General features: G+C 46.2%; 2 protein-coding genes and 1 long non-coding RNA gene across 11 annotated transcripts; 1 reads left to right on the top strand and 2 right to left on the bottom strand.

The window, feature by feature from the left end:
* Positions 1-202: 202 nt before the first annotated feature.
* Positions 203-30,877, bottom strand: LOC106558729. 3 transcript variants are annotated; one of them, XR_005358373.1, is made up of 4 exons: positions 30,139-30,877; positions 27,763-27,916; positions 6,709-6,800; positions 474-2,764 (listed from the first exon to the last, which is right to left on the bottom strand). It is a non-coding gene; the product is annotated as an uncharacterized LOC106558729 (long non-coding RNA). The 3 variants fall into 3 exon arrangements; XR_005358371.1 differs by lacking the exons at positions 474-2,764; positions 6,709-6,800 and adding an exon at positions 203-442; XR_005358372.1 differs by lacking the exon at positions 6,709-6,800.
* LARP1 (La ribonucleoprotein 1, translational regulator) lies at positions 2,586-87,179 on the top strand. 6 transcript variants are annotated; one of them, XM_038534947.1, is made up of 19 exons: positions 2,586-2,609; positions 63,189-63,250; positions 63,490-63,555; positions 64,486-64,660; positions 65,598-65,726; positions 65,803-66,009; positions 66,110-66,272; positions 67,193-67,337; positions 70,431-70,605; positions 70,719-70,888; positions 72,911-73,303; positions 74,517-74,640; positions 74,782-74,987; positions 75,441-75,547; positions 76,147-76,298; positions 78,906-79,050; positions 81,569-81,678; positions 81,871-81,998; positions 83,423-87,179. In XM_038534947.1, exons 4-19 carry the CDS (start codon positions 64,537-64,539, stop codon positions 83,630-83,632), a joined length of 2,688 nt encoding a protein of 895 aa, XP_038390875.1. In that variant the 5' UTR covers positions 2,586-2,609; positions 63,189-63,250; positions 63,490-63,555; positions 64,486-64,536; the 3' UTR covers positions 83,633-87,179. The 6 variants fall into 6 exon arrangements, with proteins under 6 accessions (XP_038390875.1, XP_038390871.1, XP_038390872.1 ...); XM_038534943.1 differs by lacking the exon at positions 2,586-2,609 and adding an exon at positions 32,054-32,507; XM_038534944.1 differs by lacking the exon at positions 2,586-2,609 and adding an exon at positions 32,955-33,028.
* Positions 87,180-88,208: 1,029 nt separating this feature from the next.
* FAXDC2 (fatty acid hydroxylase domain containing 2) lies at positions 88,209-116,283 on the bottom strand. 2 transcript variants are annotated; one of them, XM_038534949.1, is made up of 9 exons: positions 107,469-107,490; positions 102,640-102,687; positions 100,546-100,637; positions 100,313-100,416; positions 96,340-96,461; positions 92,024-92,229; positions 91,424-91,529; positions 90,913-91,079; positions 88,209-90,100 (listed from the first exon to the last, which is right to left on the bottom strand). In XM_038534949.1, the coding sequence occupies exons 1-9, from the start codon at positions 107,469-107,471 to the stop codon at positions 89,944-89,946; spliced, it is 1,005 nt and encodes a 334-aa protein (XP_038390877.1). In that variant the 5' UTR covers positions 107,472-107,490; the 3' UTR covers positions 88,209-89,943. The 2 variants fall into 2 exon arrangements, with proteins under 2 accessions (XP_038390877.1, XP_038390878.1); XM_038534950.1 differs by lacking the exon at positions 107,469-107,490 and adding an exon at positions 116,143-116,283 and having other exon boundaries at positions 89,931-90,100.
* Between the last annotated feature and the right edge of the window lie 5,613 nt (positions 116,284-121,896).

Raw genomic sequence — 121,896 nt, 5'->3', positions numbered from 1 at the left:
TTCATTCCTGTTTCATTTTATTTGTTGGAAAGCTTACATAAAAAGCACCTTCCTTTCATCTATTCTGGTTGCCTCAGGCACAGTTCGTACAGGAAAGACAGAATAAATGTTTGTCTCCCTTTATTTACCACTTTTCAAAATAATGAGTTGATTTCCTACTATCTTTCAAAGATGATCACTGAAGTTTTTTATTTTAAAAAAATCATTATGAATTCATGGATTTAAATATGTTTAATGTTACCTATTCATTGCAGTTATTTTCTTGACTGATGCTGAAATCATCTGGCCTTTGGCAAATAAGAGTCTCTTCAGGTTGTTTCCTGAGCCCCTTTGCCATGACTCTGGTTTCCTTCGTTTGTGGCATTAAAAGTCCATGTACATGTTGTACATTTTCCACTCCAGAGCTGGAATCAGCTATTTATTTTGTGAGGAGCCTGGGATCCTTTAAATGTAAAATCATATTTTGAGACTATAGTCTGGACCCTAAAGGTGCTCATTCAAGTGTTGATTGTTATTTCTAGACCTGACAACAATAGGCAGAGCCAGGGAATATGGTGTTTGTTTTCAGATCAGCTGCATCAAAAATTCACACTGGAACTTCTGACTTAAATCCAGGATTATAAAATTTTTACTTAACCCCTTTTGTCTTTCATTTGTATTTCCTTTCTCTCACATTAAAAGTCCTGGTTCCCAATACCACCACCATGAAATTCACTTGCTTTACCCTACACTACTTACCAACAGTTTCAGAATAACAATCCCAGTGTTACCATCAACAACATGATGACTGACAACAGAGAGCCCTTTTAAAAAATCAGAGTAAAAATTCTGAAAATGACAGTGGAAAGGAATTGAACAGGAAAGGTCTGTACTGACCTTATGTCACAATAGGGCAGTTTACATTGCTGCTGCTTTTTTTTAGCACTATATTCTGTTGGTCAGGATTTGGTTCTTCAATGTAGGAAACTCCTAAAATCATAGCCCCTGCCCTTTGGGAATTTACACATGTCTACAGAGTGGAAGAAACATGAGGTCAAAGCAGTGTAGGCTCGTACAATGATTGTTTTATTGGTAACTCAAGTGCTGATGAACTCCAGACTTCAGTTTCCCTCCATAATGAATGAGGATAAAGAAAGGAAAGAGAAATTTGCAAGAGGGGATCTTGGGCAAGCCATTGCTCTGAATCATTTCCTTATCTATTAAAAAGGAGTACAAGGATTGGACTATATTCTAGCCACAGGCAGCTTTCTTTCTATTCTCCAAATACCCCTACCTCAGGGCCTTTGCACTTATAGTTCTCCGTTCCTGGAAGATTCTTGCTCCAGCTCCTCTAATGACTGGTTTTTCTAATGGCTGGTTATTCAAGCCTCAGCTTCAATATCACCTCATCAGAGAGGGCCTTAGCGACCACATAATCTAAACTAGCCCCCCCCCCCCCCCATGACTTTATCATATCAGCCTATTTCATTTCTTCAGGGTACTTTTACCTATCTAATCTGTTTACTTATGTCTGTCTTTCCTCTTTCTAGAATGCAAACTCAATAAGGTCCTTGACTTTCCTGTTCACCGATGTAGCCCTAGGATTTAAAATAGGTGTGGCACATAATAGTTGCTGAATAACAATGCCTGCAGAATGAAGCAATGGCTGCTAGATGCATGGATGAGCTAGATCATCTCCTAAGTCCTTTTTAGCTCTAAGTCTATGATACACTCAACAAACTGAGTGTAGACTCACCTACAAGCAAGACTGTACCATCTTACAGATATGGAAACTGAGGCAGTGAGTGGCTTGTCAAAGGCCTTATAGAGAGGGAGGTGATTTGGTCCAGGAGCAGTGGGTGGAAGTCAAAAGCAGGAGACTCAGGTTTGAATCCTCACACCGTCCTACTCTGTCAACCTTCCTTCCAAGAGCTGCGTGAGTTGGACATTTCATATCTCCAAGGACAGTTCTCCATGGACAGAGAAGACATACAAATAACTCTGGTCTAGGGTTATGTAGAGATAGTGAAGCTTTGTGAACTGAGAGGCATTAGGCAGTCTGCAGAATGTTTGCCCTTTCTCTCCCTCCAGCTGGTCCTGTGGTTGAGGTGGGGATAAGGAAGGAAGCCCAGGAAGGAAGGGCTGTCTGTGAAGGAAGGGAGAGCCAGCTGGTCGCCACGGTTTTGTTTTCTCACCTGAGTCCCCAGCCCTCCCCTAGCCTGGCTTTTCTCACCTGCTCAGGTAAAGAGGTAGGGGGAGCCTTGCTCAGCCAATGAACTGTAGTCATTCTCTTAAAGGCACCCAGCAGCTGGCAGGAAAACCAGCCATGCCACCTGGAGAGCTCCCCAGTGGGGGCCAGAGGCAGCTGTTCAAGCTAGATGAAATTAAGCCCTCCGTGGCCACTTCGTGACCCCAGGGCCTGGTCATTTTATGTCCTGGAGGTTGCTTTCTTCAGAGGCCTCTTTCACCTTGCCCAGAGCTGGCTTTCCAGGACAGCTCCCATGCCTAGCTGCCCTGGCAGACGCCCAGGGAGGAAAGACAGCGTGGCCTTGGCAACTGCCCGCCAGGAAGGAGCCCACAGGTGCAAGGGAGAAGCCATTTCCCTGTCCTGACCCTTTTCAGCAGCCCTGGTGAGTACTGACAATCTGGGTTTCTTGAAGCTCAGCAAAGCAGGGTCTGGTCGAAAGATGCTTCTCCTGAGGGGCAGAAACTTTGGGTGCTGGTTTCAGCTCCGCTGTGTGACCTTGACAAGTCACTGCAGCTTTCTGAGCCTCATGTTCTCCATCTGGGAAAATGAGTTTAAATTTCCATGTCAGCTTTCTCCTTCTCTTATTTTTCCATCACACCCCTTGTTTTGAAAGATTTTTGTCTGCCGAGCTGTACCTGTTACATGTCATTAACTGGTTTTCCCCTTCTTTGTGAATTGGGACCCCATAATAGCCAATCATTGTTTTCTGGTCAGCAGGAACGAACTGCCATGAAACATCAAGCTGATGTAAGTTAAACCAAAAGTAAAGAAATGTGCTGTTTTAAGCAGCCTGTGCAAGCTTATCTAGAGTCAATATTTGCTTTTCATTTGGTCTTTTGAAATATGAGAAATAGGGCAATTTTCAGAGGATGGGGATCCTAGGTGGGAGCCCCTAGATCTAGCTTGCATGGATCATGAGCATACCAGGCAGAAATACCGCCTTCACACCCTAGGCCTGGCTTGGGTCTCTACAATACATAGGTTGCATTCTCTCTCTCTCTCTCTCTTTTTTTTTTTTTTTTGTAAGATTTTATTTACTTATTCATGAGAGACAGAGAGAGAGGCAGAGACATAGAGGGAGAAACAGACTCCTCACAGGGAGCCTAATGTGGGACTCCATCCCAGGACCCCGGGATCACACCCTGAGCTGAATGCAAATGCTCAACTGCTGAGCTTACCGAGGTGTCTCATGGGCTGCATTCTTGAAAGTGGGATCCTGTGACCTGAAAACTTCCTATTTGGGGCTAGACTGCTCCTTGAAGACCTCACACTGGGTTCATCCGCTGCTCTGCCTGAGGTTAGACAACCCTGGATGGGGGAAACTGAGAGGTCCCTCAGTCTTCCACCATGGGTTGACCAGTGGGGTGATGGAAACAGGTGCACGTGAGCACAGGGTTTGGAGTCCAGGAGCATATGGCAGACACAGCTTGTGCTGGGAATCAGGGCACAGGACTAATCTGCATTGACTAGCTCTGTAACCTCAGGCAAATTGCCTAACCTCTTTGAACCTCAGTTTTCCCAGCTGTAAAATGGGGATTATAATCTTGGCAATGCTTGCTTCCCCAGATTATTCTTAGGGCCAAATAAAATAGTGTACATCTTGGAAGCTCAGAGTCCACAGATTTTAAAATGCTTCCCAAATTCAAAGATGGAAACAAAAAACCCCACAGACATGCATCTTAGAATTGACAAAATAGAGTAATGGCTGTTTTATAAAACGTGACCTCCTTGATAAAGAATTATTCTAAAAAAAAAAAGAATTATTCTAATTGTGATGGGATTATGGTTGCTCATTAAGTTCTCTTCCTTTTTTTTACAATACCATTTATTGGGACTTTTTTGAAATACAGACTCATATAAACAAAAAGCAGGGGAAACAGCTCACTGAGTCATGGTATTTTCTAATGGAACTGAAACCCAGGCTGGGAATGTGGCCCTCATGTATGAGACAGTATAATATGTGGCTGGCATCAGACAACCTTGAGTTCAAACACAGACTTTGAGACCTCCTGGTGACCTTGGGTGTAAGTCACTTTTCTCTGCTTCAATGTCTTCTAAATTCTAAAATGAGGTGGGAGTGGAGAAATAGCAAAAGTGTTGGCTGGCTAAGTGGTAGTGGTGGTGTTGTTAAGTTGGGGTTCAGCTTAGGGCAGGGACTCAGAACCCACATACTTGTTCTATTAGAGGAGCCCCAATCAGGAGGGCACCTGATCCTTAGAGTGGATTGGATAAACTGATTCAGAGCTAGACATTTCGGTCTGTCTCCCCATCCATAAAATGGAGTCCCTCATAGCCCTGCCATCATCTGGGGTGGCAAGAGACTTCTGGAGACAATGGATGAGCAGGTCTTTGGAACCTGTCCATTCCCCTGAATCCAGAGGGCTGTTTTTGCTTCTTGCTTCGGGGTCTGGTCAAGATCCCAAGCCCCTTCTATTCAGTCATTTAAGCTTCTTTATCCTGTCCCTTCTCCCATTGCTCCCTGCTAAGCAAATCAGTCTCAAGGACTGCTGGTTCAAGGGTCTTGGTGGTACCTCCTTTCCCAGAATGAGTGGAGTGAGAGCTAGAATGGAAGTTTCCCGGGAATGGGAAAGGCAGCCCTTCTTGCCTAGGCTTTGGGCAGATGGTAGGCAAAAGCATGTGTGTGCATGTGTGTTTGAGCACATGAGCTAACAAAATTCAAGTTGAAAAATTCTAATGCTGTGAAGGCTCCCAATAGGTCACGTTAGCCAACCCCCTGCAGTGTGCAGGCCTCTCTTCTAAACAACATGAGAAGGTTGTGGCTGCACCCCAGGGAAGTCTCTTAAACATCCTTCCTAGGTAACCAAACTTGGCATCTCCAAATCCTCCCAAGGGGGGGTATGCAAGCTATGTGTGAGCATGTTTGAGGGCCTTGCGTGTCTACGTTAGAGTTCTACAGACACTGAGCACTGATACCTCGCAGGAAAATAAGCTTGAGGTGGATGGACTGGGGTGCCTTGGGGTGGGTGTTCATCAGACCGCTGTTAAGTTCAGAGGCACTTTGCGGGGAGGGGCTACATCTACGGAGCACCTACGATGAGCAAATGATTGTGCTGTTTTCATTACTTTGCTTAATCTGGACAGTAGTCCATTTTAGTGTTCAATTCCCATTTTACAGATGAAAACTCCAAGGCTCAGAGAGGTTACAGATCTTGGGTGAGACTGCTTAACTAACAAATGGCAGAAGCATGATTCAGATCTTTGTACAGCTGAATTCACAGCAGGGGCTTTTACTTGTTCTACTAGAGGTTGCAAATCAGACCAAATACTAAAGTCCCCAGATCCAATTTGTTTGGTCTACACAGTGTTTTGTTTTGTTTTAACCTATTAAAATTTAGATGTCAGCATTTGAAAATGGGGCTGCTTAATATAAAAATCTCAATTCTGACTTCTCTTTAAAAATCAGGAGAACGTGGCAGGATAAGTTCACACCCTCCCATGCCAACCATCAACTTAAACTGATAATCAGCTGCTGCCTTTAAACAGAACATGTGACCTCTAGTTGGCCACAGTTCCCATCACTCCCTACTATCTACCCAACACACTCTAATTTGTGATACCAGCCTGGTCACACAGGTCTATAGAGACCCAGACCTTGGTCCTAGCACTTGTACTGACTGTGACCTTAAGTAAGTTACAACACTTGTCTGGGCTTTAGCTGTCCCCTGGGATAGTTAATGCTCTGAAATAACTTTCTAAGTAGTTTTTTTGTGCTGTTTGGGAGAGAAACCATTAGTCTCTAGCATATCCACGTCTTGACCACCTGGCTGTGCATGATATACATCCATGTAAATTACACTAGGAGTGGTTGGTGTTATTCACTCTTTGTTACCATCATTCTGTTGCACCGCATGTCTGATGTCTTTTGTGACATGAGCCATTTGGGAACAGGTAGGGCCTGGCGGCACTGATTCTGGAATGATGCCCATTCCAAACATTGCTTGGAGTTCGACTTCCATCTGCCTCTGCTCATCTGTTCTGGGAAGCCTGATTGAGATTTCAACATCTCAATGTCCTATTCTGACCTCATTTTTGCTATAGAGTGTACAAGAGAAAATCTACAGCCCAGCTAAGAATGTTCTCTCTTTCTTTCCTATACACATGCACACACCTATGAGTGAGAAATAGCCATGCTTTAGAAGTCTGCACTTCTATCTAGGGTCTTTTTTGAGTTCCTGGGGTCAGATCTTTAGAGGCATGGATGGACTAGTACAGATGCAAATGTGTAGATCATCTAATCCAACAATAGCAGAAACATTTCACTTCATTTGCTAATTCCTATCAACTGGTAGTGTTGAAAAGGCTTCTGAAGCTACCTATGAGCATGGAATGATCATACGCTAAGAGCTATCAGCAATGTCTACTGTGCGCATGGCAAGGGCTTGTAGCAGGGCTTACACCAGCAATTATACGGACATGGAAACTGCCTGGGGAAGGGAAGTGACTTGCCCAAAGTAACTCACCAAGGCAAGGAAGAGTCAGATCCAGAAGCAGGGTCTCTTTCCAACGTGAGGCCATTGTTTCCACTATATTAGCTCAGAGAAGAAAATTGAGACTGGGCAGAGAAATGAGAAACAAGACTAGGACCTCCAAGTCCTGGCTCCCCCAGAAGCCTGGCTGGGGTTGTGGCTGAGGAATTCAGTTCTGTCCCACTAGACTGAGCCCTGCCAGCCGGCCTGTTGGCTTCTGCTCCACTTCTCAGAGTCCCTTTGCTCCTGCCCCACTTTCCTGTCTCATTTTCCTCAGGCTCAGAGTGTGCACATCGGAGCATGAGGCCTCCGGGGATCCTAGGTCCTACATGCCCTCTTTTGGCAGGACCTTCAACAAGCTCCCAGCCCCCTCTGTTCTGGAAGAGAAGTCCTAGGACGGGGGCTTGTAACCTACTGATGCCATGGACTCTGCTGGCAATCTGTAAAGCCAGAGGACCCCTCTTCAGAATGTTTTTAATTTATTATTTTTTAATTTATTTTTTATCAGTGTTCAATTTGCTAACATATAGAATAACACCCAGTGTTCATCCTATCAAGTGCCCCCCTCAGTGCCTGTCACCCAGTCACCCCGACTCCCCGCCCACCTCCCTTTCTACCACCCCTTGTTCATTTCCCAGAGTTAGGTGTCTCTCATGTTTTGTCACCCTCACTGATATTTTCACTCATTTTCTCTCCTTTCCCCTTTATTCCCTTTCACTATTTTTTACATTCCCCAAATGAATGGGACCATATAATATTTGTCCTTCTCCGATTGACCTATTTCACTCAGCATAATACCCTCCAGTTCCATCCATGTTGAAGCAAATGGTGGGTATTTGTCATTTCTAATGGCTGAGTAATATTCAGAATGTTTTTAAATGTATAAAACAAAATACATAAGAAAATGAATCATAACAAAATATAGTTATCATGATATTTTTTACATGGTGTGGCATCCTAATATATAATTCTTTATTAATAATTAAAAAATGAGATCTGGCAGCAGATATAATAACTATTGTCATTTTAAAGTGATAAACATAAATGACATTATGACCACTAGAATGTGACACGAAAATATCTCATTTCTCTTAGTGACACAGTCACAGGAACTGTCAATATTACTGTGGTCACTGCTGACATTGGTAATGGAACAAAGTATTTAACTTGAGTTAGAGGTGAAAATAGAGATAGAATTTTTCCTTCCAAATTCAGAGAATTCTACTTGTGGACCCGGTGGAGAATCCCTCACTCGAGGATCCTTAAGGAGGAGTCCTCCAGTCCAGCAGCTTACAAACTGTGGGCCATGGAACCCTGCAGATTCTGAAAGGCTGCCGGATGCAGAGGGGGGTGGGGTGAGGGGGAGGCAGTCAAGACAACCAGCCAACCAGATAACCACGTCTGCCTTGGCCTGAGCAGGTTCTTTTTTATTTGAGTTCACGTTAGTGATTCATAAGATTCCTTTGTAAAAAAGAGGATCACCTGTTTGTGTCTGAATGTCAAGAACCTTCACTTGGCCCCACCCATGTCTTCCTAGGACAAGGAGCAAAGCTGGAGCAGGGGCATGAATGTAGCTAGAGGCCTACTGCCCTTTGGTGGCAGGCTGGGGGCTGTGGAATCCCGAGGAGGCGATGGGGAGCAGCTGGGTGGGAGCAAACTTCCCACCACCTCTGCCTGCCAGTCAGTTTAGGGAAGCCATTTCTATGGCCAGGTGTGGGGCCAAGAGTCAGGAGGCCTGAATTTGAGGTTCTAATTGTGTCACTACCTTAAGCTTCTTGTTGCAAAACAGACCCGTGTTCAGAGGACCAAATGAGAAAACATCTTAAGCAGCATAAAAAGCTACTGGAGGTATTTTAGTGTATCTATCTCTAAGCCTGAGACTCATTACTCTACTCTTCCTTGAGGTCTTGTCCCCCATACTAACAAAGCAGATAGTCCCTCTGACCCATGGCGGTGTAACCCCAGCTGGCACGTGACACAGTCAGATTTGTGGTTGAACCGCCAATCGGTCAATCACCCAGCCTGCCAAATGACCTCCTCAGTTCCTCCTATTTTTGTCCCTACTGCCATGTCATGGTCTCTGGCCTGACTTTTCTAACAGTTCCCTGTCTCTCTCTCTTTCTGCTCCAGTCTACCTTCCATAGAGCTCAAGCACTTTGTGATCCTAAGTTTTGTTCATGTCCTTCTGCTTCAAGGCCCATGGTGTCTCTGCCCTACACACCAGGCCAACTCCAGCCTCTGGAGCGTCACGGCCCAGGTTCCTCAGGATCTGCCTTCAGCCTCTCCACACTCTCCCTCCCTCTTGCAGGGAGGCTGCTGCACTCCTGCTGCTGGAGTCTTCCCTGCCTTTACCATGAGCCCAGATCATACTATAAGCCCGAGAGCTGTGGGAAGAAGAGATGAAATTAGGAATGCCTCTCTCCCAGAGGCTGGTCTGGGGGGCAGGAGTAAGCTGAATGTGTAGAGGACTCAGAGGAGTTCTGTTGATGGGGGCATGGGGCAAGTTTGGCTCTGCCCTCTGTCAAGACTTCGCAGGGGTTAATTTCAAAGACTAGCCAGCCAGTAAACTGTGAGGAGAGCTGGGAGCATCTGCACAGTTGGAGAGTCTACTATTTGCTACACTTATCTGAATCAGAGGCAGGAACCAGGTCACCAGGAAAAGAATACTGCTGTGTGATGGGGGAATTCATAGAATCCTGGATTCTTAGAATGTCAGTGCCAAAAGGGACCGTGTAGATCTTTCCTCTAGTCTAATTCTTTTCTGCTTCAGATGGAAAAGTAAAGTACAGAAAAGAGTAATGGCTTGTCCAAAGTCACATGAGTTTGAGGCAGAGGCTGGACAGGAGCCGACATCTGATTTCTTCCCAATCTCCATGTTCTTGGCTCTGGCCTCTGGACTCCAAACGGAAGACTGAATAACTGGTCCAGGACTGATTTACCAACAATGGGTTAATGTGTCACTTCTGGGCAGTGCAACACTGGCCCTTATGTGGGGTTGTCAACATCTTAACCCAAAGAGCCCCAGCCAGGGGACAGTGACAGGTTATAAGTATGCTGAAACATAGAGCCCTCAGGTGGAGGGGCCAGGTGGAACCTAGGGCAGCCTGAGCCCCCAAATCTGATGAGACTGGCACATGCAGGCTTCAAACAGCTTCATTGGGATAGCCCAGGTAGTATTCAAATATTATCATGTATTTAAAAAAAAAACAAATATTATCATGTATTGTGATAGGAAAAGTTGGGAAATAATGCTTTAACCCCTGAGCAGGAGAAATTTTAGGGGTGGTGTGGGCAAATGGTGGAGAAAGGGAGAGTCTGAAGACAAAGGTTCTAGTTCTAACTTCTACTATTTCCTTCTGACTTATATATTCTGGGGGAAAAATAACAGGAGAAATAAAATGAGAGCTATTATTTATTGGGCTCATTCAAACAGTTCTATAGGTAGGTACTACTATCAACTCCATTATACAGATGAGGAAACTGAGTAAGAAAAGTTAAGGGATTTAACTAAGATCCCACAATTAGGAAATGATGAAGCTAAGATTTGAACGCCATCTGTGTTTTCTGTTTTTTGTTTTGTTTTTGTTTTTGTTTTTTGTTTTTTGTTTTTTCTGGATTCTGTGCTCTTAACCACTCTGCCATAAGGACGTGTTTGGGGGCCAGTGGAAGAGAAAGGTTTGGAGTCTTTCAGCCCTGCCACCCTAGTATCTGGGCTGCTGATTCTCCATCTACCCAGACCACCAGGCTTTAGAGGGGCCTGCATCAGGAGGGAAGCAGGCAGTAAGGTCCTGATGACCCCCAAGAAGCAAAGACTATTCCTTCTACTCCAGCCTTCATTGGTTTGAGACTGTCATCCGGTTCTGGGGTGGGTATTTTGCATGAGGAGAACCATGAGCCTCCAGGGAGTAGAGCCCCCAGCCTCAGGGGAGGGGAAGTGGCAAGATATAATTGGTTGCTGCACGACCTGTGAAACTCATAGGAATGAGGCACTTGTTACCATTCTGATCCTCTCTTAAAGAATAATTCCTATTTACAGATAGGGTGACTCTGCCAAGTACTTTATACACGTTGGCCCACTTTAGTCTTCACAACAACACTATCTTGAGTAGCTCCTATTAATATTTCCACTTTACCAGAAGAGGAATCTAAAGCTCCAAGAGTTCATGTAACCTGTCCAAGGCCACACAGTTAGTAAGTGACAGAACCGAGATTTAAACTCAGATCTGGGGAACCCTGGGTGGCGCAGCGGTTTGGCGCCTGCCTTTGGCCCAGGGCGCGATCCTGGAGACCCGGGATCGAATCCCACGTCAGGCTCCCGGTGCATGGAGCCTGCTTCTCCCTCTGCCTGTGTCTCTGCCTCTCTCTCTCGCTCTCTCTCTCTGTGTGACTATCATAAATAAATAATAAAAAAAAATTAAAAAAAATTAAAAAAAATAAACTCAGATCTGCTTGACACCCAAGCCCATGATGTTCTTGACCATTACATCACAGTACAATCTGGCAGAGTAAGGGAAAGCACCGTTTTGGTTCTGTATACCAGACCCAGGTAGGCCACTCACTTCTTAATAGACCTTAGTCATGGAACCTTTGGGCAGGTCTTCTCTGGGCCCAATATCTAGGACTATAGAAAAGCCATTTCTTTTGTCTGCAGTTTAAAATTATTAAAGTAAAGGCAATTTATAAACTGTTATTCATTTTTTTCAAATGGTATCCATTAAGAATTTAAAGAAAGGGAGTCTCTGGCACTACAGAGAGGAGTAAGGCTGGTTTCTGCCCACTTAAAAAATATAGCATAAATGTTAGATGAGCAAAGGTTTTATATTCCCAATAATTATGGAATAGCTTGTTGAACACCAACCCTCCCACTGAGACTTGTCCAATGAGCTGAAAATAACTGTGTGTGTGTGTGTGTGTGTGTGTGTGTGTTGTGTGTGAAAGCATTAGAGAGCTACCAAAGCAACAAGAACCTGAGGGTTCAAGATTCCAGAGATAAGAGAAATGCAGAGAGGTAAGGTCCATATTCAGCTGCCAGTTTGCCCTTCAAGGAATATGCTGTTTCTCAAAAGATGACTAAGAAGCTGAGCAGAAGCTGAGTATCTGAAGGTGTTATGAAGCTGAGATATAAAAGATGGATTTCAGGGTCCACCAAGTAGGAGTATCCCTAATAAACACCCCAAGCTTTCAAATGGAACCCCTAGAGGGTTCTACCCTAGGAGTAGAGGTGACTCAGAAATAGACCAGCTCCACAAAACTGAAGATTAGCATATAATCAATTCAATCCCTTATAAGACTCTTGCTTGAAAAAAAAAAAAAAAAAAGACTCTTGCTTGCCTAAAGTAGAAGTAAAAATTTCTCTGAAGGAAGATAATACCATTTAGGGTATCAACTTTTCATATAATTCTTTTCATATACAATATCTAGCATTCAATAAAAATTTCAAAAAATCTCAGTAGGCAGACCAAATGGCTGAAAACCAAGAGAAAAAATAGACAATAGAAATAGGTCCCCAGAAGATCCATATATTAGTACTGTAAGATATGGACTCTCTTTTTTTTTAAGATATGAACTTTAAAACATGATTTTTATAGTCAAGAAATTAATTGACAAGGGGTACCTGTGGCTCAGTCAGTTAAGCGTGGGCTTAGGTCATGATCCTGGAGTCCTGGGATTGAGCCCTGCATTGGGCTCCCTGCTCAGCAGGGAGTCTGCTTCTCCCTCTGACCATCCTTCCTCTTGTTCTCTCTGTCTCTCTCTCTTTCTCTAAAAAATAAAATATTTTTTTAAAAAAGAAAGAAATTGATTGACAAGATGGTGAATTTCAGAAGAGAACTAGAATCTACCAAGGAAAATCAAATGAAAATTCTGAGCCCAGGGGATCCCTGGGTGGCTCAGCGGTTTGGCGTCTGCCTTTGGCCCAGGGCACGATCCTGGAGTCCCAGGATCAAGTCCTGCATTGGGCTCCCGGCATGGAGCCTGCTTCTCCTTCCTTCTGTGTCTCTGCCTCTCTCTTTCTCTCTCGATATCTATCATGAATAAATAAATAAATAAATCTTAAAAAAAAAAAGAAAAAAGAAAATTCTGAGCCTGAAATACAAAACTGAAATTAAAAAGTCAATAGATAGAAAAAAAAAAGAAGTCAATAGATGCATATAACAGTACAGCATATTAGCACAGCTGAAGATAAAATTAGTGAAGGACAGGCAATAGAAAGTACCCAGACTACAGCACATATAATAAAGAAGAGAGTCATATGGAACATGGTGAAAATGTCTAAATATGTATAATTGAAGTCCCAAGAGAGACTTGCAGCAAAGGGGTGGGTTAGAGAAAAAGGAAGAGGAAGGAAGGAAGAGGAGATGGGGAGGAAGAGAGGAGAAGAGACTCAGAGAAATGAAATGATCCTGGAAGCAATATTGTAATGATAGTCAATAATTTCCAAAGCCCAATGAAAGACCCCAAGCCACAGATTTAAGAATCACTTTAAACTCCATGCAGAATAAATAAAGAAAAAACTGAACTAGGACCTATATGGTATAACTGCTGAAAACCAGAGATAAGGGGTAAATCTTGAAGGCAGCAACAATGAAACTAACAGATTCTCCACAGAAATAATGAAGGCCCAGAAGGCATTGGAACAATATTTTCAAAGCGATGAATGAAAACAGATATTGTGTGAGCATAGATGAATAGTTCTCAAGTTTTATTATGGGTATGAATCACCTAGGCTGGGATAGGAAGAGGAAGAATGTTAAAATTTTAGACTCCCAAATCCCACCCCAGATATTTGGATTTAGCAGCTCTGGAGTAGGGTCAAGGAATAGACTTTCAAGAAGTATTCTGCTGTTTCTGATGCTCTGGGACTGTGGGAGGTTGTTCGCAATGATGGCTGCAACATTCCCACCAGTCCTGTGCCCATGCCCATCTGCAATGTGACTTTGCCACTTTTCCAATCAAGAGATAGAGTTTATTTTTTCTCCTTTTGAATCTGTGCTTACTCAATGGCTTATTTTGACTGATAGATATCAGTTAACATGATGTTATGGTGCATCTGAGCCTTGGCCTCAAGAAGCCTTACATTTTCAGCATTCATGTTTTGGGACACAGCTGCCATGTTAAAAAAAACCTCAAGGTTATCTTGCTGGAGACATTTGGAGAGAAAGGCACAGTCAATATCCAGCACCAACAACCAGACAGATGCGTGAGACATAGGTCTAACCAGGGGAGAGAAACCATATAGTACTTTGAACAGGAAAAGTTTAATATAAAGAATTATCAATTATAATGGGGGGTTGAAGTAACAAGGGACTGACTAATAAGAAGTAAAGAGAACTCTGAAGAATACAAGAATAGCAAATAGAAGGAGCAACCATTAGGGTGGACATAGAGCACCTGAAGTAGAGCCCCCACCCCCCACACCCACTGCCCAGCCCCTGCCCAGGGCTGAGATCCAGATCTCATCCCAGAGGACATGGCAGAGGGGTCACTGCGGTACCATGCCAGTTGCTGGAATTGTGTCCTCCTGTGTTCTAGGAAAGCCATTCTTAGGGAAATGTCTCACCAGAGACACTTTGCTACAAAATCCCTCAAGAGAGATTTCTGGGGAAGCTTTTGGCTGCTGGGTGCTGCTGGCCACTATGCACTGTCAGAGCCCGACGCTAGAGAAGCCATGCACTGCAGAACTGGGCATAGGGGACCCACACACGCTGCAGGATTCTGGTGAAGTGGATTCTGAACTTTCTTACTTAATGTATCCCCAGCTTCCAATACTGACAAAACTGAGGATCCTGCTAGCTGGCAGAGGAAACATATTTAAAGGGCCCATATTCATTTTCCTAGAGCAGGCAAAAAGGATAAACAGCACAGGCCATCTTAGGCTAGCTAGCCCCAGTCAATGCTTCTGACTACATACACTCGTATGAGTGACCTTAGCTGAGACAGGACTACCTCACTAAGCCCAGCCCAAACCGCCACTTTTCAGAATTATGAGCAAATAAGTGTCATTGTTTTTAATCCTTGTTTTGGGATCATTTGTTTATGGCAAAATATTGTAATACCCATGTTGTGAGCAAGCTGGATTGTTTTCTCCTTCCCACTCTTGCAACTTTCCTTGTGTTATTTCCTCTGCCCAAAGTGACATCCTTGGCTTGCTCTACCTGATGGATGTATTTGCTTGCAGCTACTTAATTAATTCATGTTTTGTTGACTTGTAGAACATATGTAGGAAAGCACACAGTCATAAATGTACAGATTGATACATTTCACCAAATGCTTATACAGTGTTACCTACAGTCAGATGCCTCCCTGCATGGTCCATCCAGTCACTAGCCATGCCCCCCAGGGTAAACAGTGTTCTGACATCTTATATCCTGGTTAATTTTGCCTGGCGTTGCACTTTCTATCACCGGGTCATACAGTATGTTTTCTTTTGTGCCTGGCTGCTTTTGCTCAACATTATATTTGTGAGATGCATTCAAGTTGCTATGTGTAGCTGTAGTTTATTTCCATCACTGTATACTTTTCAATTTGGGAAATATAGCACAATTTATATATCTATTCTATTGATGGATATTCAGGTTGTTTCCAGTTTGGTGCTGTTTTGAAAAGTGCTGCATGCACATGCCTTTGGATGAACATAGGTACGTACACCAATCTGTTGGCTGTTCTTACAAATGGGTTATGGAGGCACTCTGGTAGTATATTAAAACTTAAAAATCAAGGGGTTCAGGGTGTCTCAGTCAGTTAAGTATTTGACTCTTGATCTCAGCTCAGGTCTTAATCTTAGGGTCATGGGTTCAAGTCCCGCATTGACCTCCATGCTCCATTAAAATAACCACAACAATTTTTAAAAATAAAAATATAAAATGGCACACATAGATGAACAACTATGAGAAAAGGGAAAAAAAAACAAATATCTCTGCATAGAGAAAAAAAGATACTAAATGAGAAAAATGAAATGTTGACAGAGTTTATGGGTAAAGGAAATAGGAATGATTTTACCACTTGATATTCTATCTTTCCAAATAACTATGTAACAATCATATATGTCAAAGAAACATTTAGTCCATTTAATCTCTAAAGTCTTGCTCAAATACCCCCTCCTTCCAAGCAGCCTTACCATGACCAGATCACTGTAGCCACCCAATGTCTTACTTCATTTTTACACTCTGGAGCAAAACCAGCCTGCAGCAGGGGCACAGTACCTTACCTAGAGAAGGTGCTTTCGAAATATCTGATCCTTTCCCTGCAGTCATAGAAATTTCAGCAACAGCCCACATTTCTCAATACAGCACCCCAGCTTACCAGTAAGAGAAGCAGGAATATGAATCCAGATGACTATCTCCATTTTCAACTTGAAAACACCTGACACACAAAGATTTTAAGCAATAGGCCTCCTGCTGCTCAGCAGATCACTGGTAGGAGCATTCTAAAGGAAAGAGGAATCTGGTGCAAAACATGATCTATCCAGTGTATTCTGAACACAGCAAAAGGGCAAGTGTGGAGATTAAGAAAAAAGCAAAAATTTGGAAACTTGAGCTTTGCATCACCAGCTGTGTCTCTTTGAGCAAGCTAATCTACCTCTCTGAACTCCAGTCCCCTGTCGATCACATGGCAGGGATGGGAATAGACTAATATCCTAGATGACGAATAGGGTTTGACTCTGATTAGGCAGTAGTCGCTGCTTAGAGTGCTACGTTGAGAAAGATTCTGAGGTTTAGTCCAGGTTTAGTGAGAAAGAGTGCTATGATTGATCATTTCAACCACGAGCAGGGGATTTGAAGTTGGTATTATTTGTCTTTTTGAACAAACTGCTCGTCAAGATCCTTTCCAGCCCTGTGTTCAGAGTTTCTGGATTTATTTTATTTTATTTTATTTTATTATTTTATTTTTGAGTTTCTGGATTTAGATCTATGTGTGTGTGTGTGTGTGTGTGTGTGTGCAAATATGATTTGTGCATCATATTTATCCCATAGGCAATTCTCTTAATTCCAAAGGCAAAGGAATTTTAATTATCTTCTAAAACTATAGAATTTTGGGTGCCTGGGTAGCTCAGTCAGTTAAGCATCCTACTCTTGATTTGGCTCAAATCATGATCTCAGGGTCTTGGGGTCGAGCCCCATGTTGAACTCCAAGCTGGGTGTGGAGTCTACTTGAGATTCTCTCTCTCCCTCTCCCTTTGCTCCTTCCTGACCTCCCCCCACCCCACTCTCTCTTCTAAAAGGAATAAAATGAATAAAAAATAAAACTATAGACTTTGTCTCCAACAATTCATGTGATATATATTTAAACAATCTCTAAGACTCTCAGAGATCCTTAGAGATGAAAATGTTTGAACACCAAGTGTTAACTATATAATCCTAACTATTCTTTTGTAATAAATCATATTATACAATTACCATCTTTGACAGCCTTTCCTTTCTGCCCTCCCTTCAAGTTGGAGTTGGTCCTGAGAGGTGGGTGTGTTTCCTGCTTGGTTGTAGTGGGCAGTTGAGTTAGTATCTACATGAATGAGGTGAATGTCCTGGATAGAGTCCCACAGTCCCAAACCACTCAGAATCCCCAGGATTGGCTCATTCATTTGCTCTGTGTGGACCCATCTGGAATGTAATGTGGCTTGGAATTTATGGAGGGAAGTTGACCTTCACCTCATCTGTGAAACAAATATGGTAGGACCATCGGGAGAGTGGTAGGGGTGCTGACTGGACCATGTAAGTAACACATAAATTGTATGTTCATGGTTGCTGAAGGGACCCATGCACAGCATGACAGATGAGTACATCATGTGTGTCTAGCAGAATAGCCAGGCTATCTGAATAGCTTTTGAATCAGACTGCTGAGGGTTTCAACACAGCCCTGAAATTTATAAAGGCATTTTTACCAGCTATTTAACCTCTGTTTCCTCATCTGCAGAATGGGTTTAATAGTGGTACATACTTTGAAGGGTTATTATATGAGATAATTCATGAAAAGCACAAATGTTGAGCACAGGTTAAGTTTGCCCTACATAGAAAATATTACTATGCTATTTTTATCTTAAAATTATTAGCAGTGATTCTAATTATATATACGGTAAAGACTCAGGGATGTGAGTTTCGCTTTTGTAAAGTTTGTGGACATAAAGACAGGGGCTGGAATGGGATGAAATTTTTTATTGATTTTTAAAAAGATTTTATTTATGTATTCATGAGAGACACACAGGGAGAGGCAGAGACATAGGCAGAGGGAGAAGCAGGCTCCTGAGAGGAGCCTGAGGCGAGACTTGATCCCAGGACCCCGGGACCGTGACCTGAGCTGAAGGCAGATGCTCAACATTAAGCCACATAAGGGCCCCTTTGTTGTTGTTGTTTTAATAAGTAATGAAATGCTTCCTTAAAAAAAGTTAGAAAATATAGATGGTAAAAAGAACAAAATAGGTACCAGAAATAGCCATTGTTAATCTTTTGGTGTATATTCTAATGACAATAATGTATATATATTAGAATAGTAAAGGACATTTTACAAAAACAGGATCATACTGAACAGGCTGTTTTTATAACCAGCTGTTTTTCGGTGAGTAAAGGAAAATCTACAGGCAAATGCATTGGTTTCTTATTTGTTTATTTGTTGTAATAAAAACACATCTAACATAAAATTTACCATTTTAAAGTGTAAAGTTCAGTAGTGATATGAATATTCACATTGTTGTAAAACAGATCTCAGTGCTTTTCCATCTTGCAAATCTGAAACACTATCCCCATGAAACAACTTTCTCTCCCTGTTTCCCCAGCCCCTGGTAACCACTATTCCATTTTCTGTTTCTATGAATTTGACTACTTTATTGTTATTTTTTTTAGTGTAAGCTCTGTGCCCAACATGGAGTCAAACTCACGACCCCGGGATCAAGAGTCTCATGCTCCACCAACTGAACCAGCTAGGCAGCCCTAAACCTGACTACTTTAAATACCTCATATAAGTGGAATCATATAGCATCTGTTATTTTGTGACTGGCTTACTTCACTTAACATAGTGTCCTCAAGGTTCATCCATGTGGCAGAACTTCCTCCTTTTTTAAGGCTGAATAATATTAATTTGTATGTAAACACCACATCTGTCCATTCATCCATTGCTGGGGACATGAGTTGTTTCCATCTCATGGCTATTTTGAATATGGCTGCTATGGACATCAGTGTACAAATATCTCTTTGAGGCCTTGCTTTCAATTCCTTTGGATAAATACCCAGAAGTGAGAATCGTTGGATCATTTAGTAGTTCCATTTTTAATTGTTTGAGAAGGCTACATACTGTTTTCCATAGCAGTTGCACCATTTTACATTCCCACCAGCAGTGCACAAGGGTTCCAGTTTCTCCACATCCTCACCAACACTTGTTATCCACCCATTCTTCCTTCCTCCCTCCCTCTTTCCCTCATGCCTTCCATCCACCCATTCTTCCTTCCTCTCTCCCTCCTTCCCTCATGCCTTCCATCCATCCTTCCTTCCTTCTCTGATAGTAGCCATCCAAAGGAGTGTGAGGTGAACAAATGTATTGTTTTAATACAGTTCTAGGGAAACTGTTTGAATTCCTCAAAAGAATAAACACTTTTGACCCTGAGAAGCACAGAATCTTCCTTTTTTTTAATAGATAAGCAACTAATAAACTTTATGTATCAGAAGCATATCAGATCTAATCTCGTTAAACATATTCTGCTTTGTGGATTAACCTCCTCCTCTTCCATCACTCCAAATTTTAGAGTGTTCACTTATGAAAGGATAGTGACTAGTTTTGTGACCACTGCAGCAGGTCCACCCTGGGTACTTGCTTTCTCCTCAAAAGCCAGGCTACCTCCAAATGTCTCTCTCTCTGATGTCCCCCAGCTGTTTGTATCCTTTTCCTTCCTTGGTTCCCCTCTGCTGCTGTCACTTCTGGAATGAGGGGTTCTCCATAGTTGCAGCTCTCCAACTCTGCTCCAACTTCTTTCCCTCCCCGTACCCCCTCAGGAACCAACCCTCAGATCCTTGTCCCCAGCTTCAGGCCCTCTGTTGACTTGCTCCAGCACCTGCTCAGGGAGGGGTGTGTGTGCGTGTGTGAGTGTGAGGTGCGGTACCCAAAACTACATTCCCTTAGCAGTGTGGTTCCCACGTGTGCCTCCCACCACACCACATATCCTTCTTTTATAGAGATACATTCTTTCTCTCGCAACCTGCCCCCTACAAGGCAGCCAGCATCTAATCTGGACCTTCTGAAGAAGCAGCAGGCTGTTACAATGCTTTTGCAGAAACACCAGCTGAGAGACCCTGCTGGCTCCAGCCCGCTGCCTTCCTAAGGGCTTTTCTTGAGCTCTTTAGATGATACGTTATTTTGCCTTAATGCTGGCCTCAGACACTGGCTCTCTCATGAAATAGAACTCTGCCACACCATTTTATCATTTTTTTTTAAGATCGAGTTAAATTTAACACAAAATATTGTTGAGGTTTTAAGTGTATGGTTCAGTGAGGGTTTGGGTTTTTTTTTAGGATTTTATTTCTAGGGAATCCCTACCCCCGGGATCAAAAATCACATGCTTCACCTACCATGCCAGGTAGGGACCCCCAGGTCAATGGAGTTTTGACAAATGTGAACCCCCACAAATTACAATATTTTGATACATAATCAGCTAATTTAGAGAAATTGCAGGATTCCATAGAACTATTGGAAAGAATATGGGGTTTGGAGTCAAGAGACCTGGTTGGTCAAGCCTCCCCATTAACTAGCTGTGTGACTTGGGGCAAGTGCCATCCCCTCTCTGAATCTTTGTTTTTGATCTTTATGGTAAGACCAGTTCTAGGGGCCTCCTCTCACTACAGGCCCACATGACATGACAGGGGTTGAACAGAGGTCATACCAGACTTCCTGAAATTATGCAGAGTTGCTATGTCCTGCCTACATTTGCAAAGTGAAGGTACCTCACCTGGATCCTTTCAATCAGATTCCTGAAGAGAAACTAAAGAAATAATAATTACAACAATAAACAAAGATGTCAGAAATCAGCCAAACTGAGCTCTATCTACATCCTGTAGGAATGTACCAAATGCTTATAAATAAATCCTTCTCAAATTTGTTTGCTCTGGTACATTAATGAAAGAAGATTCTGAAGGGATTAGCTTCAAATTCACAGCAAGTATCAAAAACACACTGTTTGCCAAATAGGTTGAGTTTAGCTATTTTGCTGTTTGGAAGCTAATGTGCCTTGCTAAAAGAGGAAAGGGCTCTCCAACAAAATAAGACGAATCCCTCACATCCGTAGAGCATTTTTGCACTTTTCGAAGCCTTCTTGTTTATTTCTCCTGTGATCTATGCATCTGTTCTACAACAGGAAGCAGGACAGGGATTATTCTGTCTCCTTTTTTCAGGTGTGGTCCTGAGGTCTGGAACAATGAAGTGAATATTCTCACAGTCACCAGTGAGCCCACCTGCTCTGGATTCCTAGCCCTGTGCTTTTGGGGCCTAGCCCCACTGTCTCTTTTGCAAACAAACCAACCAACCCTGAGAACAGAGTCCAGGAAGATCTGAAAATGATAATAACAAGAAGAACATTCAAAGGTAGCAGTTAACAGAAACAGGCATTTGTTGCCTTCCCACTAGGTATTAATGCTTACAATTTTCCCAACAGCCCAATGAGGGTTCTCCCTATTTTGCAGAAGATGAATGGAAGCACAGAGAAGGTTCATGGCTCGCTCAAGCTCATATAGCAAGTAGGTTCCAGAGCTGGGATTCTTCCCAGGCCACTCAGAGCCCAGACTTTGTGCCCCTATGCTGTACTGCCTAGTGTTGCACCATGCTGCAGAAAGAACTTCCTAAAGCTGTTCATGGGTGAGATGAGCAGCCCTGAGATTCAGAGAGGCCCCTGTTCCCAGCACTTCAAGTGGAATCCAAGTGATCATGATCACTATTGAGCAAGGTTTAGAGGGCAGTTACATTTAAGGCAGAGGGCCAGGCCAAGCATCCCGAAGGTCCCTTCTAACCAGAGATTATAGGATTTGTTTGAAAACTCCCAAGGAGGCCAACCTTTCCTATCAGGGCAAGGAGTGACAAGTCTTCTTGGCCCTTGAGCTTCTAGACTGAACATCCTCTCCCAGGTGGCTGTGCATGGATCATCCTGGAAATCTGACAGCATGGTTCCCAGTCCTGGGACTGGGGAGGAGGGATAGTAGAACACAAAATTACAGGGTGCCGGCCGCCTGATTAAATCGGCATGCTGTGTGCAGTGCTGTGGCAATGCAACATACCAGGCTCACTCCCAGGCCCAGGGCCCAGATATTAGTCACAGAACCACAGTCAGAGCTACAGAGGCTCTCAACAGCACCTCATTCAAACACTGCTTTTCACACGTGGAGAAATGAAAGCCCAGAGAGGGGAAGCGACTTGCCAAAGGCCACACAGCATTCATTCAACCAAATATTAAGCGCCTACTGTGTGAAGCACTGTACTTGGGACTGGGTATTAAGGATGAACAAAATAGCCACAAGCTCCAGTCTCATGGAGTTTATATATTATTGGAGAAAATTGGCAAAAGAAGATAAACACATAAAATCAGAGATTGCGATCTGTGCTATGAAGAACATGGAGTATTTCAGCCAAGTTGATCAAGGGAGGTGTCTCTGAGAAAGGGGACTGTTTTAAGCTGAGGCTTGGAGGATGAGAAGTATATGGTGTTTGTGTTTGTGTGTTGGGGACCATGTGTTCTAGGCAATGGGAATTATGCCCTAGAGGCCCCAGGCTGCCGAGAGCTCCATTTTGAGAAGCTGGCACAGTGCAAGGACAGGGTAGAGGAGCAGGGGCTGGGGGGTCAGAGGTGGATGGAGTCTGGAGCACATGGGGTCTTATGGGCTGAGGTGACAGGTCTGGAATTTATTCCTGTTGGAATATGGAGTCACTGAAGGGTCTTTTGCAGGAGAATGGCAGGCATGCCATAATAGTTCCTGCTTTTCTTGGTTGAGGTGCCCTCTGGGAGCCTCATCACTCTGGGAGGCTGGCACAAAACACACCAGGTGGTACAAGTCACACAAAATGAGCTTGGCTATTCTCCGTCTTTATCTAGTGATCTCTATGCACTTTATCCACATTAAGTAATTAGGTCACTTACGTTATTTGAGGTTCCCTCTTCCTACCATGTGTCACAGATCTAGAAACTCAAGTGCTGTGGGATCCTCTGGGAATTGGTGAACCTCTCTGATCCAGTGACTGTTGCTGGGACACGCAGTCAGGCAGCTTCATCAGCTTGCCACAGACTTTTCCCACCTCATTCCTGTGACCAGCACTCATCCTCTTTGTCATAGAGGTATGAAATGTTAGAAACTGCTATCAAGACTGCGAGGATGGGAAGAAACTTCCAGAACATTCAGACTTTTTTTTTTTTTTAATGGGAAAACTAAATTCCAGAGAAGAAAAGAGACTTTTTCTAGGTTCTATAGAACGTAGCAGGAGAGCCAGCCAGGGAGGCAGGCCTCTTTCTACATGCCTTTGTCCAATACCACCCCAGCAGAAAAGGAATCAATGTTTCTCAAAGGGATTCCTCAAATACCTGGCTCAGATTTGCTCTATATTACATGAGTTTGGGAAATGCTCTCTTTCTGAGAGATTCACCATGAATGGTAAAAGCCCACAGTAAATTTAATTTATTTTATTTATATATTTATATATTTATTTTATTTATATAAATATAAATTTAATTTATCCCACAGTAAAACATTTATTTAACATTGGTTAAACCCAGTGGTTCAACAGATTCCATCCTGGTGGTCTATCTATTCACATTCTGGAGACTTTACCTTGGGAAGTGCCACCCTAAACAAACAAACAAAAAAAACCCTGTCTACAGACCCTGCCATTATCACTATTATGCTTGCTATTATCACTGAAGGCAGGAGCCCTAGTTAATACTTGGGCTCATGTGATCATACCTCTCTCCAGGAGCCTTGCATGATGCTGAGTACTCAGGGATGATGGCACAGATCAATTAATCAACAAACACTGCTGATATCTGTTGACTATGGACCTCCTTAGTCACACAGCCTCATCTGAGATAAGGGGCAGCTTACTTCTTTTCTCGGCCAAGAGAAAGGCCTGGGGAAGGAAGCATTGGCCGGAAAACCAAATATCCCTGAAGATCACCAAATGCTAAAGCAACCTGCCCTGCCCCATACCTTCCCTTTCATGGTGGACAAAGCCCACTCCCTAATTTTAAGTTGTTGTTTGTTTTTTTCTTTTTAATTTTATCTATTTGAGAGAGAGAGAAAAAAAAAACAGGAGCAGGGAGAGGGAGAAGTAGGCTCCCTACTGAGCAGGGAGCCCAATGAGGGACTTCATTCCAGGACTCTGGGATCATGACCTGAAGGCAGATGCTTAACTGACTGAGTTACTCAGATGCCCCTAATTTTAAGTTTTAACATACATATGGCCACCTGCAGGAAGGCTTCCCTGACTACCTCTTCCCTGTCCCTCTGGCCTGTGCTCCTCCTTGCCTCATCTTTAATCTCCAGAATTTGTCTATACCATGTGTTTAGTGACTGGGATTGTATCAACCTGTGCAAGGATCTCAATGAGGGTAGTTGGCTGCTTGGCTGGGAGTAACAAACACCAGAGGAAGGGTATGATCTGACACTCACTAGTGTGTGCTGGGCCCATCTAATCACAGCTAAACTCAATTAAAAAGAAAATACTGTGTGGGCCAAACAAAACATGCCTGTGGGCTGAAACTGGCCAGAAGGCTGACCCCTTGCAACAGCTAGAATGTGATCTGGAGAGGGAAGACATTGCATTTGGAATCTATAGAAGTCCTGGGGCTGCCATCAACTAGCATCAGGACTCCAGAGGAACACTTCATCTTTCTGAGAGTTGGTTTCCTCATCTAAAGATTAGGGTAACACTTGCTCTACATTTTTTTGTGTGGGATTCGAAGAGTGTTTGTCTTGATGCTATGCCAATGATAATAATAGCAAATACTTATTCAGTATGTACTATTTGTCAGGTACTGTTCTAAGCACTTTGCATGTATTTACTCACTTAATCCTCACAATAACCCTAAAGGTAAGTGCTGTTATCATCTCCGTTTTACAGATGAGGAAACTGACGCAGAGAGAGATGAAGGAACTTGCCCAAGGTTACAGAGCTGGCAGGTGGCAAAGCTATAAGACCCTACCCTTTCATAAATGTTGGTTCATTTACTGTTCTCAAAGGCATAATGAATTTTCTCAGACAAGTATTTTCCTTTCCCCATTTTATAGACGGAGACAATAAAGCTCAGAGAAGTGAAGTAACTTACCCAACAACACACAGCTAGGAAGTAGGCAAACCTGAATCTGAACTTAACTCTTTTGACCTCAAACCCTTTACTTTTTTCCCCTGTGCTATAAGTAAAGGACAGGCAAGTGGTCTGTGACAAGAATACTGTGCTAGTGTAGGGAGTTTTTTTTTTTTTTTCCCCCCTGGGACAGAGAACATGTCTTGCCCTTTATTGTTTCCAAGAGCAGGGCCCTTCTGTTCTGAGAGCTCAGTACTTGTGACTGATTATGGTCATGTTGCCAGGAAAATTGCCTTCTGACTTTGTTTTAGCTACTAATTTCCACCTGTCTCCATAAGAACTTGGATGTTTCCAGACCCTGGAATAATTGAATGTGGTTGTCTGAGTTTGTCTCACAGGTGGGGCAGGGGGTTTGTATTTTCCATTTGTGCCATGTCTCCTCTGAGGTGCTGGAGGGGTCTGGAATGGAAGGGGCATGACCTGGGTTCTCATTTTGATTCTGCTGCCCTGGCATCCTGGAGCAACTGACTGAACTTCTGTGAGTCTCGGCTCTTTAGCTGCCAACTGGGGACAGTCATCTCTGTCCTTCCCCACGAAAGCCCTTTGGGAAATGCAGTGTGGCAAACCATAGGGGCTCAATAGATGATACAACTAACTATGTGAAGGGAATTTACAGTGATGTGGAGAAAGTGCTCATAATACACTGCCAAGGTGGGAAAGCAAAAAATAAACCTGCTGAATTTGCAATACAATCTCAATTAGGTAAAACGTACATAGAAAAAAGACTAGAAGAAAATACACCAACATGTTGCTGATGATTACCTCTGGGGTGTAGCCTTATATGTTTCTTAAAGTTTCTTAAAGTTAGCACATTTAATTTTCATATTATATCTTATTTAAAAGTACATATATAATTTATATAGTTATATATAATTAATATATTTATTAAAGATATTATATGTTAAGTATATATAAAATTTAGCACTTGGCCCTTGACAGCATCACTCTGGTTACCAAAACATTGACGTGATCAGGACTGATCCTGTAGTCATTCATTCATTCATTTTTTTGTCAAGAAAATACACTAAGGGCCTTCTTTGCGGGAGACACCAGTGATGGATCCAATAAGGGACAGTAAGAAGAATGGAATGCTATCCCTACTCCAAGAAATGTCATAAGCTAGATGGAAGAAAAGGTCTACTCATAAGTAACCATAACTGAAGGAAGAAATAACATAAAAAATACCACATGCTTTAAGAATACTGCCATTAGGAGTTAAGAGTGGGGAGAAATCTCTTCCAGCTGTGGAAATTAAAAAAGATTTCGTGAGGAACTTGGCATTTTGTGCTGAACCTTGAAGGACAAGTAGAATTCTGGACCAGTGGAAATGATATTACTGGCAAATAATAAAAGTAACAAAAGGTGATACTTACTTACCACATACTATGTGCAGGCATTGTGCTATTCAATTACACACATTATCTCCTTTAAAGATCACTGAAGCTCTAGGGGATAAGTAGTTCATTATCATCTCCAATTTACAGATGGGGAAACTGAGGCTTAGAAGTTAAATATTTGCTCACAAAGTCACCAGATGGTCAAGCTGGGATTTCGCACCCAGGACCTCGCTCTGAACAGGAATGTCAGAGTGAGAGGAATTACATGAATTGAGGCAGGAAAGAATGGGGCCCACAGGGTTAAGCCTTCAGGGAGCTTCCTGAAGATAGGAAACGTGTATCTTGCTCATTTGTCTAAGTCCAGGGCCTGGGCAGTACCTGGCACATCGTGGGTGCTTAATAAATATTTGCCGAAGGAAAGAAATAGTGAGTGGTCCACTGCTGCTGGAAAATACAGGGTGTGGTAGAGGTGGCAGGAGAGGAGAGGGGTGTGAGTAGGGAGATTTTAAGCAGAGGCAGGGCTCATCAAAGTCCAGGAAAGAGTCAGAGAACTGGCTTAGGCAGTGTGGTAGGCTGCATTGCAGCGGGGAGAACAATTAGTGGGCAAGCTCATCATGAGACCATTTGAGAAGTGCAGGCATGCCAGGATGGGGAGTGGGGCTGGGGGAAAGATGGTAGCACGGAAGAGGAAGAGGCTGGGATGAGGAGGCTTGGCTCTAACCCAAGGTGGCAGATGTATTAGAAGTTAAATTCTCCATCGGACCACCTTCATTACAAACCCATTCTTTCCGTTTCCTAAGCCCCTGGGGGATGCTTGGCTGCCTCTGAGCCTACTTCCTCATCTGTAAAATGGGGATAATCGTACTTACACAAAAGTGTTGCTCTGGGGGTTAACCAGGTTTTATGGGAACAATCAGTACTCCTCCACCCCCCACCCCACTTAACTATTGATGTCTGCACTGACTTCACAAGAAGAGGTCTAGGCTGAGCCTCCTCCCAGGAACTGAATAAATTTCTTGGCATGTGCTAAAAGACCCAAGAGTTTTCAGAGTTTGGAATAACACTCCCCGGGGTTGGCACAGTAGGTATTGGCCAAAGCCCCACCCCTGCTAACCCCACCCACTCCTCCGTGTCTGCCTCCTGCCCAGGAGCCCAGGATATCAGCAGATAAGGTACACAGCTCAAGTTCTTCCAGAAACACAAGTTCCTTTGGAAAATCAAACTGAAAGAGGAGTAACACTGTACACCTATACGTGTTAAACTTTTTCTTCCTAGCACAGATAACTCGAGGAACCTCCACACCACCTTTTACATATGCTCCCCACAAAAGAATGAAATTTGGTAAAAACTGTACCTTGTACATCCATAAGCCAGATAGGCAGGTATTATGCTTACCGTTTTGTGGATGGAGAAATGGAAGCCCAGGAAGGTAGAGAGGCTGTCCAAAGTCATTCGGCAAAGCCAAAGATGGGCTGGTCTCTGGGCTCTCTGGTCCCTTGGTCCCTTGGTCTCTCAGTCCCCGGTCCCTGGGGCAGCTTCCTCTGTCTCTCTTCAGGAAGTTGTGAGCACCAAGAGCAAGCAAACACATAATTAAATACAAATAGGTATTTGGACCCACTTTATAATTTTTATTTTTTAAGTTTGATTTTCTCACTCTGTGTCTCTGGGTTTTTTGTTTTTTTTTGGGTTTTTTAAAAGATTTTATTTATTTATTCATGAGAGACACAGAGAGAAAGAGAGGCAGAGACACAGGCAGAGGGAGAAGCAGGCTCCATTCGGGGGAACCTGATGTGGGACTCCATCCTGGGACCCCGGGATCATGTCCTGAGCTGAAGGCAGACACTCAACTGCTGAGCCATCCAGCCATCTCTGTGTCTCTAAACATGTGTGTGTCAAAGCCCTGGGCAATAGGCAAGTTAGTTTGATCCTTGTCACTTTCTGCCCAAAGCAAATCTTGTTTTACCTCTTTTTTAGCCTGAGGGCACATATTGCTTAATTACTTGCCCCTCTTCCCCACCCCCCCACCCCAGAAGTTTACATTTTGGGGAGACAAGATTCAACAATTTTAGCATTTTTCCCAGACCCATGTATTTGATTGTCTCTCTGTAAGAACTTGAGGATTTGGCAATGGAAAGAAGAGAGGCAGGCCTTATAGTGTGCTGTGGTAAGAGCAAGGCCTGGGAAGTTAAACTGCCCTGAAACAAGTCACTTTGATATTTAGCTGCTGCCTGTGACCCCAGGCACCCACCTTACCTTCTTTTTTAAAGATTTATTGATTTATTTGAGAGAGAGAGAGAGAGAGAGAGCACGAGAGGGAGAAGAAGAGACAATCTCAAGCAGACTGCGCTGAGCGGAGAGCCTGACTCAGGGCTCACATCTCATGACCCTGAGATCACGACCTGAGCGGAAATCAGGAGTGGGACGCTTAACTTACTGTGCCACCCAGGCACCCAAACCACCTTACTTTCTTTTCTGAACTTCAGTGACCTTCTTTTATGAGTAAAGAGAACAATCACAAGGCCTCACCATGCCAGGCACAGTCAGGACTCAAAAGATATTTGTGGCAAGAATTAATATCTATCTCATTGGGCTATTGTGAGAATTCAATGAGATAATGAACATCAAGTATTTCTCATAAAACCTAGCACACAGTAGCTACTCAATAAAAGTAGCTACTCTTAATTGTTTTTGGTCATTATTAATATTTAGAACTGAGTATATAATGCCACAGTGGGTCAGGAATTTTAAAGACCTGAACTCAAATCCCAATTGCATCATTTAATGTAGAAAAAGCTACTGGATTTAGGATCAAGAAATTCAGGTGTGAGACCTGGTTCTGCCCTGAACTAGCTGTGTGACCTTGGTTAAGTAACTTCACTTCTCTGAACCTCACTGTTCTCATCTGCAAAACAAGGAAATTGAGTAATTGTTAAGATTCCTTTTTCCAGTGATGAGAGCCTCAGTTTAAGTTGTAGTCTTTTACTTTACTGTCTCTGGCCCGTTTGCCCATCTGTAAAATGGCACACTGGTGTTTAGGAGCCTCTTTCTGGGACAGAGCAGGAACAGGGTATGCAGATCCCACGGCCCCTCCAACCTCCAAACAGCAGGCTTAGAGGTGCTTGACTGCTGGGCAGTGTGTATAGGTAACTCGTCCACATGGAGTTCCTGGTCCCCTCACAAGTTGCAGGGGGGTACCTCTAGCTTCTACCTCCAATTACAGGAATATGGAAAAGAATGACCAACAATGACCATGACGTCTCCTATTAGGAGAGTTCAGAGAGGATCTAGTGTGAATAACTTATAGGAAATACTTATCAGTAAGTAGGATAAAAAATAGTGCATTTGAGTGGCAAGGTGCAATAATGTACCTTCTGATTAAGAGCACATACAATGCGGTTATGAAGAATCTTGCTAAAATTCATGGAGATTCCCGTAATCATTACCTTTCTCGGGACCTCTTTTGAAGCACTGGCCTCAGTCTCTACAATTTACACAGCATTTTGACAAACAATGTCTCACTTGACTCCTCACAAAAGTTGAGAGGGTAGAAGCAAGTCAGGCATAATTTACCCCCATTTCACCACCAGGAAATGGTATCCAGGGGAAGAGAGGGATGCTCACCAAGGTATAGAGGCTGAGTTGCAAGTTATCGAAGAGCTGGGACTAGACATCAGATTGCCTGGCTGTCCCCAACAGTGCCTGTTCTCAGTAGTCATGGTTACAACCACCCTACAACCATCTTCGTTTCCCGGGCGGTTTCAAGAGGCTTACCATAAGCCTCCTCCGGTATCCAGCAGGTCCTGTGTTCTGATCCTTGCCTTTGGAGATGGCCGACATCCCAGGCTGTTATGTCTTGAGCAAGCAGGATCACAGCCAAAGAGGCCAGGAATTCTCCCAGTGAATTGTAGGGCCATCTGATGGGTAAGCACCCAAGGGGGGGCGGGGCCGGGGGTTCTTAGACACTTTCTAGGTCCTGTACCAGGCATACTTAATTCTAAAACATTTGGAATCTGTATTCAAAGTTTTCCTTCATCATCCATACTAAAGGAGCTGCTCGAGTCTAACCTACCACTGTAGTAGTTACTGTCTTCATAGATACTACACAAGCACTTATCACCTCGTTTATGGTCTTTCTCCACCTTAGAGTGTAAATTCCGTGAGGACAGAGAACTTGCTAGCCTGATTGATTGCCAAACCCCGTTTCCTAGAACCCTGCAGGCCCCCACCCTATGAGGTTAGTAAATATTTATTGAATGTGCACTGAAGTTTGAAATCACTGTCCTACACCACTGGTTCATTTTACGATAGAGAAACTGAGGCCCACGGAGGAGAGAGATACCTGGTGCATAGTTTGTAAGGGGCAGGGCCAGGATAAAAATCTCAGATCTCTGAGTCCCAATCCAGCCCTGGTTTAACTCCGCCCAAAGCAATTCTTTAGGAAAAGCGAAATTCACTTGAAAGAAAAGACGTTTCCTGCCTTATAAATACTGGGTTTCAGGGGCTTGGCCGGGTGGGGGGTGGGGGTGGGGGTGGGGGGCTGTTGGTAATTCCGTCCCCACTTTGTAGGCACCCTTGTCCCCAAGGGTTAAGGGCTTGCCTTCGGGCCGGGCGTCGAACCCGACTGCGGGCAGTGTCCAGGCCAGGGCCCGCGGGGAGGAGCCCGGCGCGGCCCGCGGAGGTGAGGGCGGCTCGCCCAAGGTCACCCAGGCGGGGCCCCGGAGGGGCCAGGCCCGCGGAGCGCCGGGGAGCCGGCAGCGTCGGCGCGTCCTCGAGGTGGATAGGGACCCCTCTCCTTCGCCCTGTAAGTCAGGGGTGACGTTAATGGCTCCGACTCCCGAGTCGGGCGCAGCCAGCCTGGAGAGCGCGAGCAGGCCCGCTCGGCCGCGTGGCCCGTTCCCATGTGCTCCACCTGCGGGCGCTCCGACGCGCGGGCCCTTTAAGACACCTCCCCCCTTCCCCCACCCCGCTCTGCGCCCGCCCCCCCGTCGCCCTCCCTCCCGAATTGCATCAGGCACGTGCTCGCCCCCGTCCGGCCGGAGCACCCCTCACCCCCCAGCCCGGGAGGCGCTCCGAGGCCTCGGAGGCGAGGGGCGGGGCGGGGCGGGGGGCGGGGGCGGGGCCGCGGGGCCGTGCGCGCGCGCTCCCGCCGCCTCCGCCCGCCCGCCGCCCGCCCGCCGCCCGCCGCCCGCCGCCCGCCGCCCAGGGCCGGCCTCGGCGGGCGCGCCCCCGCCGCGCCGTCCCCTCCCCTCGCCCGCCGCGTCGCGAGGCGCGCGCCCGCCCGCCGCCTGCCGCGGATCGCGTGGTCGCCTCGGCTCGCCGCGCCTCTCCCCCGTCCGTCCATATTGCTGCAGCCCCCGAGCCGGGAAGCCCGGGCCGCCCCGGCGGCGGGGGGGAGGGAGGGACGGGACGAGAAGCCTGCCGGGCTCGGGGTGGGGGCGCCTAGCGAGGAACGGGCGGGGGGGGCCGCGCGCCGAGGAGGCCTGGACCGCAGAGTGGGGGGCCTTCCTCCCCCCCCCGCCCGCCAGCGGGCCTCGGACCTACGGCGGCTGCCTCCGACCGCGAGGGGAGCCGCGCCTAGCGGGAGCCCCGGCCCTTCTCCGCAGGGACTGGGGCCCGGCGGCCCGGAGGAAGGCGTCGCGGGTGCCCTGAGAGCCAAGTTCGCGGCGGGGGAGGCGGCTTCTCCGGGGGGGCGGGCGCGCAGATGGCCACTCAGGTGGAGCCGCTGCTGCCGGGGGGCGCCCCGCTCTTGCAGGCCGAAGAGCACGGGGGTCTGGTGAGGAAGAAGCCGCCGCCGCCGCCGCCTGCCGAGGGCAAGGGCGAGCCCGGGGCGAACGACGTCGGAGGGGGGGAGCCGGACGGCGGCGCCCGGAGACCGCGGCCGCTCTGCGCCAAGCCGCACAAGGAGGGCACCGGGCCGCCGGAGCGCGAGAGCCCGCGGCCGCCGCCGCCGCCGCCGCCGCCCGGCGCCGAGGGCCTGGCGGTCAGCGACGGGGAGGAGGGCGGCGGCGAGCCGGGCGCCGGCGGAGCGGCGGCCGCCGGGCGCCGGGACTTCGTGGAGGCGCCTCCGCCCAAGGTGAACCCGTGGACTAAGAACGCGCTGCCGCCGGCGCTGGCCGCGGTGAACGGACAGTCCCCTCCAGGTGGGTCCGCCTGCTCGCCGCCCGGGCCGGGACCTCTTCCGGGGAGGAGGGCGTCCCCTCCCCCAGCGGCCTTGAGGGCCCGGGGGTCCGCCGCCGGCCGTCGTGACTCGGGCCTTTTTCTCTCCTTCCTTTTTCATTGCCTCCCGTTTAAACTGGGCCGCCGCGCCCCGTCCCCCGGCTCGCTCGGGAAGCCGCCCCGCCGGGGCCCGGCCTCCGGGAGCCCGCGGCCAGCGCCCGGGCCTCGGCGGCCGGCGGGCAACGGCGCGGCGCGGGCCTACCCGGCCGGGGGACGGCGGGCGCGGGCGGCAGTGCGGGCCCCCCGGCCCGGCGAGTGGGTGTCGGGGACGGTGCCCGGCCGGACCCTCCCCGGGAAGCCCCCCTTCCCGCCCGCCCCGCCCCGCGCTCGCGTCCCGGGAGCGCCGCGATCGGCCCCATGTTGTGAATGTTTGAGGAGCATATGTCAGGGGCGGCGGAGCTCCGGCGAGGCGTTCGCACCGGCCGCACGGATTCGGGCTCGGAAAGTTAGCAAGTTTTGTTGTGTGGTGGCTGGTGGTAGGCGGTAGGATCGCCTTGGGCGGCGGGTCGAGGGGTCGGGGACGGGGACGGGGACGAGGAGAGGAAACCCAACGTGTCACTGGGTTCGGTGGTTTCCCTTCCCGGCCCCGGGGACCTTCCGCCTCGAGCGGGGGCCGGGCGGCGGGCGTGCGGGGGACCCGCTCGGGGGGAGGCGGAAAATGGGCGGCGAGGCCGGGGGCACGCGGCGCGCCGAGGGGCGTGCGGCGGCGGGGGAGGGAGTGGCCGCGCCGGGCGGGCGGGTGACAGTTGGGCGCCATGCGCCGCGCCGCCGGCCCGCGGGCTGCTCGCGGCCGCTGGGCCTGTGCGTTCGGGGTGGAAGGCGGGTGCGGGCGGCGGCGGCGGCGGCGGCGCGGGGGTGCGTGTGCGCGGGGGCCGCGGGGGTGCGTGTGCGCGGGGGCCGCGGGGGTGCGTGTGCGCGGGGGCCGCGGGGGTGCGTGTGCGCGGCCCCCCTTCCCGGCATTCCTCCGCAGCCGGGACAGCGTGGTGCCTCCCCGCGCGGGCAGCGGCATGTGACCGCCGCCGCGCTGCCCGCGCCCTGCCTCTGCGGCTCGCGGCTTCGGCCCTGCGGCCCCGGGCCCTCGGAGATCGCCGCGGAGCCGTGTCAGCGCGGGGGCGGGCGGGGGAAGGCGGTGCGGAACCCGGAGGCCGGCCGGGCCTCGGTGGCCGGCTTGGGCGGGGGGCGCGCTCGGCTTCCCTTTGGAAGTGGATCCGGAGCGAAACCGGCCTGTGGCTACAGCGGGGGGCCTGCGGGGCTGAACTCCTCCCCTTCTGCAGCCGCTGGCCGAGGGGGACTGGTGGAGGTTGAAGAGGGAGCTGATTAAGGCCTTCGCATTCGAGGTGGGGATTAGAATCTTCTCGTAGTCCTAGGGAAACCAGAACAGCCAATTCTGAAAATAGCATGTTGCAATTTTTATTTCTTTGAAGGTTGCTTCATTTGGAGGAGGGGACATTGACGTTTACTAATGATACCTCAGACCGTGTTCTCTCTTCCTTCTGCCCTCTCCCCTTCCCCCCTTTGCCTTCCAGAACCCTCTTATGCAAAGGGCAGTGCCGAAACCTCCATTTTCTTGCGTATCCCTCCTGATCCACCCACAGAGGGAGGGAAATCAACTTTAAAACACTCTTTGGTCCTTCCCCCGTCTTTAAACTCAAAGGGGTATAATCATCCCCAGGAGAGAGCACTCCTCAGAAGTTTAAATGGGGCTACTCACCCTGGCTGCTGCTGCTGCTTAGCTAATGGTGAACCTGCCTTGTGGGTTTTAAATCAGCCGTGACATCAGGAGGTATTGGGTGCCTGAGCTGGCATTTTGTGCAAGTGCAGTGCACCCTTGATAGGGTGCGTCACTGGGGTTATTGATCGTGGGAAGAAGACAGCTTGGCTGGCATCTCGCCTTTCCCTGGAGTGGAGAAGCCAACTTGCTTTAAGTGCCCAAAGCAAAATTCTGAGCCTAGTAGTTTTGCTCTGTTTTTGTTTTTCAGGAGTCTTAAGGCAAGAAAGCGTCTAGTCTGCTCGTTGGTTTTTGAACCTTTGGACTAGTCTTTGACAGACTTAACTCTCAATTAATCCGGTAGCTGCTTTGCTTAAGCCTGTTATTAGGGCCTGGATGCTTTTTGAGGGAGAATTTTGTGATTGAACTCTCTGTCTGGTAAGGTTAGTTGGTGGCCCTTTCTTTGGAGAGTCTACATCGACTGCTAAGGCAGTTTTTCAAGTCCTGATTTTATTTGCAACTTAGACAAGTTTAAATGTGACACCAATGGAGTGGCAGTGTGGTCTTGGGAATTTTTGTGTTCTGTGATGCATATGTTTTTGGGAGTCCACAGAAATGAGTGCCTCATAAGCAAGCTAAAAGCTTTCCAGAGCTTGCTGCAAATGCCTATTTTTAGCCCTCCTTTTGGCTCGGATGCTAGTGTTTTAGTGCTTTAAGGGACACATGCAGTAACTAGTAATAAAAGATGTTTTCCAGTATCTCCCCCCCCCCCCCATTCTTAAGTCAGGACTTACGTTCTCCTAGAATATTTTGAAGACCTTTAATTTTTTTTCCCTTATTCTAGCCACAACTACTGAGTATGAGAGAAGCAGGGTGAGAAACGATACACTGCAAAGGTTCTGGGGTTAAAACAGCATTCGCTCAAATGCCAGCTCTCCCACTTGCTGGCTGTGCCTCCTTGGGCAAGTAACTTAACCATTTGTCTAATAGAGAGTAAATTAAGATTTATCTGCTTCATAGGGTTGTTGTCAGCATTCACTGTGGTGATATCCCAATGCTTGACATGTAGTAGCTGTTATACCATGTCTGGGAGACTGTAGGGCTTTCCAGGACTTTTCCTGGGTTGCCATCTTCTCCACCTGTAAGATGGGGTTGGTGGTGGAGGATATGCAGTACTTTTCCTTTTCTGGGATTGTCAGTATTCCATGAAATATATGGGATCCATCTCCTCAAAATGGAGTTCTCCTTACCCCAGACAGGAAGGACATATTGTGGATAATCTTAAAGGTTGCTGACCCAAGGAATTGGCTATTTTTGCTTCGGAATGTGGTGTGATGACTGTTTTAAAAATATTTTTTAATTTGTTTATTTGCGTTTCATAAAAACTACTTTTGGTAGAGTGCACGTGTACTCTCAAGGGCTGTGGGGAACGGCCGTGGCTGAGCTAAAAGTTTGTGTGGCCAGTGCACGTGCAGTGGGTTGAGACCTGAGAATGTCATCACCACAAGCTGCCCACCCCAGCAGGGGAGTCAGTGGGTTGGCTGCATGGGACCTCTAACTTCACGTAATAAGAAAAGTAAGCTTGGTATATATAGTCTTCTTGACTTTAAGGAGAAGTCCGGCAGGGTCTCAGACTTGAGTATTTATGTTTTGTGTGTGTTCCTTTGAAGTGCAGCTGACTGATGGCACAAAATAGAGTTATAATCCCAGCTAACCCAGGGCAACCCCAGGGATCCTCCACTCCACCCAGCTGGCCCCAAACAACAAACCTCTACTCTCTTTCTCTACTTTTCTAACTAGGGTTAGGCCCTTTCCCAGGTTCCTCCTAGTTGCACGAGGGTGGGTTATCTGTGTGGATCTGGGGTATCAGTTTTCAGTATAGCATCAGAGCTACTTCAGACCCTGGCCTCTTCTTCCCCACCATGAGAAGTGGGAAGCAGGAGCTCTGCTATAGAATCCTACAGTCTGCAATTTTGAGTCCCAGCTTTGTTTCTTTTGCTGCTACTGCTGCCTTTTTTTTTTTTTTTTTTGAGGTATAATTGATTATTAGTTTCAGATTGGCAACTAATGATTTAATATTTGTATATATTGAGCTTTGCTTCTAACTTGCTGTGCGATCTTGGGTGAATTACTCAGCCTCTCTGAGCCACCATTTTCTCATCCCTAAAGGAGAATAATGAGTTACTGTTGCAAGGGTTGTGAGAATTAAAGAAGGTAATGTTTATGAAGCCCTTAGCAGAGTGCCAGGCACAGACCACTCTAATAAGTGCTACCTATCCAATGATTGCTATTTAAAAATTTTTACAATAAATGACCACCATTATTAAGCATGTTCATTCCACTTTTGATTCTGTTGGTGACCAGCGTTGTGGTCCCCATGCTTCCTCTGCCTCTGTTTCTTCATCTGAAAATGAGGGAATCAGATTAACTCTAAATGTGTTCAGAGTATTTTTGGTATCGAAAAAAAAAGTTTTTCAATAGCCCCGCCCCACTCCCCCACACAAAAGAAAGAAACCAAAACAGAGTTTTTTATATGTTTTTTTCTTTTTCCTATTGGCCACAGCCGTTAAGAACTCAGTTTTGAATCCAAGTTTTGTGATAGCCTAGAGAGACTTCTGGCTTTAGGAACCTAGGCAGATCACTTGAGGTGCTATCAGACACTATGGAGCAAGTAGACATTATGCACCTTGAGGCGCCTAGATAGAAAGTACACAGCGTTGCCTGTGAAAACTGCCCCCCCACTCCAGCCCCCCAAAGAATTGACCCAAACCTAATAGAGCCCTAGATCTGTTGGTATAGAGGAACAAGTTGATAGACCATGAGGTAGCAGTCCTTTAGTTTCTGAATGTGAGAGATTCTGTGGGACAAATTATCAGTAAATGAGTTTTTAAGAGAGTTGAGACATCAGTCAAAGTGCATTGTGTGGATCTTGTGTGAATCCTGATTTGAACCAGTTTCAAGAAGACATTTTGGTGACAACTGAGGAAATTGATCCCTTTAAATTATTGTAAGGAATTACTTGTCAGGAGCGATGAGCTCCATTACTGTTTATATTGTGTACCCTTGGCTAAGAACTGCTAGGTTAGCCTCCATAAATGAGAATTTAAAGCTGTTTTCTTGCAGTTCAAATTAGTTTCTCCTCTTCTAAGGAAAGCACACAATTAGGACCCCCTAAGGGGGAGATGGGGGAGGCTGGCAACCCCCTCAACTTTGGGTGGGGAGTTTTTTATACTTCCCTGGGAAGTAAGTGCCTGCTTGGGAGAGAGAAGTATGCCTATTAGGGCTGATGTACAGGCTGGGGGACTAGGGAGGTATAGGATGGTCTCTGCAGTCTGAAACCCTGAACCTCCTGAGAGGTGGAGTCTCTTGGCCGACCCACCCCCCTGTCTGCAGTGGGACCTAGGCTAGAGTAAGCATTTTAGAGCTGTTACTCAGCACTCATTCCCTCCCAAAGGGAGGCGGGCGGAGAGAGGAGGAGGAGCAGGCCTGAAACCACAGAAACCTCTTTAAAATGGAGAGCTTGGCAGATGGGAGTGCCCCTGTTTGCAAAATCCAAGACAAGCTTACAAAGGGGGTAATTAGGGTGTTGGGGCTTCCAGAGGGCTCACAGGTGCCTCACTCTGGGTTCACAAACACCCCTGGCTGGTCCAGAGTTACCTGGTGGGGAGTGGTCAGGAGAGAGGATGGCCTTACCTTGCTGGGGGTTCATGAAAGGAAGTAAGTTTTAAAACCTGCCTAATAAAAGCATAGGAAAGAGCAGGGTGAGGGAGCAGAGCGATAGGTGGTGATAGGATTTGAATCAGAACATTGGCAGAGTACCTCTTCTGCTCTCACATGGTGACTTTGCTTGCTAACCTCTTTTTTCTTAGTTATGAATGGGAGTAATCCCTATGTTGAGGTTGTTTTGAGGATCAAATTAATGTGAGTATGAGGTAGCACCGTTCATTAGTTAAAATGTCCCACACAGGTATAAGTGGTTTATGTTCCAGAAGATGCATTCCAAAGCCAGATATATGTAGTTTCAATGACCCCTTCTGGCAGGTTATTCATGACTTTCTAAAATGAGGGTGGATAATCAGGAGTTAGCTTAATTTTCAAGTAGCGCTATTTGCAGAAGTTACCAGAACCATTTGGCCAACTTCTTGTGGCAGATAGCCTAGGATGTCTCCCTGAGGGATTTTCTGAGAATCATGGGGACAGTCTTGACGTGGCACCTTTCTTGGCTGCACCTTTGGACTGGCAAAGCTGTAGGTGTGGAATGTGAGGAGTATGGGCCTTTATTGATGAATTTTGTAAAGCCAGCCATATAAATCTGTCCTGTGTAGTGAGGGGCTTCTCCATCTCAGTATGAGATACTATTAGTAAACTCAGATGACCCCATCCATTGGAGAAGGTGTTTATAGGGCACTTTGTAATAATTGTCCATACTTGTGATAACCACCTGACCCTCCAGACATGCTTTCCAGTAACTCAAAGTAGCCTTTTCTCTGCTTTAAAATGAAGTTGCAAGCTGCTTGGGGGAAGCTGAAGTCCCACTGTGGCCAGGAGCCATCTGGATAAATGATCCACCTGGGCTCTGTATGGTTTTTCCTCTCATTTTCACATGCACCAGTTTATTTAAGTTCCTGGTGATCCCAAGATAAGTTAATAGTGATACCATAGTTACCACTTACTGGGTGCCTGCTGTGTTCTAGCCCATATAATCTGCTAAGTGAGTAGTCTTTTTATCCCTGCTTCAAAGATGAGGAAAATGAGACTCAGAAATTAGTAAGCAACTACCCTTCTAATTGCTTGGACTAAGAGTCTTGGGGTCATCCTTGTTACCTCATGTATAATTTACCAGTACATCGTTTTGGTTCCTAAAAACTGGATACAAAGTTAGACAGTTTTTACCACCTCCTCTTTTACCAGCCTAATCCACAGACGGTTACTTCTCATCCAGATTGCTGAAGCAGCCTCCTACCTGATCTCCTGTCACTCTTGCCTCAAGATCTCTCATCATGGAATAAAATCCCAAATCCTTAGAGTATTCTGTAATCTACACTTGGTATGGCTCCCTATACCACCCATTCCCCCCAAGCTCTAACCTCTTTCGCTGCTTTTCTCATCCAGCAACATTGGTCTTGGCCTCTCCTAGAGTATGTTGTATACTCTGTTTCAGAGTTTGGGTTCTGGAATGCTCTTTCCCCAGATAGCCACATGGCTCACACTGTCACATTCTTCAAGTTCCTGTTAAAGAACACTGTGATGGAGAGGCCTCCCTAGACCACCCTCTATAAAATTGCAAGACTCCATCCCGTACTCTGTATCCCCATCCCACCTGCCTCCTTCATTTTTCTTCTTAGTTCTTATCACCATTGAGTCAGGGACTAAAATATTTGGCTACTGCTGTATCCCCAGCATCTACAATATGCCTGGCACATAGTAGGTGGTTCAGTGAACATTTAATTAATTAATGAATGGGTGAATCTCATACTTTGACAGCATCACGCAGCACATTGTGAGTTTGGCATAGAAAATACCACAGTAGAGATGCCTGGGTGGCTCAGTGGTTGAGCGTCTGCCTTCAGCTAAGGACGTGATCCTGGAGTCCAGGGGTTGAATCCCACATAGGGCTTACCATGGGGATCCTGCTTCTCCCTCTGCTTACGTCTCTGCCTCTCTCTCTCTGTGTCTTTTATGAAATACATGAATAAAATCTTTTCTTTAAGAAAAAGAAAGAAAATGCCACGGTAGATAACAAAAGTCTGTGTTGGGAAGGAATACATGCACTCAGTCCATTATGGAAGGTACCATATAAGAAAGGGATGGGGTTCTCTAGGAGTGTATCAAAGGCATCCAACTCAATCCTAGGTCAGAGAATTCTTTGTGGAGGAAGCAATGGGTAACAAATCACTTGAAATGGGAAGGATGGGTAAGAGTCTTTTGAGAAAAAGTCTGAAAAGAAAGCTCATTCTTGGTGGAGCAAAGGCCCTAGGGGTTCAGGGAATTGAGTAAATTCCCTGTGGCTATAGTGTAGATGACTTAGAAAGATCATGATTTTAACTGGACAGCAGTGAGAAGCCATAAAAGATTTTAAATGAGAGAGTGGCATGGTCAGATTTTTTCTTTTGAAAAATTACTTTGGCCACATGAGAACATCTTAAAAGTAGATGGTTTGGGGTTTCCTGTCTGATCCTTTGGGGCAAGGTTCCCAGATTACAAAAGGGAGCAGACTTCCAAGTCATTCCTGAAGTGTTGGGCCATTATCAGCTGTCATCCTTTAGGCATAGGGAGCAGCTCCAGTTTATGAGATTTCTCTGACCTTTCAGAAGGCCACATTAGCTGGAATGCATCTCAGTTGCTGGAAGAAGTAGGGTTCCTGACGGACTGGCCGAGGCTGACTGAGCTCATGCTTGAGCTTAGAGCCACCAGCCTCCTTCACCCAGATGTAGCAGCATAGGCATGAAGAGGAGGAAGTCCTGGAAGTAGTAGCAGGGGACAGGCTTACAGGTGGACTGGCATGGCAACTCTCACTTCTAATAGGGGAGGCACCCATGTGGCAGGACTTTGAGACTCACAGGCTGCCTGCTATAAGCCACTTTGCAGCTTGGCCCTTTGGGCTTTTCCACAGATAGCCAGCCATGTGCCCAAGGTTTCCTTCCATCAGAGCCACCTCCCCTCAGCTTAATTCAGTTGGTTTTATACTTGTGCTTAATTCAGTGGATTTTATACTTGGGTTTTATACTTGTGCTGAGAGTAATGGTTCTGCTTTTGCCCACGGGTAAACTGCTATAGTGAGTCCCTGAGAATGTGGGGCTATAATCCGGCTCCCCCGGCCCAGTTCCCAACTACTGTGCTCTCAGGCTGGGGTTTCCTTTTCCTTCTTCTTTTGATTGATTGATTGATTGATTTGGAGAGGAGGTAGGGGAGGAGCAGAGAGTTTGAGTCTTAAGTGTGGAGCTGCCTTGGGTTTGATCCCACAAGCCTGAGATCATGACCTGAGCTGAAACCAAAAGTGGGCACTCGGCCTACTGTGCCACCCAGGTGCGTCTCCCTTCTTTTTGAGAGGAAGGAGTATTTTGAGCTGGAAGGGACCATAGGGGTCATTGACTCTAAGCCCCTTGATCATAGGTTACGTACTTCAGACCTAGAAAGGAAATAGTTGCTCAGGATCACAGTTCAAAGAGAGGCTGAGACTTGAACCCAGTCCTCTTGCCTTCTACTTCAGTTCTGTTTGCACTCCACCTCTGGAGGAAGAAGTAGAATGGGGTAATTGAACAGGGACTTTGGAGTCAGTCGGGCATAGTTTGAGTTAGCCCCAGCCACTTAGCAACTGAGTGCCCTTGGACAGGTTGGTAACTTACAGGCTTCAGTAAATGGAATTATATCTAGAGTAGTCAGGCGTTGGAGTCCTTGTTGAAAATGAGGTAGATGAACATGAGAACTCAGCCGGAGCCTGGCAAACAGTAAGAAGTGATAGTTCTGAGAGTATTGAGGACTTGGTTTTGACCCATGTCTTCATTTGTTAACAGAGGTCAGGTGCCAAAGCCAGCCTTTCTCTGTCTTCCTGGATCCTCTGCCCCTTGATCCCTTCTGTTTAGTCATGTGCTGTCAGGGAACTGTACAGTAGAGGGGTGCATAAGGAGTCGCTGGGGGCTATAATTCTGCAGCAAGAGGCCTAGAGTGTGGTGCTTAGGAATGCACTAGGCTCAGGTGCCTTGAAGTGAAATGCTCTTATTCCGTCTTTGATGTCTTTCTCCAGCTTTGGGTTTGTTTGGGGGAGTGGAGGTCTCTGCTTTTCCGGTTTTAAATGTATGCATTAACAGCAGCTTGAGGAAGAGGTATTGATTATGTGCATGGAATAGCCTGGCTTAGGTTTTCCCCAAAGTGGTGCTGAATGTAGGGGTAGAGTTTGGACGTGGTGAGAGCAAGGTTCTTGGGTGTGGGGAGCCAGACGCTGCTGCTAGAGAATGTGGGAGGGAGACAGGAAATTAGGAACACACAGAGGAGGTAGCTTGCTGAGATGCATGCACCTTTCTGTGAGGAGGGAATGGTTGAAGGAACTAGAATTATTTTGCCCAAAGAATCAAAGCTTGGGGTGGGTGGAAATGCTGGCTGTTCTGAAATACAGTTTGAATAGACCTCCTTCCTGTGTCCCTGTGGGTAAAGCTCTGAGAGCAAATGGGGGATAGAGGGTCAAGAAAAAACTTTCAACAGTGCCCCCAAATAGATTCAGCTGCTCGTGAGGTGTACTGAGTTTCTTGATATGGTAATAATATTTTAAACAGGTTGGATGGTGATTTGCTATACGGGTGTGCAGCTGCAGATTTGCAAAAGTATTTGCCCAGATTTGTTCAGAAATTCTTCTTTTTTTTTTTTTTAAGATTTTATTTATTCATGAGAGACCTACAGAGAGAGGCAGAGACATAGGCAGAGGGAGAAGCAGACTCCCTACAAGGAGCCGATGGCGGACTTGATCCTGGGGACCCGAGCCAAAGGCAGATGCTCAACCACTGAGCCACCCAGGTGCCCCTTATTCAGAAATTCTTGAGTGCTTGTAGGTGTCAGGCCCTGAAATGAAGGGGTAGGTAATTTAGGGGCTGTCATGATGGGGCTTACATCCTGAAAGGCAGAAGTCAAAATTGGCATCCCTCACCTTACATCCTCAGGTCCGTTCCAGCCAACTGACAGGTTTTTTTGTTTTCAAGATTTTATTCATCTATTTTAGAGGGAGTGCGTGTATGAAAGTGGGGGGAAGAACAGAGGGACTGGGACCAGTCGGTTCCATGCTGAACACAAAGCCTGACATGAGGCCCGATCCCACAACCCTGAGATCATGGCCTGAGCCTGAGCTGAAATCAAGAGTCAGATGCCCAACCAATTGACCTACCCAAGCGCCCACTCCCCCCTTCCACGAAAATTTATCTGGAAACCTTGAAATTTGCAGCTTCTCTCTAAGAGAACAGACTCAGTATGAATATGCAAAAACAAACAAAACTTTAAATTTTATATTTTGGATGAATAGCATGATATGTGAATGATATCAGTAAAACTGTTACAGAAAAAAATGAGAGGAGCTGGCCTTGCTGAATCTCTTCCTTTATGAGTGCTGTCCAGTGACAGTACCTACCTCACGTTAGACTTGGACACCAGCATGTGTCCCGTGGGCCCAGACTTTGTATGTTTGATCATACAAAGAGAGAATAGCAGTCTGTCCAGCCTGCAAGCTGAGGAGCATCCTTATGGGAAGAGTTAGGGGAGGGGGGGGGGGACTTTAAGGTCTGTGGCAGGAATTGGAGCCCCTAGAAGGGATTCCTTCCCTATGGGGAGACTAGACTGGACACCACTAGGCATTGTGGCCTTAGGCCCCAGAGCTGTGTGAGAGCTAAGAGATGGGGAAACTGGCTTATGTTAGGTCCCATTGAGACTTCACTCCCCTCCCACATCTGTAAAATGGGTATGGCATCTTTGATCTCAATCTCTAAGGCCCCTTCCAGCTCAAACACCATAGATGGGAGAGTGAGTAGGACAGGTATTACTAGTTCTCAGACGAAAAGGGAAAAAATCCTGAGTAGGTCCGTGTCTTTGGAGCATTGAATTCTCTCTAGGGGTAGAGACACTGGAGAGAAACTTCCTCAAGGCAGGCTTGTTCCTCCTACCATTGTTGGTGTGAGCCCTGTACTAGGGCTAGGACAGAGAACTCTGGGCAGGAAACTAGAGACCAGCCTTCTAGTCTTAGCTGTTTGGTTCACTTGCTAAGACACTTAGGGCGACTTACTGAGCTTGCTTAGACTTCCTTTTCCTCTTCTCTAAATGAAAGTGGGTAAACCAGAAAGGCTTTCAAGGTTCTTTCCTGCTAGGGTTAAGTTTGGTGTATCAAATTGGAGATGAAGACTGCAGTGTGTTGAGAAAGATTTCATTTAGGGGGAATTGTTTTCCCCCACCTGGTTGGACTAGCTTTAGTGTTATATCTGAGAGGTTGGCCAAGGCTTTGGGATTCTTCTACCAAGGCATGAGACATTCTTTCTGCCTTAGGCCTTTGGAAAATGCTGGGCTAAGATGAGCTGCCCCAAAAGGTTATGGGTACCCGTCTCAGTGTGTAAACTAGTGGCTCATCTATTGATGAAAATGTCATTGAGAAGATTCTGCCATCCTGTACGTGGTTACACTGGGTTGCGTTGAGACCACCCCTCCGCTTCTGGCTCTCAGATTTAGAACCTATGTCTTGTGGAGTCCAGGGTCAAAGTATTGACCAGCTCAGTGGAAGGGAAGCTGACCCATCTCAAGAAACTATTCAGACTCAGGCTAATCAAGAGCACAAGGGCTTGAGCCTAACCCTTGTTTGTATGAAAGGAACTAACTTGGCTACCACCAAAGTGAAAATCATTCAACACATTTGAGAAACCTAAGTATGAGACTGTGGGAATACTGCTGGGAACAAGACAAGGGAGCTGCCCTTGTAGTTGGCATTCTAGTGGGGAGACACAGTAAACCAACAAGGTAGTTCTTGCTATCTATTGCTGCCTAACCAATCACCCCAAACTTAGAGTAAGATTAAAAAAAAAAAAAAAAAACAACACCATTTTGTTCACTGATTCGTGTGTGGGTCAGGATTAGGACAGGTCTCAGCCAGGTGATTTCTTTTCTATATGGCAATGATAGAGGTAGCACAGGCCTGGTCTGGAGGGCCCACCAAGTTTCACTCGTATTTTTGGTACCTTGGCAGGGATGGCTGGAAGGCTGAGTTCAGCTGAACTAGAGTGCCCTCAGGTACCCTCTCCAATCTGGTAGTTTCAGAGTAGTAGGACTTACTGTGAGTGGCTTAGTGCTCCCAGAGTTTTTTCCAAGAGACAGGAAGTAGATGCTGTCAATATACTAAGGTCCTGGGCCTGAGCACTAGCACAACATCACTTATAGCATGGTGTGATGATAGAGGGCACAGAGTCTGCTGAGAATGAAGGGAAGGGATCATGGGCCCTGCCTTTCAATGAGAGGAGTGCAGTTTGCAGCCATCTTTAATACTACATGGCAGCTGCTTATAGTGGTAAGTGCTGTGAGAGAAACAAAGTCAGTGTGCTAGAGTAGTGGGGATATGTGGCTGGGGACAACTTCAGATACTGTCAGGGAAGGTATCTCAGGATGAGCCGAGATGAGATTGATGAGAAAGAAGCATGGTGGTGAGCATTCTTGCCTGGAGGAACAGCAAGTACTACGTGTTATGTTAATGAGTTCAGAATTCTGCAAGGAACGTACCAAGAGGCCTGTGTGGATGGATAAGAGGTGAGGGGCCCAGGGACAACTGGGTGGCTCGGTGGTTGAGTGTCTGCCTTTGGCTCAGGTCGTGATCCTGGGGTCCTGGGATCGAGTCCCACATTGGGCTCCCCTTAGGAAGCTCGCTGCTTCTTCTTCCTCTGCCTATGTCTCTGCCTTTCTCTGTCTCTCATGAATAGATAAATTCCAAAAAAAAAAAAAAAAAAAGGTGAGGGGCCCAAAAACTCAGAATCGAGCGGCCTCGGGAGGCCCACTTAGGGAGTTTGGATCCTGTTCGAAAGCATTGAGAGAGAGAGAGAGCATTTCTGCTTGAGAGTTACTTGGTGCTATGCAGAATGGACTGGCGTGGAGGGCAGGGAGATAGATCCCTTGGAGACTTCTACAGTAGTCTGGGAAAGAGATGGAAAGGAGTGAATAATGGCATGGTTACTGGGCCCAATTTTTTTTTACCTTACTGTTTTCCTTTGAGACTAGGCCACTTAAAGAGGAAGTTTTCTGATTGCTGTTTCTTACTTCCTCCTGTCTGTCCAGAAGCTGAATTTATTGTTGTATTGTGCCCATTAATAAGAGGATGGCCTGAGGCAGGCAGATGTTTTCTCTGGTTTTGGGTCTCTTGGCCCCAGGGCCAGGAGAATATTGGAGTTTCCCTGTTAGGTGGTTTCCCCTAGCCTATCTCAAGCTCCATGCCCCAGGGTAGAGGTGGAGTGACAGTGTGGGTAAATAGCATGCGGCCACCAGCAGGAGCTGGGGCAAGGATGGTGGGGCCTACGGATGGGGAATGGCCTGACATGGGCTCTCAGTGTCACACTTCTTGTCAGAAACTACAGTGGCTTTTTAATTTCAGGTAAGATCTTCAGGGTGGGGTCAGAGCAAGCTGATACCTGTGGATCCAAGTTCTGTTTTCAGCTCTGCTCCCTCACTTCTCCTGGCTGGACCTTCCTTTCTCGTAACTTGTAAGAAGGCTTATAGAATTCATTGTTTATCTGTCATTAATCTAATGTGCCTTTATTATGTCCCTGGGCTTAGCCAGGTGTCCTAGAATCTGCCTCATGGGTAGCTTCCCTTGAGGACAGATGCCCTAGGGAGCCAGGCCAGACTGCCCCAGACCCTCCACTTCCAAGATGATTATCAAACTTCTGAGCTACCACACTATCTCATTTATTTTCACAAATACCCTATGGGAACTAGCTACAGTTCTGATCCTCATTTTATGGATGAGAAAACAGAAGAGTTCAGAGAAGTTCAGTAATTTGCTTAAGGCTATGCAGTATTAGTATTAAGTAAGAAGATGGATTTCGGCTCCTGGCACGCTGACTACAGAGTTCCTCACAATACTTAACATCTAGCTTTGCATTCTTCACCACGGAAGTATACATACTCTACCTGGAAAACTGTTTCTGGGAGAGAGAGGACCTGTACAAATCTCCAGGCAGCAGGAATCTATATAGGACCCTGGTGCTCCAGCCTGGACTTCCCAGTTCTGTCCCCTGGCCACCTTTAGTGGGTGCGAGCCAGGCCCTGGAACTAATCATCTCACAGAGGAGCCCTGACCTTTTATTCCCCAGAGATGTTCCTCTTCAGCTCTGTTAAGCCACCTGCAGCTTCTGGAAAGAGCCATGCTGACCTTGTGGTTTCTCAGGCATGGCCTCTGAGCCCGTTGTGGCCAGGGAGGTGGCTCTTTACAGGCATTGGGAGGCTCTCTGGCTCTTCCCAAAGGGGATGCGAAATACTGTTATGTGTTGGGCTTTTTAACCTCTTTTGTAGGGGAAATCTTTTCAACTTATTTAAACACCAATTCATTGTAGAAAAATGTCCACTAACTACCATAAACAGTACTAAGCAACCACATCCTTTTAGACTAGTGTTGCCTAATAGAAATACAACACAGGCTATATGTAGTTTTAAATTTTTTAGTAGCCATAGTTTTAAAAAAGTAAAGACAGGTGAAATCAATTTAAATGATACAGCCCAAGATATTCAGAGAGATTGTTATTTCAACATATAATTAACATAAAAATTACTAGTGAAATAGTTTGTATTCTTTGTACTAAGTCTGAAATCTGGTATGTCTTTTACATTTAAAGCATTTCCTGGGTGGCTCAGTGGTTTAGCACCACCTTCAGCCCAGGGCGTGATCCTGGAGACCCAGGATCAAGTCCCACGTCGGCCTCCCTGTGTGGAGCCTGATTCTCCCTCTGCCTGTGTCTCTGCCTCCCTCTCTCTCTCTCTCTCTCTCTGTTTCTCATGAATAAATAAATAAAATCTTTAAAAATAAATAAATAAATAAAGTATTTCTCCGTTTGGACTACCAACCACCTTATAAGATAAGAACTCAATATCCACATGTATCTAGTGACTCTTGTATTGGACAGCACATTTCTTTTTTTTTTTTTTTAAGATTTTATTTTTATTTATTCATTCATGAGAGACAGGCAGAGAGAGAGAGAAAGAGAGGGGGGGGTGCACAGACACAGGCAGAAGCAGGCTCCATGTAGGGAGCCCAACACAGGACCCGATCCTGGGTCTCCAGGATCACACCCAGGGCTGAAGGTGGCGCTAAACCGCTCAGCCAGCCAGGCTGCCCTGGACAGCACAGTTCTATACTTTTTTTGATTGTGAGTGTATATACATATGCATACTTTTTTAAAAAATGGGATCATAGTATCTTATCTGTATCTGCACGCGCGCACGCACACACACACACACACACACACACTTAGAAACATATGCTTTCAAGGACACTTACCTGCTGGTAATCCTCAAAGCAGCCCTTGGTAATGAAGGTAGCATTTTCCTGATGAGAAAGGTTAAGGAGCTGGCCAGTGTTGCATCACTGCTGGCACACAACCCCCCCCCCCCCAACCTGTGCTGCCTCTGAATCCTCCACTCCTTCACTGCCCCCTGCAGGCACCTGGAGTTGCCTTGAGCCCATTGAACCCACTCCAGAATTTATGCACATCATGTGTCCATGCCCACACACACCTCGTACGTACTTTGCCGAGGAAACCAGGCCCACGTAGGGAATGCTATTGACTGGGGCTGCCATATGGGACAGCAGGTTTAAAACACAAGTACGCTGATCCCCAGGATAGTGCTCTTTCTGCCATACTTCTCTGCCCCCCAAGAGCTTACTGTTTGGGTTTGCAGCTAGCCAGAAGACAAAAAAACTGTGGGATGGACAGAGGCTTTCACTTGGGTTTGTTCTGGGGTTCTCCCAAGCCCATAGTACATCCCCGGTAGAGAAGAGACAACTAGGTCAGAGTTGGCATGGAAAGGGATATAATTTGACCTAGATGAGGTTCAGACTTAGAAATTTCTAAAATAACTTTTTGCTAAACAGCCCCCCCCCCCCCCCCCCCCGCCGCCATGCGATTGCACAGATGTATATGCTTCACATCAGGCCACTTCTGTGGCAAGAACCTCATTCCTTAGCAATTCTGAGATTTGTAGGAGCTTGGTTTCAATTTTTTCTTCCCTCTCTCCCACAAGAAATTGTGCTTTGGTTTTTCAGACTGTAAAATGGGACTCCTTTCTAAGTGTATCATTTACATATTTCTGGCCACTCCCTACCCCTTCGTAGGGCAGTTGGGGATGAGCAGCAGACCTTGGATTAGCCCTCAGGTTAAGGGGACTGGATTTTTGATGATTGAGGTTTTGAAGACTGAGAACCCAGGGCAGCTGGCCTTCTCCCCCATTACTGTGGCACTCAGGAGTGCTGAGCCAAGTCTCCACAGGCTGGGAGTGGCCTATCTAGGGAATGAGGGGGTGACTTGGTTTGCACTCTTTTGGGAGTTCTATTGCCCTGAGGTAGGATACTGTCCAGGGTGGCACCTGCCAAAACTGAAGATTCTAAGCCACCATCCATTGGTTTATCCTAGGGTCTAGTCTTACTCATCAAGTCCTTGGATTGTAAGAGTTGGTACTACCTTTGGGATGGATTTTAGAAGACTTTACAAAACATTTCTTAATTTCATATCTCACATGTGCCCTTGAGGTGGGTGGTAGTTGGCCCCTTCTTACAGAGAAATTCCTTCTCCATAGGCTTATGGTGATTAAGGGACATACTCAGGATCAGAGTTAAAAACTGGTAAAGCCAATTTGTTTGTTTTTTTCCTTTAAATCACAACTAATAAGGAAAAGATAAGCATCCAGTCTTCCTATTAAGATATTGCAAGGGAGGCACTTAGCACAGTGACAGTTCATAGTAAGGGCTCAGTGGTAGCTCCAGAAACTTTTTTTTTTTTAAGATACTTAACTCAGTCAGTCTTTCCAGGAGCCATGAGCACAGCAGTTTGTCCCCTAAGCTGGAGGTCCTCTTGCCAGGCATGGGGAAAGCGGTTGAGGGCAGTGGTAGCCTGGAAATACTGGACTGCTGGCTGGGAGTGCAGAGGCTGCTCAAGTTCCCTTTGAGCAGCTGGCTCTGAGTTGTTCTGGAATGTTCTCTGCCATTCTAGGCGTTCTCTGTCCCACCCCCTGATTTGCATCATCACTGCCATTGCCCCTCTAAGGTGGTAGCTCTTTGGAGATCCTAGAGGAAGACCAGAATCTGAAGGGGCCTTGGAAACCATCTGGTTACTTCTCATTTTATAGAAAACTCAGACCATCTCTTGGCCAGAGTCTCCCACATGGCACTAAGGGAATCATGATTCCTGTGCTGGTCTCTTTTTATTCTGCTTTATTCTTTCAAGGGAAGAGAAACGGCAGCCCCTTTGCATGGTTGGTTCTACAGGAATGTAGATTAGAAGAGGACTAGGTCTAGTAGTACCAGCCCCCAAGGCTGATCTCGTGTACACGCTGCCGTTCTGGTCCTCCAGACAACAAGCCTTCAGCTCTCTTTACTCCCCCACATGGGCCAGCCGTTGACACACCCTGAGCCCTCAGAAGGCCAGGAAAGCCTGCCCAAATGGAGGAGGTGTTGCCCAGAAATGCTCTAAATTTCCAGAAAACAGGCCCTCCCATCTGCTCTGCTTTGCTGATGAGCTCTTTAAGATAGAGCATAAAGCATGGTTCTGGGAAGGGTGGGGGCACTGAGCAGGACTAAGTACCTAATAGGAGGCTTACCTCAGAAACAGCTTGGGGTGGGGTGGACAATTTGTTAGTGGCCTTTTTTAAAAAAAAATCTTTTCTGCAGTCAATTTTATTGAATTCATCGGGGCATTCCTTTATGAAAAATAAAACAACTAAAGTTGTACAGGCATGCTTTGTAATGAGACAAACCAGTAATGAAGCCTGCTCGGATACAAGCCTGCTCGGATACCTCTAAAGTTCCAAGATAATTGCTAACAAATAGGAGTGCTTACCGCGTGCTAGGTGTTTTTCCAGGCACTTTACAAATAGCAACTCAGGTCGGTCCTCACAGTCCTGTTAGTATAGGAACTATTCTCATTTACAGAAACCCAGAGTCACCAAGATAGAAGAGCTGTTGGAGTCCAGGCTCTTAACCCTCGCACCACCCTGATGCTGGGTGTGAGGTCAGCAGTTTTCCTGACTCCTGGCCCAGTGCTCTTTCCACAGAAGTACCTGTCCCATAATTTCTCACTTGTGGAGCTTGCCTTAATCCCTCCAGAAGAGCCCAGGCCTAACCTAAGGGTTGCAACTTAAGGGTTGCAGATCTTTTCTGAGATAGGGACAGAGCAGCCTTTGGAGGGAAAGAGCATTGACCCCATCACACCCACGTCTGCTCTCAGCATCTGCTACTAGTTTCATGGGCTCTAAATCCTTGGCAGTCTTAACTGATTTCTGTTTCCACAGTACATAGTACATTGTTGTTAAGAACATTTTTCAATCCTTGCCAAATGGGATGCCCACCGCAGACATTGGTAATTGGTCTTAGGCTTTTCTTGAGCCCATTTACTGCCCGAGATCCTCAGTTCAGCATCTTGGGCAGTCAGGACCAAGCAGTCTCATGTGGAGTTTAAGATTCAAGCCCTTGTATAAGCTGAGCCCTCAAAGGGTACGAACTGTCTTATTAATCACTGCTTCCCCAGTGCCTGGCACACAGACCCCTCAATAGCCCAGTTACCACTAGTCAGGTGTTGGAGTAGGGTGGTAGGAACTCTGGGCTGGGGTCTCAAAAAAAAAATTTGATATTTTTGGAACAAGTCAGTTCTATGTTCTGTGATACGGAGAAAATCACATCTGCCCTTCCTACGTCAGACTATTTGGGACTTAGACACAGCAATCGGTAAGGAAGTGTCATACAAGCTCATCAGCCCTGATTTGCAAGGGTAAGGAAAGATTGTTTGCCTGGATGGGTGGTGTATGCTCCTTTCAGCTCTCCTCTGTATCCTACAGCAGGGCCTATACAAAGTCCCTTCTTTTTCCACCTCCTTTTCCCCTCTCCTGCCTGTCCTTTGTCCTATAAAGTGTTCACAGTTTCCTCCATCCTTTCAGATATGCTGGAGGAGGCAAAATCCTCCTGGGCTTGGTGCTGGCTAGAGCTCAGGCTTTGGGGGTGCAGGTGGCCCTAGAGCATTGCCTTTCAATAAACAGTGCTTTGATTCCTGACTGTGCTTTGCCCTTCTTCCCTTATGCTGAGTACCCAGCAGGCAGGTAAACTAATGAGGGAGAAGTGGATTTAGGTGCTGGTGGCCTCAGTCCCCTGTTGGGCCTGCAGGCTTAAGCTGGAGCCCTTTGGGGACCTAAAGAACCTAATGTTTGTCTCTTACAGTGCTGAAAGAGGTCTAGGGTAGCCTGGGACTTCCCATCCTTAGGGTCAGATACCTTCTCACTTTGTGACCTTTGGCTAGCCACTTGTCTCTGAAACTGGGATAGTATTTCCACCATTGTGAGGATGCACAGAAAGCCTGCAGCAGGAAGCTTGAGGTGAATGCTTAGTAAGTGGTAGCTACTGTTGTATAGGGGATCCAGCCTCAGGGCCATTGGTGAGCAGAGAATAGGCTTAGTCTGAGAGACTGGAGACCATTTGGCTCTACAGGAGGAGGCAGGCAAACAGTTACCCTTCAAGAGCCTTCGTTCTCCTGGCAGAGCCATAATTTGGAGCTCATTGTGAAACTGACCCCGAGCCCAGCCCAGACTGATCTTTTGTGACTTCACATCTGTCAAGACAGCTCGTGGCTTCTTGGCCTGACGAGTCTTGGTTCCTGATGCTGGAGATTGGGATGGTGGGTAAATGGAGGGGTGGTGCTCCTCATGCACCCCTCCTGTGGCTGCTGTGTGTGCATGTCATGAAATTGTGCTACCTCCTGCTCTTGTGAGCCAGTTAATTCCTGTCTGCAAACATGAGACCCTGGACTGTGGGTCAAAGACCAGGGTTCCTTCCCGGGCACACTCATCCCTGGCAGCTCAGTTCTCAAACATTAACTGGCATCAGCCTTGCATAGGAAACTTGCTAAAACTGCAGGTGCCCAAGCTCTGTCTTCCTCACCAAACTGATTCCTGGAGCTCGAGGGAATCCAGGAACCTGCATTTAAACCAAGACTCCCCCTCTCCTCTGAGTGGTATTGCAAGCCTGCTTGCTCCCTGATCCTAGTTTCCACAGCTGTGAGGTGAGGGTTTTTCATACAGGCATCTACTCAGGAACTCCAGCTGAGTAGAAGGTAAAGGGGGAAGAGACTCATTTAAGCTGTTAAATCTGTGAGCCGGCAGCTGTCACGAACCTCCAAATGAGAGATTTAGTCTGACTCTGCGATCTCCCATGTAAATTGCCTTTTTGCCTTGATCACAAACCTACTTGTATGGCCCTCATTCCTGTGTGACTGGGTTAATTCTTATCAAGCTACAAGCTGAACTAAAGGTTGGTCCTGTTTAACCACATCACCTGGCCTTGTGGGTTACTTATTTGATGTAGACTGTGGTTAGAACATCTTCAGATGGACTTGAGGCCATGCTGTTAACTGCGCTCTGTCCTGCCTCTTAGCCCAGCAGCCTAGTAAATCGGTGATGAAGTGGGTTTTGGGTAGATCTTAGATTCCCCTCTCCATTTGCTGAAGGGAAAGGGACTGTGGAGTAGGGTGATAGGATACCTGCCTTGAGGACGTCTTTGGGGGGTGGGAGTCTGCAAGTGATGACACACCCTGAGCCCATGATTTGCAAGCCCTATCTCTTCCTCTGTGGTGTACCAGGGCTCTACTCTTTCCCAGTTGGGGTGTAGCACGTGGCACTAAAGGGGCCTCATGGCCAGAACTCCTCAAGAGACACAGATCAGCTGCTTCTGGCAAGCAAATCTTGGCAGACCTGGATTGGGGTAAATAGTCCCTATTCAAGGACTCCAGCTTGCCATCTGTTTCTGGGATACCCGGCAAGACTCTTCCATTTCTGTGGGATTTCCCTTTGTGAAGTATACCCAGCCTGCAGGGCTGGAGCTATTAGGGCTCAGTGATTTCACAAAGCAGAAAGCTGGGGGCCAGTGAGGATGTCTGACCTGCCACCCTGCATGGATAAGTGGTCAGGCCTACCTGTACCCCATCTCCCAGAGGGAGCCAAGAGGTTCAGCCATCCCTGGGGAAGTGTGAAGAAAAAAAAAATGAAGGTAAAAGTGACACCTGCCTCCTAGATTAGATCCACTTCAACAAGAGCAGCCCTCCTTTTCTGTCATGTATTCCAGTTCCATGTGAGAAGTTTTTCTTAAAAACCGAGGGGCAAAAAACAAAAACAAAAACAAAAAAACCTGAGGGGCATTTCCTGTAATGCTTGGGTTTCTAAACCTGCCCTCTACCCACATATGCCATGCCCCCGTCCCATGAGTGGGTGTCAAGGTGCACAGAGCATATTTTGTTTAGGCAGGAAATTGGCTTCCCTACCAGTTGGGAAAGCTCTGGATTTGGAGTCAGGAACTGGATGGTCAGTGCCAGCTTCACAGCAATTCACTGGTCTCTTCTTTGAGCATAGCCTGGTCCCTCCTGGGCTCAGTTTTCCTATTTATACAAGGAGATGAGTTCTCAAGTCCCTTCTGGCCTTCACTGGGTCTGAGAACTCTCCACTCCAATAAAAGTGATAATCCAAAGTAATTTGGGTGGGGGACTCAGAAGCCTCTTGAAGCAGAGAAGCAGGTTAAGACAATAAAAATGAATTTGTATTACCTGACACGGTGGGTGACCACTAGGGACAGGGGAAAATCAACTTTGAGATCAGCAGCCTCCCACATCAGGACAGTGGAGTCAGGCAGCATTGCTATTTCTCAACCTTCCTGAAAGAGGTGGCTCCTGAAGTCCAGGGCCCAGCCACTCAAAGCTTGGCCTATCTCTCAGGGACACTCAGGAGCCCATATGGCTCAGAGAAGGTTGGGTTTTTTGTTTTTGTTTTTTTTTTACGTGAATGATTAGCAGTACTTAGCAGGAAATTTCTTTTTTAACATTACTTTGTCTACTTTTCTTGAAAACTCAGAAGCTCTGGCAACACCCTACTCTATTCGACGGTAGAGCCTTGGCTGCTTTTGAGTGGGTGATACCGCCACCCCCTCAGCTGATACTTGTGCTTCCCAGCTTGCCAGTATTGCTGGCCAGCTTTGTGATTTCTGCTACAGCTTGGGGCCTAGAGGCTGAAGTCAGGACCTCGGGGAAGTCCATGTGCTGTTTCGTCTGCCATGTACCCTCTCTGTCATCTGTTTTCCACAACTGGCCAGTGGTGTTTGGATGAAAGTACACCGATTCCAAGTCTGAGAAGAGAACATAGTCTAGACTCTGAAGGGGTTGCAGTGCTGGACGGTCCAGCTGTGCTGTCCAGTTGTAATGCAAAGGGCTAATTCACCTTTCTTCCCAGAAGAGAATGCTTCATTCAGTAAATGTACATTGTGGGCCTGCCAGGTATGGGTTGTAGTCTTGGCTCTCAGAGGTGAATGGGAAAGGTAGAAAAGGTCCCCACTCTATGGGGTTCACAGTCCCTGTCCACAAAGGGTGTGTGACAGGCTGGCAGAGTCCAGAGCTGGGGTCAGGCTGAACCAGAGTTTCAGTCCCAGCTCTGGAACCTGGTAGCTGCTGAACTTGGACAAATCATTTAGCCTCTCAGCCTTCACGTCCTCATTTGTAATTTGGGAATCGTCATCATCATACCTACCTCCTGAGTGGTTGTGAAAACACAAAGGAGCTACTGTTCGTTAAAAGCTTTGGTACCTTGCAAGTGTATAATACACTCTCAGGAAGTGATTGGTGGGCTTGGGAAACAGATGCAGCCATTTCTGGGCCTGGCTCTGAAGACCCCAAGTTAGAGACTGGATTAGCATTTGCTCCTGTGTTGCTAGTTGGGTAGCTCTTTACATTGGGCACTCACAGGGAAGACTTCAGACTTCCTTGGAAGAAATCTGAAATTAATGCTGAGATCTGTGAGTGATGTCCTACAGAATATATACTAGGCTAGTACCTTGCCTCCCTTTCATTTTGTGAGGAACTGGAATAATAGTGTCTTTTTGAGGCAGTTTAGTAAAATCACACATACAAAGCAACTTAGACTAGCACCTAGTAAAAGGGTGGTTATTATTACTACAGTTCTAACTAGAACCAGATGTGCTCTTCAGAAAGGCTGGGTTAGGGTGCTGGCATTTGGGAGACTCGTGTGTTTCAGCTATGATGATTATTAGTTAGCTCGTGGGCAGGACTTTAGGGGCTAGAACCAGCCTTGGGGGCAAGGTCCATGTCTGGTCAGGGAGAGTGGAGGCACCAGGCTGCCTAGGTCACCACAGGCTAAAGATAGTCCCCTGGGCCTAGGCCTAGGCCAGTCCAAGCAGCACCATGTGATTGGGGCCCAGTGGCCCTGCCCCTCCTCCCAGGCCAAGGGGCACAGATTGTAGCCAGTAGCTTCCTTTGAGTGGAGCCTCAAGATGGTTTGATGTTCTGAAGGCCTCACCACCCCCGCTTCCACACAGGGGTGCCCTCCTGCCCATTCCTGTGTTTCCATCCATGGGTCTGGGGTGTCAAGGCAAGAGGGCTGGGCAGAAAGAGGTCTCTGACAAGTTGGTGGCAATGGCAGCAAGAACTGGTGAGCAGGGGGAGGAAGTTAGCCCAGCACTCTTTTTACTCCTTAGAAGAGGGTTTCTGCCTCAGGGGGTGTCAGGGTCAGTGGGGATGGCATGAGAGGCCTGTGGTCTTCAAACACCTCCACAACTCTGCCCCTAGGCTGGCATAGGAGAGATAAACGCAGGTGGGCAGTGTCACCCAGAAGACTCCTGCCCCACCTTCCGCTTAGATGGTTTTGCTGCCTTCCACATTTCAGGGTCTCAGGTTGCAGCTCATGCAGATGGTAGTGGTGGTTTTCCCCATATTGGGAAGCTGAAGGTGGGGGCAGAATCAATGTTAGCTGGACCCTCCACTCCTACCTCCCGAAACCTCATTGCATTGGGGCAGAGGCAGGAATGGAAGAACTGGGAGGGGCACCTGAAAGCAGTGCCTATTTCCTCGCCAGGGTGCCAGAAATAGGGACTGCAGCTAGGTGCTTGGTGGCAGTTTCCCCTGCTTGTCTCTGTGTAGGGGAGACGGGGATTGTCAGGTTGCTGGCATCCAGTTATGGGAGTGTTACTTGCCCTGATCTGTGACCTTAGGTTTTCTTGTAGTGGGTCTTGTATTTCCCCAGTGTGTAGAAAGATAGCCCCCGTGTCCCTGCCACTAAGGATCTGCCCTGTTGGCCACAATGAGAAGGTGACTTGGACTCTCCTCCTAGTGGTTAAAGAGCACAGGTTTGAGTCAGACTGCTTGGCTTCAAATCCTTTTGTACTACTTACTGGTTTTGGCAGATAATCTTTCCACCTGTGCCTTGGTTTTTTCATTTGTAAAATGAGGCCAATTAGAAAAACTAGCTCAGTGTCACAACAACGCATGGTATCTAGTAAGGGCTTACCTACATATCATATGCGCTTGTTAATATTACAACCACAGCCTGTCCCTAGCATCTCTTCTGCTTGGATGAGAAATCTCAGTGGTTGAGGTCTTGCCTTCTCTCCCTCCATACCTCTAGACCTCATGTTACTACCTTTGGTTCTGTTGAGGAAGGTGAGGCTCAGGGAGTATGGGAGGTAGTGCGCCCCCTAAGGTTATACAATTGAAGAATGCTGGAATCTGGATTAGGACCCAGCCTGCATTTCAGGTTAATCGTGTGCCACAGAGTCAAGGCAGGGCTGGGCATAGGGTTCCTCTGGAAGCCAGCAGGGCCTCGATTACTTTGTTTCTCTGTCTGGGGAGAGCTCTGCCTGAGGGTGGGAGGGTTGAGACTGTAGCCTTGGGATTTAGCGCTTGGAAATTGCAAAGCCTCTTTGCTTGGTGTGAAATCATAGAGGAGATGGGCTTGTGAACTCTGTTAATTCAACCGATGCCAGCTGTGTTGTCAGGCCCTGAGCTGGACACTGGGATTACTGCTATCCAAACAGCCCGGTGCCTGCCCTCAAAGGAGTCACAGGATTAGGGGTGAGGGTTACAGCACTAAAAGATCATGCAGCAGGGGCACTTTACTTGGGGTCTGAGAGCGCTCCCCAAGGAGATTGGCCTAATGGCCAGGTAAAGGTCTGCAGGTGGGTAAGTGTGAACTCAAGTAATGCAGCCCCTTATTTAGCCTAATAAATTCCCTTGTTCCCCAGAGTAGTTCTTTTCAGTCAGGGTAAATTCAGCCCTTTCAGATGCCAATGTCCAGGAAATGGTGCCAGCCCCAAAGTAAACATTAGGCCTTCCCCATTCAGCTGGCACTGAGGCTGAAGTCTGACCACCCAGTTAGTCCCTCCAGGCTTTCACCCATCTGGCCCAGCCTGGTTTCCCCTTTTACCCACCTTTGTCCCCAGTTTCATTTTCAGCTTCTCCCTCTTACCAGTTCTTTTTACCACAACCTGTCGAGTTTGATCACGCATGTGCCTACTCCCTCTAAAACCTAGTTCCCCACTAGTTGACCCAAGTCTTTGCTCTTTAGATCTCCTAGGTCTATCTTCTGAGTAGCTTTTATCGCAGAGTCCATAGCATTAGGATCTTTCTCTAGAACAAGACAGTATGTTTGTGTTTGTTTGTTTGATCTGGCTTTATACCAGGTGTTTATGGGTTTGGTCCTAGGCTCTCTTCCTTCCATGCTGAGTTAAAAATCAAGTGACTACGTTTCTTTAACTGAAAGGGAACTCCAAGCCTTCCCTATGTTCTTCCTTCCTCTGACATGGCAGGGGCTTATGCCAAAGCCTCCCCATGGACTTGTGGTGAACTCCCCCCTCTTTCTTTCCTCTTTTCTGGGGAAACCTGCCCTGGAGCCCAGCCTGTCTCTGGAGGGCAGTGTCCGGAAGAAGGGCCAGGCTGGAGTCCAGTAGTGGGGGGATCATTTGTAATCCAAGTCCGTGAATCCAGCCCATTGATCCCGTTTTTCTCCACACATTCTGATTCTTTTCATGTCGAGAGATCATTTGATGATTTCTTTTTCTTTCTGAGGATGAGGATTACTTGGAAATTGTAAACTTCTTGTGTGAATCTGAATTGAAATATTTAGCACTTATTGTGTGCTGGGTACTCTTACTATGCTCTGGTCGTGTAACTGTCACAGCAGTGCTATGAGATAATTAGGCCTTAAGTCTTACAGCTGAAGAAACTTAAGTTTAGAGAGGTTCTCCAGGGGCAGAGTTGGTAGGGACTTCAACCAAATGCAGTAGATAACAAAGTCTTATGTAGTTAGAATGGACTGTCTGCTTTCTTAGACAGTGTTTGAATGAAGGGGTGACAGTTGAAGCAGAGAGCAAATCTCGGAGGGTTAGATAGTGTTGTGCGGTGAGCCTCTCTCTGCCCTGCCCACCCTTGGTACCCACCTTCTGCTCCTTGTTGCCTGGTATCCTGCATTAGCCATAGTAGTTGAGCTCCCCTGATCCCCACCACTCTCAATAATCTGAAGTAAAAATGGTGAGTTTGCCATGGAGGTGCAGGTTCACAGAGTCTCCTGGAGCTGCATCCTTAACGACCACAACCACACATAGAGGTTCTGCTGTGTTTCATTTAATGCACAAATGCATGTATGTATTTAGGAAGCCTCATCGCCCCCTGGAACTAGTCACTATTGGTTCCTGGTTGAAGATGGTCCTATGGGACAGAAAGTGGCTTTTCTTCTTTACCTGTTAGCTCTGTTAGCCCATGTCTTGCCTTATTCAAGGAGGGAAGGTACTTCTGGGGCCTCTGTCTGCCATCCTGCTCCCTTAGAATGCTGGGCTTCGAGTAGGGCTTGCCTCACCACACTTCCCTCCCTTAGTACCTGAGAACCGGAGAACCTCTCCCTGCCTTCAATAACCCCACTTACCAGGAAACACTGGAGAAGTGCCCTAAGATTGCACAAAGAAGGAGTTTTGACTCCACCAGTGGACACATGGGATTTGTGGCAAGCGGGAAGAACGCTTGAACAAAGAGTTGAAACTTCTGGCTCTCATCCTGGTTTTTCCCCAGGCAAGCCCCTTGAGGGCCTTGGTTCCCCAACTGCAAACAGAGGGGATCAGAACCATGATCCTTTTTGCTGCTCTGACCTACAACTGTTTTTCAGGCAGGTGCGTGGTGGTGAGTTTACTGTTTCCTGAGGTGGGCTTGGGTCACTGGCACAAGTTCCAGAACGCAGAGGTGGGAGAAGGGGGCTTGTTCTCTATTTTCCCTGGGATGATGCTGGAACATAGGGACTGGCACCTGCACAAAGGATTGGTTTTCATTGGGAGCCATTTCAGATGCCAAGTCCTCTATATATTGTGGAGGTGGAGAGAGAGACGGTTGGTTGGTTGCCTGCTGAAGGAGGATGGTGGGGAGGGGACCCAGAAAGGGATGTGTAATTGAAGTCAGAAAGCCTAGTCTTTTTTCTAGTCTCCCATAGGGCCTGACAGTTACGCATCTGAGCCTTCCTGGCTTCTCCTAGGCCCCACAGGATTTTAACAGATCTAGGAATTTTACGTAAAGGCAGAAGTAGTTCTCTCTCCCTAGTGGACTTTTCTCTCTCTCTCTGGGAGACTTCCTTGAAGTAGGAGCAGCCTCAGGCTTTAGCTGCGAGCAGCGCGAGAACAGGGCACTCTGGGTCCTTGGGGGAAGAGAGAAGCTAGCTAGAGATGGGGCTTTTTCAACAAACTTCACACAGGATACTTGAAGAATATTCCTACGTGTGTCCCGACTAGCCTATTCCCTCGGTCATCTTGCCCTTGGTGAGGGAATAGGGAATTGGTGTGGTCTCTTAGTGGCAGGATGGCTCTCCCATTAATTGGAGCCCGAACTTTTAAGTGCTTTACCATATGCCTTTTTGATCTTGGTGAATGAAATGTCAGGCAGAGTGATCACAGGATATGACTCTTTCCAACTTTAAGAGTTTTTATTATTTTTATTTTTATTTTTTATTTTAGGAGAAACAGACAATGACCTGAAAAACTTGGTCTCACCTTTTCAAGGAAACTCTTTAGGAACACCTCACCCTCTGAGCCTGATTCCCCTTTCCAGCTTCTTTTTAATGAATTTGAAGTTGCAGGCCCTTGGCCTGCTCTTACTCTGATAGCATGCAGGGAGTTTTGTTGCGGAGGATGGGTCCCAGGAGCAGTGATCACTGCCAATTCCTTGGGTGTACTCAAGGATGAGGATCCTGTAGCAGGTGCTTCTGCCAGGTCCTGGTTCCAAGCAGCAGCCTAGCTGGGAACCGAATGGTGGTAGGCTTCTCTGGGCCACCCAGGACGGTCAAGAAAGTCAGTGCGTAGTAGCTCCCTGGTTCTATGGGCTTCATCCTCTTGGGATTGAGAGATTGTTTGCATCTACACTATCTAGCACTGAGGCTGGAAGATGCTGTGGCCTTGGGTTTCCACAGCTCCAGCTCTCAGAAGGCATGTGGGGCGTCTTGAGGGGGCAGTGGCTCCAATAGGGTTTAAAAGCCAAGAATGCCGTGACCTCACAGTTAGGAGTCAGGCAGGGATTCTTGCTACTCATTAAGAGAACATGGGTCTGTTCGAGGAGTAGAGAATTCCTTTTGAGGCCAGGTAGGCAGATTTCTCTGCTCAGGGACTAGGGGCAGCTCTTGTCTTGGCATGGCTAGCCAACAGTGGAGGCAGAGTGATGGGAGAGAAGTGGGTGAGCAGAGCCCCAGGATGGACCTTTCCCCATGAGTCTCTGGGGGCAGCAGCATTCAGAAACCCTGTTCTTCACAAGTATGTTTGGAAAATAAGTGTAGGTATAGAAGGGACCAGACCTATTAGAGTAACTTCTTTAAAAAACATTTTTTTTTTTCTTTTTAAAAAGCCCATGTCTTTGTTGAAATGACTGGAAAACTCCAAACAGAATTAAATCCCTGTTAATACACTACTTTACTCTTGATGATTTTTGGTTATATGGCCTTCCAGAATTCCTACTTGTGTATATACATGGGGCTTTTAAAAATATTTATTTATTTGAGGGGATCCCTGGGTGGCTCAGCCGTTTAGCGCCTGCCTTTGGCCCAGGGTGTGATCCTGGAGTCCCGGGATCTAGTTCCACATTGGGCTCCCTGCATGGAGCCTGCTTCTCCCTCTGCCTGTGTCTCTGCCTCTCTCTCTCTCTCTCTCTCTCTCTCTCTCTCTCTCTCTCTCTCGAATAAATAAATAAAATCTTTAAAATATATTTATTTATTTATTTGAGAGAGAGTGTGAGTGGGAAGAGGGGGAGAGGGAGAGAGAATCTCAAGCAGACCTTCCTGCTGAGCATGGAGCCTGAGGAGGGGCTTGATCTCATGACTCTTGAGATCATGACCTAAGCTAAAACCAAGAATCAGATGCTCAGCCTACTGAGCCACCCAGGCACCCTGGCATATGCATGTTTTTTATTGGTTTTACAAAAATAGAATTGCAACTTTTCTCATTTCCTGTGTTTATCTTTTCATATCTTTTATCTCTGGTAGAGAGCATTATCTTTTTAACTCTAAAAATTGTTAAACTTTTATTTCTTTAGCTAGTTTTCTGCTGTTGGATGTGTAGTTTGTCAATTTTTTGAAGTTATAAACAGCACTTCTGTTATGGACAACATCTTTGTACATAATTCTGAACGCTCTTTTCATTTGTATGATTAGAATAAATTCCTAAAGGTTGGGACCATTGAGTCAAGTAGGGTTCGCTTTTGCTTTGGGAAGTTGGGAGAGCAGGGAGACTTTTCTGCTAATCCTCTGTTAACTGCAGGTCATTGAGGACAGAGCTGGTCCCAGTAGGGAGTGAGGAGGCTTAGGAGAGCCCTGGACTTCTTGATTGCCAGCTCAGGATTTTTATCATGCCTTCCCCATGATCATTAGCCCAGATCTGCTCACACATAGACTTCCACAGTGTTAGAGCCAGAGAAGGCCTTTCAAATCCTTCCTTTATGGAATCTGCTGGGATCTGGGAGCCTTCCATTCTAGAGCCAGCTCTGGTTATGGCCCCAGTCTACCATGGACTTCCCCTGTCCAGGAGGGCCCGTGGCCCTCTTTACAAGAGGGTACAGAGCTGGGAGGGCCCTTCTGCCTCAGAGTCAAATTCCTGGGGTGTTGGCTGCTGGTTGTTTCCATGATTTCATTTTCCATGATTTTTTCCGAGAGGCTGGTGCAGTTGTTACTGGACCAGCAGTTGTTGCAGTTACTGTTAGAGCATATGCCCTTCCCTTCTTCACCATGTCTTCCTTGTTTGGAAACCTGCAGGTTGCTTCATGGAGCAGAGGTGGTAATGAGGGTGAGGAGCTAGTGGTGTTCCCTCCATGGGTTTTGCATAACCATCTCTCTCTTCTTGTTCTCACAGAACATTCTGCTCCAGCCAAGGTGGTGAGGGCAGCAGTTCCTAAACAGCGCAAAGGCAGCAAGGTAAGGAGTAGGAGAGGGCAACCTTAGGGGACTTCCTTAAAGAGGTGGTGGCCTCTTCTGAGCTGCGAGGTAGCTCTGGAACCTCTAGCAGAGGAGCCCCCTCTGGGTCTCCAGTGTAGATGGTCCTAGTGGATAGACTGATTGTGACTTCTGATCTCTTAGGGGAATGGTATTTTAGGTGAGGAGCTGAATGGCAGAGACAGGGCCACCCCAGGGCCCTCATAGAATGTGTCTTGCAGGTTGGTGACTTTGGAGATGCAATCAACTGGCCCACACCTGGAGAGATAGCCCACAAGAGTGTGCAGGTGGGTCTATGGGGAGGATGGGCAGGTTTAAATGCTATGGACATAGACATATTTGAGTTCTTAAGTTCTCAGAGCCTCGGATCTTACCTTTCTCAGTTTTTCAAGACTGGTTGGTACAGTATGGGCAGTGCTGAAATAGCTAAAAATCATCGTCATTTGAGCCCTTGCTGTATGTCAGGAACTGCCAAGTGCTGTTTACCATTTCACCTGTCCCTCACAGTGACTTAGAGATAGGTCCTTTAGTAATTCCCATTTTACAGATGAGGCCACTGAAGATAATAATTAGCCCTTGATGGTCAAGTGGGGATTGGAAGTCAACTGTGTTATATCATTCCAGAGCTGGTGTTCTCCATCAACTATACTTGGGTTCCCAGTGAGTGAAGCAGGAGAGTGGCCCTTAGGCCATGTACCCACCTCCAGACGATATGTCTTAGGGAAGCTCATGTAGCACTATTTAATCCCAGCAGATCAATCTTTTCCTTCTAGTGCTCTTGTTCTGTGCTGTTGGCCTAGATTCCTCACTAGCAGTGGCTACTGGCCTTCAGTTCACAGACATGGTTGCTATGGACAAACTGAGGGCTAGCATCTCTTCCATCCCCCAGACTACCAGGTTGGTGGGGTCTTGTAGGAGTAAACATATGGTCCCTGCAGGCCTAGCCCGTGAGTCCTGGGGGCTGTTTCAGTCCCTTAGTTACACTCGAGGAATATGGAGAGACAAGGTGACCTGTTACCTGTTTCACCACACTTCCCAGTGGAAGCATCTCAGCTGTGCAAACAGGACCTGAGAATATACATCTAGTCCAACTTGCTGTTGAATGCTCCAGCTCCTCTGCCCTGTTTTCTTAGTGGTGGTGGAGGGGGTGCTTCTGTCCCATTCCAGGAGGATCTCAGATTCACGTCACCTCCCTACTATTCTGCTTTCCGCTGCAGCCACAGTCCCACAAGTCCCAGCCTGCCCGTAAGCTGCCACCCAAAAAGGACATGAAGGAACAGGAGAAAGGAGAGGGGAGCGATAGTAAAGAGAGCCCGAAAACCAAATCGGATGAATCTGGGGAGGAGAAGAATGGGGATGAGGACTGCCAGCGAGGGGGCCAGAAGAAGAAAGGTGAGTGACTTGCAGCAGGGGTTAGGAGTCCATGGGAGGCAGAACTGGGAAGTGTCAGAACTTGGGGTTGCTAGTTTCAGGAGCTCTGAGAAGTCCTTGGGAGGCTGACTGGTGTAGGCCACTAGGCCAGCAGTCTTCCCTTCTTCTGCCTTCCATCTGTCAGTTCTTTCTCTTACTTAACAAACACCCAGTAGGCTCTGTTCTCAGTAGTCAAGCTGTAGCACAGGACAGATGAGGTCCCTGCCTGTGGATAATCAGTGTGTCTTGGTGTATCGCTGTACCATGTAAGATTTGTTTAAAGACAAGAGCTCCTGTTGCCTTGGCTAAGGGTGTTTAGGGTACAGATTGGCTGCTTTGACAGAGATTCAAAATAACAGTGTTTTAAACAAGATAGAAGGTATTTCTCTCATCTGACAGCTGGGTATAAATAGGCCAGCCCTAGAATGATAGCCATTTCTTTTCATTTTCCTTTCATCTTGCTGTGGTGTGTTGGCTCTTTTCATCCAAGGTAGCTCACTCTTCCTTCTCATTCCAGCTAGCAGGAATGGAAAAGGAGAGAGAGTAGCTCCCTTTTAAGGACTCAACCTGGAATTGACTACTTTCATGTGATGGCTCTCATAGAATTTTGGCACCTGTCGAAAGGGAGCCTGGAAGTACAGTCTTGATTCTGGGCAGCCACATGTCTGGCTCCAGAAAGGGGTTCTCTGACCAAGGAGAAATCAGTATTAGGAGTCAGCCAGGAGGGTCTGTCACATTGAGGTCCATGGCTTCCTTATTTTAGAGATAAAAATAAGGTCCGGTGTGGGAGAAGGAATTTGCCCAAGGTCATCAGATTTTGAGTCAGACCTATTGCTCCAGACTGAAGAATGGTTAGGGGTGAACATGGATAGGAGGGACCTCTCTTAAACCTTCTTCATGTGCCCATGCTGTTGTCCAGGGAACAAACACAAGTGGGTTCCGTTGCAAATAGACATGAAACCTGAAGTGCCCAGAGAAAAACTGGTCTCACGCCCTGCTCGCCCTCCAGAGCCACGACACACACCTGCCAACCGAGGGGAGATCAAAGGTATGTACCACCCACTGTGGAGGGCCTGGGCATGGGGGTCACCCTCAAGCGTGACCCAGTGCCCCTCTCCCCATAGGGTCTGAGCCTGCCACCTACGTGCCCGTGCCCATGGCCCCCCCCACCCCAGCCTGGCAACCAGAGACCAAACCGGAGCCTGCCTGGCACGACCAGGATGAGACATCGAGTGTGAAGAGTGATGGGGCTGGTGGGGCGCGGGCTTCCTTCCGTGGCCGTGGACGGGGGCGCGGTCGCGGCCGGGGACGCGGCCGGGGTGGCACTCGAAGTACGTGAGGCCCCTTTGGGCTCCGGGATGTCCGAGGGAGTGTGGCGGGGGCGGTGGGCAGGGATCTTCTCTCCCTTATGGCACCCATTTCCCCCCATAGCCCATTTTGACTACCAGTTTGGCTACCGAAAGTTTGATGGTGCAGAGGGGCCTCGTACCCCCAAGTACATGAACAACATCACCTACTACTTTGACAATGTCAGCAGCACTGAGCTTTACAGTGTGGACCAGGAACTGCTCAAAGACTACATCAAGCGACAGATGTGAGTGGACAGAAGCCTCCTTCCTGGAGCGATGCATAGGGTTGGGACCTGTCATGCTGGGTAGAGTAGGGATTGGCAGGTCCTTCTGGTGCTATGGTAGCAGCATATCCTGCACCAGCAATCTTTGGTTGCCTTTGGCTGGAGCTGAGAAAGATAACCAGCACTTACCCTTTAAAAGTTAAATTTTCATAAAGATAATATTGCAAAAGTAATATCGTATTTGCTTTAAGAAATTTAGAAATTACCAGTGATAAAAAGGAAGGAGGAATGTCCAGAGTCCACCCCCTTCTGCACTTGTCTGTGTTAATGGCAACATGGTCAGAATGCTAGCAAACACCTGTGGAGTACTCCCTGTTAGTGAGGCCCAGTGTTAAGCGCTTTACAGGCATTCTCTCTTGCTTGGTCCTACACTTATCTCATTCCTATGAGCTGGGTGTTAACTCCATTTCAGGGATGAGCACACAGACCCAGGAACTTACCCAGAGTCTCAGAGCTAGTAAACAACAAGGCACAGATTTGAATCCATTTCCGCCTGATGTGGAACCCTAGCTCCAAACCAGTCCTATAGATTGTCCCTCAGTCTAGTTGGGGAGCCGTACAAGGAAGTGGATCATTTCGGTAGAGTGTGATAGTGTTTTAGGAGAAGAGAAGGTGACCGGTGACAATGGAACTGGGTTTTAATGGTGGATGAGGGGTTTGCCAGGCCTACAGAGAGGCTGAAGGGCCGGGGGAGTGGGTCTAACCTGAGGCGAGGGAGCCATGACAGGGTAACATCTCTTTCCAGCCCTTGATACTGTCCGTACGATAGGGTCAGGGTCGGTAAGAGGCTATGTGAGGTGGCCGGGGGTGGGGGGGTGTAGGACGAAAAAGGCAGACTCCTAAGTGACGCAGCAATCTTCTGTCTTCTCCTCTCCACCCAGCGAATACTACTTCAGCGTGGACAATTTAGAGCGAGACTTCTTCCTGCGACGGAAAATGGATGCTGACGGTTTCCTTCCCATCACCCTTATTGCTTCCTTCCACCGAGTGCAGGCCCTTACCACTGACATTTCACTCATCTTTGCGGTAGGTCTCCCTCCCTGGGGCTGGGGTGCAGGGGAAGGAAAGGTCCTTACTTATGGAGTTGGAGTGTGGGCCCCGGCAGAAAACCCTGGAAGAGTCCTCATCTGATGACTTCTGCTAAAGCTTCAAGGCTTGGCCAGCCTCTCTGCCTCCCTTCTCTCCTCTTTCTCCCTCTTACTGTGGAAAATTGCAGACATTTACAGAAGTAGACAGAATGGTATGATGAACCCATCGCCCAGCCTCAGCAATTACCAACTCATGGCCCGTCTCACTCCATCTATCCCCCATCTGTTTCCTCTTCCAAATTACTTTGCAGAAAATCTCAGGTAACCTGACATTTCATCCATGTTTTAGTACTTATCTCTAAAAGATAAATACCTGATAAAAAATGTAATCACTATATCATAATCCCATGTAAAAATGTTAATAATTCTTTAATATGTCTAAACAGTTGCGAACTCTCCCCATTTGTCAAAAAACATTTTTGTATTTTATGAGAATCAGGATTCAAAGAAGACCCATGTGTTGCCTTACTAAGTCTCCTCTTCCCTTCTCTTTTACTCTGCAATTTATTAATTGGAATAAACTGGGTTATGTAGCTTGTCAAATTTCTCATGGGCCACAAGTGATGTCCTCTAACATGTTCTTCTGTATTCCTCCAGGAGCCTGATCAGATTCAGGTTTGGGGAGTTTCCCTCCCCTCTTTGTCAAGAATCCTTTATAGAAAAAAAAAAAAAAAAAAAAGAATCCTTTATAGATAATGATATGTTCTCTCAGGTGGCACAGAGCATTTCATTTGTTCTCTCTCCTGATGCAAGCTGCTGTTGATGACCCCTGCCTGTTATTTCATTAGGGATTGTGAAATGGTGAAATTCTAATTCTATCGATCTGTCTTCATTTGTTAGCTGGAATGCCTCTTTAAGGAGGAACTTTGCCTCATCAGCTATTCAGTTACCAAGACGTATGGTTTGTACAGAAAGAGCAGATAAATACTTGATCTTTCCCTTTGTTAACCGATTGTCAGAATTATGAGTTGATTCCTGATAACTTTACGGGTTGTGGGTTCAGGTGTGGGGTTGTTTTGCTTTAGTGTCTTTTAGTATCATCACAAACCTGTGGATTCAGACATCCTGTAGTTTCAGCCCATTGCAGTTCATAAACTGAATCTAGTTGTCCCATCTGGAGTTAGAGGAATCCTGGTTGATCTGGTACATTTCCTGCCTCAGATCTGGAATAGGCTTTTTTTCAAGGAGCTTTAGATCCTCTTTTGGGGAAATGATATTTATATACCACACAGTTGGAGTTATAGGGATGTTCATTGCTGCTTTGATTGATCATTGTTTCTAGAGCTGCTTTTTTTTATTTTAAAGATTTTACTTACTCATCAGAGAGAGAGAGAGAGAGATAGGAAGAGGCAGAGACACAGGCAGAGGGAGAAGCAGGCTCCATGCAGGGAGCCCGACGTGGGGCTTAATCCCGGGTCTCCAGGATCACACCCCAGGCCAAAGGCAGCGCTAAACCGCTGAGCCACCCAGGCTGCCCTGCTTCTTTTTTTTTAAGTACGTCAGGAGATCATACTGAAATTTTCTATTAAAGTTCAGGACTACAAGGACTTTATAACACCAATGACCTTTTATTTGTAATACTTTTGTACCCCAAATCCTAATGCTGATGATGACCTCAACATAATTACTCATTTTGTTTTATTCAATAGTTTGTATACCTTATTCTTATAATAATACCTCTACTACTACTAAAAACAGGGTTTTTTTCTACTTAAACACTCAAATGACTGTTTTCAAGTACTGGAATGATCTTTGTATGGTTATGTTTTTAATTTGATGTGTATTAGTTTCGTTAGTTTCATTTAGCTCTCAAGTTTTAGGGATTGCTTTTTCCCCTCCAATTTCTAATTGTTTTGCACTTAGGTAAGACATTTGCATGACTGTAAAATCAACATGGTATATTCCTAGAAGACCGACTTAAAATTCTCTCTTAAAATTCTCCTTTTTCCTTTTATTCCCTTATAGGCAATTTGTTTCAAATCCTTTGTTTAAAAAAATAAGCAAATGCCTCTTCCTGTATTTGTATCCTTTTCCTCTCTTAGATGGCAACATATAGAGCATGTATTTCTTTACCTGTTCTTTTGTTTTCAGTTAATACATTTGGGTGCTGACTGCATAGTAGTACATAAGAGAAAGATGCTCTTCATTCCTACTTAGACTTGCATATATATCTTTTCATATTTTTGCCAGCGTATCATTGATGTAGATTTATAGAAGTGAGAAGGCTGCACTACAGGGCAAATTGCTGGGTTCCCTTTCTTCAGGGGGCTGTGCCTTTGCACTTCTGACGGCAGTAGAGCAGAATGCCTGTTGCACTGTTGAAATGTTTCCCATTTCCACTAAAAGGATTTTTAAAGACAAGTCTCCTCTCTTCTCCACTCTTCACCCTTTTTCCTAGAGATAAGTAAGCACCCATAGCAATTTACCTGTGAATCCTAGAAAAATGTGTATGTGTTTGTAAGTTTTTATTTAAAAATTCAAACACCAGTGGTATCTTAGGCACATTGACCTACACCTGTTTTGTTTTTTTGTTTTTTTTATGGCTCTTTCCACCTCAGCACATGTGAAGCTGTTTTTAATGTGAGTAGTATACCACTGAATAGAGAGGCCGTTACTTATTTTAAATGATCTATATGGTGGCAAATTAGGTAGTTTCCAGTTTTTTCCATATTACAGACTGTTGCTATGAATGGCTTTTTTTTTTTTTTTTTTTTTATGAATGGCTTTTTATCCACATCTTACACATAATGTAATCTATCTGTGGCCCTGTTTCTCTGGGGGCGGATGAATGGATATAGAATGAATGGCAAAGTCAAAGGGCAGGTTATGTTTTTCACGGTGGTGCCCTCCTACAAGTTTGAACATCTCGTCTGTCTGCTAGTTGTGGAAGATGGTGCCAGTTTTCTTATACTCCTGCCAGCACTAGACTCCTTCCTGAGTTCATGGGGGCCAGCCATTCGTCTGCCAGCTTCTGAGACCTCATTCTTTCCAAGTCTTTTCTTTGCATAGACTCCTTCCTTCTCCCCTGCAGGCCCTAAAGGACAGCAAGGTGGTGGAGATCGTTGATGAGAAAGTCCGCAGGAGGGAGGAGCCGGAGAAATGGCCTCTTCCTGGTCCCCCCATAGTTGATTATTCCCAGACTGATTTCTCCCAGCTCCTCAACTGCCCCGAGTTTGTGCCCCGCCAGCATTACCAGAAGGAGACAGGTAGGTACTCTGGGCCTCGAGGTGCCTTCCTGTTGTCCTCCAGCCAACAGTCCTTAGGGTTGTCATCGAGAGGACAGCTGGAAGGTTGAGGACCTCACCTTTCCACCCTTCAGAGTCAGCACCTGGTTCTCCCCGTGCAGTCACCCCGGTGCCAACCAAAACAGAAGAGGTCAGCAACCTAAAGACGCTGCCCAAGGGCCTGTCTGCCAGCCTGCCTGACCTGGATTCTGAGAACTGGATTGAAGTAAAGAAGAGGCCGCGGCCGTCCCCAGCGCGGCCCAAGGTGGGTGGGCTGTGGGACTTGGAGGAGCTAAGCCGGAAGGCCGGCTGGCTCCGGCTTATGGCTCGAGTCGAGGTCAGCAGTGACCGTGGGAAAGCTGGTGGGTCCTTGTCCTTTTTCAGTGAGGATCATGTCTCAGGACAGGCCCCGGTTGTGGGAGTTCCTGAGTGGCATTCTTCGTGGGAGGAAATCCTCTGGCTTCTGGCAGTAGTGTCCCAGCTTTCTTGGTGTTTGGCTCTTTGTCTTGCCCCATTGAAATCAGTGGGGCTGTTGTAGTGCCTGAGTGTGTTTTCATTGTCCCCTAGATAAGCCATTCACGCCCTCTGAAGAGGAAAGGGAAAGGGAGCAGACACATGGCCTGGATGTAGAGTTAGTCTAGAGAGAAGAATACAGGTCTTCTGTCACTGATGGGTATTGACCTTGGGCAGCTTGGTTAATATCTCAAGTTTTCAGTGTTTCCATCTTCAGATGAAGGAGAGAAGGGCTTAGACTGCCCTAGAAATTGTAAAGCAATATGCCAGTAGTACACATTGAGAAGTGTTTCCATTTCAAACTAAAACTAGTGCCCCCTTTCCAGGAGCAGTTATGTGCTCCATCTACCCCATTCCTCACCTCCCCTTTGGAGATCTCTTTGGTCTGGGGCTTGTGAGGAGGTCTCCTAGACCTTGGACTTTGGGTCTCTGAAATTCTGTCTCCTTTTCCATTGTGCTGCTATGACTGCCTCCCTCTTGTTCATACCCTCATACTCTGACTTCCCTGTCTCTTCTGGGTGTGGTCCTGCACAGAGTGTCCAGGATCAGGCCAGAGTTATGAGGAAAACAGTGGAGAGAGGGACCTTATGAGGTTCAGGCCTATAGAGTGTGAGGCTTTGGAAAGGCAGGCAGGCTTAGTACCCATTCCAGAATTAGAGGCCTGCTTCCACCTGGCCTATCTTGAACCTTAAAAGAGAGTAGGTTTTGGGGCATCTGGGTGGCTTAGTTGGTTAAGTGTCTGCCTTCGGCTCAGGTCATGATCTCATCAGGGTCCTGGGATCGAGCCCTGCATTGGGTTCCCTGTTTGGTGGAAAGTCAACTCTCCCTCTGATTCCCCCCTGCCCACCTCATGTGCTCTTGCTCTCTCAAATAAGTAAACAAAATCTTTGAGTAGGGTGGCAGGGGGAGTAGGTTTGGAGGTTACGTGGGAAGCTTTTTGCACAGCAGAGAATTGACTTTTTGGATATAAATGTGAGGTGGACAAATGCTTTTGCCCCAGTCTCAGATAAATTCAGCTGAGCAACACTGAAATATTTGCTTTTTTGCCAGAAGTATCCCATTTTCTCTTGCCTCTGGAACATGCTGTTATTCCTGCCTCATACGCTCTTTATCCCTGCCTTCATCTGGCTTACTTTTATGTTCATCCTTCAGTAATTACGTCTCCCAGGAAGCCTCTTCCCTGACTGTCTCTACTCCCACTTCTAGTTGGTTAAGTGCCTCTTTCTGTGTACTCCACAAATTCAATTTATCATCTTTATTGATACCACATTACATTTGGCTGGCTGCTTGTTTTTCCCCACCAAACTGTGAGCTGCCTTAAGTTAAAGAACTGTGTCTTCTTTAAGGCCTGGTATCAGTCGGTGCTTGCTCACTCATCAGTCGAACATCTGCTGTTGCTAGGTCCCAGTCTGGCTACTAGGAATATGATGGAAAGCAAGGCAGCTGTGGCCCCTGCTTGATGAAACTTCAGTTCTCTTAGGAGATTTTGAATAGATAGAATAGATGGATCAACCTATTGAACTTGTGCTATGTGCCCACTCCTGGGCTAGGTAAATGAGAAGGACAGGTGACTCTGGGGGCTTGTCATCTCATTTTGAATGACTGTGATGTGAGCTGGGAGAGAGGATACGTAGAGTCATGGGGGACCAGGTCCAAGGTTGGCAGCTGTAGCATTCTGGCATGGCTGGGTCCTCTCTCTCAGCCAACAGCTACAGACACTGACCCAAGGACACCCTGGTGATCCCGCGACGCCCCTTGATCTTCTCCATTTTAGAAGTCAGAGGAGCCCAGGTTCCTCCACCCGACTTCTCTGCCTCAGCAGCTGCCCTCTCAGCAGCCGATGTCAAAGGAGCAGGATGAGCAAGAGGAACTAGATTTCCTGTTTGATGAGGAGATGGAGCAGATGGATGGGCGGAAGAACACCTTCACCGCCTGGTCTGACGAGGACTCTGACTATGAGATTGATGACCGGGATGTGAACAAGATCCTCATTGTCACCCAGACGCCACCTTACATGCGCCGGCACCCTGGGGGGGACCGCACAGGCAACCACACCTCACGTGCCAAGATGAGTGCAGAGCTGGCCAAGGTCATTAACGATGGGCTCTTCTACTACGAGCAGGACCTGTGGACAGAGAAGTTCGAACCTGAGTATTCCCAGATCAAGGTGAGGCTGGGACATAGCCTTGGGGGTGGAGCCTGGGGTGTTTGCAACACGTGGAAAAGAGGAAGGCTAATTTGGGCACAGAGCCTTAGTATCCTTGTGTTTGAAAAGGGAGTAGTAATGGACACCATGCTGGGGCATTAAGTGAGAAGAGATGTAGGGGGAGAGGTGAGCACTGTGCCCCCTGAATGCCCATGTTTAATGTCCTAACAATCAGCCAGACACACTTAAAAGCTTACCTTTAAAATAATAGCTTTTGGGCAGCTCAGGTGGCTCAGCGGTTTGGCACGACCTTCGGCCCGGGGCGTGATCCTGGGGACCCGGGATCGAGTCCCGCGTCGAGCTCCCTGCAAGGCGCCTGCTTCTCCCTTTGCCTGTGTCTCTGCCTCTCTCTCTCTCCTTTCTGTGTATTCTCATGAATAAATAAAAATATTTTTAAAATAAATAAATACAATAAAGCTTCTGGGGCACCTGGGTAGCTCAGAGGATGAGTGTCTGCCTTTGACTCGGGTCGTGATCTCAGGGTCCTGGGATTGAGTCCCACATTGGGCTCCCTTTGGGGAGCCTCCTTCTACCTCTGCCTGTGTCTCTGCCTTTCTCTATGTCTCTCATGAATAAATAAAATCTTTAAAAAAATAAAATAATAGCTTTTGGGTGCCTGTGTGGCATAATTGGTTAAGCGGCTGCCTTCAGCTCCGGTCATGATCCTGGGGGCCTAGAATTGAGTCCCATGTTGGGCTCCCTGCTCAATGAGGAGTCGGCTTCTCCCTCTACCTCTACCTCTTTGTCTTGCTTGAGCTCTTTCTCTCACTTTCTCTCTCAAATAAAGAAAATCTTTATGCATATATATATATATATATATATATATATTTATATATATATATATAAACTAAAAAATCACTGCTGCCTGGAAACAGTCAAAACTTACAGTTTTTACAGAGTAGCTTTGTGAGGTGAGCCTGTGTAAGTAGTGAGCAGCAGGGTGTTCGGTGGAGGTGAAGACAGTGTCAGGAGGAGAATCGGGTCTGCAGGAAGCTGCCCAGGTAACTGGGGTTGGGGAATGGTGATGAGGTAGCTGAGAGCCTGGGGACCAGATTTCCATGTATGTGGATGTGGGAGCTGCCCCCTGCAACTTCCTGCACTTCTTGATTCCTAAACAGGCTGGGGCAGTCTTCTTACTAACATCATCTCTCCGCCCATCTTGTTTCCTCTGCAGCAAGAAGTCGAGAACTTCAAGAAGGTCAACATGATCAGCCGGGAGCAGTTTGACACACTAACCCCAGAGCCCCCCGTGGATCCCAACCAGGAGGTCCCTCCTGGGCCACCCCGCTTCCAGCAAGGTGAGAGACAGGTGGTATCTGGGACCCTGGGTGGGTGTGGGATCCTGGGTGGGTGGGAGAGTACAACCCTCAGACAGGGGCCTCCCAGGTATAGTCAGTCACAGGCCTACCACTGCTCACTGACCTGCTCTCCCTCTGCAGTCCCCACTGATGCCCTGGCCAACAAATTGTTTGGTGCTCCTGAGCCTTCTACCATTGCCCGTTCTCTACCAACCACTGTCCCAGAGTCACCAAACTACCGCAATGCCAGGACCCCCCGTACTCCCCGGACACCACAGCTCAAAGATTCAAGTCAGACATCACGGTTTTATCCAGTAGTGAAAGAAGGACGGACGCTAGATGCCAAGGTGAGGTGCTCCTGCTGAGTGGCTGAGAGTCTTGGGCTCACTTAAATGCATTCCAGTGCTTTACTGTCCTCCCTAGCCTAAGCCAAGGAACTGCCAAATCCCAGAACTGCTCTTTGTTCTTAGGCTGGTGGGCCCACCTGGGATGGAGTGGCCACATCTGAAAAAGGGACTGGGTATGGCAGTGGTGGCCCCGTGTCTCCATGATAAGGCCCAAGGAGGATCAACCAGGGGTGGGTCCTTAGGCTCCCAAGCCACGATGTCCTCACCTGTGAGATAGGCATACCAGTTTCTGGCTCACAGCCGTGGACTTCATATGTGAGAGACTAGATATGAAAATGCTTTTTAAATTGTGAAGTAACGCATACATGAGGGGATCTTAGTTCAACAAATGCTTGGTGCTCCTCTGAGTTCCATGAGTACAATTAATAACAAATTCTGGACTGACCTTTGCAGATGCCTCGGAAAAGGAAGACAAGACACAGCTCAAACCCACCCCTGGAGAGTCATGTGGGCTGGGTGATGGATTCCCGAGAGCACAGGCCCCGGACTGCTTCCATCAGGTGCCAGCACAGTGGAGAGATGATGGCAGGGTGGGCGGGAAAGCCAGGCAGTTGATGGGACCAAGAAGAAGGAATCTCTTTCGTCTGTAAATTAAAGAAAATTGAAGAAAGGGACTCTTAACCTAAATCGGAAAATTTGGAGCAGTCTAGAGAATGTAATTCAGGGCCTTGGAAGGTTTTCCCCAAGGAAAAGTGGCACAGACTGAGAATAGGCGTGGTTTTAAAGAAAAACATAGATGGGCTACCCCATAATAGCTAATCAGAGAAAGTTAAATGTGAACTCGGGATGATTAAATGCTTAAAAGCTCAGGTTTGGACACTGTGCTAATCTGGGATGTTAAAGGGTCCATGACCAGGATAAGTCTCCCAGGCTCTGTGAGCCTCAGTGACTGCTTTGTAAAAACCCACCAAAGATTGATGCAAAGAGTGATTTGGCCTGAAGGCTGTATGTTAAGGGCCTACCATGGTATTTAGGTCTCTTTGTTGCCCTAGGAGAGGCTAGATCTTGGCTGATAGGAAGGGACCTGAGGGACCCCTCCTCACCTGATGGGCAGCTGCTCCAGAGAACCTGATGACACTCTCTCTCTCCTGGCCTTTAGCTCCAGCCCCTCAGAAGGGACACCTGCAGTTGGCAGCTATGGCTGTACCCCTCAGTCTCTGCCCAAGTTTCAGCATCCTTCCCATGAGCTGCTTAAGGAAAATGGCTTCACACAACACGTCTACCACAAGTATCGTAGGCGCTGCCTTAACGGTAAGAAGCAGAGGGGCCTCACCTCTGAGGTCCAGACTGTAAGGGCTGGTGGAGCAAGTGGTTCTGCTTTCTCTGACCTTAGGGCAAAAAGAATAGGAGTTAGACTCAGGCAAGTAGTTTTTGAATACAGAAGGCTGAAAGAATCTAATAATCAGAATATTTTTGTTCTTTGATCTTCTATTGATAATAAAAAATAGAAAAGTTTACCTATTTCTAGCATGACTGCCAAGTCAGCTATTGTCCACTGTGGTCCACTGTTGATCATAAAAGAGTATGCATGGGGCAGCATAGATTTCTCTAGAAACAGGGGTGGCTTAACCATGGCCTCTGGACCAAATCCAGCCAGCTTCCTATTTTTGTACAGCCCTTGAGCAAGGAAGAGTTTTACATTTCTAAGGGGTTATGAAGGGAAAAAAGAAAAACTTATGACTGAGACCATATGTAGCTTATGAAACCTAAAATACTCTGGTCTTTTTTTTTTTTTTTTATAAACTTTATTATTTTTTTTTAAATTTTTATTTATTTATGATAGTCACAGAATGAGAGAGAGGCACAGATACACAGGCAGAGGGAGAAGCAGGCTCCATGCACCGGGAGCCCGATGTGGGATTCGATCCCAGGTCTCCAGGATCGCGCCCTGGGCCAAAGGCAGGCGCCAAACCGCTGCGCCACCCAGGGATCCCTACTCTGGTCTTTTATAGAAAAAAGTTTGCTGGCCCCTGCTCTTAGAAGATGGTGTAAGGAAAGAACTCTCTAGATAATCTCATATATCTCTTTTTTATCACAAAATGAGATGTCTTTTCACTGTAGGTTTCTGTCCGGTTGGCTGTAAAGATGCTCGGAAGCAGTCTCAGTGCTCCCTTGTAGTTGTTACTGTTCATCGCTCTCCAGTCCTTTTCAGTTAGCAGCACATGGCTGTTAAATGCCTCGCTCATCTGCCTTACTTCCCTGTTTGTGTGTGATGACTGGTTTACTAGGATAGAATTCACATACCTTACAGTTGACCCATTCAAAGTGTGTGGTACAGTAGCTTTCAGTACATTCAGGAGTTGTGCATCTATCCCCAGAATCGATACTAGAACATGTTCATTACCACAGGGAGAAACCCAGTGCCCCTTACTGGTCATTTCCCATCTCTGCACCTGTGGCTTCTCCCAGGCCTGCACAACCACCAGTTTGTATGGATTTACCTGTTCTGGACTTTTCCTGTAAATCAGTCACGCAGTCAGCGCCCTTTGCAACTGGCTTCTTCCCTTAGCATATACTGTTTGTTCTTACACTTCATCTCTGCTGTAGCATGGTGCCACAACTTCATTCCTTTTCATGGCCAGGTAGCATTCCAGCATAGGGATATGTCATGTCATGTCTGTCTCTTGAATACAGATGATGGACCTTTGGGCTTCCACTTTTTGTCTGTCATGAGTAATGCTGCCAGGAATGTTCCTGTGCAAGTTTTTGTGTGGACATAGGTTTTCATTTAGTTTGTATAGAAAAGTGGACTTGCAAAGGGTCATATGCTAACTCTGTTTAATCTTTGGAGGATGTGAGACTGTTTTCTAAAGCAGGGGCACCATTTGTTCTGACAGAGACTGAGGCTTCTGATTGCTCCAGGTCTTCCCAACATTTATTATTATCTGTCTTTCTGATGATAGTCATCCTAATAGTTGCGAAGTGATAAATGATAGCACCTGGTAGTTTTGGTTTGCATTTCCCCAATAACTATTCATGTTGAACGTTTTTTTCATGTGCCTATTGGCCACATGTCTTTGGAGAAATGTCCATTCAGATCCTTTGCCTAGTTTTTAACTAGATTGTCTTTATTAAATTATAAGAATTCTTTATATATTCTAGGTACAAGTCCCTTATCAGATTTATGACTTGCAAATACTTTTTCCAATTCTGTGGGTTGTTTTTTCACTTTGTTGATAGTGTCCTCTGAAGCACAGGTTTTGAGGGGTTTTTTTAATGATAATTAAATTTATCCTTTCATTGTTTGCTTTGGTGTTATGTATTTTTTTAAGGTTTTATGTATTAATGAGAGACACAGAGAGAGAGGCAGAAACATAGGCAGAGGGACAAGCCAGCTCCATAGAGTCAGCCTGATGTGGGACTCAATCCTGGAACCCCAAGATCATGCCCTGAGCCAAATACAGATGCTCAACTGCTGAGCTTCCCAGGCGTCCCAGTGTTACGTATTTTTAATGTTCCATTTTGTAATTGTTGTAGGATTCCTGAAATAATGATTGGTAGCGAATAATGAATATAAGTTGTTGGGATTGTCAAGTTATTTGTTCATACTTTTCCTTGTTCTAACTACACTTGCAAGTAGTACCATTTGAGATGAAGAGCTAGACTGGGATGACCTGGTTTAGAGACGGATGCCACCTGATTTTGGTGAGGTCAAGTCCAGTGCCCATCAGCAAGGCCTGACACAGGATAGTGCTTGAGAACTGTCTCTTCAAAGACCAAAAGGACAGGGAATGAGCAAGGGGATTTGGTGGGTGGGCATAGTTGAAAGACTCAAAGTCCTTGAGCCCAGGAGCATTTGTCCCCTGAATCACAGACAGTGTGACCCTGACACATCTTTCTTCCTTCCTAACCCATCAGAGCGGAAACGCTTGGGCATTGGCCAGTCTCAGGAGATGAACACTCTCTTCCGCTTCTGGTCCTTCTTCCTCCGAGATCATTTCAACAAAAAGATGTATGAGGAGTTTAAACAACTGGCTCTGGAGGATGCCAAAGAAGGCTACAGGTAAGCAGGATGTGGGGTTGCAGGATGGGGGGATTGGGGTCTGGCTGATGCTTACAAGGGATGAGGGCTCCCAGTGGTTCTGCCTTCAGAACTGTAGCCAAAAATCTCTTGTGTATATCCCAAATATACTTTATAAAAATATGATTTTTGGATGAATAATAATGTTCATGTGGTTCAAAATGCAAAGAAGCCAAAGGCTATATAGTGAGAAGTCCTTCTCATCTTCTCATCCTTCTCATCCTTGTCCCCCTACCTCCAATTCCTTTCCCCACAGACAGCTGGCGTGATCAGAAACCTGAAGGCTTTCCTAAAAACACTTTGCTTTGTGTAAGCAAGGATATGCCTTTAGTCTCCTACCCGTCCCCTGTTGTTTGCACAGAGGATACCCTCTATTATATATGTTTTGTACCTTTTTAATTAAAAAAAAATTTTTTAAAGATTTTATTTATTTATTCATGAGAGACACAGAGAGAGAGGCAGAGACCTAGGCAGAGGGAGAAGCAGGCTTCCTGCAGGGAGCCCGATGCAGAAGTTGACTTGATCCCGAATCCTGGGATCATGCCCTGAGCCGAAGGCAGACGCTCAGCCACTGAGACACCCAGGCATCCCTGTACCTTTTTTAATAGTGTATTTTAGAGATCATTCCATGTTCATATGTAAATAACTTTCTTGTTCAGTCTTATACCATATGGCATGTATCATAGTAAGTGTCCTGTTAATAGATATATTGGTTGTTTTCATTATTTTGCTATTAAAAAACAAACGCCTTTAGAAGATACCTTTCTTGGGCAGCCCGGGTGGCTCAGCAGTTTAGCGCCGCCTTTGGCCCAAGGCGTGATCCTAGAGACCCGGGATTGAGTCCCACGTCAGGCTCCCTGCATGGGGCCTGCTTCTCCATCTGCCTGTCTCTGCCTCTCTCTGTGTGTGTCTCTCATGAATAAATTTTTTAAAAAAGATTTAAAAAAAAGAAGAAGAAGATACCTTTCTCCCCGCTGCCGCCCCCCCCCGCCCCCCCCAGGAGAAAAGTTCTCTCTATAAACAATTTGAAAAGTACAGAAATGTTTAAAGAAGCTGGGGGGGAGGGGGGAAGCACCCTTCAATCCCGAGATAACCAGTGTTAATGTCCTGCCGTATTTAATGCATTTAGATCATCACATGAATGCCTTTTTGTGCCTTATCATTTATAAGCACGAATGTTTTTCTGTGTTAAAATATTTAACTTTTTGCCTGTAAGAAATCTTTATATCCTTTCCTGAAAGTTTGGAAAATACAGATTAGATAAGATCATTGGAAAATCCCAACTCCCAGAGTGAACCAGTATTAATATATTTTAAGTATATGTCCTTCCAGACTTTGCATGCATGTGTATATTTGAAAATTACACATTTGTTTATAAAATGGGCTCATTCTCACATAACACTTTGAAACGTGTCATTTCTACTTGGTAATCTATGGTAAGCATCTCTCAGTATTCCTCAGTGTATATTTACATTATAATTTTTTTGAAAGATTTATTTATTTATTTGAGAGGGAGAGAGTGCATGCATGCGTGGTGGGAAGGCGCAGAGGGAGAGAGAGACTCCCAAGCAGACTCTTTGCTGATCATGGAGCCCAATATGGAACTCGATCTCACAACCCTAAGATCACTACCTGAGCCAAAGCCAAAAGTCAGATGTTCAGCCGACTATGCCACCTGGATGCCCGTACATTCTAATTTTTAATAGCTTATATTCTGTTGTACATATTTATCATGATTATTCTTTAACTGCATCTCTTTAAGACATTTAAATTTTGTTTGACAACGTTATGAGCAGTTTTGTACATCTGTTAAATATAAAAGTGTATTTTTCATCATTTCCCTGGCATATGTTCCTAGAAGTAAAAGAAATTTTTTAAGATTCTGTTAGAGTGAGAGAGAGAGAGAGAGAGAGAGAATAAGCACAAGCGGGAGGTGGGTGCAGGCGAGGGAAAGGGAGAAGCAGACTCCCATCCCAGCCCAACACCAGATTCGGTCCCAGGACTCCGAAGATCACGACCTTAGCTAAAAGGCTGGCACTTAACTGACTGAGCCACCCAGGAGCCCCAGAAGTAAAGTTAGTGAAGCCAGATAAAGTCACATGACTTTGTAGCAAGTTCATCCCAAGGATTGGTAAACTTTTTCTGTAAAGGGACAGATGAGAAATAATTTTAGGCTCTGCAGGATGGAGGGGTGGTCTCTGTCACAACTACTCAGCTCTGCTCTTATAGCACAAAGCATCCGGTGACATTTCATGAACAAGTGAGCATGAGCAGGGGACTTTTGTTCATTTGGCTGGAGTTTGCTGACCCCTGAAAAACCATAAACTGCTTGGACCCACTGAGAAGAGCATTAAATGTTAGCCTCCTTAAAGATTATTTACCATTTTCTCGATAATCCATGTGCTTAAACGGTTTCCTAGTCCATTTGTGATGCAGATTCATTTCCCTGTTTTGAGAAAAAAGAAACTGTATCCCAATTTCACTGGCCTGTGTTCTACAGATATGGTTTGGAGTGCCTTTTTCGATACTACAGTTATGGCCTGGAAAAGAAGTTCCGGCTGGACATCTTCAAGGATTTTCAGGAGGAAACAGTGAAGGACTATGAAGCTGGTGAGATGATGGAGTTGGAGCTCTTGCAAAGCTTGGTCATCCAGGCCTTCTTTCCCTTCTCCCTCCCCAGTTGATTGGGTCTGCCTGTGTATCAGTCACATCACTTGTCCTGATCCCCTAAGCCTCTTTATTCTCCTCTCCTCACCTGCCCAGCTTCTCTGACTCTCTCCCTCTGTCTCCTCCTTTCTGCAGGCCAACTTTATGGGCTGGAGAAGTTCTGGGCCTTCTTGAAATATTCCAAAGCCAAAAATTTGGACATTGACCCCAAACTTCAAGAATACCTCGGCAAATTCCGACGTCTCGAAGACTTCCGAGTGGATGTGAGTGAAAATCTCTCATCTTTCTCATCCTTGTCCTGGAAAGAAAACTGGACCAGAGATCAGGATAGCCGGGTTCTGGTCCCAGCTGTGCCACTAGCTTAGGGGCTGTTTTTCCCCATTGGATCCTTAGTTTCTTCAGCTGTAAAGTAGAGGGTGAGAAGTGGACACGGACAGCTAATTGGAGGAGGTCTTATGGTTGCACCTCCCTCCTTCCCATGGTCTTCTAGCTGAACATCATAATGCTCTCTCCCTTTTAGCTCATACCTTTCCTTGTTACTGTACCCTAGTCAGCCATTACTGGTTGACTAGGATGAGTACCCAAGTAAATGTCCTTGCTTTTTCTGGAAGAAGCAGTTCCAACCCTAGAGGTTTATAAATTATGTTTAACACACTGCTACCACCACTTCTCCTGGTCTTCTTGGAGCGGTAACTCAATGGTGACACCCAGTGGCGGGTCAGGGTTCTTGCTGCTGGGCATATCCAGGGAAGTAGGAGAGTGATGGATGTCTCTGTTGTGCGTGCTTCGTGCTTCAGAGACGTTATAGATGAGTGAGATTTTCTTTCGGAGAGTTTATAATGTAGTAGAGCTGTGCCAATCATCTTATTCATGTGAAACCTTTTAGCAAAAAAAGACAAATATAAGTAAATAAAAGTAATAGTCCTTATGCACGTTGGAAAATTACCATTGATTGAGGGATTACTGTGTGCCAGGCACGGTGCTAGACACTTTATATTGACCTCCTTTAACCTTTGTAATGTGGTAAAGGAGGCAGGGTTTTTGTTGCTGTCCCTGGACCAGTGGGTAATTGGAAGCCTGTGGCTACCCAGTGAGGTCATGGCAGTGCCACTTAGCCCTCCTATTATAAAGATGAATCTGTTGTCTTCCGTCCTTAAGCACCTCCTTGTTTGGGGGTTGGAGAGGGGCACATGTGCAGAGAAGCTTTGTAGTAATAAGACCTGTGTGCTCCCCAGTAGCATCTGCGTCTTTTGAGCTGAGACATCTCAGCATATTGCATGCTACATTTCATACATCATCACCTAAACAGCCATCCCTTCTCAGAAGGGGAGCAGAAACTTAGGTGGGTGATGGCCTGGGGTTCTGAGGTAGATGGGTCTAGTCTACTTTTTGCCACCAGTTATAAGCTATGGGACTCGGGGCAATTTATTTTTCTGTGCTCTACTTTTGGGATGATCATGTCTTCATCAAAGGGTGGTGTAGACCCCATGAGTGAATGTGCAAAAAAATAGCATGGGGCTTGGCATGTTGGCATGGGGATGTGCTTCATAAAACTGGTAATTAGTTTTTAAGGTTATACCTATTATCTACATTTGGCAGTAAGAAGCTAAGTCTCTAGAGAGCCCTGGCAAGGGAGGGGATTTGGTTAGAGGCCCCTTATCACCTGTGACTCCCTCCTCTGTTACAGCCCCCCATGGGTGAGGAGGGCAACCACAAGCGACACCCAGTGGCGGCAGGAGGTGGCGGCGGTGAGGGCAGGAAGCGGTGCCCCTCTCAGTCTTCCAGCAGACCCACCACCATGATCAGCCAACCCCCCACACCACCCACTGGCCAGCCTGTCCGGGAAGATGCCAAATGGACAAGCCAGCACTCGGACACACAGACTTTGGGAAAGTGAAAAGCCCCTTAGCCCTGGGGTTTTGGAGGGGGGGTTGGGGGGGGTGGGCGAGAGTCCATAGGGGTGCCCAGTCCCAGGAGAGGGGACAGAGAAGGGATAGGCCTGGAGTCATTAAGATGGGCCTTTGTGCTGAGTAGCAACGTGTACACCATTTGGGCTATCAGAGGTACTCCTGGGCAGGAGCCTCCACACACCTCCTTCCCCCTCCTCTCTCCATGACTCTTCTTCACATCCTAGCTTCTTCTAAGGGGGGGGGTAAGGGGGGAGATTTTTTTTATATATATATATATATATATATATCAAGTTTTAAATTATTGATAGTTCGTCTGGATTACCAAAATCACTCTGCAGCCCTGCCCGCGGCTGGTAGGCCGCAACCCTGGTTCCCACCCACAGCCTCCTCCTGCTCTCCCTCAAGCCAACTATGCAGCCCACAAGAAGGCCCTGTGGGCCCCATTGCCCAGCACTGTCCCATGGAAGGCTCTGGCAGCGTCCTTGGCCCCACGAGCACCAGCCCTTTGATCATCTGGGGCTTGCCATCACCATGTTCTCCCCCTGCTGTCCCCACCATGCCCTTCTGCCACCTTCTGGGAGAAGGAAACCAAAGGATCTAGAAGTGGGGGTGGGGGAAGGTTTCATCCTCTTCCCACCCCCCTCTCCCCATGCCCTTTACTCCCCAGCCCAGAGAGACGCTGCTCATACCAGAAAAGACTATTGAAAGATGATTTATTTTATTTTTCTCTGACCTTTCCATCCTTGGAAAAATGGAAAAAAAAAAAAAAAAAAGACAAAATCGACCATAAAAGACCAAAAAAATAAATCAGAAAACCCCCACCTAATCCATAGAAAGTGATGTCTTTCCCCTATCCTTGGATTTCGTTTTTTTGTTTTGTTTTGTTCTTGGAAATAATATTTTTTTAAAAGTTGCCTTATTGTGGAGCGGGAATCTGAAATACCCAAATGCCTGTTTTCCTCGGTGGAGTCAACTCGAAGAGCTCACCTTCTCTGGATGTGCCTGGGCTGGATTGGCTAGAATCTTTCTCTGGACTGAGTTGCATGTACAGTGCCTCCTGCCTGTAGGCAAGAGAGTTGAGGGCGGCTCAGGTCAGAGCCGTGCCCGAAATATCCCTGCTGTTGCATCGTTTGAAGCTGACGTCCTGTGTCTGTACACTGCTGCCACTGTCGTGTCCTCGCTCTGCTTGCTGTTGCTTCATGACAGGCCCTGTCCTGCCGTGACACCCTTCATCCTACCCTTGGAACCCCAAGGCCAAGTTTGCTTCAAACTGTTGAAGAAGAGCATTGGCCTGGATCTGGGACACACTTGGCCTCAGCCTGACCATCTCCCCCACCTCAAAGGGGAAAGGTGAACACCTGGCAGCTGAGGCTTGGAAATGTGTTGCCCTGAAAGATCTGAGACCTCAAGGAGGCTTTGTCTCATAAAAGGTGGAGAAGGATGCCATTCTCCTCCCTTGGGTCTGGTGGGGTCTCCCCATCTTGCATTCTCCCCTCTGCAAGCCACCTCTGCCTGCCCTCCAATTGACCCTGCCTGGGAACAAGGGATGAGGAGGATTTGGGGGCTGGGGGAATCCTGCCAGTTGGAGAAGCCCTGAGGCAGAAAGGTATATGTGGACATAGAGTATACCTGTCTTCTCTTCTCCAGCAACTGACTGTTTGGGTTGGGCTCTGAATGATAATGGAGTGGCTGGAGTCTCCTGGCATCCGGAGCTAGGAAGGGGTGACAAAGGACTGCCCCCCACAGATTGAGCTGTGTGGTGGGTATGGGCGTGGGGACATGTTCACCCCCAGTGGGGACCGGGACAGCACACAGAAGTTGATAGTAGTGTTGCTCCATTGCCGACACTCCCCCGGCCCTCTCTGTTGGGCCCAAGGATTGGGAGTAGGAGATGGTATCCCAGGCTGGCAAGGGCTTGCCTTCTGTCATGGGCACCTCATTGCTTTCGGCCTCTGCCCTTCCCCATCTCTGCCCTCCCTGTGGTTAGTACCCGGGAAGCCCACCTCAGTTCCTGTTACCTGGTTGTCCCAAAAGCCAAGGATGAGTGTCTGGTCTGTGCTCTAAAATGGGATCTAAGGCCTTTCCCTGCTGTCTGGTGCCTGCCCATGTTGTACCAGACGCTGGACTCCTGCACCCCCTCTTCCTTCCCTTTACCCCTTTCTATCCTTTGGGTCGCTTAGCCCTGTACTGTATCCAGCACCATAGAACCTCAGTGTTTGTCCTCTGCTGGGTTTGGGGGCACAAGGAAGCCTTGGGAGTGTGCAGAAAGGCTTTTCTTACCTAGAGTTTACTCCCAGGCCAGGGGGCTGCCATCCCCTCCCTGATCCTCCCACAGACACCCCAGAGAGAGGAAGCCCCTTTGGGGTGGGGAGGTGAGGATTTCATCTCAACACAGGCTGAGAATGAGGGGAGGGGGCTTTTTTTTCTTTCTTTCTTTCCTTTTTTTTTTTTTTTTTTTTTTTTTTTGTAACATGTTAGGAGTTAATGTTGCAAAGAGTAGTTTACATCTTCACTTTCTGAAGACACTTGAATTTAGGACCGACTTATCTGTGACAGGCATGCCAGGAGCGGCCAGAGCCATCAAGGCTTGCCGCTTCCTACCCCCCACACTCCCGTGGGGGTCCAAGATCTGAGACACAAAGCAGCAGCCTGCCCAAACCTTTCTGCTCATCCTGTACCCTTCCATGATTGGTCCATGCCAGTACGACCTTTGGGCATCGAACATCACAAGGTCTGTGTACCTCGGCCCTGCCAAGGGGCAGGTTTCTTTTGCCCTCTTATGAACCTGGGAGCAAATGCACTACCAGTAGAGAGTGGCTGCCTGGCCCTGCCCCAGCCTGGACCCCCCAGGGCTCAGATCCAGGTGTGGAGCCCTCATGTCAAAGTTGTTACATTTTTGTTTTGTTCCACTGTAGCTCTTTACCCACCCCACCCCCCTTCCCTGATTGATTTTACAAAAGTAAGCTGCTCAGATGGCCCAGGAAGTGGGGAGGAGGAGCAAGGAAGATGACTAGCTGGGGCAGGTGGGGGTGGGTTCGGTCTTGGGGGTTTTTTTTTGTTTTTTTGTTTTGCCAAAAAAGCCTGGGTACAGTGGTCTGGATCATCTGGTGCCCTCCTGAGTGGGACCCTGAAGTATGTATGTCCTGTGTGGAAGGGTCCCTGGATTTGCCCCAGCCCCCACCCTCTCCTTCAGCCATGTTGATGGCAGAGGCAGAGAAGATCAGAACTTATAGCCCATTTCTCACTGGAGAGGAAAACTTGTCATCTGGCTTTGCGGAGAAGGTTCCACCTTATGCTCATAGTACATTATCTTTACCATGTGCTAGGATATCACATTTAAAAGGACAAAAAAAATGTAAAATACTTGAATGAGCTTGTATTATAACATTAATATTATTGAGAGTATCTGCTTTCCAGGCTGAAGTGATTCATTCATTATTCTAGTCCTGCTTTAGTCCTTTGTAATTTGTGGTAATTATGCTTTTCTTTTTAATACAAAAAAATGTATAAAAATAAAAACTTGAAAAGGCAAAATACTGGCTGGTCTCCCATCTGGGGTACAGCTCTTGAGGGATGGAGCCTGGTTAGGGTTCCCTCAGATTCAGGGGAACCCTGCACTCAAAATATGTACATGGAAACTTTGGAGGGCTCTGCCTTTGGGCTTTTGAGGAATCTGCCTAGGGAATGGACTCAAGGCTACTAATGAATGCATCCAGGTGAACTCAGTGGTTTTAAGAGTTTCTTCCAGGCTTGAATTCACATCCACCTTGTGTCTTAAATGAGACATGGCAGCTCTAGTCAGTGCTACAGAATGGAGAGCTGCTGGTCCAACAATTCCAGGGTTTTTGCCTACTTGCCTGGCTCCCAGGATTTCTATCCTCTGGCTGTGACCTGGCATCTTGTAAGGAGTTAGCCAGGAAGGTTGCTCTGATTCCAACAGGAAGGCCAGCACAGCCCCTCAGCAGACAGATTTCTTGCTGCTAGGGTACAAAGGAGTAACAGTTCACCACTCTGTGGCCTTAGAGGAATCCAGGTCAGCTAGCAAGCCCTGAAGATTGAAGCTAGGAAAGGATGGAAAGATGAATACACCCCACCCCACCCATGACTGGCCCGCCCATGGGCTGTTGGTGGCTTTCCCTGACCCGGGTGAGGCCAGGTGCTGGCAGTAGTAACATTCTGAATGCCAGTCTGGCCTGGATGTAGAATTAGAAAACTAGAAGTGAGGCATGGCTTGCTTGCTCATTAATCTGACCACTGTCTCTCATGCCTGGCACTTGAGCATCCCATCAGAAATGTTTTTCCAAGAGAATCCCACCATACCTCAGGTGGGCAGGACTATTGACAGGACCACCAATAGTCTCTAGGCTGAAAGAGTTTAGGAGGTTGTAGCCAGGGCTTGTGCTGAAAGATTTGGGGCCGGGAAGATAGACCCCACCTCTGCAACCTGGTAGGAATGCTCGTTAGGCCACTGATGGCTTAATTGCACTACTGTGGCTCCCAGATGCCACATGATCAGGAACATTGGAACTGGTCACGTCGTGGAGAGAAAACACAAGAACCTACTGGAATTAAAGAGATCCGTTTATTTGCAATATATCCTATCCCTTGGTCTTCTGGGAATTTGGAGACCTCAGCCTTTTCTTAAGCCTGACTTGTTCACCCACCTCAGGTCCACTCTGTTTGATGAAGAGATTAGGGCTGAGACCCCCTGTCAGACTGCCAAAGGGATGAGAGACTGACAGCCGCTTGGTCCTCTACAGTACTTCCAAGTCTAAAGACCTCACAGGGGAAGGAAGGCATCTGCTCTTCCTCTTTGTGCACACTACTCATTCCCTATCCTTACAAGTAAACTGAAGATGGGCTGTTTTCGAAGTGTTTATTCCTAAGAGCAGGTTGTGAGTACGGGCCAGCAGCTGTGAAAACCTAAAGCGTTGGTGCACCAAAAGCTGTACTTCAAGCTCATGGCATGGGTGTCCTGGGGATAGGGCCAGGTAGGTCCATGAAGGCCAGAGGATGGTAGGTGGGGTTTGGAAAGCCAAGGAGGACACTGGTAAGTACCCAGCTGGTCTATCAGCAGGTCTGGGGTCGAAGGGCCAATAAGAAGGAAGGAGTCTTAGATCTGCTTGGAGACTTGGCCCTATCCAATGTTAAGGTATTTTATAAAACTGGATGGTTTTCTTGATGTAAGTGAAAGTAGCTGGTATTTGGTGGCTTTTCAAACCAAAGAGTGGTCCTCAAATTTTTTCCAGGAGCTGCAGGGTTCCTGACAATGTCTAGCTGCTGAGGGAAGGCCAGGCTGGGAACTGCCGCAACCCAAGAAGCTCTTTGGGTTTTTAGAGAATAAGGTTCCTGACAAAGTTTCATTTGAAATAAATGGTGTTGAGACAACTAGCTAATCATTTGGGGAAAAGTGAGGGTTTTGCCTTTTGGTCAGCCATGTTTTTCTTGCCTTCTCATTGGAGGAAGAAGGTTCTAGCCTCCTCAGTTGGGTGTCCCCAAAGGTCAGGAAATCGGAACCTTCCCTCTGGATAAAAGGGCCTCCAGCTTAGCAGGTCAACAGGGCTTGACCTGTGGTTTCTGGGTTTCCATGTGTGACTGAAGGTAGGTGTTGAGGTTTGGTCTGCACCTCTTTGATATCTCAGTTTTAATCCATGGAGGAACTCGCTGTGATTAGCATTTTTCTTTTCATAGAGGGATGGGGTTTGCAGTGGGCAGAGTTGAAATGAGGTCTTTGTTAGCTGACTCGCAAGTGTGTGTGTGTGTGTGTGTGTGTTGGCAAAGAGAATGTCTTGGCTCTGGCCAGAGTAGGGTATGAGAAAAGTTTTGTGGGACAGGAAGGGGCAAAGCAATACCTTCTGGCTCCCTCACCCCTTAGCACCAGGAAGAGCTCTCCCTGGAATTGGCAGTAGCTTCCAGTCTCACTGCCACCTTCACATTCTCTGTGTCTTGCTAGGCCATAAAAAGTTCATCTGGAGTCCTCTCTCCCCTTCCACAGCAAAGGACCAGGGGGACTCTCCAGGAGCGCTTTTAAAGGTGGTTTCTTCCTTCTCACTAGCTTCCATCTGGGGAGCTGCTTTTTCCCTTTCTTTAAGCCCACCCTTGGTCCTTCTGAGGAACAGCAGGGGAGCCCTGGCCCCATCCTTGGCCCTGCTTTTCTAGGAAGCTGAGCTAACCCCCTGCCTCAGTGATGCTGTCATTAGAAAGTGCATGGCTAAAGAGCAAATTCGGGGCATTAAGGATATCTTGGGCCACCTTAGTCCACTGAGGGGGACAGCCAGGGTGGCCATTGGGCCTTCTCTCACTCCATTTTCTTTGGGGGATCCGGGATGCTCTCAGACAGTGGGGTGAGGCCCAGCAGGAGGATGTGTCTCTCGTAGGCCTTAGTCTGCTTAAACAATGTGTCAGTCCCATGGAGGTGGTCTAGCACCCCCAGCACCCCATAGCACTGGTTGAACCTAGAGGAGAGAGAAAAGTACGGGAGGTTGGTGTGCTGATCTCCTTTTCATTTGCACCAGCCTCATTTCTAAGCCCTCCTACCCCAGACCCATCCCCAACCATGCTGACTACCTACACCAGAAGGTCCCAGGGAGTTGTACACAACTCCTAGGGGCACTCCGTACTGAAAACCTAGGACCTTCCTTTGGAAAGCTATGTGAATCTTATGCACACAAGTCAACCTGTGGCAGAGCTTGGCTTTCTCAGGTAGGTTTAGGGATTACTTCCATCAGAATCCCCCAGAACATGTATTAAAATGCAGATTTTCAAGTCCTGCTGCCCCCCATACTTTGATTCAGCATATGTGGAGTGGGACCCAAGAATCTGCATTTTATCAAGGAATCTCAGGTGCTTATGGTGCTGGAGGTTCTTAGACCACACTTAGAAAAGCCTGGAGGTTTTCAGAGAATGCACAACTCCCCTTGAATTGCGTGCGGTATTTTTATGTGGATATGCATTTTCTGACAGTGTCCACAGCTTACATTTGACACTTAGAGGGCCCATGACCTAAGTAAAGGTTAAAAACCCACAGCTGGAGGAAGACCTGGTGTTAAAGAAAAGAGCAAGGAAAAAGAAAAAAAAAAAAAAAAAAAGAAAGAAAAGAGCAAGGTGATCTGGGTCTAACATCATTTTCCCAACATCCAGGCCTCTCCCTCCACTAGCACCAGCACATTGAAACTGAGACCCCCAGGGTCATGTCTATTCCTGGAAGTTCCAGGAGTGAAGGTGAAGTCTACTGCCCCAGGACTCACAGTGGGGAAGGAGGCCTTACTTGAGATGGTGGTAGTCATGGAATTCAGGTGAAGGCAGGAAAGGTAGGTGGTAGCCACAGTGGGAAATGGTGGTGATGATGAGGGCCAAGGAGAACCACATGGTGATAGAGGACAAGTGGGAGCCCATTAGTATGGGACCCACCATCACTGGCAGCGTGTTGGAGACCTGCAAAAGGAGGGCTGTTTGAAGGTGGGCCCCAAGAGACCGGCTGGGTGTCCACTTTGCCCCAGGGTAGTATCAGGAAGACACTACTCAGCTCTGGAGAAGCTGAAAGAGTTGCAGACCCTTGATTTGCTGGAGGCATTCAGCTTTATAACTTTGGGACAAGTTACTGTTTGCAACAACTTATATTGGGCATCTTGCACAGACTAGGTCAACAATAAATGGTAGTTGCTGAGTGGTAAGAAGAGAGAAGGGGCCACTGTCGGCTACTTCTCTGTGGGAGGCCTTAGGGAAGGTGGTTGGGGCCCTTTGCCCATTGGCTCTGGAGAAAGCAGAGCTCTACTGACCACATGCTCGATAGGGTGGGCGTAGAAAGAGATCACGCCAATGGGAGCTGTCCACTCGTGGTGTTTCTTGTGGATTTTCTTGTAGAATGTTGGGTGGTGAAGGAGCCTGGGGAAATAGTTAATAGGTAATAATCTGCCAATCTCCCTTTTCCCTTTCCCACCAGGCCATGAGAAACCCAAAGTAGGAGCTATGAGTTCCACCCATGGAGCAAAGTTGCAAACACACTCGACTGGAGATCAGACCTGCCTTCGAGTTCTAACCCCACCTCTTATGCTGCACAAATTGGGGGTGGGTTACTTTGCTTCTTTCTACCTCAGTTGTACTAGCTGTGGGGATGGTGTCCACAAAGGATTCAATAAGGAAACCAATGGGAAACTGCCCCTCTGCACACAAGAATGCAGAAGGCTCTGGAAATTTTTCAGTTGCTTCAAGTTTTTGGTTGTGGAACAAATAGTTGTGTCAATGTTAACTAAGAGGATGCTTTTGAGGCCAAGTGATATTGGTCTTACACCTACAAGTCTGAGGTCTCAGTTTCCTCCCTTAAAAGTGAGCCCTAGGAGAGCAAGGAGCCAGCTATGCTTGGGCAGGGACCCACTCACCGGTGTGAGTAGTAGAACAGGACTTCCTCGATCAGAGTGAAGACGGTCAGCTCCAGGAGGAACCAGTGGAAGGTGGGTAGCTCTCGGCGGCAGGGGTCTCCCCACAGCTTGAGGACGGGATAGAGGAGAACCACCATGGGCAGAGAGATCATGTACTGGTTGAAGAGAACTGTGCGGATAGACCGGCGTAGTTTCTCAGCGTCCACCTGCCAAGGCAAGAAAGGAGGGAGATGAACAAGAGAGTGAGAAGGTCTTTCCCTTCTAGACATGGCTTCACTGTGACCCACTCACAGGAGGCCCTCAGTCTGGAGTGGATGCTAGGTCTGACGTTTGGCCATAGCCAGCAGCTCCTGACTACTGCCCAAGCCCTGAGGTGTGACCATGTGGCAATACTGCTTTTGGAAACTCCCTTCTCAGCAGCGTTCCACCAGCCTGAGCCTGCCTTCTCCTTCCTGCTGCTGTTACCACTGTTCTCCCCATGTCTCTGGCCAGGCCCAGACGTATTCCTGACAGGTATCTCAGGGTGCCTCCAGGGTGCTTAGAGAAGGCTGTCAACTCTTAGGTTGATACCCTTTTTTCAGTCTTTGAGCCCCTCCTCATCCGCAGAGGCTTGCCCATGATCAGGTGCAGAGATCAAGGTCTGCCTCCTCATGTGGCCCAGCCTCACTGGACTAGGCCGAGTGAAGAGAGGTGAGCCAGAGAGCTTCCTGTGCAGCCTCTTGACTAAACTTCCTGTGACCTGGTCTTCCTAGTTCTCATGGTGGGGCTGTCAGGATGGGGACCTGCCTGAGCATTCTCTCCAGGTTTTCTTTGGATAGCTGGCCCCAAATCGCATACCCCACTGAGCCTCAATATTATAGCCAGCATTTGCCCAAGAATTAATATCTGACCCTTCCCTCCCTCAGAGCACTGGGGCTCCCCAGGATAGCCCCTTGACCATGGGTCACTTCCTGGGCCCTGATGAACTGGTTTGGGATTGGTCAGAAGTGATTTCTCCCTGAGTTGCCTCCGGGAACTGGAGGGGTTCTAGCTGCAAGGTAAGGCTGAGTTCAGAGTGGTCCTCAGACTCCAGGCCTTGCTCTTCCTTCAGCTTTTGCAGGCGCTGCATGAACTAACGGACTTGAATCCAATCTCCAAGCTTTCAGTTCCAGCCCCATGGTGAAGCCAGGTCTGGCCAGCCTGGTTTGAGAGCACCTGTAGATGAAGCCATACCACTCTTCTAGAAACCCTGACCAAGGGGGGGGGGTGTCACATATGTTTACATTTACATTTACTCACCTGATTTTTTTTTTTTTATTTTATTCATGGCAGACAGAGAGAGAGAGACAGAGAGAGAGACAGAGGGAGAAGCAGGCTCTGTGCAGGGAGCCTGACGCGGCACTCGATCCCGGGTCTCCAGGATCACATCCCAGGCTGAAGGTGGCACTAAACCGCTGGGTCACCAGGGCTGCCCTACTCACCTGATATTTTGAGCACCCTCTACGTTGCAGGTGGTGTCCTATGTGCTGGGAATTGAGCAATGAGCCAAAGAAAGATTCTTTCCCTCACTGAGTTTATGTTCCTGGCACCAATAATTTTAAATAGGATAATCAGGGTAAGCTTTGTGGAGATGGTGAGATTTGAACAAAGAGATGAGGAAGGTGAGGGCAAAGATCCTTGGGCAGAGAGTCTTCAGCCCAAGGGCTGGTCATCTAGAAGAGTGGCCCTGCCGTGAACTCAGACTGGGGAGGTTGTGGGTGGCAGTCTTTGAAGGGATGATCAGAAATTCTCTTGGGGACATGTTGGATTGGAGATGTCAAAGAGGCACCTGGCAATCTGAGCCTGGAATTCAGAAGAGAGTGCTGGGCTAGAGACAGAAATTTGTGAGCTGTGGGCATATTGTATTTAACGTCATGGACTGTATTTAACGTTATGACCCTGGAGGAGATAAGTGAGGGAGTGAAGACAGAACTGAGGAGCAAGGCCTGAACCCCAGGACACTTAGGATGAAGAGGCAGGGGAGAGGAGGAGAGACCAGAAGGAAGACCATGAAAGAGTGGCCACTGAGATGAGAGGAAAAGCAGAGAGGCCAGGTAGAACAGGTAGCAAGAATGTGTAAACAAGCAGCTGTGGAGGCACACAGGCCAGGAGTAAGGGAGATGAGCCTGAGGCCACATCCCGGGACCCTTGCCCAGGGCAGCAGAGGAGGAGCAGTGGGGGTGAAGGCCTGGCCAGAGGAGGCGCACAGGAGAGGTGAGATGATGGCTTTGTGGTAATTTAGGAGCTATTGGCTGAGAGACTTAGGGTGAGGTTTGTAATGTCTGGAACTTACTTTCAAATGGTTAAGCTAAAAATGAGAGATGCATACATATTTCTATTTTTACATATAGATAATGCAAATCCTGTAAAATGTTTAAAACCGGTGAATCTAGGTGGTGTGTGAGCGATCACTATACTACGTTTCTCAACTTCTGTATCTACGCTTACAAAATTTTTCGTAATTACAAAATGTTGAGAGAACAGAGTGGACAGAGAGGAACTGGAAACTACAGACAACTTTCTCAAAGAGCCTAGTCGCAGGTACTGCTGGTAGGCTGATGTGGAGGAAGTCTGGGATTTCTCTCCTGCCTGCCCCTGCGGGGGGTGTGAGAAGGGAGGAGAGGGTACAGACCTGCTAACCAGGAGAGTGTGACAGCAAACAGAGCAGGCACCGGACCTAGAATTCAGAGGACAGAATTTGGAGGATGGGGCCCTGGCTCTGCTTCCCAGCAACACTCTGACCTTGAGCTAGTCTAGTCATTGCGCCTTTCTGAGCTCAGCTTCTGCAAAATGCAACCAGACCTTCCCTGTGTGGCTCTCCAACCACTGTAGACCATTACAAGGAGTGTTGTCATGGTAGGTGATACTCTTGAGAGCTGATGTCTCAACCACCAGGATGGTGGTTGAGAGGATGAGCCCTGGGGTCAAAGAGCTTGAGTGTGAATCATCTACCCATGTCACACCTGAGCCCGATTCCTCACCTGAACCATGAGGGTTATTACAGTACTTGACCTTGAAGACCAAGGCATTAGAGCCTGGTAAGGAGAATGCCGTGGTCTGACAGATAAAGGGCTCTTAACAACCAAGGCTGGCTTAGACACTTAGGCTCCAGTCAGTCCATGCCTGCCAAGCTGGACCTGGAGGAAGCCCCCCAGCTGGCTGGCAGTTAATCTCTCAAGTGTGCGGGGCCGTGAGCCTGGCTGGCAGCTCTGGTTCAAGAAGAGGATATCCTGGGATGCCTGGGTGGCTCAGTGGTTGAATGTCTGCCCTCAGCTTGGGGCATGATCCCAGAGTCCTGGGATCGAGTCCCACATCAGGCTTCCCATAGGGAGCCTGCTTTTCCCTCTATGTGTCTGCCTCTCTGTGTGTCTGTCATGAATGAGTGTGAATGAAACCTTTAAAAAAGAAGAAGTAGAAGAAGAAAGAAAGAAGAAAGGAAGAAAGAAGAAGGCTATTCCAAGAGCCTTGGTCAAGGGCATTCTGCTTTCTGGAGGGCTGGGCTGGGGCAGAGTGCTCTGAATGCTGAGATGAGCCACCTAGGCACCTTGGCAGATAATTAAAAGATGATTGTCTTCTCTGGGAAAGGAGCCAAGATGTGGTTTGGGTGGAGCTGGGGAAAGATTCTGAGTTTAAGAATGAACTTCTTGTTGTGTAAGGAAAGGCTCTTGGAGGTTGTCAGAGCACTGAGCTGGTGGCTGGGCTCAGGGCACAGTGGGGCTCACTTCCAGCGCTGTGTTAAGTTGAAAATGTGTGTACTGGCCTTCTCTCCCTTACTGGGCCTTGTAAGCAGAGTCCAGGCCTTGTTTCTTGTGGATAAGCTATGCACCAGCAGTTGAACTGAATGTTGGGAAGGAGGACCTGTTTAAAAACCAGCCACAGCCTACACATTCAGACCCCATTATGTCAGCAGCCATGTCCCTCATGACCCCTGTCATCCACGCTTTTGGCATCCAGCCATTGCTATCCCTACCCCAGTGGCTGAGTGGGGAGCTGCCTGACATCTCCAAACTCAGCCCAGTAGCAGGCTGAGCCCATCAGCTTGGTTCCCAAAATGCTGACTGCAGTGCTGTGGGGTGGTGCAGGGAGGCACAGAGCCAGGGTGGGGAATCAGCAACATTCATCTGAGATCTGGGGCAGATTATTTCTTCTCTCTAATCTTCTCAGTTGGGGGAGCCTTGTACACAATAACTTGGCTCACAGTGGCCATGCTTTCTCCTAGGCCTGCAGTGAGCATTTTGAGTGTGGCTTCGGCTCTTGCTTTCTCTGCTTTGCTCAGGAGAAACCACAGCAACACTTACTGGTTCATTCTTGCCGACCTGAATTCGGTAGCGAGAGATGAAGTTAGGTTTTCCAGTTGTATCAACCACCAGTAGAAACCCATTGAAGCTCCAGAAGAGCAGACCAGGTACTTGGATGGCACCTAAGATGGGGAAGCAGAAGGAAACAATCAGGGGACTTCAGGTTCTTGCAGCACATGTATTAACTGAACACAAGCTTGAATGTGACTAAGGCTGCTAAGACTGTCACACAGAATTGTAGATAGTCCCTTGCCAGGGAGTCTTGGTGCTCTGGGCCAGAGGGCCTATCTTTTGTCCTGGGGTGACCCAGCTAACTGGGGGAACTTAGGCAGGTCACTTAAGGAGGGTCTCTTTTCTTTTCTTTTTTAAAGATTGTATTTATTTATCTGAGAGAAAGAGATAGCAAAAGAGAAAGCATGAGCAACGGGGAGAGGGAGAAGCAGGCTCCCCACTGAGCAGGGAGCCCATCCCTAGGCTGGATCTCAGGACCCTGGGATCATGACCTGAGCAGAAGGCAGATGCTTAACCAACTGAGCCACCAGGTGCCCCTCTATTTTCTTAGTTGTAAAATGGAGGCCACAACCTTCTAGGTGGTTGAGGACCCCCCGCCCCAGAAAAAAGTTAAACATAAATAAAATTTATATTTATAATAAATATATAATCTACATAATACAATAGTGGATAAATAAACTACAAATAAATTTAGGTTGATATCTGGGAGTCTGTGCCCATTAAACATTTTATGAATTCCCAAGGAAGGGACAAGAAGAGGAAGTGCTTGGTAGGATACAGTCCCCAATGAGCACTGGACTAGGAGTCAGGAACCTAATCCCTATGGCCCTACTAACTGAGCAGCGGGACTTCAGGCATCTAGTGAGCAGCTCCCAAAGTGGAAAACTCCTCTTTCAAGGCGCTTCTTGGTTAAACAATGTTCAGACACTGCTCTATTGGAGAGCCATGATCCAGACTAGTGTGCTAACAGCTCTAATAATTCCTGCAGCAGAGAAACCTATTTAGCTTTGTTAAATTCACCCTTTGGGCAGCCCAAGTGGTTCAGCGGTTTAGCACCGCCTTGAGCCCAGGGTGTGATCCTGGAGTCCCGGGATCGAGCCCCACTTTTTGGGCTCCCTGCATGGAGCCTGCTTCTCCCTCTGCCTGTGTCTCTGCTTTTCTCTCTCTGTGCGTCTCTCATGAATAAATAAATAAAATCTTTAAAAAATAAGATAAATGGCCTTTCCTGGTCTTTTTTTTTTTTTTTTTTTTTTTAACCCAGAAACTCTGTTTTCTCAGAAAACCGATCTGATGGCCACGCATCCTTGTTTGCCCTGGACAGTTTCAGTTTACATCAGGCAGTCTGGCATAATTATTAACAACAGCTCATTTACTCTCACAAAAGTCTCTTTGGATAATGAATTGTATGGTCACCCCACCCATTCACATCCCACAGCACTGATGTTCTGCAGGATACTTTAGAAAATGCTGATTGAGACTTAAAATTTAGATAAGGCTTTCTTTGCTCCGCATCCCACTTTCCTGTAAAGTCCTCCCAAGTATCTCTGATCTCTGACTGTGGACAAACAAGCACTTTGTCCACCCTGATTGGCAGTTATTCAAATGATAATACAATGTTACCTAACTCTTGCACTATTAACTTTGTCCATGTTTTGCCTCCTCCTTCTAAATATCTCAAAGGGCAAAGGCATTTGACTTAATTCTGTGTATCCTTCTGGCTCCCACCAGAAACCCCAGAGCTTGTGCCAGTTGGGACCTGAAAAATACTTGGCCAGCACTGTGGGGAAATATGACAAACACATATCTTAGCAATTTGGCAGTATCCAAGGGAAAAAAAAGAGGGTGCTAGGAAAAAAAAAAAAAAAGGAAAAAGGACACACATGTCTATACACATATACATTTATTACCTATTTTTTTAAAAATCACAATAGAACACTGATGGAGCCTGAATGTCCATTAATAGGAAATGGAGTAAATAGATTAGAGTATCTCTATTCAATGGACTAGACAGGGCAGCTTAACATAGTCAGTTTATACTGACAATAGAAAGATGTCCACAATCTGTTCAATGAAAAAAGAATAGTTAAAAAAATAGTTGGTGTCTTAGAAGTTCAACCGTATATCCAATATAGAAGAGATTTATACTAATATATTCACTATGGTTATTTCTTAGATATATGAGAGTGGGTGGTTTTCACTTTTTTTTTTTTTTAAGATTCTGTTTATTCATGAGAGACACAGAGAGAGAGAGAGAGAGAGGCAGAGACACAGGCAGAGGGAGAAGCAGACCCCATGCAGGGAGCCCGATATGGGACTCTGAGCCACCCGGGTTACCCAATTTTCACTTTCTTTATGCTTACTTGAATTGTCTGATTTTTATTTTTTAACAATGAACATGCATTTACTTTTATTCTCAGAAATTGCACGCTTTCTTATTTGGAAAAATAAAAATGTTAGGTTGGTGATTGCCTAGTGGCCCATCCACCAAGGTGGCTGCCTACTTGTAGATCCAAAGGCTCCTTGAGGAATACAGAAAAAAGCCCCAACAAGAGAAGATCTGGAACTTTTTTCCCCGCTGTAACACTTAAAATTGCAAATATTGGGATCCCTGGGTGGCTCAGCGGTTTAGCGCCGCCTTCAGCCCAGGGCGTGATCCTGGAGTCCCAGGATCGAGTCCCATGTCGGGCTCCCTGCAGGGAGCCTGCTTCTCCCTCTGCCTGTGTCTCTGCCTCTTTCCCTCTCTCTGTCTCTCATGAATAAATAAATAAAATCTTTAAAAAAATAAAATCTAAAATTGCAAATATTTTGCTTCTTCATATTTGCTTATCATTGGGGGAAAGTCGTTTTCCCATAATTGTAACAGAAACATATCAAATGTTTCCCCACCACTTCCCGCATATATGTTGGCAATCTGCATTGTTCTTTTCAATGATTTCAATGACAACTTGCACTGAACCTGCCATATTTAACGTTTAGCCTGCTTTCAGAGTTCTTCCAGCTGAAAACATTTGTCAGGAACATTTTATTTGTACTTTTGCTTTGTGACAACTGGCACTGGCAATTTTTTTTTAATCTCCCCTTCTAGACTGTGACATAGTTTTTATTTTTATTTTTTAAGATTTATTTATTTATTTTGAGAGAGAGTGCACGTATGGGTTGGGGAAAGGTGAGGAGGAGGCGTGGTAGGGGGAGGAGCAGAGGGAGGAAAGGCAGAGCATCCCAACCAGACTCCCCACTGGCCACCCGAGTCTAAAGCAGTGCTCCATCCCAGGACCCTGAGATCATGACCTGAGCCAAAATCAAGAGTTGGACGCTTAAACGACTAAGCCACCCAGGTACCCCTGTGACATAGTTTTTTAAATGAGGTAAATATTTCATCTTAAATATCTCTATATCCTCCATAAAAATTCGGCACAGAGTAACATTAATAACGAACCTGTGATTGAGGATGTTCACTAACTGTAGATAATGCTGTTATAAATATCTGTGTTGAAATGCTTGTTTTCTTCCACATTTTCTTTGGCTTTTTGTGAGTCATTCACACTATCTGTAAATATTTATTAAGTGACCACTTGCTGTCAAGCGCAGAGAGCTAGATTACACCAGGTATGAAGACACAGTCTCACAGGAGATAGAGCAGCTCTCTGTGCTCGTGGGCCTGGCATCCAGAAGCAGGATTCTGACTCTAAACATGCATTCATTTTCACACATGCTGTTTCTTTTTTTCTTTTTCTATTTTTGGGGAGAGGGGAGTCTCCAGTTCTCTTTTTAGACATCTTTAAGCATCCATTTCAGATTGCCTATGATGAGCACTCTTTGGGATTACCACTGTCTTAAGCTTAAAGTCTTCATTCTTTGGGATGAGGAGCTGAGAATTCTCAAAAGTAGAGAAGAAAACAATAGAAAAAGAGCCTATAATCATGTCCCCAAACCCTAAATGCTAGTGGTCTGGGAACCTCACCTATAAAGTAGAGCATCCACTCCATCCCTTCGAATGTAGACAGCAGCTTCTCCCACTGGGCTTGCCAAAAGTAGCCAGAAGCACCCCAAAATCTCTGAAGATGCCTTGGAAGAAAAATCATTCAGGTTTCTGGGCGCAGACTGGTGGGTGGACAGCTCCTTACCTCATGCTCTGCCTCCAGACCAGCACACTTGGCCCCACGTCCTGAATCAAAGCTGGTGGTGCAGACTCACCAGGTGACTGAGTTCCAGAAGGCCACCAGCAAGAGAAGGCCAGAGCCCAGGATGAAAGCTGTCCTCCTCATGGAGCCCCAGATGTGTCCCTCCTGGAGGAGGACAAGAAGGTATCAGGCCCCAAGGAAGCCTTCTGATGTCACAGGCAGCTCGTACTGAGTCCTGGCACAGATAGTGTGGGATCAGGATCTCAACCACATCAGCATCACACCTCTGCTGACCTTTTCCCAGCCTCTATGGGAGGTTCTTTCTTATCAAGAGTTCCCGGGCTGTATATGGGTGTGTTTATGAAAATAAGAATTCAGGTTGGGGGAGGGAAGAGAACAAACCTGATTCCAAAAAAACTAGCAGTCAGTTCTGTCACCCCAAGAAGGACAGGTGAGCCTTCCACAGCAGTGGGGCTTCAGCACCAGCCCTCCCGTGGGAACAGAGACGTCCATTATCTATGCACTGGAATCACCTGGGAGCTTTTAAAACATCCCAATGCCCAAGGTCCTCCCCGACCTGATTACATAAGAGTCTCTAGGGTGAGACCTGAGCCTCTGTGTTTTTTAAAGCTCTCCTACTAATTCCAGTGGGCAGGCAAGGCTGAGTCAGCCATCGCAGAAAGATCTGCAGAATCTGTTCATGGGCCAGAACTCTTTCCCCATCCCCATCACCCACTTGCTGGCAAAGAAAACAATGAATGAATACGTGTTCTGACTTTTAATAATTCCTCTGCTTCTAGTGAGATGAGCCTGGGCTGCCAGCTGGACAGGATAATGAAAGGCAAAGAACAGACCTCTGGCAATCACCGAGAGGTCCCTTACCTAGTCTCTTCCAAAAGTCTAAAGTAGAGATCATAGCAGGCTCACTGATCAAACAAGGTACAATTAGGAGAAGGAGAATACTGGCTACCAGTTGTCACCAACTTGCATTGTACAATGGACAGAAATGACAGATGTCCCTTGCATCTTATATTTCTTTTTTTTTTAAATAGAAATATACATCTTCTATTTCTTTTTTATTTTTAAATATTTTATTTATTAATTCATGAGAGACACAGAGAGAGAGAGAGGCAGAGACACAGGCCGAGGGAGAAGCAGGCTCCATGCAGGAAGCCCGATGTGGGACTCGATCCAGGGACTCCAGGATCACACCCTGCGCCAAAGGCAGGGGCTAAACCACTGAGCCACCCAGGGATCCCCCTACATCTTCTATTTCTAAGCCCAGATGGAGTTTGCTCACATTCTTCCACAGGAGAGAACTGGATGTGCTGGTCCCTCTAGGTGTGTGCCTGCTGTTCATCGGCTGTGAATTGGACCGTGTACATGGGGGTTTGGGTGAAGGGAAGCTGATCTAATAGGATGTTGTATTATAATCCAGACTTTGGAGCTCTCAAGGGGCAGACTGTTTTACTGACCCATTCAGAGCAACCTGAATCTGCCCTGAATTGTTTATTTTTAGCTTACTCCATCCCACTTCTGATCGAAAAGACCAAAAAGAACTAAGTCATTTTCCACGGTCAGTGACAAGTTTTTGAAGTGCGAGTGCTCCTCAGGGTCCTGAGCTCTGGAAATGAACTTTCAGCTCTCTCCTTGAGGGCTGAATGGGCAGGACCAATCAGAGGAACTTGTTCTTTTAAACAGGCCATTGAAAGGTCACCCTCAAGCTTGCCAGACATTTCCCTTGGGTTTTGCAATTATTCCTTTTTTAGTATTCAGAAGACTCTTTTCATGAGCTTTTCAGGACTTGCTAGGAATTTTTCATTTGTGTATAAGCAGATCAAGCTAAATCAAAAACCTCAATTTCGCGTATAGAATCAGCTATTTTTTTCGCGGATTGTGGTGTTTTCTCTCTCTCTGGCAGCCGGAGTGAGAGGATTATAAACAGGCCACAGGTCTCTATGAAGTGCAAGAGAACAGTGCAGAAGTTAGCTGGGCTCAAGAGCTGGTGCCCAATCCCATTTCCAGCCCCTGGTAGGCTGCTTCTGTCTCCAGAGCAGTTGAAAGGGTTGGTTTCACAGGCCAGAGGGATAGAGCATTTGGGGCCAAGGGACAATGGGAAGACAGCCAGCATTCTCACTAGCTTGGTAGGTGCGGTGCTGGCACTTACCTGCTTCGGCTTCTCATTATGTTGCATACTTCCAGCTTCTCCCTTCATCTGGAATAAGAAAGCACCAGTGAGTCATGATGTCATGTTCACAGGCAGCCAAGGAAGTAGAACATGAAGAAAGTCAAGGTGAATGGCTCACTGTGATTTTTAATGCTGGCTACTCTTTAAAATCATCTGGGGAGTTAGATAACCTCTGTCTGGGCTCCAGCTCAGGAGATCGAATTCATGGGGGCATAGGTAAACACGAATCAGAGAGTTGGCAATGGGGGACTCCATCTGCATGAACTGGCTTTCTACTAGATGAACTGTGACAAATGCTTCTTTTGAATAGCTTCACTCCCTGCCTCACCACAACCCTGTCTCATTCAGAAGAAATCTTTCCTCTGTACCCTAACTGCCGATGGCCTACAGTCCCAAGGAACCAGGACTGAAATCAGAGTTCGGCCCTTGACTTGCATGGCCAGCTTGTGTAACCTCTGTGAAGTTAGGTTACCACACATAGGAGCTGCATTTGTAATGTTAACTGAAATGGCAACATTTTGTAAACTGTTCAACACGATTCAAATGATGGGTGTGTTTATATGCAGGAATCATTGAGACAGCGAGTCTTGAAATGTGACAACTTTCTCAAGGTTATATCATAATTGTGTCTATCATTTACTAGTTTTAGGATCTTGGTCAAAATCTCCTTTCTGAGCCTCAGTTTCCTCAGCCATAAAATGAGAATAACAACAGGGTTTCCCACTTGTGTGATCTCTGCTGGGATCATGTAAGTGCCATGAGGACAGGCTCTCTGGTGTGTCTTTCCTTGGGCCTTCACACAGTGGGGGCTTAGCATATGTGTAGTGAGTGGATGCAACAAGCAGAGGGGCTGGTTTGTTGGGCTAATGTTTCCCCAGAGAATCCCTACATCAGAGTCACTTGGGGGTTGGCCAAAACCCAGGTTTCCAGGCTATACTCCAGAGTCTCTTCGGGTAGAGCCTAGGAAACTGCATTTTAGACTTTCCTGAGGTGGTCCAAAGGGACTTCATTGTCAACCCAAGCTAGGTAAGCTATGGGCTGTGGGTTGGTAAAGGTAATGGTAGCAGAGTGAGATGAAACCGGCAGTCATCTGAGCTGTATAAGGGCACAGATTGGCTCTGGGAAATGTCTTCTCATCCATTCCCGACTCCCATCCCCTCTTGGCAGAAAATAGAAGCTAGAAATCTGGATTGCTGCAGGACAGCACTTCCCTAAGTCTACCCACTGGGGGAGATATCACCAGCATGATGAAATCTAACCCACCTTAATTCATCAACCAAGCACAATCCATTGGGACCTACTCTGTGCCAGGCCCTGTGGCCTTGGGTGGATACGGCAGGGCACACAGGGAAATCCATGGCCACTGCCTTCAAGTTGCTCATAGTCCAGTTGGAACCAAGCCTAGTAGTATAGGATGAAGTCCAGAAAGTGCAGAAAGAATGGCAGGAAAGGCTCAGGGTGGGGGCGAAGAGGAGCCAAGCTTAGAGCTGGTGCTAGGATTTTTTTTTTTTTTTTAAGATTTTATTTTTTCATGTGAGACACACACAGAGAGAGGCAGAGATATAGGCAGAGGGAGAAGCAGGCTCCCTTAGAGGAGCCTGATGTGGGACTTAATCCTAGGACTCTGGTGCTTCTCCCTCGGCCTATGTCTCTGCCTCTCTCTCTCTCTCTCTGTCTCTCATAAATAAAATCTGAAAGAAAGAAAGAAAAGAAAGAAAGAAAGAAAGAAAGAAAGAAAGAAAGAAAGAAAGAAAGAAAGAAAGAAGAAAGGAAAGAAAGAAAAAAGAACGAAACAAGAACGAAGCACGCAGAAAGATATACTCCTAGAAATAAAAAAAGAAATAAACGAGATCACTACAACATACAAAAACGAAAGAACAGAAGCCCCCGAACTACAGAAAAGAAAAGAAAAGAAAAGAAAAGAAAAGAAAAGAAAAAAAGAAAGAAATTAAAAGGGCAGCCCGAGTGGCTCAGCGGTTTAGCGCCGCCTGCAGCCCAGGGCCTGATCTCGGAGTCCTGGGATCGAGTCCCACATCGGGCTCCCTGCATGGAGCCTGCTTCTCCCTCTGCCTGTGTCTCTGCCTCTCTCTCTCTCTCTCTCTCTCTCTCTCTCTCTGTGTGTGTGTGTGTGTGTGTCTCATAAATAAAATCTTAAAAAAAAGAAAAAAAGAAAGAAATCCTAGGACCCCAGGATCATAACTTGAGCCCAAGGCAGATGCTCAACCACTGTGCCACCCAGGCATCCTTGGCGCTAGGATTTAAGAGAGCACAGGCCTATTAAAGTCTTAAGAGAACTGTGTTCACCATCACCACTACTTTAACACCCAGGGGGGCATTCCTCAACACAATTTAACAAGGGAAAATAAGCAAAGGTAAAGAATTGGGAAGGGAAAGGCAAAATCCTCACTATTTCTTTTTTTTTCCCCTCACTATTTCTTGATGGAGTAGTCCCCTCCTAATTGTGGGGGTACATCCCAAGACCCCCAGGGGATGCCTGAAATGGTGGGTAGCACCGAACCCTTTCTATACTTTGTTTTTTCCTATATATATATATATATATACCTGTAGTAAAGTTTACTTTATAAGTTAGGCACAATAAGAGATTAATAACAACAATAATAAAATAGAACAATTATAACACAATACTGTTAATAGAAGTTATATGAATGTGAGTGATCTCTCTTAAAATATCTACAATATTTATCCTTCAAAGCAGAAATCATTTGTCCACATTCAACTCCTCAGTTTGTCACCCATAGACCTGACTACACCTGCCACAGACTCACCTTTGCTCTTTGTCACTGCAGTTTGGTCTCAGGTTGCCACAGCATCAACCTTAGCCCTTATTCATGAGAAATTAATTGCTTGGCCTTTCTTTCTTTCTTTCTTTCTTTCTTTCTTTCTTTCTTTCTTTCTTTCTTTCTTTCTTTTTCTTTCTTTCTTTCTTTCTTTCTCTCTCTCTCTCTCTCTCTCTCTCTTTCTTTCTTTCTTTCTTTCTTTTTTTTTCCTCTAAGTTGCTTGGTTTTTCTGATAGTTTGGGTCTTTGGTATGTGTTCTTGCAACTCCTGGGTGCCCTTCTGAATGCCCTTTTTAATATTGGCCTCTTCCAGTAGCTTCTTGGCATTCCTATTAAGCGTTTTTGTGACAAATTTAAAGTGTTTCTCCATATTTGAAACAATGCTGTGGCTTCTCTGGGAAAGTGGCAGCCTGGGACAGTGGCTGGATTTGGTAGTTGGGTGGTTGGGGATGGCATGCGCCCTGAGCTGGCAGCCAGCTTGACTTTGTTGAGTACCTCACTGCTTGTTTTATTGTAAAGCTTTAATAATTACAAGTGTGGTGGTAGCACATGAATAGGCAGACATCTATAACAGATTAGAAAGTCCAGAAACAGATGTATATATATAATATACTTATCATATACATACTTCATTTATCCATTCATCTGTTGATGGACATTTGGGCTGTTGCCTCTCTATGGCTATCATGATAATGCTGCAATAAACATTCGGCACATAGATACATATGGTCTTATATGTATCATACCTCATATGTATATGAATTTAGTATATGATAAAAAGAAATCAATATAAATGGACTTTGAGCTGAGCAGATAGATGCTGAACCTCCCCTATGATAAGAGAAATGTGCATGAAAACTACAATGAGAGATTATTTCTCACACATCAGCATGGCAACGATCCAAAAGTTTGATCACATGCTCTCCTGGTAAGGCTGAAGGGACTTTAAAATTGCATTTGTTCTTGTTCTTTTAAAAATGTCTTTATTGATACATAAATCACATACCATACAATTTACCCATTGAGAGTGTACATTCATTCAGCTTTTAGTATGTTCATACAGTAGTGCATCCATCACCTCAATTGATGTTAGGACATTTTCATTACCCCAAAGGGAAACCCTGCACTCTTTACTCATCAATTTCCAATCCCTGCCTCCATCTACCCCCACTCCAGACCTAGGCAACCAGTCATCCACTTCCTTTCTCTATGGATTTGCCTATTCTGGACATTTCAGATTCATGTGGCCCTTTGTGAGTGGCTTCTTTCACTGAGCATGTTTTCAAGGTTCATCCATGTTGTAGCCAAGTAACATTTGTTTTATTGCCAAGTAACATTCTGTTACATGGATATATATCATATTTTGTTTATCCATTCATCTGTTGATGGGTATTTGGGCTGTTGCCACTCTGTGGCTATCATGATAACACTGTAGTAAACACTCATCCACAAGCTTTGGCACGGACATATTTTTATTGCTCCTGGATGTGTGCTAGGAGTGGAAGTGCTGGGTCCTACCGTAACAACATTGGCCCTTTCTGGGAATGTGAAGTGGTTGCACCACTTTACACTTTCAATAGCAATGTATGAGAGTTCTAATCTTATACCCTCACCAACACTGACTATTGTCCCTATTGAAGAGTGTCAGAAGCTGGCTGAAGAGGAGCATTACAGATCATCTGATCCTGTCCTGTGACGAGGAGGAAGGGACTTAGATAAAGGAGGGCAAGCGACCTGACTTCCCAGGATTTGTAGATGGCATAGCCAGGATCAGGGCCTGGCTTTCAATATCTCTAAGGATATTTTATTCTTTTGTGTTTGATCGTACTTGGTTGTATTATTCTAATGCATGTTTACCAGCTATGACCTTAGGAAATACTGCTTCTCTTTGACCCACATTTCTTATAGATTCTTAGGCTGGAGAAAGGAAGAGGCAGCCGTGCCCTTGAAGTTGCCTTCCAGGGTTTGAGGAGTTAGGACAGCAGAAGGAGGTGATATGCAAGCTGCTTACCATCTCCACAGGGATGACATGATGCAGAAGGGATGCAGTCAGCTCAGAGGAAAAGCTGTCAGGGAGGAATGCTGAGACATTTGATACCCAGTCAGGGAGACAACATATGATTTCAGGAAAGGCATCAGAGGGTTTAGGGTGGTGGTAGTGCAACCCCCATCCCCAGGCAGGAGAACAGATTTCAGCCACTCTAGAGTACCACCACCCCCAACCTCCCCACTCCAGGCCAGCTTCCTTGCCATCCCTGCTCCTTCTTTCAGTTCCCTCTGTTCTAGCCAGCAGAAGGGGAACCTTTTAACAGGCCCATAACTGTGAGTTCTCATGAAAAGCAATGGAAGAGAAGCAATGGATTGGAGCAAAGCCATGCCAATGGCTTTCACTCTGGTTCTGACCTGGGATGGCAGCCAGGATTTCTTTGCTTGCTTGACTGCTAGTGGGTGCTCCGTAGTCATATTCCCCACCACCCAAGCCTTCCAGAAGGCAAGCTGAGCAGGTATTTCACAACAGCAAGTCTCAATCCCAACCTGTGGTAAACATCCCCGCACCACATCTAGGACAAAATGTGTTACTTAATAATCTGGGTTTAAAGGGATTTCCAGGAGCACCTGGGTGGCTCAGTCAGTTAAGTGTCTGTCTTTGGCTCAGGTCGTGATCCCAGGGTCCTGTGATCAAGCCCTGCATCAGGCTCCCTGCTCAGTGGGGAGTCTGCTTCTCCCTCTCCCTCTGCCCCTCCCCCTGGCTTGTGCTCTCTATCAAATGAATAAAAGATTTTTTTAAAAAAGGATTTCCAAAAACTCTCCCTTAAGTAACAATTTTCTCCACCTGCATTGTCTTAAGCAATTCCTGTTGACCCAATTCCAATTTTGCTCCACATCCTCAGTGTGGATAAGGGCCCATTCTGAGAAGCCACCTTTCACACAGTGATAGGATTCTTGGACAAGCCAGGGTCATCTTCAGTCTGGCAGTTTGTTGCCTGGATTCTGAAAAGCACAGATCTTTCATCATCAGGAAGGTAGTGGTGTTAGTACCTTTGGGGCTAAGCCTGTCAAGTGTCTTAATAATAAGGAACCAAGTGTCAAAGGAAGCACCTTCACCTGAGAAAAACTTGGGGATCTCAGTGTCTACGAACCATTGGCAGACAGGTGGAACCTTTCTATCACCTCAGACTTCCCTCCTCAATACTTGATGGAATGTGTGAAAGGCTCCGTTGACCCTGTTGAGATAACCATCCCTTTTGGAGAAGGAAACAGAAGGATTTGGGGTTTATTTGTTAAGCTTCCAGGATTGCCATACCATGGGAACTTTACTTAGAAGGCAGAGTTTCATCCTAGCTTTTTCCCCACTTAGCATCACCATTGTCTTTACCAAGAGCTCATGAAGTTAATGCCATATGATCTCTGATCTTTAGAAGCTTATCTGTTCCTTCTAGGAACATTTATGAAGAACTTACTTCATGCAAGGAACCCTGGAGATACAAGGATAAATAAGAAACTCTCAGTTTAAGATTTTATCTGTCTGATAGAGCACGCTCATGCAGTGGGGAGAGGTAGAGGGAGAGGGAGGAGCAGACTCCTCACTGAGCAAGGAGCCTGATGTGGGATTGGATCACAGGATCCTAATATCATGACCTGAGCTGAAGGCAAATTACTTAACCAACTGAGCCAGCAATGGCACCTAGAAACTCTCAGTTTAGATACATAAATCCATCATTCCATCCATAAATCCATCAAGGAATGATGGATTTTAGTTAGATCATACTTAAAAAAAAATCAAGATAGATGTCACATAATTAAGACATATAGATCAATGGAACAGAATAGAAGACTTGGAAATGAACCCACAATTATATGGTCAGTTAATCTTCAACAAAGCAAGAAAGAATAGACAATGGGAGAAAGACTGTCTCATCAACAAACAGTGTTGGGAAAACTGGACAGCTACGTGCAAAAGAATGAAACTGGACCACTGTCTTACACTATACACAAAAATAAACTCAAAATGGATTAAAGACCTAAGTTTGAGACCTGAAACCATAAAAGTCCTTGAAGAAAGCACAGGTAGTAATTTCTCAGAGATTGGCTGTAGCAACTTTTTTCTAGATGTCTCCTGAGACCAGGGAAACAAAAGCAAAAAAATACTATTGAGACTACATCAATATGAAAAGCTTCTGCACAGTGAAGGAAACAATCAACAAAACTAAAACTTACGGAATTGGAGATGATATTTGCAAATGACATATCTGATAAAGGGTTAGTATCCAAAGTGTATAAAGAACTTATGGGCAGCCAGGGTGGCTCAGCGGTTTAGCGCCGCCTTTGGCCTGCGGCATGGTCCTGGGGACCCAGGGTTGAGTCCCACGTCAGGCTCTCTGTATGATGCCTGCTTCTCCCTCTGCCTGTGTCTCTGCCTTTCTTCTCTCTCTCTGGGTCTCTCATAAATAAATTAAAAAAATATTTTTAAAAAGAACTTCTAAAACTTAATGCTCCCCAAATAAATAATCCAATTAAAAATAGGCAGAAAGGGCATGTGGATGGCTCAGTAGTTGAGCTCTACCTTTGGCTCAGGTTGTGATCCTAGGGTCCTGGGATCGAGTCCTGCATCAGGCTCCTGTGGGGAGCCTGCTTCTCCCTCTGCCTATGCGTCTGCCCCTCTCTGTGTGTCTCTCATGGATAAATAAAATCTTTAAAAAATAAAAATAAATAAAAATATGCAAAAGACCTGAAACCATAAAAGTCCTTGAAGAAAGCACAGGTAGTAATGCCTTCAGTTCAGGTCATGATATTAGGATCCTGGGATCCAATCCCACATCAGGCTCCTTGCTCAGTGAGGAGTCTGCTCCTCCCTCTCCCTCTACCTCTCCCCACTGCGTGAGCGTGCTCTATCAGACAGATAAAATCTTAAACTGAGAGTTTCTCATTTATCCTTGTATCTCCAGGGTTCCTTGCACGAAGGTATAGGCAGGAATGTGGTGAAAGGGGACCCTTCGTGCACTGTCAACGGGAACACAAACTGGTGCAGCCACTCTGGTAAACAGCATGGAGGAGGTTCCTTAAAAAGTTAAAAATAGAATTATCCTATGATCCAGCAAATGCACTACTAGGTATTTTCCCAAAGAATACAAAGCACTAATTCAAGGGGATATATGCACCCTGATGTTTATAGCAGCATTATACATAATAGCCAAATTATGGAAGCAGTCCAAGTATCTTTCGATTGATGAATGGATAAAGAAGATGGGTGGGTGTGTGTTCATGTGTGTATAAATTTATATATACATGGAATATATATACCACATTACCACATATATATAGATACATGACACACATATGTACTTATACACATACATGTATACACACATATATGTGTGTATATATACACATGTACACAATAGAATATTCAGCCAAAGAAAGGAATGAAATATTGCCATTTGCAATGACATGGATGGAGCTAGAGAGTATAATGCTAAGTGAAAAAAGTCAGAGAAAGACAACTACCATATGATTTCACTCATATGTGGAATTTAAGAAACAAAACAAACAAGTGAAGGGGAAAATAGAGAGGTGGCAAACCAAGAAATACACCCTTAGCTATAAAGAACAAACTGATGGTTATCCAAGGGAAGGTGGGGGTGGGGAGATGGGTGAAACAGGTGATAGGGATGAAGGAGGGCACCTGTTGTGATGAGCACCGGTCTACAGAAGTGCTGAATCAGTACATAGTACATCTGACCCTAATATTATGGGTATGTTAACTAATTGGAATTTAAATAAAAACTTAAAAAAATCAATATAGATGTATGAATCTACTACATGACTATCAAAAGCTGCCACTGAAGATATTCCCTACTCCATTATTTAATTCTCCAAAAGAAGCAATGTATTTTGTATTAGGGTACAGGTGCGAAATTCTTATAAAGATTAGTGTACAGTTTTCCTCTTTGGAAGAAGTGGTATGCTTTTTTTGTAAAATGCAAAAAAATTTAGGCAATCCATTATGGTCTCTCCCCCCTGCCTTTTTTCTCAAAGCTAAGCTTAATGCTCAATAATTACACTTTGGAGGATTTTTTTCTATTATACAGCCCTATATAAAAAATGATATATATATAAAGATGTTCAGTGTGACACTTTTTAATCTCTAAGGATTAGAAACAAATTAAATATCCATCAATAGCGACTGGTTAAATAAATTACGGTACATCCAGTAGTGAAACATTTTTCAGCCAGTAAAGGAATAAGGCAACTTTGTGTGTACTCTCCAGAAGTATTGCGTGAACAAAACAATGTGTGGAACATATGTGTGTGTGTGTGCATGCTGTTTATGTATGCATAGGATAATATATAGAATATCAGACTATTGCAGGAAGAATATCTAAGAAACTGGTTACAGTGGCAGCTTCTGGTGAGGTGAACTGGGCCACTGCGGGACAAAGTAGAAGGAAAGCTATCTTTTTACTATAGTGCCTTTTTCTGCCTTTTGAATTTTGTACCATGAGTAAATTTTACCTATTCAGAAAATTACAGAACTGTTCAAAATTTTAAAAATAAATTCAATGCCCATTCACAGGAAATATTAAAGATTTGTAATTAGCTCTCTCTATAACTAGCTTTCTACTTCTCTAAATCAGATTAATTTCAACTCCTTTGAGAAGTCTTTGTTTCCCCTGAAACTGTAGGCCAATTTTTCCATGTTCATTCTTCAGGATAGAAAGATCCATAGCTTTCATTAGATTATTAAAGGTAACTCTGATTAAGAACTAGTGCCCTGTCTCTTCTTTTATATTTATTTATTTATTTATTTATTTATTTATTTATTTATTTATTTATTTATTTATTTATGTTAACAACTTTCCATGTTCCCAAAGAAAAGCAATGGTGGTAAAATATCTGGTTCTTTTCTCTTTGGATTACAACTTAAAACAGAATGGAAGGTATTTACTGAGTGCCGGATGGTTTCTGATCAGTTTTTACTTATTTGCAGTTGTATATCTCCTTGATTGGAAGCTGCTTCAAACTCTTTTGAGATGGAGACTGGCTATAGAGTATCAATAAACAGAACCAGATATTAAAATTTAAAGCAAGAAATAAGAGAGACTAAGATGCTGGCTTGAATGATTAGGGACTGATATCTAAGTTGGACCTGAGAACCCTCGGCTCCAGGTAAACCTGGCCAAAGGAAAGGTGACTGTTTACTTTCTGGTGGTACGAAGGCCCCTTTGGCTACAGGAGCCATGGCATTTGTCTGTTCAAACCTGATGTCACTGGAGGCAATGAAGCATTTCCTAATATTTGTTCTTTGGCTAAGGTAATACACCCACATACTCTCTAAGAATATTTACCTAGGTGGCTGACTCCTCTAAGCTGCGCAACCCTATAGACTGCTGAATATTTTATGCCACAGCAGCTTGTTTTTTGTGCCTCTCTACCCACTGGCAGACATGTTTTCAGTTTTAAGTGGACAGAGTCCATCAAAAGGTTCTAGGAGAGACCCCAAACATGGCAGGCAGATGTGTCTTCAACCACAGAGGTTGAAGGTGAACTACATTGATTGCTAATGGGAGTGCTTGCATTAGAAATTTTGGCAAACAAAAACAACAGCGATTAACATTTAATATGTTAAGGTGCTATAATCATTACATTTTTATTGTGTTTTCTCCTCTGACCTTTTCCTCTACCTTTGGCAGTGTCCTATCTAATGACTAGATATTATCTCAGAGCCCTTCAATTCAGATGCTACTGTTTTCCATCAGAAGACATGGAGGCATAGAAATGTTCAATGTTCAGGGGATCCCTGGGTGGCTCAGCAGTTTAGCGCCTGCCTTCGGCCCAGGGCATGATCCTGGAGTCCTGGGATCAAGTCCCACATCGGGCTCCCTGTGTGGAGCCTGCTTCTCCCTCTGCCTGTGTCTCTGCCTCTTTCTCTCTCTCTGTATTTCATGGATAAATAAAATATTTTTTTTTAAAGAAAGAAATGTTCAATATTCAGCTTCAAATTACCCAGCTATTTAGTGGCAGAACTTGATTTCAGTGCTTGGTATACTAACTGAGTCTGCAAAAAGTATAGAATGTGCTGGTGTTGATGAATGCAGGGTGGGCATTAGGATTGTGAAGGAACACACAAGAATGAGCTCAGCCTCTATTAGCTGTGAATAATGGATTAGATAGTGTGTGTGTGCGTGCACACAAGTGTGCAGGTGTTTTAATACTGAAGGGAAAACAGAACATGTTTTCTCTAAAATATGAGTCATTTTTTCAAGAAACACTTATTGTATGCCAGATACAGTGGTAGCTACAAGGGATACAAAGATGAATAGGACATGCTTCTTGCCCTATTTAATAAAGTAATCCTATATAGCTTTGATTTTCCAAATGAGAAAGTATGAAGGAGGAGAATATGAAATTGCATTTATGATGGGAATGCATCTAGGGAAGAGAAAGAAAGGCACTAGAGGTAAATAGTCTAATATTTTGTTACAATGAATTGATTCCCCTTTAAAGGGAATTTGATACCTATTGTGAGATTATCCAAATTAGATACTTTTTAAGTATGGTTCTTTTGAGAGCAGGTGATTCTGACTATGTAAGCTTGTTACTGAACAATCCCCAGTCTACGAAAATGATACATGATACGGTAAGGCTTACAGCAGATGTTCATGACCTTGAGAATCTGAATATGGAACAGAGGAATAGGGTGAAGGTGGGAGGAGTAGAGACAGTTTAATTTTAAGTTTTGTCTGCAGCCTGAGTCTTTCAGATTTTCTTTTCTTTTTTTTTTTTTTTTTTTAAAGATTTTATTTATTTATTCATGATAGTCACAGAGAGAGAGAGAGAGGCAGAGACACAGGCAGAGGGAGAAGCAGGCTCCATGCACCGGGAGCCCGATGTGGGATTCGATCCCGGGTCTCCAGGATCGCACCCTGGGCCAAAGGCAGGCGCCAAACCGCTGCGCCACCCAGGGATCCCTCTTTCAGATTTTCTTTCAGATTCTAGGTCCCTGAATATTCTGCATGGTTGAGGAGTGTCCCTTTTATAGGTATAAGTGACATCATCTTTATATATGACTGTCTACTGTTTCTTTGTAAACATCTTATGAAATTAGTAGAATTATTTATTTACTTTTGGAGGAGAAAAAAAGGCAAAAAAAAAGACCTCACTGATCATCTAGCCTACCTCTTCTATTTCATAAGCAAAGAATATAGGCCTCAAATAACAGAAGTGACTTATTTCAAACTCTTCAGTTTCTGGAAAAATCCAGGCTTCCCGAGACTTCGCTGGGTGCTGCAGGTGTGTTTGAAAGAGCACAAATTCTCTTTCATTAGTGGGGAGCAACGCTGGGAGAGGGCTACTGACAGGAGGACTGGAACTCCCATTACTTCAGCCTCTGCTCTCAGGCTGTTGTCTTCTTGGAAAAAATTGAGCAGTCTGCCTTTGGAGCTGAGGACACTGACCTGAAATGTAGTTACACAGCTTAAAGCCTCTGGTGAGGAAGATTCTGAGGAGCTGCTGTGACCACGGTATGCATACAAGTAAGACTTTTATAGACGAAAAGGTACTCATTCAAGAGGATGAAATGCCTGAAGGAAAGGTGAAACTCCATGCCCCAAAGACCCTGGATTGTTCTAGCAATGTTCGCTTCACTGCTTTTGCTGCAGGATACGGGTACCCTTTGAGAAGTGACTGTCCTGCTTGGTTGTCTGCCTGTGAAACCGAGGCTGCCTGTTGGTTTACTGTGAGATCCACAGGACCAGGCACGAGCCTGCCATGTAGCAGATATTCAGGAAGTAGCTGCTGAATAAGTGAAGGAAGAGGAATTGAAGAAAAATCTTTGTTTTTTGCCCTTAGGAGGTGTCCAACACTTGCTTTGAATGTATCAGCACCTTTCCCTGGTACTAAGGCCTCTCTGTTCTAAGCATTTAGAGCATTTGTTTTACCAAATTGATTTCAGAATCTTGATTATCTCAATCTGAAAAACGTAGTTGGAATTGCACACGAAGCTGAAGCAAACCACAGTCTGTATCCTGTCTTGCTTGCCTAAAGCCCCAAAGGGCCTGTAGGTGCATCTGAAAACCACCACCTTTATCCCTCATCCCCATCTACCCAGTGCCTGCATCCCCTCACCCAGCAAGCTTTTTGAAGGTCCTTTCTAGGAACTACCAAACTGCTAGTAATCCTGAAAACAATGGTAAATCTTAGTATTTTGCAACGGGACAGCTTTGACACGGTTGTTCATCTCCGGCTCACACGTTGATCTCGGGACTCTACAGTTTTAAGACAGTTAAAACGGGCTGGGTGCCTCCCAAGGCGATTCTGGAAGTTGCTTCCCGACAGACAGACTTCCCACCGGATTTTCCTCTTTCAGAACTCTGACTTGAGAGCGTCTCGCGTATTCACAGCGTCGTGAAGCCAAACCCCGTCCATCGGACAGGACTTACTGTCAATTGCTAGAAAAACAAGACTACAGAGGAGGGGGTGGCCCCCAAGGCAGAGTCCGCAGCCTTCGCGGGCGGCGCGGACCAGAGGCCCCGAGGAGCCGGCGCAGGACGTGGTTCGGGGCGCCCCTGCCGGGTCGTGCGAGCGGGGGAGGAGGCGGGGAGCAGAGGGGAGAAGCACGGCCTGGCGGTCGCTGGGGGGGCTCGGGCGCCCGCGGCCCCCAGCTCCCGCCCGCAGCGCCCACTCACCTGCGCAGCGCCCCGCGTCCCCGCTGCTGCGAGGTCCCCGCCGCGGCCCAGGCTCCTCTCCTCCCGGCGGCCGCCCCGACCAGCGCGCGGGGAGGGGAGGCTGGGCCCGGCTCCTCCGGTTACGGAGCAGTCACTGGCCCCGGCAGGCACGTGACGGGAGGAAAGTTTGTGTTTGCGTGCACTGGAGAGGGGCGGCTCCTCGAGGCCCAGAGGAAGGCGTTTGGCCACATTCCGGGCTTTTTCCTCCCCTTTTTAAAAACTTCCTTCCTTCAGGGGCGCCTGGGTGGCTCCATCCACAAGGGGTCCGGTCAGGTCGTGATCTTAGGGTCCTGGAGGCTCAGGGCTCAGTGGGGAGGCGGCTTGTGCATTTCTGGATTCCCTCTTTCCCCCTCTGCCTCTGCTCCCCAGCCCCCAGCCCCATTCTTGTGCTCTCTCTCTCCCCCCTCTCAAATAAATCAATAAATCTTGAAAATAAAAAATGAGGGGCAGCCCGGGTGGCACAGCGGTTTAGCACCGCCTGCAGCCCAAGGTGTGATCCTGGAGACCCGGGATCGAGTCCTACCTACATCAGGCTCCCGGCATGGAGCCTGCTTCTCCCTCTGCCTGTGTCTCTGCCTCTCTCTCTGCATCTCTCTGTGTCTCTCATGAATAAATAAATAAAATATTTAAAAAATAAATAAAAATAAAAAATGAAAACTTCCTTCGTCTTCCCCAGCTTAAACTGTTGCTCTCCTGTATGAGGCAGGTGCATTCAAAGATGTGGCTTTCAAAAATAAATTAATTAATTAAAAGCGGAGCCCCCGTCTGCCTCAGTGAATGGAGCCTGCGACTCTTGATATCAGGGTGATGAGTTCAAGCCCCACCTTGGGCAAAGATATTAATTTAAAATAAATAAATAAAAGATGTGGATATCAGATACTGTGTAAGGTGGAAGGTGGGCCATCCAAGCGGGTAAAAAGGTTGCAGGGACCAGAGGATCTCATTTTCTCATTTTTAAAATTGCTTCTGTTGCTACTGAGGACAGGCAACCGAGGAAAGTTGCATCAACTATTACTGAGTCTAGGGCAGCCCGGTGGCTCAGCGGTTTAGCAGGCTTTCAGCCCAGGGCCTGATCCTGGGGACCTGGGATCAAGTCCCACGTCAGGCGCCCTGCATGGAGCCTGCTTCTCCCTCTGACGTGTGTCTCTGCTGCACTCTCTCTCTCTCTCTCTCTCTCTGTCTCTCATTAATAAAAACAACCAAAAACTTATTACTGAGTCTAGATACAAGAATCTAGATGGAGGTCAAGTGTACCTGTTGATCGAAGCAGGTAACAGGATACAGGATCCATAACATGAAATGGTGAGCATCTTTGAAATAGAACTGAGCTTTATTTGTAAATTTCTAAAAATTACTATTAGTTTTTTAAAATTTTATTTGTTTGACAGAGAGAGAGAACACTGAGTGGGGCAGAGGGAGAAGCACACTCCCCATTGTGCAGGAAGCCTGACATGAGGCTTGATCCCAGGACCCTGGGATCAGCACCTGAGTCAAAGGCAGACAGACGCTTAACTGACTGAGCCACCCAGGCAGCCCTAAAAATTATTTTTGAAGTTAATATGTGCAACTGACATAAAATACAAAAAAATTAAAAAATGCATGGTAAAAGCCTTTTTTCCCTCTTCCCCAGTCAGCTAATTTTCCCAAGTGACACCCCTGTGACCAGTGTTTTATATGTCCATCCAGAGCTTGTCTATATAAATACAAACAAGCATGTCTCCCCACTCTTTCTTAGAAATAGCACACTATATATGCTTATTCTGCTCCTTGGTTTTTTTCACTTAGCAGGTAAACAGGGAAATTGTTCTGTATAGTTCCTTTAAGAGATAACACATTCTTCTTAATGGCTGCACACTGTCCCATTACCTATATGTGTCATTATTTGGCAAAAAAAGGACCATGTATTAGTTATCCTTACCTGCCTAATTCCTGGCACAATGCAAGGAATTATGCATTGTGCCAGGAAACATGCTTGCTCACAAAATAATTACATTTTGTAAACCTTGTTCATGTTTTCCCTCCTCTCTCCTTTTGGAAGTACCAGTACTTTTTTTTTTTCAATATTCCAGATATTTATATAATATACATATTCCCCAGCAGACCAAGTCTGTCTTGTGCACTGATCAAATCTTGCTCCTTGATCCAATGTCCATCTTAATCTAGTTCCTCTCATATAATATTATTCCCCACTACTTCCTATTTTCTAATGCTCTGAGTATCACTCTCACATATAAACATGTGTCGATCACTTACTATGTGCAAAAACATTTTTTTTAATTTTCTGTTATCCCTACCTCTATGTCATTGCTCATAGACTTTCCCACCCAGATATTCCTTCCTGATCCTGCCCACTATTCTACTTCTGGTTCTTTTTTTTCTGAACATTTTTAGCTTATGTGGTCAGTGCTTCCCCAGAATAGCATGCAATCTTTTTCTGTAATCATTTCAAGTAGGAGCTTTATGCATTTCCATGGTGTAACTCTGGCACATAGCAGGTCCTCAGCACAGCCTGCATAAATGAGAATCTCTTTCTGGTCCTCCTGGGTTTTCTTTCCATCCTGTCTTTGAGGAATTGCTCGGCTTTCTTGTTATCTCAAGGTCATGTAAGACATCTCCCTCCTGGAGGCACCTGCGTGGCTCAGTGGTGGAGCATCTGTCTTCGGCTCAGGGCATGATCCCGTGATCCTGGGATCAAGTCACGCATCAGGCTTCCCATGGGGAACCTGCTTCTCCCTCTGCCTATGTCTCTGTCTTTCTGTGTCTCTAATGAATAAACAAATTTTTAAAAAATTTTAAAAAAGAAAAAGACATCCCCCTCCTGGCTGTTCTCCTTTAAAGGAAGTGCTCTTGAAGAGAGGTCCAAACATCCTGGAAGAAGGTTCAAACTGAGGACTGCCATCCACGAACTTTATGACCTTGGCTTCTCTGAGTCTGTTTCCGTACCTGTAAAATGAATGAATTGGCTTAGTGGATCTCTGAGGCCCCTCCCAGTTCTAATGTCTGATGATGTGGAGTTGAAACTTAGGAGTGCGTTTACCAATTTTTCTGGAATACATCCTCTATCCCATCCCTCAAATAAGCACATCTAGTTAGAAACTTCAGAGATATTCAAAAGCTTTTGTGTGCCATTTCTCCTAGAACATTACAGAATGTTACAGAAGTTCAAAAGAAGATTCTCAATTCTGGTCATATAAAAAAAGATCACTGAGATTTTTGAGATCTGGCTATAACACCAGGGATACTGGCTTTGTCGCATGAATGCACAGGGAAAGGGAGAGAGACTGAGAGAAAAGAACTTTAGAACTGACTGGAGGGTCCCAAAGGATAAGTTCTACTCTTATCTGCATTAATGTGCTTAACTGCTGTCTTTCATTGGTCTGCATTTCTGTTTGCCTAGCTCTGTATAGGCAGAGATCAACCTCCTTCTTTATAAAGAACTGAATATTCAGTTAGCAGCCTTGAAGAGTTTCACAGTAACAATAATCAATAATCAAAAGGATGTGGTAGCAAATAATTCTCAGAATCACCTAGCAAAATTATCTAAATTGTTAACTAATTCCACAGGTGATACATTCACCATGCCTGGAAGAAGCTTTCTTTTCTTACCAAATTTAGTGTAATTCAAATAAAAAAATTAAAATGTCTCTGACTCCACTCCACTCTCCATCCACAGAAGTCAAAAGTGATCTTTATAGGGGCACCTGGATGGCTCAGTCGGATGAGAGGCTGCCTTGGGCTCAGGTCATCGTCCTAGGGTCCTGGGATTGGGTTCCCTGTTCCACGGGGAGTCTGCTTCTTCCTCTTCCTCTGCTTGCCGCTCCCCCTGCTTGTAGTCCCTGTCAAATAAATGAACAAAATCTTTTTTTAAAAAGGTGATCTTTATATATATATATTATATATATATATTATATTTAAAGATTTATTTATTTATTTGAGAGAGTGAAAGAGTGCTAGTGGGATTGGGGAGGGACAGAGGAAGAGGAGGGAGAGAAGCAGACTCTCCACTCAGTGGGGAGTCCAATCAGGGGCTCAATCCCAGAACCCTGAGATCTTGACTTGAGCTGAAATCTAGAGTCAGACACTTAACCCACTGAGCCACCCAGGTGCCCCTCAAAGTGATCTTTAAAACCTAAATCCAGGGCAGCCCTGGTGGCTCAGTGGTTTAAAACGCACCACCTTCAGCCCAGGGCGTGATCCTGGAGACCCGGGATCGAGTCCCATGTCGGGCTCCCTGCATGGACCCTGCTTCTCCCTCTGCCTGTGTCTCTGCCTTTCTCTCTGTGTCTCTCATGAATAAATAAATAAAATCTTAAAAAAAAAAAAAAAACTAAATCCAATCGGGTTGTTCCTGTGAGTTAAAAATCCTCCGGGTTTCCAGGTGCACTTTGAATAAAGTACAATTTTAAAGTCTCCCAGGCCTTGTTTCACCTGACCTCTGCTCTCCTTTCCAGCCTCCTCTTGGGCCTCACTGCCTCTGGTCCCCCTCTTGGTGGCTGCCCTGGCCTCCTTTTACTACTTCTAACATGCAAAACTCATTTCTTATCCTCTGCCTGAAATTTATTGTTCCCAACTTTTAAAGCCTGCCTCTGTTTCTCTTTCTCTGATTAGGTCCTTCTTGTCCTGGACCTACATGCTACCTTCTCAAAGAGGCATTCTTTGACCTCTTACTCATTTCCCTTATTTTCCCTCAATCCAATTATTCTCTGTCACTTTACCTCATTAGTTTCTTTCATGATGGCTATCACCAGTTCTCATCATCCTTTTATTTCCTACTTGAATGCTTGTTTACTTGTTTTACTGTCAGTCTCTGCCACCAAATGTTAAGCTCTGCGAGGGCAGCTTCCAACATCAACAAAGGACACTGCACACAGCAAATAGACCATAAAGATAGCCCCCTGGATGAACACCTAATCTCATACTGGACTGGGAATCAAAAGGCTCAAGTCCTGGTCCTGTCTCTGGGAAGTGAGTGACCTTATTTAATTATTTTCTGTTAAATTAGGGAAATGGATTAGTTAGAACATCTTTATGGACCTCCACAGATTCGAAAACTTAAAGGTCTATGATTATTATTGGTAGATTTTACAGTTTTGTTACTTTAGTAGACTTTGAGGGAGAAGGAAAATCCAGGAAAATCAAATGAAGTATGAATAAAATAGATTTGATATCTATTTCTAGATAAAAGAGACAACTCTGATCTCTGATGTCTAATCTCATCAAAGAACAGTTTTTTTTTTTTAGGTTGAAATCGAAATATCAAAGCAATATAAAATGCTTAGTCATGAAATATGACATTTGCTTTATATTTAGGGGAAGTCTGATGATCTTGATAATTTCCAAGAGTCAGGAGGGTTTTCTATTATGTAAACAAAGTAAGGACAACACACTTCAAAAGCAGGGAGTTAACCCCATCTGTACCAAGGAGAAAAGCCAGCTGGGGGTATTCTTCATTTGAATTTAAAGGTAAATGTATAATCTCCTAAAAGACATTATACAAAGCGTCAGAACTTGGCTAAGCTTGGTGTGTGTTGGTGGCTTTTAACAATGGAATCAACTGACAGGCATCTAGGTATATCAGCACTCTATAACAGGTATCTAGGTATATCAGCACTCTATAACAGGTATAAAGGTTTTTGAGACTTGAGTTTAGAAGGTGTTTATAGTGGAACTAACCTGGAGACATTTACCTTCTTTTCCATTTTCAAAATATTTCAA

This window comes from Canis lupus, chromosome 4 (assembly GCF_011100685.1).
Source record: "Canis lupus familiaris isolate Mischka breed German Shepherd chromosome 4, alternate assembly UU_Cfam_GSD_1.0, whole genome shotgun sequence".
Classification (NCBI taxonomy): Eukaryota; Metazoa; Chordata; class Mammalia; order Carnivora; family Canidae; genus Canis; species Canis lupus.
The sequence above is the reverse complement of the archived record's forward strand: the minus strand, read 5'-3'. Positions and strand labels throughout refer to the sequence as shown.

Bases quoted from the DNA above. Each gene is read 5' to 3' on its own strand.
- FAXDC2 (XM_038534949.1), bottom strand. The intron at 100,638-102,639 runs GTAAGTGCCAGC...GTCCTCCTCCAG, and splicing joins ATAATGAGAAGCCGAAGCAG to GAGGGACACATCTGGGGCTC. The intron at 91,080-91,423 runs GTCAGTAGAGCT...CTCCTTTTGCAG, and splicing joins CCCACCCTATCGAGCATGTG to GTCTCCAACACGCTGCCAGT.
- LARP1 (XM_038534943.1), top strand. From the start codon at position 32,069: ATGGCCACTCAGGTGGAGCCGCTGCTGCCGGGGGGCGCCCCGCTCTTG. The intron at 67,338-70,430 runs GTAGGTCTCCCT...TCTCCCCTGCAG, and splicing joins ACATTTCACTCATCTTTGCG to GCCCTAAAGGACAGCAAGGT. The intron at 76,299-78,905 runs GTAAGAAGCAGA...CTAACCCATCAG, and splicing joins TCGTAGGCGCTGCCTTAACG to AGCGGAAACGCTTGGGCATT.